General features: G+C 33.0%; 8 protein-coding genes, 1 long non-coding RNA gene and 1 other non-coding gene across 14 annotated transcripts; 7 read left to right on the top strand and 3 right to left on the bottom strand.

Moving 5' to 3' along the window:
- Positions 1–12885: 12885 nt before the first annotated feature.
- Positions 12886–21076, top strand: LOC126661569 (E3 UFM1-protein ligase 1 homolog). Of its 2 annotated transcripts, XR_007635681.2 has the most exons (21): positions 12886–13206; positions 13482–13793; positions 13870–14136; positions 14760–14807; positions 15003–15068; positions 15230–15333; positions 16118–16211; positions 16324–16380; positions 16879–17275; positions 17379–17533; positions 17696–17761; positions 17867–17935; positions 18024–18116; positions 18199–18264; positions 18873–18919; positions 19051–19114; positions 19412–19489; positions 19597–19659; positions 19903–19995; positions 20484–20648; positions 20738–21076. XR_007635681.2 is itself a non-coding variant. In XM_050355429.2 (20 exons), the coding sequence occupies exons 1-20, from the start codon at positions 13033–13035 to the stop codon at positions 20574–20576; spliced, it is 2406 nt and encodes an 801-aa protein (XP_050211386.1). In that variant the 5' UTR covers positions 12886–13032; the 3' UTR covers positions 20577–21076. The 2 variants fall into 2 exon arrangements, 1 of the variants encoding a protein (XP_050211386.1); XM_050355429.2 differs by having other exon boundaries at positions 20484–21076.
- Positions 21077–27322: 6246 nt separating this feature from the next.
- Positions 27323–32081, top strand: LOC126653706 (probable LRR receptor-like serine/threonine-protein kinase At1g05700). Its single transcript, XM_050347637.2, has 8 exons — positions 27323–27615; positions 27705–28239; positions 28348–28817; positions 29785–29917; positions 30015–30083; positions 30165–30236; positions 30601–30672; positions 31102–32081. The coding sequence occupies exons 1-8, from the start codon at positions 27555–27557 to the stop codon at positions 31616–31618; spliced, it is 1929 nt and encodes a 642-aa protein (XP_050203594.1). The 5' UTR covers positions 27323–27554; the 3' UTR covers positions 31619–32081.
- Positions 32082–32995: 914 nt separating this feature from the next.
- Positions 32996–39317, bottom strand: LOC126653688 (probable NOT transcription complex subunit VIP2). 3 transcript variants are annotated; one of them, XM_050347630.2, is made up of 15 exons: positions 39128–39317; positions 38635–38765; positions 37417–37525; positions 36943–37121; positions 36790–36838; positions 36457–36675; positions 35518–35727; positions 35326–35421; positions 35158–35246; positions 34899–35078; positions 34372–34797; positions 34226–34278; positions 34094–34135; positions 33261–33405; positions 32996–33173 (listed from the first exon to the last, which is right to left on the bottom strand). In XM_050347630.2, exons 2-15 carry the CDS (start codon positions 38650–38652, stop codon positions 33114–33116), a joined length of 1875 nt encoding a protein of 624 aa, XP_050203587.1. In that variant the 5' UTR covers positions 38653–38765; positions 39128–39317; the 3' UTR covers positions 32996–33113. The 3 variants fall into 3 exon arrangements, with proteins under 3 accessions (XP_050203587.1, XP_050203582.1, XP_055959632.1); XM_050347625.2 differs by having other exon boundaries at positions 36457–36838; XM_056103657.1 differs by lacking the exons at positions 32996–33173; positions 33261–33405 and having other exon boundaries at positions 34090–34135.
- On the top strand, positions 37417–37497 carry LOC126666415 (small nucleolar RNA snoR35). The gene has a single exon (XR_007637916.1). It is a non-coding gene; the product is annotated as a small nucleolar RNA snoR35 (small nucleolar RNA).
- Positions 39318–45279: 5962 nt separating the features above from the next.
- Positions 45280–50224, bottom strand: LOC126653646 (zinc finger CCCH domain-containing protein 17). 2 transcript variants are annotated; one of them, XM_050347592.2, is made up of 6 exons: positions 50060–50224; positions 49085–49245; positions 48542–48684; positions 47591–47701; positions 46912–47452; positions 45280–46815 (listed from the first exon to the last, which is right to left on the bottom strand). In XM_050347592.2, exons 3-6 carry the CDS (start codon positions 48665–48667, stop codon positions 45548–45550), a joined length of 2046 nt encoding a protein of 681 aa, XP_050203549.1. In that variant the 5' UTR covers positions 48668–48684; positions 49085–49245; positions 50060–50224; the 3' UTR covers positions 45280–45547. The 2 variants fall into 2 exon arrangements, with proteins under 2 accessions (XP_050203549.1, XP_050203541.1); XM_050347584.2 differs by having other exon boundaries at positions 45280–47452; positions 50060–50223.
- Positions 50225–50951: 727 nt separating this feature from the next.
- Positions 50952–52176, top strand: LOC126665643 (uncharacterized). The gene is made up of 3 exons (XR_007637669.1): positions 50952–51178; positions 51761–51813; positions 51881–52176. It is a non-coding gene; the product is annotated as an uncharacterized LOC126665643 (long non-coding RNA).
- A 6204-nt stretch (positions 52177–58380) lies between these two features.
- On the top strand, positions 58381–59837 carry LOC126672533 (protein ENHANCED PSEUDOMONAS SUSCEPTIBILITY 1-like). The gene has a single exon (XM_050366490.1). It carries the CDS (start codon positions 58381–58383, stop codon positions 59755–59757), a length of 1377 nt encoding a protein of 458 aa, XP_050222447.1. The 3' UTR covers positions 59758–59837.
- Positions 59838–93735: 33898 nt separating this feature from the next.
- Positions 93736–97236, top strand: LOC126657309 (receptor-like protein kinase HERK 1). Its single transcript, XM_050351980.2, has one exon. It carries the CDS (start codon positions 94410–94412, stop codon positions 96915–96917), a length of 2508 nt encoding a protein of 835 aa, XP_050207937.1. The 5' UTR covers positions 93736–94409; the 3' UTR covers positions 96918–97236.
- A 2025-nt stretch (positions 97237–99261) lies between these two features.
- LOC126679121 (uncharacterized) lies at positions 99262–109202 on the bottom strand. The gene is made up of 2 exons (XM_050374064.2): positions 108713–109202; positions 99262–99793 (listed from the first exon to the last, which is right to left on the bottom strand). Exons 1-2 carry the CDS (start codon positions 108987–108989, stop codon positions 99783–99785), a joined length of 288 nt encoding a protein of 95 aa, XP_050230021.1. The 5' UTR covers positions 108990–109202; the 3' UTR covers positions 99262–99782.
- A 22485-nt stretch (positions 109203–131687) lies between these two features.
- Positions 131688–137705, top strand: LOC126679443 (calcium-transporting ATPase 1, endoplasmic reticulum-type-like). Its single transcript, XM_050374480.2, has 9 exons — positions 131688–131874; positions 132055–133517; positions 133775–133841; positions 133940–134061; positions 134752–135033; positions 135158–135535; positions 135896–136005; positions 136552–136780; positions 136888–137705. Exons 2-9 carry the CDS (start codon positions 132105–132107, stop codon positions 137473–137475), a joined length of 3189 nt encoding a protein of 1062 aa, XP_050230437.1. The 5' UTR covers positions 131688–131874; positions 132055–132104; the 3' UTR covers positions 137476–137705.
- Positions 137706–144179: the final 6474 nt, after the last annotated feature.

Consider the following 144179-nt stretch of genomic DNA (forward strand, 5'->3'; position numbering starts at 1 on the left):
AAAAGTTTAAAACTAAATCTTAAATAAGTCAAAGTCATTTTAAATAAGTTTTCGATCCTTAACTTAATAATGCCATAAACTTAGAAAGCAATTAAGCCAAATATCTTGCCAACACTTGGCAACTAATCACTCAAAGTACATGCACTTAAATATATCAGCTTAAATGGAATTAATAAGATTCAACACCTTTCAAGAATCAACTTGAAACTAAAATAATTTAGTCAAAACATTACATACAAAATAACACCTTATATGTCTTACATCTCATTCAACCAATTGCTTACACACAATCTAAGATAAAACTAACATCTTTATATATGTTCAAAACCGTTTTATAAACAAAGTTTTAGACCTTAGTAACATGATCAAAAATCACCCTAAGTAGGCATTTAATAAAGTCAAAAACATTGATTATTTCATTAACCAACAAACACCCAAAGTAGCCTCTTAAATACTTAAACCACTCTTTGTAAATAATTTCCAGCAACACTAACATTTAAAAACAGCGAATTAAACCTTTGGAAAGCCTCAATTAAAATATGATTTAGCCTTAAATAATTATCTTAAATCACCCAATGTATTAGTTGCTAACTAACAACCTTTTAACTTTTAAAAGAAAATTTCCAGCTTTTAGTTTATAACCCAAACAGATTTTTAACTCAAAAACTTAAACCAATAGATACCTAATTTCATTTAAACGATTATCCAAACCACTCAAAATATTGTTAGGCATCTAACAACCTATGATTCATGTATTTTGAAATTTTCCGATTTTAATAAAAACTTAAAACAGCTCAATCCATAAACGTTTAACAATTTGATCAATTCTTTGATTATAACGATTACTCTGAACCATCCAAAGTACAAATGACATAAACATGGAAAAGCAATATGATTCAACATTTACAGCATTTAAAATCAAGGCAAAATAGAATTATAGTCCAAACCACCCAAAGTATAGAATAGATCCATAATCTATCAATCTCAACAAATCATAATGATGGATTAGAGCCACTAACCTCTTGAAATAGATAAGGAACAACCACAAAGAGAGAACCCAGAAAAAATAGTGACAAAAAATCAGCTTACATTCATCAATTACCGTATCTAATGAAAACAAAAACCCTAGGATTGATAAACCATGAATCACTACTAGAAAACATCAAATTACCGACATAAAAAAATCTTATTTAGCGACGGATTTCAACCTTTTACCAACAGAAAACTTAATTTACCAACAGATTTCAGCCTTTAGCGACGGAAAAATCTGTTGTTAAAATGTTTTTTTCTAGTAGTGAATGATACCTTAAACGATTGATGTAAATACTTACAAATGATCAAAATAGGCTATGGAATAGGTAGGATATGATAATCTGAGTGCACGAGTCGTTTTAGGGTTTTTAGAAAAGTGTAAAATCAGTTTAGATCGAATAAGGGGTCTATTTATAGAAAAATCAGCGAACTACACCGTGATACTCATGTCGCGCCCGCGACATACGAGTCGCGCCCGAGACTCTGGCTTGTCGCGCCCGCGACATACGAGTCGCGCCCGCGAAACTACACTAGATCCAAAATAATTAAATTTTTGAAATCGAAAACGAGATCGCTCAAAACTCCGAGACTGCACCCAAGACATCTTAAAGCACATATAAAAAGGTTTGAAACCTTCGAACCATGATTCTAAGTAGTCGAACCACTTGAACAAACCCCAAGATATATTATAGGCTTAACGAAACTACTCGGAAAAATACGGGTTGTTACAAGTCACGAAATAAATAGTTGTCAAACTTTTTCTGGGTCATAAATGACATTATTTAAGAATTTATCAAATTGAGTTATGATTTTCTCTACATTTATTTACCAACTTTCTATTGTTGCATATTTATTTTTTGATCTGTTGAAACATACAATTTTATTTTATAATTTAAATCAAATTAATATTTTTTTTCAGAGAATCAGAATTAGTACTACAATTGGAGCAATTCTTTGAAGATTCTTTCGAACTTAAAAATACATATATAATTTCTAATGGTTCTGTGAAAAACATTAATACAATAAGACATTTTAATAATACCAACATTTACTGTAAACTTGATGCACACATTAGAATTAGTAGTCAAGAACGGTTGCGGTTAAACTGTAGGAGTCATTATCTTCTTAAATTAAATTTTATCTTATTTTTTGTTAAAATTAGATTGATATTTGATTACTACTATTGATTAAAATTCTTAAAATTATACAATTATTTATTGTAGAGTTTTACTTTTCTTAAATTTTATGATTCCGACTATTTTTATTTAGTTTTATGTATAATTCTTATATATAGAAGTAGACTTATATTTAACTATGTAATTTGTTTTATTTTTGAAGTCTAATATTGTAATTTAATTTAATTCTAACATAACTAATTCTAGCTAATTACGGTAAAACAATAGATGTTAAATTTTAAATACAACTTCAAAATAAATTGTTTTGTGCCAACTCTATTATAAATATCATATAGTAATTATCTTTATTGTTAATTATTTATGTGATTCAATGACATTTAAACACTATAGTAATACTATAGCTAATAAGATACAGTAAAAATCTGAGATTTTAATTATTAAAAATAATTAAAACTGTAAGAAATTTAATTATTTTTAATAATAAATATCTGAGATTTTAATTATTAAAAATAATTAAAACTGTAAGAAATTTAATTAAAATAAAAAAATAAGAAGTTATAATTAAAGTATATATACTGTAATTATTTTTAATAAGATAAGTTCAATAATAGATATTATAGATATAAGGGTTAATGTCATAAAAATTCACCAACTTTACACGTTTTCTCATTTTAATCACGCAGTTTAAATTTTTTCATTTTTATGCACGAACTACCACTTTTTCTCAAATTCATGCATGGTGCTGAGATGTCACGTTTCCATTGGTGTAATTCGTTGAGGTGGAGGTCATTTTACACTAATAAATGAGTGCCACCTCAGCACCGTGTATGAATTCGAGAAAATGTGGCAGTTCATGCATGAAAATGAAAAAAATTAAACTGCGTGATTAAAATGAGAAAACGTGTAAAGTTCATATTTTTTTAACACTAACCCTAGATATAAATATGATTACATGATAATAACTAAGTAATTTGAAGTTTAGTTTTATAAAAATATATGAGGTTGTGTTGTATAAGGAATAAAATTACATAACTTTAATTAGTATTTAATATATATAATAGATCATGTAAATAAAAATAATGTATTTAAAACTTAGTGTATCTAATAATTAATATTTAATATATACAACGGGTCATGTAAATGTCGCTCACGTGCGTAGCACGTGGCGAAATGCTAGTATATAAAAGCACGGATGGAGGGGGGCATGCACTTTTATGCTAATACCCTTAATATTAATTTTTTATTATTTAATTAACTACAATTAATGTAAAATAGTAATGGAATTAAACTATTCCTAATATAATTGAAATATAGACTACTAATCCTAATTGATGGATACCGAATCCTACTGTAAGTATAATGGAGCCGAGTTGCAGGAGATCTACTCTCAGGTGACACCGGACTCCCCCTGAAGACCGAAAAGGTATGAAGGAGATGCCGAATCTCTAAGATTCGGTAACACGCTAATAAAGACCGAATCCCACATGATCCGCCAAGAGCGCGTCAGGCCCGGGATTCGGGTAAACAATTAAATATGGAAATCTTGTCCTATTTGGACACAAACACTACATATGGAAGGATGAGCTCTACTTTAGGAAGATAAGACTATTTAGGAAGACGTTCTTAAATAGGACTCTTATCAGATTAAGGTAGATCCCGACAAATCAGGAGAATCTCTACGATACGGCCGAATCCCTACAAAGTAGGATTCACCTGCCTAATACAACTCTGCTAGGTATATTCGACTACTATAAAAGGAGCACGAGGTATGCCTAGAATCACAATTACATTCATATACTCAAAACGCTGCTCAAAGCTCTAGACTGACTTTAGCATCGGAGAGTTAATCGGACAACCACCGTCCGGTTAGCTTCTACCCTGTTTTGCAGGTTCACTCACCGGTTCAGAAGGCAGACTCCATCAATTGGCGCCGTCTGTGGGAAAAGCTTAACTAAACTTCAAAAGAAGAAGCTTTTCTGAACTCGAATACAAATCTCATTGAAGAAGATGACTTCTGAAAGAGTAAACCTAAAAGACAAACAACCAATGGACCCAAAAAGCACTCCGGAGATAATCAACGTGACGGAAGACGGACTTCACAACTCCGGGGAAAAAAGCAACACCGGAGGACCCTCCTTCTCAACACCTCAATACCAAACCAATCCGATAAGGGGAAGCAACCCAATTGCTTTCAACCTAAGCACTGAAGAACAAGCACCAAATGCAGCGGCACAAGATCCACACAGCGAAATGCTGAAAAAGATACTAGAATCTGTACAGGCAAATCTTGACAGATTGGCTAGTGAAGCCAAAAGAACAAACGACAGGCACGAAGAAACTATGAAAATGCTAAGGGAAAACTTCAGCCCTACAGCTCCCAGAAGAAGAGAAAGAACAGAAAATGCAAACCCAGGCCGACGAGAGACAAGGGCAGAAAACAACAAAAGCAAGGAACCTCGGACCAGAGGAAACGAAGAAAGGAACGAAGCAAGAAACCAGCGAGAAAATAAAACCAGCGACGAGGAAAGTCCGGACAGAGAAAAATCTAACGAGGAATCGCCGGAGGCACCCAGAAATGAGCACAACCAGGAGGACGCCCGAAGCGGTCTGAATACGAAAAGAGACTAACGAAGGGAGAAGGAAAAAGAAGACGCCCCACCAAGGAGTAAGCGACAAGAAAGAGATGCAGGGAAAGAGCAAAATAAGAAAAAACACCAAGAAGGAGAGGGCGAATCGTCAGAGACACCCCAAAAAAGCAAAGCCACATATGTGGTGGAAGAAGATTTAGAAGAGAAGATCGCCAAAGCGCTCAAAAAACTAAAATCTGAAGAATTGGACATAGATGACCTCAGGTTGAAAGGATCACCCCTCTCGCCCGAGATCATGGAGGAAACCATCCCGCACAGCATGAAGCTGCCGACCTTGCCAATTTTCAATGGGGAAGGAGACCCCCGAGACCATACCTCTAGGTTCACAGCGACCATGGGGCTACTCAGCGTATCAGACGCCATCCTCTGCAGGGTTTTCCCTACCACGCTCACGGGCACAGCCCAGAGATGGTATAACAAATTAAAACCAGGCTCGATCAAAAGCTTCGCTTCGCTTTCAACAGAATTCCTCAACAGATATCTCACAAACATCCCAGCTAAAACTACTACCAGTATCCTAAGAGCCTGTATCCAAGAAGAAGGAGAAACCCTGCGAAGCTACATCGAACGATTCAACAAGCAAGCTATGAAGATAGACAACCTGAACGTCGACATGGCGACAGAAGCATTGCGAGACGGGACGCGATTCGGAAAGCTGGTGGACAAGCTGCTAGTCAATAAACCCACAACTTTCTCGAACTTAATGGGCATAGCTCAGAAATACTTCGAGTTAGACGAAGGGCGAAGGGCGATTCGCGGAAAGGAAGCAAAAGGAAAAGAATCAAAAGAGAGATCCAGAGAAAAAACCAAGTCCAAACCTGATGACAGGAGAGGAAGACCCGAAGAGAGCAGACGATTCGCCCCCCAGACAAGATATGAATCGAGATACGATCCCAGAGATGATGAGAATAACTTCACTCCACTAAACACCAGCCGAACTAATGTCCTCATGTGGATCAAAGAAAACGTCAAAAACGTGGTATGGCCACCAAAAATGAAAGCAGAAGTAAGAGACACCAGAAAGTACTGCAAATTTCACGACGATTACGGACACGAAACGGATAGCTGCAGAGACTTGAAGGTCGAGATCGAAAGAATGATCGACACAGGCGAGCTGAGGAAATTTGTGGCCCGAAAAGAGAAGAGCAATGACAAGGGAGAAAAAAGAAACAGAGAAGACAAGCCGAAAGAAAAGGAAGACGAGCGCCCATCCAAAATTCTGGGAACCATACACATGATTAATGGTGGAGGGCATAGTAGCTCCACGATCAGGAGGAAGCAGAGGAAGGAAGTAATGAACATACGAGAAACTCACATGCCGCCAGTGATCTTCGATGTAGAAGACTATGAACACGTCAAAGCACCTCACAACGATGCTTTGGTAGTGACTACTATCATTGAAAATTGGAACATGGAGCGGATCCTTATCGACGAAGGAAGCGCAGTAAACCTCATGACAAACGCAGCATACAAAATGTTGGGAGGAACAGCGTCAAGGCTACGCCGAGTCCCAATTCCGCTATCAGGACTCGGTGGACCCTCCATCACCCCGCTGGGAGCAGTCACCTTGGAAGTAATAATCGGCCCAGAAAGAGGAATAAACAAGAAAATCATGTCACTATTTAACATAGTGGACATGGAATTGACATATAATGCCATCTTAGGAAGACCTTTCCTCCATGATTCGGCAGCGGTAACCAGCATCAGAGCGCTAGCAATGAAGGTACCAACTGAAAAGGGAGTAGTGACGCTGAGAGGAGACCAAGGAATAGCCAAGAAGTGCTATGACGAGTCAGTGGTGGATCTCCAAGAAAACAAAACCGAAAAGAAGGAAGAATAGGAACGAAAAAAGACCCATCATCAGTAACGACTTCACGTCTTACCAGATGGCGTCAAATCTATCTTTAATTTTTTGTATGCCATCTTTTATCAATAAAAGTTCAATTTTGCTGCTATTTGATTAGCCAGACGAACCAATAAAGAAATGAAAATCAAGAACAGCCACGAACAATTAAATCAAAGATGAAAGAAGAAAAAATAAAGATCAAATTCAAGAAAGGCTAAGAGCCAAGAAAATGAATATACTCAAGGCAAAATCGCCAGAATAGGCAAAACGCCACTAAAGGTTAAAAGTCAAGAAAATGAGTTTAAATTAACTCAAGGCAAAATCGCCGGAATAGGAGAATCGCCACCAAAGGTTAAGAGTCAAGAAAATGAGTTTAAATTAACTCAAAGCAAAATCGCCGAACCAGGCAAATCGCCACAAAAGGCTAAAAAATGAGTTAAAATTAACTCAGAAAAGGCAAATCGCCAACAAAGAGTTTAGATTAACTCAACAAAAATAAAAAGAGTTTAGATTAACTCAACAAAAACAAAAATAAAAAGAGTTTAGATTAACTCTATAAAAAGCAAAGAACAGGGTTTAGAATAACCCTCGAGGCAAATCAAGTACATAAAAATAAGGCGAAAGCACATTTCGAAGAAACATAGAAAATATATTCATAAATTGTGAATTACAAAAAGCAAAATCAATACATCAGCAAATACAATCAAAAGAAAAACTACTAGACGCGGTCTTTAGACATTTTGGCGAGGAGATCACGGGCGATGGCCTGGGGATCCAACCCGTTAACCCCAGAAAGATCAATATTAGGATTCTGCTCTAGAAGTTTCCTCCCAATCGCAAGGCGATACTCGCTTATCAAAGCAGAGTAGAAAGCCTTCGTATCTAGCAGACGGATGTGAAGACCCTCAACCTCCGATCTTAGATTGTCCCTCTCCCCACCAACAAGGGAATTGATCCGAATGAGCTCCTCAATCTCTTGAGTCAAGTCATCGGTCTTTTTCTCGATCACTTTCACCTGGCGATCATTAATTGCATCCTGCGCCTTGAGCTGCGCCAGGAGAGAATCATGCTCTTCCAAAGAGGCCTTCAATTTCGCCCTTTCAGACTCGGAAGTCGCCAAAAGAGAAGACAAACGCTCGACCTCCTCCTCGGCACACTGTCGGCGGTCGTTCAATACCAAAACAGATTGAAGAGCCTACACACACCAGAAATAAACGAATAAGAAAACAACTGAATACAAAGAACATATTATACTCAAGAAAAAAAAGCACTTACAGAGAAACCATGAAAACAAGCCAGATCGGAAAGCTCTTGACCCGGCCTACCACAAAACCACGTGACATCAGCAGGAATCGCCAAAGTCCGGATATATTCCGCTAGCACTCTCGGATTCAGCAAACTGGCAGGATCCTGACCTTCGACCCACTGAACCAAGTCTGGAGCGGAAGAAGAGCTTCCAGGAAAACTCTCCCTCGTTGGAGAACCATCGCCAACTCGACGTCTTTTTCTAGACGGAGAATCCGGGTCTCGACCTAGAGAAATCTCTCCCGAATCAGCAACAACAGGCCCCTCTGAGGCCACACCCCCAACTCCCCCCGAGACGATAGATGATGCTAGAGGGGGAAGTAGTGACGGAACCGCCTCGTCGCCTACTGGATCAGCCGACTCATCATCATCAACAATAATAATCTCAGGCAACGCTATCTCGGCAGGAGCTATGGTAATATCAACAGGAGCCCCATCCACGTCAATGTCGCCAGGAATAATGTTGGCAATAGGAACGTCAGGACCACCCATCGGAACGTCTAAATCTACTTGAAATCCGGAAAGGAAATTGTCAGAAGAAGAAGACATCCTACAAAAGAAACATTAAAAAGAACTTAAGCAAACTAATATACCTTGAACAAAAGAGTAGCAAAGATCCGCCAAGCCTCGAGGAGGATCCTCCAAAGGAAACCATCGACGTCGAAGATGACTATTGACCAAGACATCTAAAATGGGACGCGATTCAACACTACAGGAAGATATGTCGAAAGCAAGTTTTGACTCGGATAAACTTAAAGGAGAAGAACAGCTCCGAACTGGATGAGAAGAAAAACCATCCGAAAAATGAAGAAAAGCAAATTTATGGTAGACAATAAAGAAACGCCTTCGCCAGCGACTGGTTAGGCAAGAAAGATAAATACGAGATCGCCCTTCTCTACCAAGGGCGAAAACGAAGCAGCCATCACACTTCCTAAAGTCTACAAAATGATATAACACTTTGAGAGAAGGGGCACAGCCCCGGAGCCTACATGCCTCCGAAAAGGCGAGCACTACTCTAATAGTACCAGGGTAAAGTTGCCCCAGAGCAACCTTTAAATCCCTACACACTTCTACTAAAAATGAATCTAAAGGAAACCTAAGACCAGCAGCAAATTGCTCTTCGAAGAGAACCGCCCTACAAAAAGATCCGGGAGAATCGGACGCAGCCATATCGGCACCGGGTAATATTACCCTATAATCGAAAGGAAAACTATACTTAAAATAGATATCTAAGACTTCATCCCTACGAAGCTTTGATCGGGTAAAAGCCATAGCAGCGCATGCATCTTCCACTCGACTAAGAGGCATCTTAGAACAGGAAATCACAAACATAAACACAAAATAAGGATCAAACAAAAAATATATTGAAGAACACGTTGAAGAACACATCGAAGAACACCAAGTACAGAAAAGGAATTTCCAGAATATAAACCATGAAGAATATATACAAAGAAGAAAGCCATATTAACATCCAAACAACGAAAGGAAACATACCTGAAAAATCTCTTGAAAACAAGTCACGAAGAATCAAATGATCAAACGAAGAACGAAAAGGGAAAAGCTACAAGAAATGAGAGTAAATTCGAAAAGTAAGTAAGAGGGAAAAGAAGAAATACAAAGAGATTAAATACAAAACGCTTTTGAATCATTAACCGTTGAAATCATTAAATGCCAACACGTGGCAACACAGAATCTTACTAAAGAAGAAACGTCACCCACAAACATATGAAACGACTCGCCCGGAATACAAAGCGACCCGCCCGTATAAGAGAACTCAGCTCCAAAAGAGCCAAAATCCACTAAGGCATAAATGCCAAACTACTTCAGCTCACTTGCGGGGGGGCTAATGATGGATACCGAATCCTACTGTAAGTGTAATGGAGCCGAGTTGCAGGAGATCTACTCTCAGGTGACACCGGACTCCCCCTGAAGACCGAAAAGGTATGAAGGAGATGCCGAATCTCTAAGATTCGGTATCACGCTAATAAAGACCGAATCCCACATGATCCGCCAAGAGCGCGTCAGGCCCGGGATTCGGGTAAACGATTAAATATGGAAATCTTGTCCTATTTGGACACAAACACTACATATGGAAGGATGAGCTCTACTTTAGGAAGATAAGACTATTTAGGAAGACGTTCCTAAATAGGACTCTTATCAGATTAAGGTAGATCCCGACAAATCAGGAGAATCTCTACGATACGGCCGAATCCCTACAAAGTAGGATTCACCTGCCTAATACAACTCTGCTAGGTATATTCGACTACTATAAAAGGAGCACGAGGTATGCCTAGAATCACAATTACATTCATATACTCAAAACGCTGCTCAAAGGTCTAGACTGACTTTAGCATCGGAGAGTTAATCGGACAACCACCGTCCGGTTAGCTTCTACCCTGTTTTGCAGGTTCACTCACCGGTTCAGAAGGCAGACTCCATCACTAATGAATTACTATTTTGTATATTTAGATAATTGATTAATAATGTTAATTAAGGTAAAATACTTCTACTAAATTATTATTTTACTATTATTTGATAAAAACTATAACATATTTTTATTGTAACAATAAACTTTCGTGAGTAAACTTAACTTAGTAATTTTTTTTACTCTTTATTTTGTAAAAAAAAAACAATTAATATAGTTTATGTTTTTTAGTTTGTACAAATTGTTATGTTGATTCATTAATAATGTATGTTGTTAATTATTTATATTATGTTGCTGAATATAATAAAAAATATGGTTTAATATTTTTATTTATTTATTGAAATTTTATGTATATCAATAAATAATAAAATAAAAGATTATTTTTTATATTAAATATATGTTTCTTTGTAATTATATATCATGTAGGGTATGCTTAGTGAATCAATTATTTTTTTTGACAATTAGTGAATCAATTAATTAACATTACTTACTACTATTTTGATTGTTATTATATTTATCAATATAAATAATATTTTTCATCTAATTAACTCATAAAAAAATTCTAATTCAAAAAAAAACTCTAACTAATTTTATATTGATAATATAAAAAATACATTGATATAGTTATAGTAAATTATAAATAAATATTATTGATGTTAATTAATTTTTAAAATTAATAAATTGAAGTATCATTATTATTTCTAACAAAAAAATCTAACTAATTTAATATTGATTATAAATAAAATAAATGAGTATAATTATAATAAATTTAATTAATATATAAATTGACGAGTCACATTACGAGCCACATGCGCAGCAGCGTAATGCAAAACTAGTATTTATAAAAGTACAAACACATATATTTTTTAAAAAAAAAACTTTATTCCAACTGTACTACACATGTATTTATTTTCTTTTAAACTCAAACAAGTATCACTTAAAATATGAAGATTTTTTCGGGATTTAAACTAGTCGAAGAGAATAGCAGTGGCTGGTAAAGAAGATGGAGGTGGATTGATGGTGAAAATATAAAAAAGATATTAATTTTATTTAAAAATTATGTGTAAAGTTGAAGGCTGAATTGAGTCTTTATGGCTGGTGATTTGGCAAGTGATGTGGGGTGTAAATAAAATCCGGCTATCGCATAAGATAAAAAATAACTGGAATCCATGTTGTTATATTTTGTTGAGTACATTAACTATTTTATTATATTATAATTAGTGATTATTTTGTAAATGTTTTTAAAAATAAGATGATCTCATAATTCTTTCTTCTTTAAAGAGAAAAATTAATAAATACTCAACATGTGTTAAAAAAATTCTAAATTTTACTAGAGAAAAAAAAGAAAGTTTAAATTTTGCGCAAATAATTTTTCACTTTAAAAAATACGGTCAACAATTAAATAAGGAAAGAAACTGTTATAAAAAATCAAAATCTTTCCAAAGAAATTAAGATCTTTTCAATTAAAATCTTTTCAAATGAAATCAATTAAGATCTTTCCAACATAAAAGAAATTAAAGATCTTTTCAAATAAAATCAATTAAAATCTTTCGAAAATTATATTAAACAAAATCAATGATAATATTTTGTAAACGTTTATTTAAAAATCATAGTTCACTTTTAAACAAAAATCACGGTTCACTTTTTTTTAATCTTAAAAATATGATTTTGATTAGCCAACGGTATACTAACAGGTTACTAATGATATACTAAAAAATACTTCATGTTTTAAACGCACAATTTCAGTTTACTGAAAAAATCACCCAATGTTCTCGTACTAAAATCAGCAGCTATCCTCAAATCAGCAGATATCCTACGATGAAGTATTTTTCAATGGCGGCTTGGAAATCCCTTTAAGACTCACATCGGCTTTGGAATCCCTCAAATCAGCAGCTATCCTACGATGAAGCGTTTTCTAACGGCTCCGATTCCTCATCAGAAGAGCAAGTTAATGAGCCGATCAACGAGGAGGAAGACGAGGATCAAAGCCGTTTTCGTCATAAGATATTGATTGGTACCAACGCTAGTTTTCGCATTTCAAAACTAATTCAACTTAAATTCAAACTAAAATGGAAAACATTTGGTTAATGAGAGAATATAATGAAAGATTTGATAAATGGGATTTTGTTCAACCTAAATTCAAATTAAAATGGGAAAGATTTGGTAAATGGGATTGTGGAGTTAAATCCGGGGAGAATCTCTGAACAATCTAATGGAAATGGCAACATGCAAAAGAATTGCGGGAGGTTACAATTTTGGGTAGTTGTATTTTGCTAATTTGAAAAGTATCTTTGTGCAAATCAAAATTATAAAATTCAAATTATAAAATTGGCAACCGTAAAAGTTCAAATGCACTTTATTTACAATAAAAGGGCCTAAGCCAGTATGTAGGCTAATTTTTTCATCTTCAACTATGCTTGATTGTGTGGGCCTCAAAATCTAAAGTGAGTTAGCCCATTTTACAGTCCACAACAAAAGCCCATCACATGAGTACCAAAATCGCTGCAGCAAAAAACCGATTCGTGTCGTTGTAAAACCTCTGAGAAAAAAGAAGACGAGAATCGCATATACGATCACACATCAATAGAACTGAAGAAGAAGAAGAAGAAGAAGAAGAAGAAGAAGAAGAAGAAGAGAGAAATGGATGCAGAATTGCTAGAATTGCAAAGACAATTCGAATCGGCACAGCAAGCAAAATCAAGCATAAGATTATCAGAACGAAACGTCGTCGAATTGGTTCAAAAACTTCACCAGCTTCACATCATCGATTTCGACCTTCTCCACACCGTTTCCGGCAAAGAATACATCACTCCCGTAATTCCTCTTTCTCTCTCTTAATCTCACTCTGTTTGGTTGCCTAGAAAATGTAGCAAGAAACAACAACAACAACAACAACAACAAAAACTGTAATTGATTTTTTTAGTAGTCAAAGTCAGCTTATACAAAGAACTTAGGTTTTATTTATCTGTTTTAGATTATTAATGTAAGTAATTTTGACCAAACGCGTTGCATTTCACTTAATTATTTTGTAAATTACAGTAATCAGTTTACATAGGCTTGAATTATCTGTTGTTTTTTTGACAATGTAGGAGCAATTGAGGAATGAAATTGTGGTGGAGATTAGGAAGTTAGGGCGTATTTCGTTGATTGATCTTGCGGATGTTATTGGGGTTGATTTGTATCATGTTGAGAAGCAAGCTCAGCAAGTGGTTTCCGATGATCCGGGTCTTATGTTAATCCAAGGAGAAATTATATCACAGGATTACTGGGATAATGTTGCTGAGGAAATTAACGAGAGGCTTCAAGAATGTAGTCAAATTGCTTTGGCTGAAATTGCTGCTCAGTTAAATATTGGCTCCGAATTGGTTGCCTCTATGTTAGAGGCTCGCCTCGGGAAATTGGTAACTTTTGCGTCGTTGGTGTAATGTGGTTCTTTTGTCTGCCATGTCTTATGAGTGTTTTTGTATTTTATTTTAGGTGAAAGGTAGGCTTGAAGGAGGGCAGTTGTATACGCCAGCTTATGTTGCTCGTGTTAGTGCCATGGTTCGAGGTGCTGCAAGGGGTATTACAGTTCCTACTAATTTGTCTTTACTATGGGGAACTTTACAGCAATTGTTGCAGGAAATGGATGGAGCTAGTGGTGTGGTTGTTGAAAGTTCATTTTTTCAATCTTTGTTTAATGGGCTTGTCAAGGAAGGGGAGGTTCTAGGATCACTCCGTGCAGGAGTTCATTGGACTCCAACTGTATGTTATGTTCTCTTTTATTCTTTTAAATATTGTGTGTGCGTGCTTCAAAGTTCTTATTTGACATAACGTTCCGGTGCTCTATAGTGCCAAATCTGTAAAGTTGTTGCAGTATGTCATATGTAAGCTTTTAACGTTTGAAGGATCAAAAGTCGCTACTTCTCTTTTTTATTAGACCCCAATTGCATTTATTATCTTTTCTGCAAAATGCAACTGTTGTTTGTGGTACACTTTTGCTGGTTTTGCTGAATCAGTACTTTTCATGACTTGTGAACATTTTTTTGGATGCCGCACTTGCTGTTAGATTTTGGTTGCATTTTTTCAATAGACAAATGATAAGAAAACAGGCCTTGCATTTTAGAGGTATGAACGGATGAACTTATTCTTTTGGTGATCGCATGTGTCACCAACAAGATGCTACGAGTAGATAGGGCTTGCGGCATGCATGTAGTCTTCATTTGTCATTTCCTGAAACCTTGACTTGTTAATTACTATATTAATTGGTCAGATTCTGTTGACGGATAACATGTTGCATACTTCAAATTTTATATGCCCATTGGTAATTTAGTATTGCATGAGATAGTAAGTGCTTGTCCTTATCTCAAAGTTTAACTTTTCAACAGGTCTTTGCCACTGCTCAGAAGGAGTGTGTAGATTCTTTCTTTTCACAGGTTAGCAATCCCAGTGCTCATTTTTACTTTTGAGTTTGTGCTATCTTGTTTTGTAGACAGTGTGTGTTTCTCATGCAATATAACTTTAATAGGATGTTAATTATTTAGTTTTTTCTTGTATGATGTATTTTTCTTTTTGGGGAAGGGAGGAAAGCTGACAAAAATTCATGGTATATTGTTTCTCCTTATGTGCAGAATTCTTTTATCAGCTATGACACTCTGAATAAACTTGGGATTTCCCAGCCTATTCAGTTTTTACAGGTATTTATCGAGTTCATTGTTGATTTTATGATATTGAAGTTCAATTTACATTTGTTTCCTGAGGGACATAGCCTCATAGGGTTGATGTGAATTGTAATTGTTTACTTGATATGGCTTTCCAAGTTGTCTAATCAAAGTTGTGGTCCTGTGGGCCAATTTAGTCCAGGTATCCTGAAGGTATACCTTTAGTTACTGCATTTGCTCACCCGTCCTTGATTGAGATGTTGGATGCTTCTGTCGAGGATGCTGTTGAACGTGGTAGCTGGTAAGGCAATGGTGATAATTTGCTGTATTTTATGTTCCAATGTTACTGTCTTGATTAATATTATTCCATGATGCATTTTTATTTGACATATTAATAAATATACAGATTGTTTTAATCATTTTTTGAACAATAGTGATGCCTGAAGGGAAGACAGTAGAGTTATATTTTTTTTTCTAGTTAGACAATAATAGGCATCCTTTTGTCTGTAGTCATACATTATTATTATGCTGACAGGGACTCCTTGTCACTTTGTATTTATAGCTGCTTCAAAGCCTTTTTTTTATTACAATGAGGGGAGGGAGAATCAAACTTGAGACTCTCAGGTTGAATTACAGCTCCTGTGTCCCTTCCATTAGGCTATGCCTGTGGGGACGCTTCCAAGCCATTTTTTAGGATTGCATGTTAGGAGTAAATCCTTGTCAAACATTTCATTTTCCAAGGTCTTCCGTTATAGTACTGCGTTACTTGCTTCTTCGTCTCATAGGTTAAGCCATTTATCTTGCACTTCTTGCTTTAACTAGGCTGCTACTCCATGGAACTAATATGGTCTCGTTGTTTCTTTGCAAAATCAAGAGAGGAAAAAATTTGGTTATCACTGTTATATTTTTTTATTTGTTCAATTGTACTGTCATAACTTGTCTCAAAACTATAGCAAAATTCTTGAAAGATTTCATTTTTTTTACCTAATAGCTTATTAAAGCTCTTTGAAGAATGTATTTGATCTAAGCCGTATGTTTGAAGACTTCAGTATCACTTATGTGGAGTAATTTGATGTTAATTTCAGGATTGATTCTCTTTCAGTATTACCCACCTCGCTAGGTCCTCAAGATGCATATAAGATTTTATCACTTTGTCCTTCTGTTAAGTCTATTCTCAAGGTGACAATTTTCTATGCTGATAACTGTTATGTACTAAGTTGTGAAGATTTCTTTTTTTTTGAGAATAAATTGTGAAGATTATTTATATAACTGCTGTCTGTTTTTTTTTTAGGGTAATAAAGGACTTATCCTAGGGGATTCATATATTTTCAGTACTGGTTTTGTCAAGGTAATTATTGATTTTGTGAGCTATACATGCATCTAAAATATTTATGTTCATCAGTGTTTAGTTGTGAAAGGGAAGCTTGTTTACATATGCACCTAGCGTTTCTCCCTGTCTCCACATTACCCAGGGAGCACTTTGTGTCCCTGCTGAACCCTTATTAGGTCAGAGCTGGTTTTTCTAGCCTGTATTTTGAACCTAGAGGTCAAATAGATTTAAAATTCACAGCCAGAGTTCTATCACGGGGCTTATGGCTTTTCCCTTAGTTAAATTGTTTTCCTTTTTGTTTTGGAATTGGAAGTTCCCTTTAATAGCTTCTCTGAATATCAGTTGAACTGAAGTACTGAACCCACTTCTTCCCTCTCCATTTGCCAAAGTTTGCAAACAAATGCAGATGAATTGCATTCATTTTTACCACAAAACTATTGAAATTTTTGACATAGGCTAATATCTTTTTTTTTTGTTCTTTGTATAATGTATGTAAACTTGTCCTGACATGGCCAGTCCATCTATGATCAAATGGAAAAAGAGATGGATGCCTTTAGTCTTTCAGGCTCTTCTGGTGTTGTGCTATGTGACGACCTAAGTAAGGATGTCAAAGTTAGAAATGAGTCCAGCAGGTCTAGCCAAGTAAACGAAACTGGTAATGAGAAAAGGAGGAAAAAAGGAAAATTTGTTGGAACAAAAACAATTGATGTTGCTGATGATGAGGACTATGTTCCTACAAAATCTAAGAAAAACCAAAGAAAAGGCAAGGACACGTCTTCTATTCAAGTTTCAGATGCAAAAGCAGGAGCTAGGAAAGATTCGGCTAAGACACAAGATGAAAACCTTAATGTTCCTTCAGAAGATTGGGTAATGCAAAAGATCCTTGCACTTGCTCCTGATTTTGAAGAGCAAGGTCTGTTCATGTTGATTCTCATTCATTTATTACAAATTTAAAAAAAAATTACTACCATCAGCTTCATTTATACTTATGACGGGCGCAATGGTCTACCTTGCAGGTGTAGAAGATCTGCAGATAATCCTTAGACCTTTAGCTAACCATATGAGACCTATGCTTATTAATTTTTTGAAGGAGCGAAAGAAGGCGTTATTTACAGAAAACACTGAGAAAATTAAACGTGTGCTTGATAATTTGCAAAAGAAGCTTGACGAGGTTTGGCTCAATGATTATTGGCTTATTGCTGTTGATAACATACAGTATTTGTCATTCTTCAAATTTAGTACATTTACTACATTACATAACATACAAGCTGTGGTGCGTACTTCTAATCTGGCACCTACTAAACCATGCATTTTGTCTTTTTCCCGTTTCCAGTCTTTCTTAAATATGCAGCTGTATGAAAAAGCACTAGATTTGTTTGAAGATGACCAATCAACTTCAGTAAGTTCTTCTAATAGTTCAACATATCGTGCTAAATGCTAATATTCCAAGAGGTTGTTTTGTGATGAAAACCTTAGTAAAACCTAGTTATTTAATGACTTGCAGGTTATTTTGCACAGGCATTTACTAAGAACATTAGCTGTTTCTATTGCAGATACCCTCTTTTATAATTTGGTAACGTTCTTTCAAATCGCCATTGATTTAATTTAAGTAAATCAAGATACATGCTGTTGTTAATTATGGTCCCATAATGTATATGTAGGACAAGCACAATAAATTGAAGAATGGAATTGAAGTTGAGGAGACTCAGAGTTCAGAATCTGTCACACTTAATTCTGCAGAAAGAAGTGCTCTAGTATGAATTATTTGCTGCACCACTTACTTTCATGTGAGATTTACCAGATATTAAATTATACTATCCTTTTTTTTTATTGCAGGCAAAAAGTTTCTCAGGATCTCTTTTGAAAAAAGCTGTTGCAGTAGTAGAAGCTTTGGAAGGGAAGGTAAACAAGAAAATCTCACTAGATAAATAGTTCATTGGAAGTTGTCAGTAAACTATTTGAACCTCTCCCTTTTGGTTGGAAGTTGATTGGGCATGGAGGAATGAGAAAGGGGAGCATTTATATTAGAACTTCCCTTCATTTTAGTTTAGAACATCAACTTTTTTTCTTGTTGTGCCTGAATTTAGTATATTATTTTCAGCCCTGAACTTATAAATTTGTCTGTTGAGTTTCCACTTTGGTACTTGCTTCTTATTGGAAAGTTGTAATATAAAATACAGCAGTATATTTAGGCTTTTGGTTTTGGGGTTGTCACACACCCTTAAATCTATTTTTTAAGTGGATGCATTCAGTTGATTTGATAGTTTAGACTATTTTTAATGGCTCTAGAGAAATGATGGCATAGAGGAAACTTGTCAAACGTTATGTAGTAAGCTTAGGTCGTCTGAAGTATCAGACCTGTGGAAAGAAGGAAATGTTCACTATTACCAAACTTTAACTGGTTTGGGGTTGAATCTTAGTTAAATGAAAAATGACCTGTTTAAGTGATAACTGATATTACATCTCACTTTGGAATTAACTGCAATATTCAATTTGATTTTCTGTGCCAGGAGGTGGAAGGATTCATGACATCGCTGAGAGAAATGGCAGAGGAGAGGTATTTTAATTTTATCTTATCTGGTATTATTTCAAGTCTTAAGTTTCCCAGTAGATTGTGTTGTTTTTTCTACAATCTCTGTTTATGTGTGTTGTGTGACGTTAGCATTTACCTTTTGGACTGTATTTCAGTGGGCTAGTCTTGAAAAAGCTTGACAAAAAATTGGAAAGAACTCTTCTGCATTCATATCGTAAGGTATGTGTGAGTGTGAGCTCTTCTACATAGAGTGGTTTCAACTCGTTGTCATTCACAGAAAGTCTTCTTCTCTTGTTTATTAAAGTAGATGTTCAATTCTGCTGTTTTATGCCCAACAGTCTGTCGTTGAATAGAATGAATGCTGGTTATGCAATGCAATCCTGTGGTTATTGGTCTCTTGAAATCAATCCAGTTTCCCTATTTTCTTGCTTGTATTCTTTCAAATGAGCATTTGATGTTTAATCAGCAAGGAAGTATGTTTGAACACCATACCAATGCCTGTTTTTTTACTGTCAGGACTTGACGGCTCAAGTTGCTGCTGAAACAGATCCAGTTGCTCTGCTGCCTAAAGTTGTCTCCCTACTCTATATTCAGGTTCTCTTTTTGTTCATGCTTGCATTTGAATGCAACTTTCGTTCTACACTACTGCATATTAACTTTTATGTTTGTCCACTTTTACATGTGGATTTTCTTGTTTATAGGTTCACAATAAAGCCCTTCAAGCGCCAGGAAGAGCTATTTCTTTTGCTGTGTCTCGTTTGAAGGTGTGTATGTAATGCACTATTTGGCATAAGTAAGAAAGGAAGTGGTTTTGAACACCAGGCCTTTTCTAATGCTGGTTCAAGTTTTCTTTGCTATTAGTAATTCCTAGGACTATCATGCTGCAAGATATTTCTGCATGCATTTGATGTATAAGTCACCATTACTTGATGACCGGTGCATAACACAAGTAATTATGTTTCAAATTCTACATACTAAATGTTTCGGCGGACATGTAATGTTTTCAGGACAAACTAGATGATTCAGCCTTTAAGATCTTGACGGACTATCAAAGTGCAACAGTTGCACTGTTATCACTTGTTTCTGCTTCAACTGGTGAGGTGAGAAAAGACATGATTGTAGTTATTTTGGAAAATTTCCATTGTTCACGTGCTTGCTACGAAATCTGTATGTACTTTTTTGCTATGGCATACTTATTTGGGATTATTACTATAGCTTCCTGAGATTAGGTAAAAATTATTGTTCTTTTGTATTTGTGAGGAGGTTTCGGTTATCTAATACCTAAATGTCGTAAAACCGTGATCTTTTACGACATTTGTAGAAGACTGTAACTTTAACCTAATGTCATTAGGTGATCGTAATCTTCCCTATTAATGGAAAATATGTTAAATGCGTAGTTTTTAGTTGGGAGATAATAGTGTCTTTTATCTGGTAAACTTATTTTCTACGGCATTGATAGTGCATAGATAATGACTACTCTGTCTAATTGGTGAAGCAAATCAGTTAAAAATGGTGAACTGTGAATCTTCATTAGTTCCAATCTTCTGGTGATGATTAGTTAATTTACAGCGTTCTTCTTGTGTTTCAGGAAGAAGACTGTACATCGGATAGAATTTTGAGCAAAAGGGAGTTTCTTGAGAATCTAATCCCACCACTGAAAGGCCTGGTTTTGAAAGCCTAACTGTTTTTGCCATAGTATGATCTCAATTATCCGAACGTATGTAGAAGCTGTGAAAATATCGACATTGACAAGGCAACAACTCTGCTCATCTCGTTCTAACTGTTTCCACCAATGTGAGTGGATATATTTCTGATAGTAATATTTTTATTTCTGAAAAGCAGCGATGGATGTTGTTCTGCAACTCTGTGCAAGCACGTGCAGAATTGGATGGTTTTTTGTTCGGACAGTTAGCATCATATTTGGGTTGAGTTTCGCCGTGCACCCATGCTGGAAGTTGATCATCACAATGGTCGAAGTTGACGTAACAGGTAAGCTTCAACTAGGCAGTTTAAGTTGATTAAAGAGAAACATACCATTGAAGCATTTAGCATGTTTTTCACCCTTTTTGATGATATGGTATATTTATAGAACATTGTTCCTGAAATATTCCGCAAATGACAAAAATTGAAGTGCATACAACTAAGATAAAAGAAAATTAAAAGCTTTTATTTTTTTCTGTAGTAGTAGATTTAATGAATGAGCTAGTGAATGATTCATCTGATGTCACAACTAGGGTTGTAAACTATTCAAGTATAATCAAATTAACTGAGAATCAAATTGAAATTTTAATTTAGTTTCATTTGATTTTTTGTTAATTTGATTCGGCTAAGGTTAATAATTTTAAAAAATATAGTTAATTGATTTCTGTTCTTGGTATCAACTGAATTATATACACACATTATATTATTTTATAATTTTCCCCCTAAATTTGTATATAATTACAAATTAATACCAAAATTAATTATTTTATTTTAACTAACTTCTAATTTTTTTTAATAATTTTATTGAAATTCAATTATTAAGTTAATTGAAATAACTGACCGAATTGAATAATTTTTTCGGTTCAATTATGGTTCAGTTACGTTACGGTTATAAAAAACGGAAGAGTTCAATTACAGTTAATTTGGTTTTGTGACTAAATCAACCGATGCACACCTATTTCTTCATTGCTGTAATATATATGAAAATAAAATCCACGCCTGAGTGGTAATGCAATTAGAAATGGCCACAAAAATATCTCAAATTCTATGAATTTACCATTTTTAAGCATAATTATTGAAAAATACTTCAACTTTTTTATTTTTAGTCCAAATTTTTAACCTTTCTCAATTTTCAATTTTAATTGTGGCACCATTTGTTTTATTCGGAGTAGAATAAATTTCAAATATCATTCATGTTTAGAATTCTTGATGGTAAAAAGATAAAGTGGAATATTATGGTGCAATATGTAGTTAAAAATGGTGATTAAGATCATACTATGAAATTAAAAATTTAAAAAATAGGTTAATATTGATGATTTTAAAAGTTTTGATAATAAATAAAAAAATTTAGAAAGATGAAATATTTTGAATGATTAAACTTTTTTATTCCCGTCCTACTATTTTCTTCTATAACTAATTATTTTTCTTCTTTAATTTTTCATACTTCATTTTCTAATTCTGTCGCATTTTTGAAGTTTTACTCGTAACTGCGACCTAAATAACATAAAAATTAAAGTTAATATTGAGAATTATAAATTCAATTTTTTTATAAAGAAATTTTAGGGTTATTTGCTAAAAAGATCCTCATATTTTTAATAATTGCAATCTAAATACCCCTTCTAAAAGTTGACAAATAATAATATATCATTTTTAAATTTGACAATTGCAGTTCCGAAATTATTCTCCGGAACCTGAACACATATATGGCACATCAACATCCTTTAATAAAGGGTTAATTATAAATTAATATACGAACTTTACTATGATTTGCAATTACAATACGAATTTTAAAACTTGGCATATTGATACACCAACTTTTATTTTTTGGCAAATTGGTACACCATACTAGAAAAACACTAACGTGTACATTATAATATACAACCACATATTGTTGCATAATTGGTCGGTGTACTAATTTGCCAAAAAAACTGAAAGTTGGTGTACTAATATACCAAGTTTCAAAGTTCGTGTTGTAATTACAAATAAAATTTGTATATTAATTTGTAAACAGGCGCACCCCCTCGAGTAAAAGCTTTCATGGCCGGTTGACCGAAATGAGGATCCCAAAATTGTACCCGATTACTTACTATTTACAGGGATGAACCCAATCCGGATTTTTTTCTTTCTGAAATCAATAAAAAAATGATTACTACTTGTTACGCCAAAATTAAAAAGGGTGATTTACAAAAATACCTTAAAAACTATAAATATTTGTCAAAAACACCTCAAAAATTGAAAATTTATTAATGTACCTAAAAAATTTAAATATTTATTTTTTTATTCCGCATTTTATTTTTTTACTCCGTAGTTGCAAACAGTTTAAAAAAACACAAAAATATTTCAAATTCAGTTTCTAATAGAGTTTCGAAGACAGTTTCTAATTGGGTTTCAAACGGTTTATAACTGTTTTTTAAAAAATAAGTTGAAACTATTTTACAAAATGTTTCATATACAGTTTTTAATAGTTTCAAACGATTTCAGGAAATAAAATAAAATTTAAAACATTTATAAACCGTTTTAAAGACGGTTTTTAATTGGGTTTCAAACTGAACCCTGTAGACCATCCCCATGGGGGTGGTGAAGGGAGGGCCCCGATTGTTCTTCGACAGTATCTATTGATACTTTCAAATCAAAGTTATAAATACGTATATAGCTACTTGTCACTTAGGACAAAAATTCAAGCGTTTCTCTACGTGGTATCTCTCTCGTGCCCCATGCTACTCGGGTCAGAGCCTAAGCTAGTGAGTTTATAACCGTTTCTTAAAAAATAATTTGAAACTGTTTTAAAAAATAGTTTCAATTACAGTTTCAAAAGGTTTCAATTTTTTTTAAAGTAGACATTTTCGAAACCGTTTATAATACAATTTCAAACAGTTTAAAAAAAATGGAGTATTTTTACAAAAAATTTCAGAGTAAAAAAATAAATTTCGGAGTAAAAAAATAAATCTTAAAAAAAAGGTAAAAAAATAATTTTTCAAAAAACAGAGTATTTTTGCAAATATTTTTTAAAAAAGGGGTATTTTGTGCAAAATCCTCAATTAAAAATGTGGCATGAAGGCCCATAAAGCCCATTTTCTTCTCAATAGAAAGGCCACCGTGATTAAGATGCTCAGAAGCTAACTCTGGAGGTTTGGTTATAAGCTAACTTTAGAGGTTTGGCCAGAATCTAACTCTAGAGATTTGGCCAAAAGCTAATTTCAGAGGTTTGACCAAAAGCTAACTCCAGAGGTTTGGCTAGAAGTTAACTCTAGATGTTTGGCCGGAAGCTAATTTCAGAGATTTATCCAGAAGCTAATTCTAGAGATTTAGCCAAAAGCTCAAAACAGAAGCTCAGAAATAATTCTTCAGAAGATCTATAAAGACCAAATTCATCCTCAAAAGAGTAAACCATGTGTAATTGGCCAGAAGCCCAAAGATATTTTTGTCAGAATTTTAATTGACCAGAAGCTAAGATCTCCAAGTTGCTATAAGCCCAAGATCTCACGTGCTGACAGTTTTCTTGAAAGCGGCAGTTTAAATAGATAAAGAAAGCCAACATTTTTTCTTTTAGAAATGGAGAAGTGGGAGTGAGAAGTGGGCAGTTATCATCTGGTAGTTTCTACAGGCGCTATAAAATGAAGAAGAAGACAACGATTACAATCCCAGACAATTTCAACAAAAAATCAATACTCTCAGGAGATTATCACCACCAAATACTTTTATTTTATGAAATCTTTTGTACGCAGTTTACAGTTTTCTTATATTCAATCTTTTGTTTTCGACATTACTTTCAGTCCTAGTTTCATTTGCAGTGTCGAATTCTAGATTTTTAATTGCAGAAGTTTTATGCTAATTTTTAAAGTTTTTCAGGAGATTTCTTTACGAATCATTAAACTTTTTACGTCCTTTAAAAACTTTCCACAATCGCTTGATTTATTTTTAAAATTATAATTTGAGGTATAACCTCTGCCACGCTCGCACACTTCAAAGGCACAAACTGTTTTCTTAAACAACAGGAAAAACCCTTTAATGAATTCATTGTTGTGTTTAATGTATTCAAAACATAATTGTTTGATTTAGTGCCATGATGACTATTACGTGGAAATTCATGATACCCGAACTTTAGGTTGTAGTATCATTTTATGAGCTAGTCTGTAAACTTAACTTGGGTTAATTATACTCATAATATCCAAATTTTGTTTAATGTATCATTTTGATATCCGAACTTTACTTTGTATTGTTTTGTATAAATGAAAAAATGTATCAATATAAGGAATAATGTCAAAAAAAATCACGAATTTTATATGTTTTTCATTTTAATCATGCAGTTTAAATTTTGTCATTTTCATACATGAACTAACACTTTTTCCCAAATTCATACATGGTGCTGAGGTGTCACAATTCCATTGGTGTAATTTGCTGAGGTGGAGGTCATTTTACACCAATAAAGGAGTCACTTCAGCGTCGTGTATGAATTTGGGAAAAAATGGTAGTTCGTGTATGAAAATGATAAAATTTAAACTGCGTGATTAAAATGAAAAAACATGTAAATTTCGTGAATTTTTTTGATATTAATTCTTAATATAATTAGTTAGATGATGGCGACATTGCACAATGTTGCTCAGATAACATCAAAACATTGCTTTCAAAACAATAAAATAAGCTTAGGATTATTCACACATGCCCAAACACTAACTGCCATTATTGACAAAATGAATTTCAAAATTCTTAAGTATTAATTGTCATGAAATTTTAAGAACCACAGATTTCTTGTCTTATTTATTCGGTATTTTTGTTTTCTTTCTCATTTACAACAAAATGTAGAGGGATAATTACTATCAAACCTTGAAATTATGTTAAATACCATTTTCTTCTTGACATGTAGGTAACAGATACCTGAAATATCCGGGTTTCAGTTACATGAAACTAAAATGTCTAATGAGTTGAAATTATCGAACTTTTTTAAATTTACCTTTTTTATAATCCAACCTCTTAAAATGTTAATTTTCGTTTAATTCTGATAAGTATGTTTTTGTAGCCAACTATTCATATATTTTTTTTTCAAAAAATGCCAATTGTTTTTGATTTTCTTCATTTATGATCAAACTTTTTTTTTTTTCGTCAATTGTAGCCTAATTTGATAAGAAAATGCCGATAGAAAAAGTTTAAATCTGGTTATAAATGAAAAAAAAAATCAAAAAATATGGCTTATATCTATACTATATATAAAAGCACGGATGGACATGACATTAACGTTAATGTCCTTTTTACTTATAAAATTTAATTATTAATTAAAAACTATTAAGATAATCATTAAAATTAGAGTACTAACTAAAATAATTTACTATGTCAAGATAAGTTAGAGTATTAACTAAAATAAACTAGTATGTTGAGATAATTGTTTAGAGTAGTAATAAAAATATATTACTTTGACTATTTAATAATTACTATTTTAATCATTTTTTAATCGTATAAAATTTTAAATAAGGTAAATTATTTCAATGAACTACTATTTTAATTTTCTATTTATATTATCTATTAAAATTTTCTATAATTATAAAATTTGAGTACCAATTAAAATTTTAAATATTTAATAAGATAATATTATTTCAAATTTTATTTGATAATTTGATGAGTCACACTACGAGTCACGTGTAAAACACGTAAAGCGACACTAGTATATAAATATGTCTAGTTGATTACAATTAGAATGTACTTATTGAAATTAGACTATATGTTTTTAAAAGGTTATGCCGTAACTAAAAAAATCAAAAAAGTTGGGTATTTTTGAGTGATTAGTCGAAACTAAAATATAAGAAAAAATAATACTATGTCTTTTTGTAATTTTCTATGGGATATGAAAAACTTTTGGTGTTCGATCTTGAATGAAAGATTTTTTTTTTTTAGCAGAAATAAGAATTTAAAAAGAGTTTAAGGGATTAGGAGACTGAGACAAGGGTTTAGAGTGGTTCGGATTACAAATCTATCCTACTCCACTATCCAATCAAAAATTGAGATTTACAATCAACTAATTAAGATTCACAAAGAGTTTTGTAAACTAACTTCTTAGTGCTTTCAAGCTAAATACCAACTATGTTATTTTGCCTAATCTCTAACTTACAAGTGTTGAGTATTTTCAAAGTTAAACTCTAACTTACAATGATTAGAAGTTTACATTTACTCCAAAACTATAACAGACAAAGATGGATTTAAAGATTAAAGTTTGTTGTTTTAAAGTTTATAAATCATTAATCTTGTAACATTGCGAATAAATTTATAATTATACCCAGAGTAAACTACAAGCAAAGCACTAATAAACAAAAGTCACTTGTAGGAAACTGGCATGTCATGCCCGTGACATACATGTCGTGCCCCCGACTTGTGCTTTGTTGGAAAATCTCCAACGGCTAGTGCAACATGTCAAATGGGCCTTTAGAAATATATCAGTTGAGCTCCAACGGTCTTCAAAAGACGCGCCCATGACACACCTTTTGCGCTTGTGATTCTTCTAACGGTCGACTAGGGTTTGATCAGGTTTGAATGTCGCGCCCATGAAGGACTATAGTCGCGCCCGTGACACTAAGATGTCGCGGTTGCGAAAATGCTACTGGACAGCATGAAAATCGAAAACTCAATTTTCGATAGAAGGGTCTGAATTGACTCGTGGGTGATTCTAGGTGATCCTACACACTTAAAATAAGATTAGAACGTTGATTATCAAAATCAAAATAAAGGAGTATGAAAAGACAAAGTCCAAACACTTTTCAGAATACAATGGAGAACAATGTTTTTAACCTAATCTCAGAAGATGATTTTTAAATATAATATCTAATGAGTCCTTACAAGATTCAAGATATATGTAAAAATCCTTACATCTAACGTTTTATTTTTCAACTCTCATCTCAATTTCTGAACAGAGTCAGTAGATTCTGAATTAATATGTCCTTTCAGACACACTTCAAGATATTCCAGCAGAATTATGGCAAAGTTTTTAATCTTCCTACTACTTATGTTTCTCTTCAAAACTTATCCATCACAAGGTATGTCATATAATTTTCACACTTCTAAATTTCTGATTCCTGCTTCATTAATCCTGAGTTCCTGACAGTACATTTTTCTACATAATCAGACATAACAAATTGGGTCAGAATTGACTGCGGATCAGACGGGAGCTACGTCGATAACGGACTTCTCTGGCAGACAGACGACCGATTCATCAAAACAGGCGAAAATAAACAGATTTCGCCAGATAGTCCGACAAAATTAGACCAATTGAAGACACTTCGCGTTTTCAAAGAACAGAACAAGAACTGTTATAGTCTGCCTGCTCCGACAACAGATAGGTACTTCATTCGAGCAATGTTTCATTATGGTGATTATGATGGTAACTCGAATCCACCGAGTTTTGATCTCGAGTTTGATGGAAATAAGTGGATTACTGTTGAGACTTCTATGACTGGAGCTGTCTTTCATGAACTAATGTACAAGAGCAAAGGCGAAAATATTAGTGTGTGTCTGGCACGAACCGAGGATACGCAGTTTCCTTTCATTTCCGTGCTCGAAGCTTGGGCTATGCCGGACGATTCTTACTCTATCATGAGCAAAGATCGAGCCTGGATTATAGGTTATCGTTATAATTATGGTGGCACTGATTTGATTCTTGGGTAAGAAACTAAAAAACCTTCTAAATTTTATAGCTTTTATTATAGGCATCCTATTCCACAAAATTTTGCATATGACTAATAAACAATACTGTAAATTTTAATTTCCAGGTATCCTAATGATCGATTAAATCGCATTTGGAAGCCGATAACTCCATCAGGATTACTTGCAGTGCAAGCTAATTTCACAACCCTAGACTACACAGTTGTTAATGAACCTCCTGATGAGACAATAATTCAAGCTGTTCAGTCTCAACTTCCAACAGAATCTATTATTTTTCCGCCTTTCGAATTCGACGGAACAAATCGCCTGTACCATGTCGATTTTTATTTCACAGAAATAGATCAAGATCCTAATGCTATTAGGAACATTTATTTATATGTGAATGATGCCCTTGAATTTACTATTACCCCACAGTACAAAAACTGCACTGGCTATATGATAAATACTCAATCTTTTGGTTCATTGATTGTTTCTCTAGTTCCAACTTTAGAATCCACATTACCCCCAATAATCAGTGCAATTGAAGTATATACAGCGACCGATCCGCTTGTTGGTGCCGGAACTTCACAGGATGATTGTAAGCAACTCTTTAGCCTTGTGTTCTTGTCATATAAGCCTAATCTGTAACTTTTTTGAGTAGGTGGATTGGAGTCATATAGCACTAATAGAAAACAAGCTATCGCAGACATTTTCCGTCTGGAAATATACTAATATTCCGTTTCGGTAAAAAGATTTCCCGACGGATTACCAATAGAACGGGAAATATTTGTCACCGGATTACCAAAATATTCTTGATGGACGTAAGTGGCTGTTGGTAATTACCGACTGATATTTATGGTGGTCGGTAATTACCCCCCTCACACTTTTTGGAGCTCACAGCACGCCACATTTACCGATGGATTCATCGCTAAAGCCGTTCGGTAAATATTGGCGCTAAAATGGCGCCTTATTTGCCGACTTGATCTATTAGCGCCATCGGAAATGTTAAATTTCTTATCTATTGGCATTGCGTCACTAAAATCGTTGCAAATTATCATTTAGCGATGGATTTTACTTTCGTCAAGAAATTCCATCAGTAATTTATTGTTTTCTAGTAACTTAATCTATTTTGATAATTTAGCCTACAACTTTCTAGAATAAGTTCAATCACACTAACTCTTTTATTTTAAGAGCGTATAGAGGGCAACCGTGTAAATATTTTTATTTAATATTGTATTGTAAATTCAACATGTTTGTATTTTTTGTTTAATATCTTATACTAATTCCAACAATTTTGTGTTTAATATCTTCACCGTTGTTTTTCACGAGCTCTGAAAACGCATAAGTACATGTGGTACGCTGAATTTATTTATAGGAGTTAAAGTCTAAAAAAAAAACCTATCCTAATTAAGGTCTCTGTACATTCTATTTTTTCTTTATTTCGTCCTTAGATGTTTTCTTTTACTTGTTCATCGACTTAAATGTCTCCGTTCCACGAGTTCAAGAACCGGAATTACCCTTTGCTTGTATATTTTGTAACTTAAAGTGAGTTCTTGTCGAAACAGTGGATGGTTTAGCAGTTCTCATCAACTCCTTTGAGCAGCTACAAGGATGGAGCGGCGAGCCCTGTCTGCCGCGTGATACTGTATGGCAATGGCTGAGCTGCGACGGCTTTGACCCGCCAAGGGTGACTTCAATGTATTATAGTTACCTGTTTTGACTGAATATTATGTTGAAGTAGAATAAAATCTTTTCATTTTTTTAACAGAATCATATTCTTGGGCTGTTTTTGAAGAAATTTGACAGGATATGGTCTGAATGGTCCTCTCCCTGACTTCAGCAAAATGCAAGAGCTTGAAACAATGTGAGTGATATATACTTGTCATGTTTAAATAAACTTATTAATATTTTTCTGTTCTTTTTTTAATAGTAATTTGTTTATCAGAAATCTGTCAAACAACAGCCTTGATGGTCCAATTCCAGTTTTCCTTGGAAATCTGCCTAATCTAAATTTACTGTAAGTCATAACGGCACACACTACAAAGAAACAGGCGTTTTGTGACGTATTTTTGGTTATCGCAAAAATAAGCGTAACAAATAATTCTAACGCAGAAAATGTAATCCATCACAAATTAATGACGGCGAAATCCGTTCTAAACTGTCATCTATGATGAATTTATGACAGATTTTCCGCCGTCACAAAAATGAGTGTCACACATAATTTTTGATGTTATGACGGAAAATTCCGTCACAACAGTAAATTGACACATTGAAGAATCCACCACAAACTTATGATAGCTTTTTCCGTAAGCAAATCACTTAAAAAGCTAATTGTAATCCAAGAACTAATTCATTTTTATATTTTATTGTGTCTTAATTAGTGACCTTCGAGATAATGATTTTTCTGGAGATGTTCCACGGAGTATTGCTAACAACAACAAACTCACCTACTAGTAAGTCGAGGGTTAATAGTCAGTGATACTAAACATTTTCCCTATATTTCACTTGCTACCATAACTTCGATTCGTATGTAAACTTCAATTGATATTAAAATGATACTAAAATTCTAATTTTAATTTTAATTTCAAGTCAAACTGTTTACTAAAATAAAATTAGTTTATGTGGCAATTGATAAGAGCGTATGATAATGTAAGATGCCACATCAGGCTACGCTGATATTATGACAAACATAGCAACCGACGGGGCAGCATATTCTTATTCGGTCATCATATCATATTGAAATGCGATAAGTAGCATTGCTTGAAATGAAATTTAAATTTTTCGTACCATTTAAATACAAATTGAAGACTTGGTACGAAATTGAAACATACGAAAAATGTTTGATTCCTAATTTGAAATCCTTGTTTTTGTCATACATTCAGCATAGATGGAAACATAAACCTGCAGCAAAGAAAGAAAAAGAACTCAGCACTTATAGTTGGGTTAGCCGTTGGCATACCAATAGGCATACTACTAGTAATTGCAGTGATAATCATAATATATGTCTTCAATTACAAGCAACCGTCGTCGAGCCAAGGGCAAGCACCAGAAACGGAGATCACAGGCGGCATTGCAGGCGCAAGTGCACAACTTCAGTCTCAAGAAGATAGTTCTTCCGCATTGCCGATAAGCACATCAGCAATGGTCAAGCCAGTACATCCCACGGAGGATGAACCAATCGTTATAACAGCTGCGGCTCCAAATGGTTCTTTAGTAAATCTGTTAATAATTCAAGAAAATGCGTTTTCTGCAGGAGCAGCAAGTGGAGAAGCTAATGTTTCGGACACTGTCAATGCTGTCGTTACTAGTCATCAGCCTGTGTCGCAAGACATTGACGAGGAAGAGCTCAAGGAGCTGCTTCGACAACATGGAAGTTCAGGAGCTTATGGGAGAATATAACTTATAGGATTCGTTTTTCAATGATTAAAATTAAAGTACTAGACTCATATGCCAACTTGAATACACATGTTTTACTTTTGAGCAAATTGAATAAAAGTTTAAGGCTTAATCACCAAAAAAACTCACCTTTTAGCCCCTTTTCAGTTGCACCCTGACGTTGCAATTTTGTCAGTTGCACCCTAATTCGCACCTTTGGGTTTCAATTCCACCCTCAAAATTAAATTGGACTTTTTTCACTCGGAAAAAATTCATAAAAACCCTTATAAAGTACTCGTTTGAACTCTTTTCCACATAAAAAGTTAAAAATGGATGACTTATTTTAACTTTTTTCAAATGAAAAAGAGATCAATTTAGTACTTGAGGGTGGAATTGAAAACCAAAGGTGCGGATTAGGGTGCAAATGACAAAATTGCAACGTCAGGGTGCATTTGAAAAGGGGCTAAAAAGTGGGGGTTTTTTTGTGATTAAGCCAAAGTTTAATTGCTTTAACAATCACAAATTTTAATGTGTTTGCAATTTTGACATAGATTTTTAACTTTAGCAACATCAAACACCAACTTTTTTACTGTATATTCCAGTATCTACATCATTTTTCTAATGGAAAATTGTTCGGCATTTTGGATGCGAAAAAAATAGATCATGCATTAAACTGCAAAAATTAAATGTCCATGTTAAAATTACAAAACACACTAAGTTCGTAATTTTAAATAATTAAGCTTTGAATGAATAACTTTCAAAATCCACAATCATTTATAATCGCAAGTAGAACAAGCCTATAACATATAATCAAAATCACAAAAAAAATTCCCATGTATAACCGATAAACCACGTCATTTTACAACAAATCTCACATTTATAAATATGGAAATCCTATTTTAAACATATATTGATTATTTAAATAGGAAAAAAAGAAGTTTGTTGTAAAATGATGTGGCACGTCTGTTGCATGGGATAATTATACGGAATCCACAGAACATGGTACACAGAACAGTACAACTAAAATTTGTCTAAACATAAGAAACTAAAATTATTATAAGAGTAAAAATCAGTGCACTAATAATTGATTAAAATTAAAAACCTTGGTATTAATGGCACTGCCATAATTCCTCTGAATATGCCTACTCAAATCCCAGTTGGTAGATAAAACATGTACAGAAAATGCCACCTAGAGAAGTGCCCAGAAGTATAATCTCGTAGTCGTCGATCAAAAACGGGAAACCACAGATTGTCCCAAGAAATGGAGAACAAGCAATAAGATGTTACTAATCTGGCTTTTTCAAATTTCATCTCTAAATAACTAAAATGCGAATTTATTTGTAAAAAAAAACAACTAATATGCGATATATTGCTAGAAATGACTTAATAGAGAGAACAAGATTGACAAGACAATTGCTAAAAATTATAAAGTCGAGTACCATTAATGCTGCAAACTGACCGACATTCTAACGAATGAGTGTACATAACTGAAACTTTACATTGTAAATGGAAATTGTTGTTAATGTTGAGGTAGAACCGGTCTTTTTTCCAATGCCTCGTAATGAACAACAAAATTATCCTGAATTCATATCAAATGTATAGGATGTCAGAATGCAATAAAAATTTCAGACATGCAAATGACTTAAGAGTGTAAACCAGCTTATACCTTCCGGATTATTTCAAATGTGTTTGGATCGAAACAGTGGAAAGATCCTCTCTCATACGTATTTGACTTAACAAGTGGCTCTACATTAGCAACTCTTATGAACCATAACCGGTGCTCTTTGTGATAAAACCAACCTCGGTTATAACTGCGAAAACAAACCAAAAAAAAAGGTTTTCGATCATCATTATCAAAATAGCCTCGTACCTATAGCTATAATGCAAAATGATTTTTTTAGCCATAACTTCGATTTTGCAAATACATCTCTAAAAAAAATTGTACAGGTCTATCAAGTTTACAGGTAAGGACAATTATATCTAAACCTCGACCTGTTGCACCACGCCATTCGTGCAACAAACCAATAAGGCGTTAGCCATGTGCAAATGTTTAATGATAAAAAAATAAACAACGAATAAAGATTCCCTATCGCAAATGATTATTGGCTTGTTGTAAAAATGACGTGGCACATCAGTTGTGTGGGATAAACACTCCTAAACCTCAGCTCAATCAAAACTATGACATTTCTCTTTTCTAGCTGACCAATCAAGTAAATCAACGTCATACTAGACATACTCCAGATATAATTGTCCCAATTCGCAAAATTGACAGATCAGACTAGCCAAATTTATTTGTAGGGAAACATTTGACAAAATGGTTGAAGTTAGGGATAGAAAAAATCATTTGCCAACAGTAAATTATAGATCTACGAGTCAAAAAAATTAAAAAGAAAATCTTGTTTGAGACAAATCCATGCAGATTAAAAGATGTCAGCATAATAAAACTCTTAGGAGGCTACATGGAAATAAGGAAACACCAAACAGAGGCTGGGAGCTTACAGTTCATTAGCAGCATGTAACTGGGCCTCATCCTTAGGCATGCTGAAAGTGCAGGAACAAGAAGAGAGAAGACGTGAGTGTCTAAATATGAAAATTAGAACAAAAGCAACACATTCAATCAAGAAACCAAACCTGTAAAATATATAAAATAAAGTTTCCACTGTGAACTTTGAAAAGTAGCCTTGCTGCAACCATATCCAACTGTAGTAAGAGCAGGAAGAAGAAGCCAAATATACATTTTAAATAAAAAAATATATTAAAGAGAAAAAGAAACTTACATGTAGAGGAGGAGGTTGTTTAGCATAATAGCATTGTGGCACGTTAAATTCAGGATCGCCCTTAGCAGGCTCATCAGACCATGGAGAGCCAAACGTCTTATGAAGATTTTCCGTTGAATTCAAATTTAATCCAAGAGTTGTCAAATCAATTCCAAGAGCCAGGGAGGTAAGATCAGGGTCGCTCATCCTTATAACACTTAACAACCCAAGTAACCCAAATGGGTCAGGAGCAGATTGTGCTGCCTGCATAGATTTCACGCCTTGATCCCTATATGGCTGATTAACTGCGGACATTTGCTGTAGTCGGAACTGGGACTGGTTCTGGTGTTGTTGATACTGCTGGAGGAACTGGTCATATGATCCAATACCTGAAACTGTATTTGGCGAGTTTAGAGGTCTCAATCCAATCCCTGGGGGTCCATTTGTCTGAATAATAGACAAAAGATGAATTAAAAAATCATAAAATGCCAATAATTCAGAACTGAAAAAGGACATTTCCTGTAAATTATAGCAACACATTTCCACACCTGTGAGTGATAGGATGAATGTGAAGACGGAAAAATGTCTGAACCATGAAGAAGATCTTGATTGTTTGCAGATGAGAACGAGATGCCGCTACTACTAACAGCAGGAGCATGTTGTTGCTGCTGCTGCGGACGATAAGATGGAAAATTGCCCCCCAAATTGAATCCAGCGGACCTATTCATCTGCAGGGAGAAGCAACAAAGCGTAAGAACAATATAACAGGTAACATGTAAGTGACCAAATTTAGAAACCTCGACTCACAGGGAAGTGCTGAGATTGCATCATTGACATGGTGCTATCATGCAGTTGATCTTTCTGATGTATATCCATTGTATAATCAGCATTACCACCTGAAGAGAATCTAATGTCAAGATCAACACAAACACTATGCAATAGAGTAAATAAGAAATCCAAAAGAAACCGAGGAACCTTTAAATCCTGGCAATGCTGGAAAATCTTCATTCTGGATGCTAAATTCTTGATTTTGTTGAACAATAGGACCAAGACCTTGTTTCCGCAACGAACCTGAAAATTTGGTGCCTCGTGATTAAACCCCAATTACAGATCAGAGTAGCTAGTAGAAACAGCCAAAAGCCATATAACAAACTCAGGTTTCATTACCCAATTGTCCTTGAGGCCCTCCAGCAGAATTAGGACGACTGTTCAACGCTGGGAATTCATTTATGTCAAAGGGGGAATTATCATTAACATTCATATCGTTCAACATCCCCATGGAGCTGAGATTGTTCACTGCTTGCACATGGTTTTGCGAAAGTGGGCCACCGGCACTAGAATAAGAATTTCCCAGCATCGAAATTACCTGTGGAGATCCTGAATTCAACATGTGTCACTTACACAAGTAAATGTAGACAAAACTAAATAAGCAATTACAACTAAAATCCACAAAAAGAAAGGAGGAAAAGAGAAATGGAGACATCGAGCTGTCAGAAAGGTGAAAAATGATAGGAAAAATTGACTTCTATAGCAATGATGCACACTGGAAACCAGTATCCCGAGAAAGAAAGCCCACGGACATGAATATTTATAAAATTAACCATAACAGAACTAACAACTAAATCCAATAATTAATCATGTGAAAGTAACACAAAGAGATAACAGTACATTCTACTTAAGCATGCTATAAGCTACTCAAAGACTTCTCGACTATCCTCCAAAACTACAGTGTATAAATCAGTAGTCACTAAAGTATATATCAAAATTCAGGATTGTATTTATTGATCTTGAAGGAGGGTACAATAACAGGAGCCTATCAAAGATATAAAATTACAGTTACCAATTCCTCTATAAAGGAACACAGTAATGAAAACTTTGGTGGCAAAATAGCAACAATTAGATATTCCAGGAGCATTCAGCAAAAGTGTTATTTCAGCAAAAAAACAATCATTTAATAGTGGAAAAAGTTCAATCTCAAAACAATATAAGCTTCAAAGCATTAACTGAATATCCAAGCCAGCACAATGGTTGGTGAATCTTATCCGAATCCCAATTAATTTTAGTCAACATATAAGGCACTAATTGAATTTCCTCAAACTATAATACCTTGTGGTAGAACACCCGTCATTAATCGATTTTGTCCCTGCATACTTAAACTTCCAGATCCACTATTTGCAGTTAGATTTAGTCGAGATGCCAGAGCAGGAACAGACAATCCTGCTCCCGAGCTTATGCTCCTTCCTATGTTTCCCCCACCAACCATGTTACCCATTGAACTTGTGATACGAGGACCTGCATTTCCCAAAATCGGGGATACTCCCAATCCTGGAACAACATTCCGGTTACCAATTCCAGCAGAGGTTGGAAGAATTCCAGGAATAGAAGCACCAACTCCATTTGTATTATTACTAAATCCAGGATTTCCTACAACACTTATACCTCCTCTGTTCCCAACTCCTGAATGGCCATGAGAGCTTCCGTGCGATAACTGCAAAGTTCATAGCATGGAAAACAATATAATGTCGACCATCGAAAAAAGACATTTGCTTCCTAGTTCACTACATTCACCAATTCACATCATACTATAAGTACCTGAGAAAGAGCAACAGGCATATTATTGGATGCAAACCGCCCGCTAGAGAGGCTCCCAGTAGGTTGTTGAACACCACCAGAAGGAACATTATTGAGTGAAGAGTTTCTTGATGTTAAAGTACCTGGCATGTTGGGGACATTAAAGCTCCCATGGATATTATGCAGCCCTTGAAGGGTTCCTGCAAGTAAACTCACAATTACAGACACACACAAAGAATATGCAATGAAGCTATAGCACATCTATCAACCGGGTGTTTGGTAATTAATTAGAGAAAAGTGCTTTTCAAAGAAAAAAAATTAACTATTTTGAGTTTGAAAACTGATGTTTGAGAAAAGCAGTAAATTGACGTTTTCCTTTTCCCAAAGAGAAGATTTGTAATTTTTAGTAAAAAAACAAACAATTATTTGAAACATTTCTGAAAGTGCTTTTCTGACCCCAAACATCTATCTCAAACAGACCCTAATTCTGCTCACCAGTATGATGAAAAACAGGTGATGCTGCACCAGACTGGCCAGAGAAAGATGAAGCAAAAGAACGTCCAGTACTGTCTGGAAGATTTGATGCAGAACTGTTTAGAGAAGACTGCAGCAAAAGCGCGAAAAACTTCAGTACAAACTGATATGATGTACCAAAGAGGACAACCCAAAACCGAATGATTAATTTAAATCTCCAAAACAAAATGACAGAAAAACGAAACAACAACAAGGGATAGAAGCTTCCATCAAGGACAAGAAATCTAAGAAAATTTGCAATAACAAGGTAGAGATCTTAAAGGGTTTATTCACTTCTTCATCTCCCTACATTATTCCTGGATCTTATAGAACAGTGCAAATCATTTTGACTAGAAACTTAACAAATACAAAATCTAATATAGCTTTTAGCAAAAAGGGCATGGTTTAAGATATAAAGTTGTATTGGTGTAGGAAAAATTATGTTTGACCAAGTTCTCTAAATGATGCATTTTAAAGTTACATTATAGTTTACATTTTAGAAATCAAGAAAAGGTTTTTAAAAATAGTTCTCTAATCATGAACTCGGTGTACATTTCAAAATGTATAAAATCAATATCTATAAGTTATGAGTACCTAGTAAATTCTTTCATTTGATGCAAACAACCAGAATTTAAGCAAATAAAAAGATCTTCAATCATCTAAAATTAAGTCCAACAGAAAATTGGAAATAACAAATTGCTTCAAAATCAAGCACAGAATCACACATTTCCTCACTGATGCACATCAGTCACTCACGGACACTGCATACTAAGTCGCAAAATTTGTAATGAAAAAAATATGCATGCTTAAGATGCCACATATAAATTCTAACAAAAACCCATCAGCATCATAACAACGTGCATTAACGTCTTTCAGAATTCAGCGACAAACTAAAAAAATTGAGTCTAATTGATGAATAAATAGTACCTCCCCCTAAAGAAAGTCTTCTTATTAATAAAACCAGAAGTAACAAAACGACCTTAACTCTAAGTAGCACGAACACTTCATTCAATCAACGTTTCCCGTTGAAAATTCGGCGTTTCAGGCATGAAACTTCATTTTCTATATAGGAAACCTTAAAAGTACACTGTTTAACGGTATTTGTGTCCAAGTGTCCCGTTCCCGTGTTCGTGCTACCTAGCCTAAATTAATAGACTTATGCAAATAAAACAAAGCATTTATAGAGAAGAGCATAAATACATTAAGTAACCCCGACATTGCATAAACGTCAAAAGGTTAAGGAAAGATCATTCCTCGCTTAGAAGCAGCTGTATTTCGTCTTCAATCAAAGGTATAGACTGGTAAAAAAACTCTTTCCACAGTATCTTGCCCTGCATCCAGAAAATAACAGCAACAAAATTTTGTCAAACAAACTTCAAAACCCACATAAAAATCACTTAACTCAGTCTACGTTTAACCAAATTTTGTCAAACAAATTTTCTGTACATTTAATTACCGAATAATTAATCTTAAGCTACTAAACATAAATTAAATTACAAAACATAAAGCTAAAAACACCAAACCAAACAGTATCCGAATTTTCTTATATTACATTACCACAAAAACTTAAAAATCAAATCCAGTTAATTCTTAAAAAAATAAATCCCAAAAACCCTAAATGCGAGCTTACATAATAATGGAAAACAAAAATTGAAAATAAAGTTTAAGAGAGGGAAGATGGAGATCGAAGTACCTGAAATAAGATGAGCGATTGGGTAAATAATATATAAAATTGCTAAATTAGATCTTTTGTGTGGGTTCGGGTTTGGGTTTGAGAGTCAAAAAGAAGCCAATTTTTGGGGGGGTTTTAAAATTTTTAATTTGCCCTAAAAACGAAACCAAGCGATAGAGAAATTGAAAGTTGTGCTAGTAGTAGTGCAGAAATAATGTTCTTTTTTTATTAATTTAATTTATGATTTTGATAAATACAAGTTAAGATTGTATCCGGCCGTGACTATCTTAATTTTAGGTAAAAGGTACAAAACAACCCTCATAGTTTTCTCTTAAATTAATTTTGGCATAATTAAGCGTCTGTTGTTTTAAAACTGAGCAATTAAACTCTTCGTCCATTAATATTGTAACCTAACGTCACTTGCTGACATGTCTCTTATAATCTTATAAAAAAAGATTCAAAAATAATCTTAATATTTTAAATATTTACTAATTTTATATTTATGAACCATATAGCATTTTTTCACCCCTTTCTACCTAATTAGCTCTAGTTAAACCTAATTTTAAACAAACTAAAACTCAATTAAATTAAATTGAAAAAAAATGAAAACACATGTAAAATTCGTGATTTTTTTAACATTATCCCTTTATATTATATACTAATTGCTATATTAATATTATTTTGATAATTTTAAAAAATTGATTTGAAATTTAATTTAAAATAAAAATTACAATTGATTTTCATGCATATTATATTATTAAAACTATACTATACAATTATTTTATATTTATAAAAAAAATATAAATGTTAATTATATTTATTTAATATATTTCATTATTATATAAAAATAATGTAATTTTATCAAGACTAAACAATTTAAATTTAATAGGATATTTTTTGTGGAACAAATTGATAATTTTTAGTAATGATCATGAGACAATCTAGAGTTAAATTAATCGCTTAAACTATAGCTATAAATATTGATAGTTATTATTGATGGAGTTTATCCTCTTGATCATAGATTAAACCTACAAAATAGAGTAAATGGTCAATCGGACGGTGGTTGTCCTAATAACTCTCTAATGCTTACGTTAGTCTAGGCTCAAGCAGCGTATTTTTTATATTCAATTCGGTTGTGATTGTAGGCATACCTCATATCTTCATATAAACACGATGAATACCTTATAAGAGTTGGAATAAACTAGTGATTCTTATTTAGTTGTATATGTTTGAATAGGAAAACGATCCCTTGTTTAATAAGAGTCATGTTTAGGAATATCTTCGTAAATAGGTTATCTTTCCAAATAGGAATAATATTTTCCAATTTTGAAAGTGATTTCATTTGGTTTTCTAGATATTGTTCCATTTTCGTGTAAGCAGGTCCTTCAGCGACGTGCTTTGCACTCGAATCTGGATCTTACCGAATCATATGGGATTTGGTTTTGTTGGGGATTTGGGCGAATCCTTTGAGCAGTCTTCAGTCACGGCAAAGTCTCTAAAACTCAGGTATTGTTATCTTTGGGCTTTCACCTTTGGCGAGCCCTTGGGTTCACTCGGATGAGTTAATCCATACGACTCAGTTTATAGTTCTTATTCTAGAATCTGATTTCTAGGGGTGTAAACGAACTGAGCCGTTCGCGAGCAGCTCGGTGTTCGGCTCGATAAGAGCTCGGTTCATGTTCGTTCATATTCTAAACAAACTGAGCTCGAGCTTGATTTCATGTTCGTTAATATAAACGATCCGAACATGAACATACTGATGTTCGGCTCGTTTTCGTTCACGGATAGCTCGAATAAGAGTTCATAAACAAGCTCGTCAATGAGCTCGATTAAGAGTTCGTGAACGAGCTCATATATAGTTCACGAACAAGTTTGTTTAGAAACTCGATTAGGTGTTCGCGAACTAATTCATATTTAAATTAATTTATACAATTATGTTTCTCATTATTCAACTCATATTCGTGAACGAGTTCGATTAGATTGTTTTTAATTTATTCAGCTCATATTCGTGTTTATTCGTTTAACAGCTCGTGTTTGTTTACCCGCTAAACGAGCGGGCTCGCGAACGAGTTTGCTTAGTACTTATCGAGCACGTTCAAGAGCTTCTTCGTGAACAAGCTCGTTTAGTACTTATCGAGCTCGTTCGTGAGCTCGTTCGCGAACTTGTTCATTTTGCGGCTAAACGAACGAACACGAGCTAAACACGAACCTAGCATGAACATTATAAAATCTAAACGAACCGAACATGAACACTCCGTTCAAAGTTCGACTGAAGATGAACACCTTATTCGCTAAACGAGCCGAACATAAACATTCCAAAACTCGGCTATGCTCGGTTCATTTACACCCCTACTGATTTCCATCATTAGCCCATTTACAAGTGAGGTAAAGTCTTGGTATTTATGCCTTATTTATTTTAGCTTTTATTTGGCGAGTCATTTTGTTTTTTAGCGAGTCGTTTTACTTGCCACTTGAATTTTTTTTATTTTCTTGTCTTTTGCTTTTTTGACACGTGTTCGCTATTATTTTTGGATTTGAGCCACGTAGCTTTATTTGATATAATGCGTACATATGTTCATTTATTATAGGGTTCCTTCTTTTCTAAATTTTTTTTTATTCCACTTTTTGTTATTTGCTACTTCATATTTGTATTTTCTCTATATTTTTTCCATATTTTTGAATCTTTGTCGTTGATCTCCATCTTTTGCTTTTCTTTATTTAATTTTAGGTACATTTATAGCTTTCATCGTGTTTTTTTAGGAGTATTTCAATTATTATTGTGTTCTCTTTTTTCCTTTTAGTTTTGCATTTTCTTGGTGTTCTTCATTTTTTTTATTTTTATTTTCTCATTTTGATCTTCCTTTCTTTTCAAATTCCAATTTTTGTTGTTAGTTATATTTTCCCGCCTTTAGATGTCGCCAAATAAGAAAATGAGAGTTCAGTTTGCTGTTATGGAAAGTACAAAGCCGTCTTTTATCCGAGGAGGACGTTTTGGTGATTCTTTTAAAATATTATTTTCTGAAGGCTACAGGGTTAGGGGACCCAATTTTCATACGAGGTCGTTCTGTTATCCTAGTTTGTCTCGGTTGTCTATAATCTTTGAGAAGCAGCTTATAGCCGGTCTTAGGTTTCCTCTAGATCTCTTCATCGCCGAGCTTTGTAGCGATTTAAATGTCGCTATAGGAGAACTTCATCCCGATACCATTCAAATTATTACCGCTTTTATAGAGACCTGTAGGCTTCAGTGGCAATCTCCTTCTATAAATGTTTTTCGTTACTTGGTTTCTTTATCTATGAACGATGAAGTTTTGATTTTTGCCAACAGTAGGAAGGGTCTGCATATCTTTTAGCTTCTTCCGCAATCTTGTTCAGGTTGGCCTGAAATATTTCCAGCATCTTTTTCAGTGTATCGTGGTAAATTTCTGAAAAAACCGAGTTAGGGTTGGCGTTCCAGTTCCGTCCAGATTAGGGAAAGCAATCCACCTTAATCTATTGTGTTTGATATTGTAGGGTAGAATTCAGGTTGTTCTGATGAGAACTCCCTGTCGCGGTTGTGTTCAATCCGGTGATATTTATAGCGTCAACTCCAGTGACATTAGAAGTGTTGGAGGTGTTGATTCTGGTGTTTAAACCTTGTCCCAGCGTCTGATTCAAGTCTTTTGGATCTATCAGTTGCTTATTTTTGAGATTTAGTCTGTCAGAGTTCATAATAAGATTACTTTTCGAGTTCAGAAAAACTCTTTGGAATTTGAAGTTTTCAAGCTTTTATCACCGACAGCGCCAATTGATGGTGTATGTCCTCTTGATCGTAGGTTAAACCTGCAAAATAGAGTAAATGGTCAATCAGACGGTGGTTATCCGATTAACTCTCTGATATTTAATTCGGACTAGGCGCAAACAGCGTATTTTTTATATTCAATTCAGTTGTGATTGTAGGCATACCTCATGTCTTTATATAGTGCATGATGAACGCCTTGTAAGAGTTTGAATAGGAAAGTGATTCCTATTTAGTTGTATATATTTGAATAAGAAAATGATTTTTTATTTAATAAGAGTTCTATTTTAGGAGTGTCTTTTTAAATAGGTTTATCTTTATATATAAGAGTATATTTTCAAGTAAGAAAGTAATTTCGTAAGTTATTCTGTTTCCATGTTATGAAGTCCTTCGGCGACGCGCTTTGAACTCAATTTTGGATCTTACCGAATCCTATGAGATTCGGTCTTACTTGGAATTTGGGCGAATCCCCTTGAGCAGTCTTCAGTAATGGTGAAGTTTTTAGGACTCGGATGCTATTATATTTGGACTTTCACCTTGGGGAGTACTTGAATTCACTCGAATGAGCGGATCAGTGGCGGAACCAGGACTCCAACTCAGAAGGGTCGAAATTTATACGTTCGGCTATTTAAAAAATCAAACGGCTGTAAATATAAAGTAAATTTATTAATTTGTAGTTTTAGGGGCAGTTTTAACCGCCCCTACAAAGAAAAAACCGCCCCTAACATGTGTAGGGGCGGTTTCTAGGGGCGGTTATAACCACCCCTACTGAAAAAAAACCTAAAATTTCTATTTTTTTTTTAATTTTTTTCCGGAGAGGAGGGTCGGCCGACCCTCTTCGACCCTCCCTAGTTTCGCCTCTGGAGCGGATCCTGTACGACTCGGTTTATAGTATTTATTTTAAAATTTGGTTTCCACCATTGTTTCCATCAATTATAGTAACATTTAGACATATTTACTATGACATAATTAAAAATCACTATAAAATATCATATAATAACATTCATACAATGTTTAATAATCATTTATATTATATTAGTATTGTCTGTAACTATTTCGAATTTACACTGATGAGACGCTACTGTTGATTTTAAGTTTATTTAATAACTATTAAATTTATTGCTATATTAAATTTATGGTGAACTTCATCTGTCATTTTATCAAGATAGTTTCGTCATAATAAATAAACAATGAAAAACAATTTATTTCTTGATATTGTTATATTTGTTTTGTTATTAATTTTTTCATTCATTTATTATTGTAAAGAAAAGAAATAAATACAAACATGATACTTAAGTTAATCATACAATTCATTTATTGATATTAAAATAAATACAAACATGATACTTAAGTTAATAGAATATATATTATTGTAAAGAAAAGAAATAAGATGACAACTTTTCTTTTGAAACTAATGACAACTTTTTATTTATTATAATATACATTTATTTTTAACATTTTAAAAAAATTAAAAAAAATTATAAAATACAACAAATAAAATAAACTAAAAAGATTTGTCAAGTTATAATTCATGGTAGCTCTGAGTTCACAATACGAAGGAGTACATAAGATTTCATCTATTTTTTTAGTAGTAGCCAATTTAGATGACGTTTGTCAAAAAACCATTTAATTGTAACATGTTATTATTGTCATTCTTTCTTTGTTAAAGCATATACAAATTTCAAGAAAATTAAGCTACATAATATTCATATATACAAAATATTAGTTAACTTTTGATAACTGTAACTACTTTTAGAATAGCCAAATAATTAAGAACTACATATGTCTTTATAATTGATTTTCATCTAATTTAAATTTTCAAGTGAGAAGCATGAAATTGAAATGTAACTCTTTAAAAAATTAATCTTAATATACAGTTTTGCAATTTTATATCAAATTACGCATCTCTAAAAAAAATTGTATGATTTATATTCAAAATTATATTTATAGTTCTAGTGATTTTCGAACCGAATTGTATCGAATCGTTACAACCGAACAGTACCGAAAAATAAGATCCCCAAACCAAACCGTATAAATTTATAATACGGAATTAAAATCATTTTAAAAATTCCCGACTTTGTTAAGGTTCTAAAATTTTATCAATTTTTAGATTTTCCCGAACCGTGTTCACCCCTACTCATTTCTATTTCTACACTAATTTATTAAACCAAAGAACATTATAAAAAAAGATAATCATTTCTACTCCCAATTTCATTTTTTTATTTCCATTCTTATTTTGTAATTCTCGCTCCTAACTTTTAACCAAACATCCACTAATGGAATTAAAAAAATTGTGTAGTTTACTCTAAAATAGGCATATCAGATAATAATGTAATGCCTGTACCTACTAGTAGCACTGACTAGGCTGGTCTCTGAACTGAACCAGTGAGAACCGAAATTTAGAAAAAGCAGCAGGTTTCTTATTAAATTTCTACTGTTACAATCGTGCCTTCTGGGCAAGCAGAGCTCAAGGGCTAAAGCTAATCACCCCAAGCACAAGAAAAATTCCCATTCAATCAGTTTTACATACAACTAAAAAACTTTTAACTTAATCCTCTCAGAACAACTTGACATTACTACTAAAGTGAAAATTTATCCGCCCTTCGCAATCGAGCTGACAAATCAGCCGATAGAACGGCAAAATGTGTCAGCTTCATAATGCCCTCTTACGAGAACATTACACCTATTTTCTTCGCAAAATCATCTCCGTCCCCATCTCCTTCTCCAACCACATCCCCCTCCTCATCTTCTACATATTCTTCTCCACCTTCTACATTTTCACCCTCTTCATAATACTCCCCTTCATCACCTTGCTCGTATTCATACTCTCCCTCACCGTGATCATCGCCTTCGTACTCTTGATATTCTTCTACGCCATCATCAACTATCATTCCATCTTCAGTCTCAGGCTCACTTGGATTACGTAGCTGAGAAGAATAATGCTCATTATCAACAACTTCAGCATTTTCTACAGATTTGGAAACTTCATCTTTAACCACTCGTCTGTCCGCTTCATCCTCAGTCTCTGCAACTGTTGCTTTAATTTCTCTCCGATTAATGTCATCCTTGTTAGATGAGGAGTTCCCGCTACCAGAACCCGCTCCTCCAGCCTCTCGTTTTCTTTTCAGAATCTCGCTGAGAGGCATTGGCCCTTCAAACGATAGGTCACCTTCAGATGGTTGATGGCCATCCAAATATTTTCTCTTTCTAATTGATTGCTGTGTCATACCCTCCGTATTTAATACTCCTTTCAGCTCGGAAAGACTTTTAGGACCAGAAAAACCAGGATTTCTGTCATCTGGCATTTCTCTTCCTGTTCGATTACCTGTAAGACTTCTCCGTTCATTATCGTAATCATCGCCCATCCTTGCTTTCATTCTGTCACGAAGCTTGCCTTGATGAGACGGTATCTGCGACCTCCCTGGCGACAATCTATTCCTACTCCTACCCTTCTCTACTTCCCTTTCTGAACGTATCTCATCGGAAGATCTTCCTGGAAGCTTTAATCTACCAAGAAGGCGACTACTAATGTTGTGGGAGTTCCCTCTTGAAGAACTACGATACCCTCTCTCCTCAGCATGATTGTCATGGATAACATCATGGCTGACAACTGATCTCAACCCATCAACTCTTCTATGTTTTGATAGACGGTAACGGAGATCCACATCATCAGCGTGTTCAGGGCTATCTGCTTTAGAATAAACTCCCCTTTCTGGATGAGCTGGCCCTAACGCCATTCTTTCTGATGAAGACCTACGCTGATCCCAAGCATACCGCCCCTGCATGCGCTTGTAGGAATCATAGCCTCTTGGATCACGATAAGCTTCTCTGTCAATGTCATCCACTGGTCCATAATCAGCAGAATGACCCCTATCATACTCATCCATAGGATTCAAGCTCCTTCCTTCATGACCAGTTGTCCTTCCGTATTGATCTTCACCATGATAAAAATCAGAATTTCTCAACTCATCATCTACAAGAACATCAAAACCAGGAGATGACTCCTTCAAAAATTCATCAGCGTCCTTACCGTTCTGAAAACTTTGATCCTCTGGAACTTGTGACTGATGCAAACGATCGAAACGACTTGAGTTTCCATTTACCCCAGCATGAAGATTTGTCGCTTTGTATTTAGGAACCACACCATCAATGCTTTTAGAAGATGGTAGATTCTTCTCAACTTCTCCATTTCTGTGTGAAGCATACTCCGGTTTTCCCGCAGGTTTAGCTTCAGCAGATGCTTCAACTGTCTTTGAGAAACTTGCTTGTGGAATCTTCTGATCTTGCATGAATTTCTGAGGACCTCCATAGGTCTTTCTTTGAGGTGGGTGTTCAGAGCTGGATGAAGGTACTACTGGGAGTGATGGTTTGTTACTAGCAGGACTCGGTCCATGTGAGAAAGCACATTTATCGCCTTTTAAGCACAGTCCCTTCTGAAAGAATATGCATGGGACAGCTTGCTTCCCAGGATTTTGGGAAGTGGGCAAGGCAGGTGCCGCCGCCATATGCAACTTGGGCGCAGAAGATCCAGTAGGAGTTACTGCTTGGCTTCCAAACAAGCCATCAAGAGGCTGAAATGACAAAATATTATTAGAGATCCATTAGCTTAAAAAAAACAGACCACAAAAATAAGTCAATGTTTAAAATTACAAGTAGCTCATGAACTTTAAAAAATTAAGCAGTGTCAAAATAAAAGAACATAGACTTACTGGATGACGAAATCCACACTTCGGATTCAAGCAGTTCCCATTCAACCAATAGTAGCAATCCCTTGGATTAACCCGAGCATATTCACTATGGCGGTACTCACATTCACTTCCCTGATCGCAAAATTACAGCAAATGGTATTAGTTAAAACTTAAACCACTCGTAGATTAGAACTAAATAGATTGCTAGAAAGTAAAATAGAAAAATGAGAGTCATTACAAATTGCAGTACATGTTTATACAAGTAACTATTCCATGCAATACAAAGTAATTTCGTGTCTACAAACTTTGATACACTTAAATTCTGAATATAAATTCTCAGGTACTCATGCAAGTTGGCAAAAAGGCCATACAAAAACTGCAATTTACACAGGCTATACATCTAACCCATGGTTGCCAAACCCATTTGAACTGGTAGAAATATATGGTCAAGGATTAGAGGTTCAGCCGGATTTAAACAGTGATAAGTTCAAGGATCAGAGGTTCAACCAGTTTTAAACAGTGATTGACTAGTAATTAAAATAAATATTAATTTATTACGTTTCAATTAATAAATTATAACATGCATAATAAAAGATAGTAAACAGTGTCCTACTATACGTTAAAGCAACCATATATAAAATTATGTCTGAAGTATCAAAATTTCAAATTATATCAAATTCTTTATAAATATGCGACATTTGGTTTGAAACTTAAAATAGCCACAGATAGACATGGTGCCTCTTAAATTTGATTGATTATATATCTCATCTAATCCACCAGACTCTTTTTCAACAATGTGATCCAAACCAGAATAGTATTAAACATCAAAGAATCCTAAATTCCTGATAGAATAGAACTAAATGGCAATCTGACAGTGTAATTAGAACAGGGCATCAGATTCCCAAGACGGACAATATTTTAAGACAGAAGTAAAAAAAAGTTGGGATGAGCTAAAGGGAAAAGCAATAATACCTTTTTGCAGGTTAAAGGAGAAGCAAGAAAATAAACGCAATCTGTATTCCTCTTCAAAGCCTCTTCTTCTGAAGACAGTTTAGTTGTTGTTACTTGTTGTTGCTGCTGTTGTGTGGCTGCAGCCATTGTCTTCTTTTATTTCCCTATAAAAATCAAAATATTCAATTCAGATTATTAGAGAGAGAGCATAAGAAGAGCAAGAAAATATAAGAATTTAATTTGATATGAGGAAAGAAATAGAGATAACAGATTGAAAGATATCAAGGCACATGCTCATACAAAAACATGTACATACGAATAAGGCAAGTGTATAAGTTAAGACTTTTTACAATTTTTACGAAGAAAATATCTAAACGGTTATTCGCTATTTTCTTTGTTTAAAACGTTGAAATAATAGGATTGATAATCAACAAAACATGCTAGGTATAGGTATAACCTGGAAATTCAAAGACCGTGATTAAGTTTTATATACTTAAAGATACCAATGCCCTATGTTACAATGTTGATCCTAAAGAAATAAACACAACATCATAAATCTTATACCTTCTATAATTAAAAAAATGTCGTTTATTATGCCTTCAATGGATTTTCTTCATACTCCAAATTCAATGTTCCGAAGCTTCAATGAAGATGAAATGAATCTAAGATACTGGTTAACAACTTTAAGCCAACAAAGAATGCTTCCAAACCCAGATGTTATGAGCCTGAAAAACAACATCCAAAGTGATCAAAAGTCAAAAAGATGCTAAAATTGGGGAAAGACAAAAGCTTAGTAGCAAGAAAGCTGATCATTTAAATGAGCGAAGCTCAAATAACATTTTGAAATTGTCATGCAGATTATAATATATTGAATAAACTACAACAGAAATATACTATTATAAAACAAACAATAAAACTCTACTCCAACTGCCACACAGAGTAGCATAGATAATGAGCTTGATACATAAATCTCCCCTAAGAGTTTAACTCAATTGCATAACAGGCAATTAATTACAAATCTAAACTCCCCAAAGCAAAATCTTTCGACTTTTGAAATCCGATTATAAATCGTAATCCCTAATCCTTAGGCCCAATAGGACAAGAAAAGAAAAACAAATCTCTAAGTATACTAATCTGATCCAATGCTTACTCACTTTATATCCTAATTCTTGAATCAATCTATGAATCAAAATATGCATCAATTTTACATATAATTAAACAGCTCTTACTACTTTACTAAACAACTTAAAAATTTAAAAAGTACAGATTTAGGTTAACCCTAAAAAAGAACCCAAAAAAGATGCATATTTCTATATAGAAAATAAAAAAAAAACAGCAAAACAGCAAAAAGAATTAATAAATAAACGATAAAGGATAAATTTTTTTACTGAAATCTCAGATCTGGAAGAATCTAATAACAAAGAAAGAAAAACAAAACAAACAGAAAACCCTAAAATTTATAATTTAATTCAAATTTACAATTTAAAACATGAAGTAACATGAATAATAACAGAGACAGCACAGGATATGGTTACGCACTTGTAATTGAAGAAAGAAACTAAAAGAGCTGCCGCTGCGACGGCGGAGACGGCGGCGATAGGGTGGCTGGAGGGCGTAGATTGGTGTAAGGCTTAGTTTTAATTAGAGAGGTTGTGTGCGTTTCTTTATAGATTGTGAGATAGAGAGCCTAACACAAAAGGGTCCTTTTAGAAAAAATCAAAATATTTTATATATGTGTTAGGAAAATTTGCACCCTCAAACTTTTCTAAAGTGGATGTTTTAATAACTGAACTTTCTGTTTTGTGCAAATAAGTACAGAAACTTCTAAAAGATTGGTTCAAATTAGTGCTTATGCGTCTTTAAAGAACACTTTTACTCCACTTTTTTAAAACCTCCGCGATCAATTTTATGACATTTCATGTACTTCCATTCTAATTGAAGAAAACTTCATTACACATTGTTTGAAAAATTGTAATTTTATATGTGTATTTTCATATCTCGTGAGAAGGTTATTTGTATATGAAATCTTAACTTTTGTAATTGTAGCTGGACCTGTTTATGGGCCGGATTTGGATTGAACCTGCCGACTTTTTTTAATTTTTTATACAAGTCCAAGTCCGGTCCGAAACCCGACTTAAGTTTTATATTTGAGTTTTTTAGAGGTAATACGGGCTTAGCCCAAAATAATTAGAGAATTACGTTCTGAAGTTCCAAAATTGATATTTGTTATTTCATCTTCAATTATTCTATTTCTAACCTTTTTAATTTCAATTTTTATACTTTTAAAATTAGAAAAATACGATTGTAATCGTTGGGAGATTTGCATGTCGCTATTGTGGCGAGATTCTCGGCTTCCTTTTCTCCATTCAAACTCTGATTTCCTTTTCATTCAAACTTCCCATTTCAGTAGTTTTCAGAATTTTGAATTCATTTCAACTAGGTCAGCCTCTAAAAAATCCCCCCTCCCAAACAAAATTGAATAAATCGACATCTAATCCGAATTCTAGTAAAAGAAAAATCGATTTTGCTGCAATTCCAGCGACAATGAAGAATCGCAGAAAGCTTGTTCGTGAAGATGACGACAACGACTTCGAAGAGTTCGAGATCCCTGATAATCGTAGGGATAGGGCTGTTGCGGAACCCATTAGTTCTATAAAGGTATTTTTTTGATTTTTTTTCGTATTTTTTATATGTTTTCTACTCGTTTTTACTATCTTTAAGTTCATGTTTTGATGTTTGTTTATGTTTGAGTTTGTTTTTTCTTAGTATGTAATGATTTGTTAATAATATTTGTTTATCTTTGAGTTTGGTTGTCCTTGGTGCTACGAAGTTATAATTTTTCATAGTTGTTATATGATATTTATTGTTGTTTTGCTAGTCACAATTGTTATGATTTACTACAGAAGTGAATGTACTTAGTTTACCATGTTTTTAACAATCAAAATTAGTCTATAATGTTTAAACAATTTTTTGATTGCTTGTCAATGATATTAATCTAACTATTTTGTTGGTTAACCATAAGTTAACAGCTGGTTTATAGTTGGTTCTATTTTCTAATCATTTGTTATCCACTGGTTCACCACATATTTTGCATACTAATCATATTTTTATGTAAATGATTTGTTGTTTGTCAATGATATTGATCTAACTATTTTGTTGGTTAACCATAAGTTAACAACTGGTTAGAGAAGCTTCGGCCGGACATTAATCTTACATCTCTTCCTTATCGAAATGTAGCAGTTGGTGCATCATTTGCTGTTGTTCGGGTCTGATATTCCAACTCAGAAGGATAGGTGATTTTCTTTTAAATTTATTATTATATTAATCTATTCAATAACTGAGTAAGTGTTTTTTTCATAGTGATTGTGGTGCATTTGTTTTGGCGTTTGCTTAGCATTTGATCATGAACCGACCAATTTCGGCTGATTATACCATAGAGAATCATCGTGAGCATCTTGAATTTCTGTTGTATCGATAAAGACAAATAAAGATTGATAGAAATATTGACACTGACGAGGAGATTGAACCAAAACAAAAAAATGCAAGAAAAAAGACGGGAGAAGATTATTCCACATATTGCAATATATTTTGATTTTGTTAGCTATATGTCTTTTAGCATAATGAGAACTTCGATTAGTTAAATTTTGTGTTAACTATTTCACAATGTTTTTTGTACACAGTTGGTTACTATTTGGTATAATAAAGTGTTGATGAATTTTGTTTCTTTCTATTACATTATATTTTATTGAATTAAATATTCTTCTATACTAGCAACTCTATAATTGGTATTATAATGGTGGCCAGTAAATAAATCGTTTGTCAGTATGTATAATATTCGGTCAGCTTTTGGTTAACTTCTCAAACACTAATGAACTGTCAGTATATAGTTGGTCATCGTTTGGTTGACCATTGAGTAACTAATTAATAGAATATAAGTTTATCGGCGTTTTACTCACAATTCACTAATGGTGTACTAAAAATAAAATTAATAATTTTGTTGGTTAACTTCTGAAACACTAATGAACCGGTTATATTCAATTATAGTTGGTCATCGTTTGGTTGACCATTAGATAACTAATTAATAGACCATAAGTTTATCAGCGCTTTACTCATATTTCACTAATGGTGTACTAAAAGAATAATTAATAATTTTTTTAAAAAGTACAATTTGTTTAAAGTACATAATTTCAGTTTACCACAATTTACTAACAATTTATTATCAATATATTTAAAATAAAATTTATTACAAGTTAACCAACAGTTTACCCAACATTAACCATTGGTTAACCAACACCAGAAACAATACAAACACTCATAAGCATTTCTTCAAACACCAAAAGTGCAACATCAAAATCAACCACTGCCGACAACCACAGTCATCCACAACTATCAAATTAGACAATCTCTTCAAATCATAAAAAAAAATGAGAAAGCAAGAGGATCATTAAAGTAGAACAACTGCCACCTCCATTGGTGGTGCCACTATTGATGGTAGGAAGAATGACGACGTTTTCACTTCCGAGGAACGACGACGAGATGGAGAAGATGACATCACTGCTGGCATAGATGATACAAAAACGAGATGGAGAAGATGACATAGCTGAAAATAAGAATGACCTTGATCATAGAATCCAAACCCACCACCGCGACCTCCACTGAATCTTCAACTTTTTTCTCTTCAATTGATTGGATTCTTTGAATTTTTTTACTTTTGCATTAACATAATTTCTTGCTTTTTTCTCTGTTGTTTGATGCAATTCTTTGTAATCTCCCACTTTCGAAAATTGAATATTAGCAGATTTCATTAGATCAAAGATTTTTCTAATTAGGAAAGATTTGTGTGAATTAAAAGTTGAGAGAAATTTTAGGAGAATCTTTGATCAGAGCTAATTGTTACCTTAATCAACTATTAATCGTATATCTCTAATTTATGAAAGTTAATTTTGCAAGAAAAAAAGAAAGGAAAGATAATTATCTAAATGGAAAATCACAGGCGTATTTCTCTAATTATTTATAGTTAAGTTATACAATTGTCAATTTTTCTCTTTATATTTTGTACTCAAACCCGGTTCAAACACCATATTGTAAAATTGCGAGAATTTTTAAGAAGTTGTATTTCAATTCCATACTTCCTCATTGAAAATTTAAATTAAAAAAACAATTTTAAATAGCATATGTAGCTTGCAATTATTTAAATATTATAAAAGTAGTTGCATTTGTCAAATTGCTTTATAATATTTGAGCAGCGTGCCTTTTTGTTTTTTTTACTTGAAATTTGTTTATTTGAACTTGAGCAGATCATGTTAACGATCTACATCGTTCGTTACAAAATAAACGGTGTAGATTAATTTGATTAAAAACGTATTTTTTTTATCTACATCATTCATTTTATACTGAACGGTGTAAATCGTACTTAGATGAAATCTTTTATACTCTTTCGAATTATAAATTTAGAGATGGTATTGATTATAATGAGATCCGATTATAAATTCAGGGGACGCGTTAGCACTTTGTTCGATAAATTTTGTTTAAACATGTAAACGGTCAACTTTTTTTATTTAAACTGAATCTTTATAAATACAATTATAAAAACAATTGATATTAAATTTAAATTATTTAGTTTTAAATAAATTAAATAATTTTAATTTTAATAAATAAATTGTTATCAATAAATATAATTAAAATTAAATAGTTTGCAAAAAGATTCATAACTAAATAAAATAATTTTAAAAGTATAGTAATAATAATAGCATATTCATGAAAATTAAATGTAATTATAATTATAGTTTTAAATTGTACTTTTAATCAATTTGTATTTTTAAAATTATTAAAAATATATTAGTATAAGATTATTATAATATAAATTGTTAAATATTTTTTATAATATTATTGATTTAAATAGTGGTAACTCTGAAAAAACTCACTCTCTCTCTCTCTCAACCTGCTTAATGTCATTCACAATATCTTCAATCTCATTCAAGTAGCAGATATCCGAGTTCAAGGCATTTATCAACTGAACAACATCGCTTCGCCCTCTGCTATAATAATTTCTGAATAAAATGCTTTATTTTAGGCGGCACATTCATCTTCCAAACTGCACTCCAAGTCAAACTACTACCTGTCTCGCTACTCCCAGAAAAACTCGCCGGACGGTTTCCTTCAACAGCTATATAATAAGCTGATTTCACCGAAAAGAAACCAGTTTTTGAATAGTGCCATATCAACTTGTCCTCTTGACCAGAAGTATAAAATGAAGAACTATAGACACGGTGCTTATATTTAGAACGAAAAAGCAAGAATAAAAAATGGTCTATGAAGCTCAATATTTAAAAAGTATACAAAACAGTAAACATTTAAATTTGAACAGTTGGCTTTCAAAAACCCATTTTTCTTATTTAATTTTGTATTTTTTGACGGTGATGAATGGTGATTTTTTATCACATTTTTATCATTTCTATACATATATATTTTTGATTTTTTTAAAATTCATTCTTGAAGATTTGATTTGTTTTTTTTGTGAGTTTAGTTTATATTGATTCAATGATGATTTCTCAATCGGCTCTTGATTAGATAACTTATTTTGCGTTAGTTTAAACGTCAAATTCAAATTTTTTGATGAATTAAGATTTAGATCATATTGTTGAAGTACATATACAACGATGTAATTTGTTAATGGTATAAATAATGTTATAAAATTCTCATTATTTAAATTCCTTTTGTTTTGTCACCGTTAAAATTTACAACTTTAAATTTGTGTTGTTTCTTTTGTTTTATTTAAGTAGATCAAATATTAAATTTGATAATTTTCCTCAAAAATAAAATTTAATAGTTTTTGAATATTTTGATTCAGTTGATTTAACATATATTTTGATGAGTCTTTTAATATAATTAATCTTTGACAAAAGAAAATAGCTTAATATTAAAATTTTAATGAATTTAAATTGACTTTTTCTTCTAAACAATTGACTGAACTTTTTTTTTGATTTCACAAATGACTGAACTTAGTACCGATTAAATATTAAATTAGTCAAGATTAGAATCTTTTGCAATAGTTTGCATTTCAAAACTAAGCCACTTAGAGATGGGCTTTCACTCAAAGTCTCAAACTGATGTTTATACTGAGAAAATGATCAATATGGTCCCTAAAATCTATTAATTTGATAGAATGAAGTGTGTGACACGGTTTTATTTAATTCATTTAGAAGTTATAGCCAAAAAGCAATACAACTTCACTAAAACGGCAAGACCAAGTCTTCTCCAACTTTTGTTTTTCTCTTATCAATACACAAATGGCAGCCACTTCTTCTTTACATATACTCCTTTTAATCTTGCAGCTCATAATATTAGGGTTAGCTAAACCATGGGTTGTTGTTTATCATCACCAAAACTCATGACAACCATTCGTGTAGTTCATTTAAGTGGTTATGTGGAAGATTTTGATTCGCCAGTTTCAGTTAGCCAAATCACAGGCAGAAACTCTAAGCAATTCGTTTCAACAGCAACTCAGCTTCTTTCTACTGAGTCTAACAACTCGCTAAAACCAGAGACTCAACTTCAACCAGGCAATGTTTATTTCTTGCTGCCTTACTCAGCTTTACAATATGAAGATTCTCCTCTGGATTTAGTCAAGAGACTCACTTCAATAGCTAGCCAATACCATAAGGCTTCAAAAACTACACCGGCGGTGAACTCGGCGGTTATTAGTCCTCACCGGTCTGTCGGAGGTGGTACGCCGTGGAAACCGGTTCTTGATACTATTAGCGAGAAATCGTTTAATCGGAGTGAATCAGATGTAATTAAGGTGTAATAAGAATGATTGTTAAATTGTTTAAAATTAATTATTTTAAAATAACTTACCGTTCTATCTTTATTTTAATTCTTGTAGACAGTGTTTTAAAATTTTGACCGTGTTAGCGGTCGAACCAGTTAAACCGGAAACTGACCGGTGGTCTAATTTTAAAATTATAAAAAATCAAAATTTAGGATTGAACCGGATTGGACCAGATCAAACCAAAAAGAACCGTAAAAAATTGGGGGTTGAATTGGTAAATCGTAGATTGAAACGAATAACGAGAATTAGCGACGAAAAATTCTGTTGCTAAATACCTAAAATTTGTCACTAATTTTAATTTTTCACTTTTTTTAATAGAACTGTTTGAACCGGTCGTTGTACCAGTTGAATCGGGAATCGTTGGCCTCACTGGTTTGGTCAACAGTTCGGTTTTAAAAAAACTGATTTTAGATATAGTCGATATTCCATCAATTAATTTTTTAAAATCTTTTAGTAAGGGTTAATCTGTTTTATTTTTTTGTACAAAGAAGGAGGCGTAAGTCTAAAAAACACTAGCAAAGAACATTACGATGAAGTAATTGCTTTAACATCATGAATTTCATGGTAAGAGATTGCAATCATACTATTCGGCATTAGAGAGACTAAGTGATCTGCTGCAAAGTTAGTCTCTCAGTAAACATGAGTAATTATCAATTTCTAATCCTAATTAAGTGACCATGAATGTCAACAAGAAGGCTGTACTCAAACTCGAATTGATCTTATTTTGTCAACTTATACAATCATTATTTTAACAACTAACTGAGAGGTGAAAAATATCAAAAGGAAATTGAGAGGTAGCAACTTCAAGAAAATTGAGAGGTAACTGTTAATTAATGGGATTTCTCAGGGAAATTTTTATAACTCTTGTTATAAATTGCGCATTAAAATGATAATTATTCTACTGTAACAGTAACAGACCATCTTTTAGTGTTAAAAGTTGTTAGGGGATTTTTTTTTCTTTTAATGTGCGAATGATATTTAAATTACTTTACATGTCATGCACACTATTATAATAAAGTTAATAGTACAATTTTATTCGGGAACCAAATTATCCTAAGATTATTTTTCTGTTGAACAATCAATACTTCCTCCTCGAAAATTAAACAATTAAGCTCCATAAATAATTTCAACTCAACCCAATATGCTTGCTATAGACCAAAAGAAGCTAAAAATGAAAAATAGTAGGGTCAGAATGAAGAAATACTTACATAAACCTAATTTATCATATATAATTATGAACCATCTATTTATTGTTGACACGTGTCATACAATAAATGGGTGATTCATAAAGTGGTACCCAAAAATCAACAAAAATTCAGTTGAATTCGGAATTATTTACATAAACTTAATTTATCAAATATAATTATGAACCATCTATTTATTGTGTGACACGCGATAAATAAATATATCCAATAAATAAATATCTCATTAATTCACATTAAAATATCAATTAATAGTTTATTGATTATTAGTTAATATATTTATTGTTGACACGTGTCATACAATAAATGGGTGATTCATAAAGTGGTACCCAAAAATCAACAAAAATTCAGTTGAATTCGGAATTATTTATCTAAGAAATATAAAGACTTTAAATTCTAACTGCTCTCTTGAAAGAAACTAGCAAACCTATTCATCTTAATCACCTCACCATTCTTTTGGTTCTCTCATTGCCAATTTTGATCTAGACATATTTTATCAGTTTTTTTTAATTGGTCTATAAACCATTGAATCAGATGCATGATATAGATAACTTTCTACATGAGCTAATTCTGCATGTACAGGACTATAAACCATCCGTTAAATGTTTGATATGTATCATTATTAAATGTTATAATCAATTAATAAAGAGCGTTTCATTCTAATTAAAACTAATATGATATTTATTGATCGGTTAATTTCATTTAATAAGCATTTAATGAATGATTCTCAATTCTACATGACGAATTAAGTTCACACAAATATTTTTTCCTAATATATATTGTAACTCAAACCAAATATGCATTTTTGTGAGAAAAGAAGCTAGAAAATGGAAAATAATTCTCCAAGAGTGATATCCATAAGTAAAATTAAAGCTTTAGCTCATCAAGAATCAACACAAAGCCAGAGAATTAACTTAACACCACATGATCTCGGCCAGCTTTTGCTTGCACCCATTCAAAGAGGTCTTCTTTACCACAAACCAATTCTAAATTCATCACAATCCAAAAACTTCATAGAACACTTAAAATCCACTCTTTCTCGAACACTAGACTTCTTCTTCCCTCTTGCCGGCCGCTTAGCTACCGCCACGGATCACGACAATAGTAACACCGTGTCTTTCTTTATTGACTGCAACAATGCCGGGGCCGAATTTGCTCATGCCATAGCTGAAAATGTTACGGTTTCGGATATTCTCGAGCCCATTTATGTTCCGGACATTGTTCCCAACATGTTTTTTCCCCTCAACGGGGTTGTAAACTACGATGGTGTTTCGTATCCGTTGCTTGCGGTTCAAGTAACGGAGCTGGTCGATGGAGTATTTATCGGGTTAGCTATAAATCATTCGGTCGCTGATGGAGCCGCATTTTGGAATTTCGTCAATTCTTGGTCTGAAATCTCTCGTAAAACTTATCACAATGATAATAATCTTAATGATCAGATAATCTCAAAACCTCCTGTGATCGAACATTGGTTTCGAAATTGTAGTTATTCCGTTATCAAAATTCCGCTTTCGCTCATTGAAACCGATCATCGTGACGATCCCCCAATGCTGAAGAAGAGAATATTCCATTTCAGCAAAGAGAACATTTTAGGGTTAAAAGAAAAAGCCAATATAGAGGCAAAAGTTGATAATAACAATAACAAAATCTCGTCTCTTCAATCCGTTATCGCTCATATTTGGAAATCGCTAACACTAAATCGAAATCTTGATCCCCAAGAAGATACATTTTACTGCTTACCAATCGGTGTTCGATCAAGATTCGACCCACCGATCCCAGAAACGTATTTTGGAAACGCAACTCAAGCCGGGGTAGTAACAATGAAAGCACGAGATATACTAAAGAGCGGAATTGGATACATAGCTCGCGAGATGAACAAGATGATCGAACGTTGTACAGAAGAAAATGTGAGAAATAATCTAGAGGATTGGATAAAGAATCCAAATTTGATTAAATTGGCTCATGGAATTTCAAGAAAAGTAATGTTGGCAAGTAGTTTAATGAGATTTGATGTTTATGGTAATGATTTTGGCTGGGGAAAACCTATTGCAGTAAGAAGTGGACATGGAAACAGATTTGATGGGTTAATTGCAGTTTATCCAGGACCTGAACAAGGCAGTTTAGATGTTGAGGTTTGTGTTTTGCATGATGTTTTGCAGGCTATGGGGAGTGACTCCCAGTTCATGGATTTTGTCACTCTTTGAATGTTTTTTTACTTATACCATTTTCATGTAATTTCAATTGATAATATATAAAATAAATTAAATTATTTTTATTTATTAAATTATTTGATCACAATCAAAAAAAGTTATTTTAGATTTTACATCAGTAATAGTATGATTGTTTTCTATTTTTAGCAGACGAAAAATGTGTAATAGAATATATTTTTGAAAATTTTGACATTAAAGAAATATCTTGTCTAATATTGAGTTAGAACTAAGAAGGATTCCATGGCATTTAATGAGGAACAAGCAAAACTGAAACTGAAATTCAAATTTTAACGCTTCGTATGAATTAGGTTAATAGAAGGGAAAGAAAAGATAAGACAAAGGAATTGAACTTTTTTTTTGTTTGAATTTAATAATAGAAAGGAAAATTCTTACATAGTCCGGTCTATAAATTTTCCACACACCTATCCAATAAGGCGTTAGAAAATCTAACATAATTTTCTCTTTTTTTCTCATTTCTATGACATCTCATTGATAGGTCCATGAATTTTTCATGGACCGGATCTAGGTAAGAACTTCCCTCCATTCCAGTTACTCCCTAATTTAGGACGTAGAGAAATTAATCTTTCGTTGAAAATTTAAATAGCTTTAATATTTATATTAATTTTAGTAAAGATAAAAATATTCGGAATTATTTGTGAAATACCTGTTTTTTTTCTTCTTTTTTTTCTTTTCTTCTTCTTTCTTTTAATTTTCAGTTTGTCTCTTCCGTTCGTTTTTTCCGTTCGTTTTTCCGTTCGTCTACTTCTGATGGATTTCTCGCCTTTCTGGTCCTTATTCCGTTCGTCTCTTCCGTTCGCGCTAGTCCGTTCGTCTATTTCGTTCGCCCTATGAATTTCTCGACATCGTTTCTATATTTGTGTAATTTTTTTATGTTTTTTGTGATGATTTAAACATTTTATAAATGAATTATTGTAGACTATAATTTTTTTGTTTATAAAATTATTCTATTATCCATATAATTATTTTGTGTTTTTCTTATTCACAGATTTATTTATTACTAATGATTTTGTAAAAAACAAATTGATTTATGGTGTATTTGTAATGATTTTATAATATATTTACGTTATAGTGTATTTTTGGTGTATTTATAGTGTATTTCTGGTGTTTTTCGGGATATCTATGTTTGTTGGTGTATTTGCTGTTGTTTTTTTAATATATCTATGATGTATTTGTAGTGTTTATAGTGTATTTGTAGTGTTTATTGTGTATTTGCAGTGTTTTATGGTATAAACCACAAAAACACTACCAAAATACCATAAATATACTATATACACTATTCTTACATTATAAAAACATCATATATATACTATTGTTACACTATAAAAACACGATTAAAAAAATAGAATAAATTATTAACAACTGAAGGGCTGTGCAATCGGTCAGTTCGGTTGACCGAACTGAAAAAACCAAAAATCGAAATTGGGTGAAAACCCAAAACCGAAAAAAGTTATTTGTGAAATAAAAAAAAATATTTTTTGTAAATAAAAAAAATTAAAAAAGAAAAGTCAAAAATTGACATGTAAAAGTGTAAATAAATTACCGAAGCATCTATTCTAGAAAATTATACAAAATACTCTTATATATATATATTCTAATTATCTTAGGATTCCATTATTACTAACGTCTATTGTTTGTATTTTCTTTTATAAATTTCAACTTTTTATATCTAAATTTAGTTATGATGGAGTCTGCTTTCTGATCCAAAGTCATTTTTACGCCCAAAAGAGGTCATACACGGATTTGGATTTTCAAATTCTTAATATACCGGAGCTTGGGTTTTCAAATCCCCAACACTAAAATTTGGGTTGTCAGATCCACATAGCGCCAAAATTTGGGTTTTCGAATCTTAGACGTTAAAACTAGATTGAATTTCATTCTCGGCAGGGCAAGACAATCGAATATCCACGGAATAGAAAGCATAGACTATCAACAAGCCGAATTATTTCCCTAGTGGTCAAAATAGAGGACTGGACCAGATTTCATCCTTGGCAGAGCACAACTATTCCCAGTATAATCAGCATAGAAGCAGACTATCTCCTCATTGGACAGACCAGAATACTTCCCCAGTGGATCAGTGCAAACTACCTCCTCAGCGAACGAACCAAAATATCTCCCAAGTGAATTAGATCAGACTGCATCTTCAGCAGACAATCCAAATTATCAAGACCAGACTTTATCCTTGATATAGCAAGACACTTCTATAAGATAGGATCAAAATTCAAATGGCTAACGGTGGAAAGACATCGACATGCCATTATTTGCAAAACGCAATACCTAGAACAACATAACAACGGCTTGACCCTACATGCAAGACTTTGGCCAGAGGAGAATCTAATTTCAAGAAGACATCCAGATATTGTCTTCGATAGTTCAAATAAACTTTAGATGTTTTTGATAGTTGTGGAATAACTACGGAATGCGGGCATCCACGCAATAGGATGACCTCGGGATGGCCAAGGAGATGTTGTTCCCTCTACAAACCTAGGAGGCATCAAATATAACAATTACTAGGCACCCGTGCAATAGGGTGACCCTTGGGACAATCAAGGAGATGTTGTCCCTTCTGCAAACTTAAAGAGTACTAGACAGGATAACAACCAGGGGTCCAAGCCATTGGATCTCTCTCAGGACGGCTGAGAGTTTTTAGCTCCATTACACGGGGTACAATGTTCAAACCTAACGGAAGACCCTCAGGGCAGCTGAGAAGCATTACCTTCAGACAATAGCATAGTAAACCAGAACCAAGGAGCATGGGATCAGGATCATGCACCTCAACCTGTGATGCTCAGACTTGGGAATCACCAAACCACCGGCGAGCAAGTACCTCAAATGGTGGACAATATCCTTATTTCTTGTCAAACAGTGAGTTTCATCTTTGACAAGAATTTACCTACTTTGTTAATTCCTATGAAAGATGGGATAGCCTTTAGACACCTATTTTTCAAGTAAAAAGTGATAAAGGACTGAAACGTTAAATGATGATTTCTAGAGAAATTTCTCCGGGTGACAAGCTTGTGGTACGCTTAATTGGATTCAAGCTGGTAAGATCCGTGTGCAGTTGCAAACTTGAAGAATTGAAACATAATTAGCCGCACGTAGCCTATAAAAATCTAAAGAGATTGTGATTTAAGTCTGAGAAATTGGACTAGTTGCAATATCTTAGAAGTCTATGACCAATTTGAAAGTTTGACATACTAAATTGACCATACCCAAATTCTTAGGGTCCCAGAAGCCATTTTTAATACTTTCGGGCGCCGAAATGAACTTTTAGACCCTTTTTACTTAGCATGCAATACTTAATACGAAATTAAATTGTAAAATCCTAAAAATAAATGTAAAAGATAATCCTAATCCTAAAAGTCTATTACTTCACATACTTTCACAACCCTTGTTCATCTCAATCTCTCACCAGCATACTTTGAACTTAATTGAGACTCTAGGTAGCACCAACTCTAATCTACATCCTCTATAAATAGGAATGATAATTGACCTAGCCAAAGGTGGCGTGCAGAACCTCCAAAAAAGCATAGAAATTCTAAAAAATCATAGCTCTGGCCGAACCCCCTAGCACACACACCGTTCGATCAAACAAGCTAGAAATGCTCAAATCCTTCAAGAACGCACTGATGCATATCGATCTGAAGCTGGATTTCACGTCCGGATCACTAGAAAACGAGCCAAGGAATGAGAATGGTACTTATGAGGACCCAAATCTTCTTTCCATCACTTTTTATTATATTTAAATTAGATCTTCTAGATTCGATATCAGCTTGCATGTTTAGGTAATTTTGTTGTGAAATTGCCATTAACTGTGTCTTTGTCATGACTGCCATGCTTTAAAGCTCTTTAAGATGATTGTCATAAAATCGATATTAGAAACATGTATATGGCCTGTTTATATATGTTTTAATCATCAAAAGTTGAAACTATTTAATTTAAACGCTTTGAATGCATCCTTGTAGCTTAAATTGTCATGATTGTCATGCTTGCTGTGTTTTTAGTTATTTTCCATGATTTTCATAAAATAAGCTTAGGAACGTGTATTTTAAGGTGTCTAGTTCATTTTAAGCATTGTTTATTAATCCTAATATGTTTTAGAGTGTTTCGTTGTGTATTTTGATCCGTTTTGAGTGTTTTTGTATAAAACCGAGCCAGAACAAAGAGCATATTTGGGCTAGCCATAGCGGCGCCAGCGCCACTCTACATTAGCACCGCCGCAACTGTAAAGTGGCGCCATGACCTTATGGTGGCGCCACTATTCTTCATTGTAGAGAACTTCCAGATTTGATTGATAGTTATAGCATTGTTTTTGTGTCTCCGGGCCCAGAAGCCCAAGCCCACGAAAGACAGAAACTTTCAGAGCAGATTCCAGATTTGTTTGAACTTGGAATTGACCCTGATTCAAACTGTTGGATCCGTATCGACGATACAAAAAAATTCTATGCTCTGATTGAGTTCAGATTCTGATCATATAGACTTTCATACGATAGACGAGTGCCAGACATTCCTGGTCTACAAGGTTTAAAAGTATCTCTAACCTTATATGTATATCAACTATGTGTGGGTATGTTATACTATTTATACGCTTTTCAAAGTATGTCCAAATCCAATATTAACATGCTAATGAATCTAACCACGTTAACTTAGTTAAATCCAGCAAGTCCAGCAAATCACTTAAAAATCATATGATTGTCATGAAAACATAATTAGTGGTTGTATAGGCATTCGAGATGACTTAAAAAATCAACCTCACTTAGACATCCATTTTAGAATTTGTGCATGCAAAATGGTGAAGGCCAACCACTGTTTGATACATGATAGAAACCACTAGGATTAGATGATTGTTTAGGAGTACATGTTACATGTCTCACATGTAAGTCTAGATCGAGTCATATGGGCGTCTTACTTGTTTACTGCTTTTAGACGTATTTACATTTCTAGTGTTATATACACAGAACTGCATGATTGTTAAGATGAGATAATCAGATATAGCACACATTTGAGACGTTCGATAAGTCAAGTACAAGAGTTTTGGTAGTGTTCACCGAACCCGGATTTTTTAGTTTGATACATGATAATCTCACCCATAAGCGAGTGAGGTTATCTATTTGGTTGAAAAAACATTTCCTAGCCTAGCCAGGTGGCAATTCCATTACTTTCAAAACCTAACCAAATCCAAACTCATCCATAAGCCTGGGTGAGTGGTCCCCAAACCCCGCTCCGCTCACAATATATACAGTTATTTTTTTAATTTTATATAACATCTTTTCAATTTTTGTTAAATTTACTCAAAACTCATTTGAAGTTGATGTCGTGCGATGTAATACAATACATATACAAAATAAATCTTACATGATGTTTATTACTTCACGCCACATCAATTCCAAGCAAAGGTTAAAAAAATAATGATATATATGACTAAATTCGAAAATCATGATATACTTAGCAAGCGAGTTAAAATTAGTAACAAAATATTAAAATTTGCTTAAATTTTAAGTTTAATCTCTTAATTTTTTTTTTAAAAATAATTAAATTGAATATCTAGTTGTTATGCAATGATAACATTAAAAAGCAACTTGTTACACAAATATTATCCGACATGACGATCAATATTAAAAATAGAGAAAAGTATTGCTAAGAAAATGAAAAGGAAAGATATACACTAATTAGTAGTAAGTCTTTTAGAAGCTTTTCTAGAGTTCACATTAGCAAAAGGAATGTCATTTTCGCACGTATTATAATGGCAAATGGACAATCGATAACGTGCATAATATTAAAATGAAACTCAACTATCATCAAGGTTAATTAATATTTAATTTGTTTATACTAAAACTTTTTTTTTGAACGGAGTTATTAAATAAAGTTTTCGATTTGGAAATAAGTGAATAACATTAATCTTTATATACATATATAATTTTGAAAATCTCTCTGCATCAGCTCAACTCTGTGGAACAAAATATTCATTAATATTTGATGAATTTAAAAAACAATGTAAAACTAGATTAGCTAACATAAAATGAATAATTGGGGTTGTCTGCTCAAGAAAAATTTGATCAATTTAATCGAATCGAAAAAAATCAAACCAACATTTCCAAAAGAAAAAATTAGTTTAATTTCTAATATAGTTTTATAATTTTGTCTCGGTGATTTAGCACTTCTATAGTTCTTTTAGATTACAATTTTAAAATATTTTTCCTATGTCATATTATAAAAATTAAAAAAAAGATATTATCTGAAATACTTTTCAATTAAACTTTAGACATATAAATATTTTATTTATGTTTACCATCAATATGTTTATAATATTTTTGTTAAGAGTGTAAATTTTAGGCTTAATTGCACCAAAAATCACCAAAGCGTATTTTTGATATTTAACATAATGTTTTTTTCTTGGCATATTTAACATTAACTTTTATTTTTTGGCATATTTATTCACGGGACCGTTTTGGATGTAAAACGGCGCCGTTTTGGATATAAAACGGCGCCGTTTTACATCTAAACCGGCACAATTTTTCAAAAAAACGCAACCGTGGATAAGTATGCCAAAAAATTGAAAGTTAATGTTAAATATGCCAAAAAAAAATGTTTATGTTAAATAACAAAAACACGCGAAAATTAGTGATTTTGGTGCAATTAAGCCTAGATTTTAATTATATGGTAAACGATCAATTTTAATAAAATGAAACTAATTTAACTTTAATTTTATAAAAGCTAATAGAATTGGGATAAGCTAATACAAGATAATCAAACAGACTCATTTTTACTAGAGTTGGATGTGGTTTACACCTGATGGTTCCGGTTTAAAACCGCCGGATCACAGTTAGAAGAAAAATTGGAACCGATCGGTGTCGGTTCATAGTTTCGGTTCCGGCCGGTTCAAAAAAAATAACATAAAATTAAATAAAAAGCAACATATTAAAAAAAAGTACATTCAATATCTAACTTGTACAAAAAAGTTCCACTTTGATTGATTCTGTAACTTTTGGAATTTTTTTTATATTTTTCAACATAAAACTACTCATTTTAACCCCTACTCATAATGCAAGTTTTTGTACATACTAGTTTCGCATTACGTGCTATGCACGTGGCTCGTAACGTAACTCGTCAATAAATATATTAGTAAATTTATTATAATTATATCAATTTTTTATTTATAATTAATATTAAATTAGTTAAGAATTTTTGTAAAAATAAATATAATATATTCGGTTATTAAATATTTTTTCCATACTTGAATTTATTCTTATTTTGATTTTATAATAACCATAAATAATTAATTTAATTTTATTAATAATATCTTTAAAAATAATAAGATAGAAATTTAAATAATATTATATTGATCAAATACAGTATTTTAATTTTGTAGTTCAATCAAACTAAAAGATAGGTATTCCTACTAATTTGGAGACAATTTAGTTATTTTTTACATACTAAAAACTAAATTGGAGATAATTTAGCTACCTATTCTAATTAGGACTTTAATTACAATAGTGATTTATTAAATAACTAATTAGTTAATGACTATAAAACTTTTATTTAGTAATAAACTGAAAAAGATTATTCAGTAAATTTGTCTGCCCCCCCCCCCCAAATCCGTGCTTTTATATATAGTATAGATAACTTTACTTTTGAAGCAAATCAATGAATTTAAGGATAGAATAAAATTTTATTAATATTAAAATATTATTCATTTAATTTTAAAATATTAAAAATTAAAATTGATTTTTGAACATTATTAATAATTAATTAATTACATATTTATATAACATGTAACTTTAAATTTATATTATTTTTTAAAATATGGTTTGAAACTGTACTCGTAGGTTTGAAATCGGAACTAACGGTTCAGCTTCCAAAAAATGCTGAAGCAGCCAAGAACCGACCTCCTCTCTGTCCTAGGCCGATTTATGCTCGGTTACGGGTTTTATTGAAAATCTTGTGAATTATTTTCACTAATTGAGAAAAGAATTACAACTCTCTATTAATATTGCTACAAACAGCAGCTAAGAATTATATTATTGATAACATAATTTTTTATACTAAAAAAAACACACGCATTGCTTGTGTTTTATCAATACAAAAAATACAGCTCATCAACTTGACACATCAGCACAACAATCCCCTTGTTCTTTCTCAGTTTCTTCAAGTCTGCTTTTAGAAGAATCTTGACTTGTAAACTCACAATTGTTAATTGCATTAGAAGAGAGGTTGTTTATTATCTCCCACAAGCTAGAGCATGCAGATTTTGTAGGCCTAGCTTGGAAATGGCTTGAGAAAAGTCAGCGGGGGCAAAAGGATTTGTGAAGCAGTTTGTAAGTTGTGCAGCAGAAGAAACATGCAGAAGATGAAATACCTTCTTTTGCAGTTTTTCTCTAACAACATGGCAATCAATTTCTATATGTGTTTTATACGCTCATAAAACATAGGATTATGAGCCAATTTGAGGGTTGATTGACTATCACAAAAGATTAAAGTTGGTTAAGAATGATCAACAAAATAATTCTTTAGCAAATAGAGTAACCACTGCAATTCACTAGTCAATATAGCTAAAGCTCTATACTCAGCTTTTGAGGAAGATCTTGAGATAGTTGATTGCTTCTTTAACTTCCAAGATATCAAAGATTGTCCTATGAAAACACAATGACCAAAAACTGATCATCAAGTGTCCATGCAAGAGGCCTAGTCAGAATTAGTAAACCCTTGAATTTGACAATTAGAACTAGAATATAGAAAATGCCTCTTCCAGGAGAAGATTTCACCTACCTTAAAACTCTGTGAACAGACTTAAGATGTATATCAGGTGGACATTCCATGAACTGAGATAATTATTGAACTGCAAATTGGATATCAGGTCTTGTTGTGCATAGATAAAGCAACTTTCCCACCAATTGTCTGTATACAAGAGCATCAGGAAGAAGGACACCTTCTATCTTGGACAATTTTTTAGAATTCAACATTGGAGTAGGTACATGTTTTGATTCTAAGAAACCTGTATCTCTAAGCAAATCCAGCACATATTTGCGTTGACACAAATTGATTCCAGACTTGGATCTGGTCACCTCTAAGCCTAGAAAGTAAATCAAGGATCCAAGATCCTTAATTTTGAAATAATCATGTAAATGATCCTTGATGTATGTTATCACTTGCCAAAATTACATCATAAACATACACAAGTAGTGCTATGTAATAATTTGTAGTACTTTTGATGAATAAATATGGATCTGAAGCTGAACTAATAAAGCCTTTAGCAAAAACAGCATCAACCAATTTGTTGTATTATTGCCTATAGAGTTGTTTGAGGCGATAGAGGGACTTATGAAGCCTACAAACTTGATCATCTTTAGCTTGGAAATCAGGTGGGACTTTCATGTATACTTCCTCTTCCAAGTCTCCATGCAAAAATGCATTATTGATATCCAATTGATTCAGATGCCATTTTTAGACTGCTGCAACAACAAAAAGAGTTCTTATGGTAGTCATCTTGGAAACTGAATTAGAAGTGTATGTATAATCTAGTCCTGACTATTATGTAAACCATTTTATTACAAGCCTGGCCTTGTGACTTTCAAAAGAGCCATCAACTTTATATTTAATTTTGTTTATCCACTTGCATCCAATAGGTTGTTTTCCAGAAGGTAACTTAGATAAAGACCAAGTTCCATTGTCTGTTAAGGCCTTCAACTTAACAATCATTACATTCTACCAGTCTATAGACTAAACAGCTTCATTATAGCAAGTTGGTTCTTTTAGCAGTTAAATTACTAGAGAAAACCTTATGACCAGAAGAGAGGTTCTCAAAAGAGTGAACTTGAGATAAAGAGTAAGGAGATGTAACTAGATTACAATTATAATCTTTGAGAGAATATGGTAAATAAGATATCATGGGGCTTCTCCATAAAACAGGAAAATCAACATTATTAAAGATAAAGCATAATGGTTGAGAAAGAGAGGTAGGTGAACTCTAGGGATTATTTGTGGAGGTAGTATTTGGTGGAAGAGAGGGTGTTTGAGTTGGAAGAGGTTGAGTATCAAAGATTGGGTCTATGTTTTGAGAAAAGAAAGGAAAGTTTTATGGAAGTGAGCTTTTCTCATGAACTATAATAGGGTGTTTTAGTAAGGGATAGTTTTCATGAAAAATAAAATTTCTAAATACAAAAATGTCTTTTGAAATTGGATTTCAAAGTTCGTAGCGTTTTATATTCAACAAAAGTCCACTAAAAACGCATTTGGCTGCTCTAGGATCATATTTACTTCTCAAGGCAAGTGTTATTCCAGCAAAGCACATGCATCCAATTTTTTTTAAAATTTGATAGTTTGGTTGAATACCAAACAAAAGATTATATGGAGTTGCATTATTAATAACAGGAGAAGGAATTCTGTTTATTAAGTGAACAACATGATCAATACAAAGATGCCAAAGAAACAAAGCCAAACCTGCAAGGTACTTTAAAGTTCTGGCAACATTGAGAATATGTTGATGCTTATGTTCCACCATATTGTTAGTCTGGAGTGTAGACACGAGACGTTTGATGCATAACTCATTTTTTTTAGCAAAGAACATACAAATGTTGAATTCAACACCATTGTCAATTTTAAGCATTTTGATCTTATGAGAGAATTGTGTCTCAACATAAACAATCTTGGATGCATGACCTGGTTTTTGACTTATGTTGCATAAAAAAAAAACAAGCATACTTGCTAAAGTCATCAACAATAGTAAAAAAGTATATATGACCATTCACTGAAGGAGTATTAATTGGACCCTATTTGTCCATATGAATAAGATCAAAAACAACATTAGTTTTGGATTCACTAAGAGGAAAACATAGTTTTTATTATTTTCCTAAATGACAAAATTCACAAAAAGAAATATCAGAACAATGAACTTTAGAGCCAATGATATAATCTTCTTTATTCTTTGAGCTAAAGGACGCCCTAGTCTATACCACAAGTCTGTATTATAAAGAGTTGCAATGTTACAACTTATGACTGGACTTAGTAGTAATTCATAGAGGCCATTAATTTTTCTAGTTAATCCAATTATCCTCATGAAAGTCGGGCAGCTCGAAGGATGTGGGTCCGGATCGTATATTTAAATTCAAAACTAAAATTAGCAATCTGGGTTTGACCACATCAACACGATGAACTAGGATAAAATTATCATCTAGTTTTAATAGCAAACATCTGGGAATTAAAGAGGAATACCTATGTCGATACTCTAATGATTCTTATAGTCCCGAAAGCACGGAGACCTCAAACTCGTCCACACTAGTATGTGCCCGATTGCATCCTTGCCCTAAGTGATCCGCTCAAGTTCCTCCATCTAGAGACCCGATCTCAACTCTCACTATGATCACCTCCTTGCTCAAATGCTTGAAAAAATTCCCAAGTTAACTTGTGACTAACGAATATCGTTTAAACTCCTTTAAACGATTTATCCAACACCGTGTCTCAAACTCCTTCAAAACCGTTCTCACCTCTTAAGTAAGTGTGTTGCTATGCCTTTCATATGTTGTGTGTTATGGAAGAGCAAAGTCAAGCTATATTTATAGGCAATATTTAATGGAAAATTCCAACACTTTTTTAACACTTCACATATGCCAGGTGTCATACACCAAGCATAAGTGTTGCCACCATGTGACACCTCATATGCCAGGTGTCATACCATGACATTATCACCATGACATCGTAATATGACATCATCACCATGACATCATCTAGCCACTAATCACATTAATTTGGATAAATTACAATTAGGTTCATACTAGTTTATGACTCTTACATATTAGTCTATAATTAATACTCGGTTTTCAACTTAGATTAATTTCTGAGATATGCTAGTATTTATATGAAATGATCTCTCGTAAACTCAATTGGTTGCACACTCTATTGTGTGTGACTAGCTAGGTTCACAACTATATGACAACGAGATACATAAGAAACACCATTCTTATATTTAATAATTAAATCCCATTAATTATTCATTCTCGTAGATCGAGAGTGACGTCTAGCAACATATCATGACCCCTAAATAGAAATGAATGTTTCGATGCATTCTAATGAACCAATATTCATGATTACCATACACTCAAAATTCCCTTCATCTAAGATTCCTATCTCGACTAGTGTCACAGTTAAGTCAAACATTGTTTGTCTTGATCATATGACCTCATCTCTCATATCTAATTCTTGATAAATATGACATACTAGAAATGACTTTATAGTATTAGAACTCTTCTAATTAAGTCATATTCTTCTAGCCAAGAATTCATCCATCAAGACCAACTCAAGATAACATAGAATCTTGTCTCCGTTCATCTGGAGTAATGAATCCTTTCTTGCCTGAACACCTATCTCCATATACAACTAACTAGAGCCAACACATCCTATAATCCTAGCTCATGAAAGATATACGGATAAGGAGTATCAAACTCGAATCACCTATATACGGGATATTGTCACCTCAAATGTAAGGACATATGTACAATCATGAACTAAATGACATTAAAAAATTGATTTTAATGAAATACCATGTATAAGTCATCTAGCGTTACTTGTTCGACCCACTCGAACCCTTGAATGTCTACATGTTTATTTATCCCCATCAAGTAGTATGAGACTCACTACTTCGTATCATTAGTAACTCCTTACTAATCAGGAGAATAAACAGAGGTGACGATCTTACCGGGATACTGCGATGCCTTTATTCATAGGACCCCATCGATCGTGAATGGTTATTTAGATCACTTGTATAATTAATCTATTTTTCATATCCTTAACATCTTAAGAATATATTCTATGACAACGTGATAAGGACAATGCGTTTTAAATGAACACTTAGTTGTTGAGACACTTATTTCAAATAAAACACATATATCTTTGCCACTAGGATTAGTTCTATAAAATACACGATCAAATGGCCCTATGGAACATACCTAATAACACCTCATCCTTGTCATATCATGAATTAGACAAATACTTAATATAGAATCAAACATAGAAAAGTGGAATTGGTCAACTTGCCTACTGAAATGAGATTAAATCTAAAGGCATGAACATAAAGCACATTAGTCAGTAGAAATGATGAGTTAATCTAAATTTCTCATATCCTTTCAACAATAACTTGATTACCATTAGGTAATTTGACAAATAAGCCATTAATGTTGCAAGTTATATGGTTTGTTGTGCCAGTGTCTATAATCCAGCCACAACGATTTGAGCCTTTTTTCATAAAGCAAAAATGAGAATCAATACTTATAGATTGATCACTCTTCAAATGAGATGAGATGTTGTTAACATGAGGAACACTTCTATTGTTCTGAATCAAAGAAAAAAGCTTTGAATAATGATCTTTAGTAGAATGGAATTGATGAGCTTCACGGCTAGATATGGATTCATGCTTATAAAAACTTCAATGAAAAACTTCTCTTCCAGAATTATTAGCAACATGCCCTTCTTGTTGAAAATAATCTGATTCAACTTTGTTACCATATGATACATCATTCCTTTTTCCTTTATAGCCAAATTTTATGGACAACCATGCTTTCTACGCATATCTCTTTAGTATGTCCTTCCATCCCACCAGTGGCGGAACCACGGGAGGGTCAGGAGGGTCGGCAGACCCTCCTCCTCGCCGGAAAAAAAATGAGGAACCGGTGTTACTCCACCGGTCCTTGTCTTCATTTCGACCCCCAATAATGGCGAAACTACGTTCAGGTCCGGGTTTCCGTCAGAAAATCAAAAGGGGGACTGGTGGAGAAGCGGCGGGGTTGAGCGGCAGCTGCTCTCTGTTCAAACATTTAGTCCTGGTTGCGCAGTCTTGTCCTAATGGAGAAGAAAGTCTGATTTGTTTTTAGGGTTTCTTTATTAACTTTCAAAGTGGCTTGACCCTTCTATAGCGCAAAGGAATAGTCCAACAGTTTTTATGGTTTCTTTATCAACTTTCAAAGGGTCTTAACTATTCTATAGCCCAAAGGAATAGTCCAACAGCAGCCCCTTTTGCTTTTAAAATTTTACATTTTTCCACAGTATCATATTAATTTTTCATTTTCCTTTTAAATTTTATTATTATTAATAAAATTTAATTTCAAAATCTAAAATTTTTTAATTTCAATTTTTCTTTAATTTTCTCATACAAATTCCTTAACCTAAATTATTTTAAATTTTTATTTTTTAAAAATCAAATTAAAATCTTCAATCAAAAATTATAATATTATATTTTTTATGTATAAAATAAATATAATGATCCATACAATATATATTTTTAACAAAAAATATTTAAATTAGATTTCTAAAAATTTAAAATTAAACTAATATTGAACATAAATGAACTAATTTACTTATAAGCTTTTGAGTCAAGTATCATTAGGATTGAAACTGACCTGTTTAGTAAACAAGTCCCAAAAAATGGTGAATTTGACAAAACTCTAACAAATAAGTATTTTATATTTTTGTTTATTTAATTATTAATTTAAATTAGTGTGTTGATGATAAATTCTGGATGAACTGATAAATGAATTGATTCGACTGTCATTTATTTTTTAAATCGATGATTTTTTGCCATAATTTGATGAATTGTTTTGGTGCTATCTACTTTCACCAACGCTGGAATTTTTTTTAAAAGTATAATTTTTTCTTACAAGTACAATTTATCTACCTCTCATTCTATTTACTGTCGTTTAATTTTTCTATATAATCTAAGGTAAAAATTTCGACCCTCCAGAGTTGGAGTTCTGGTTCCGCCCCTGCATCCCACAATAGGTACATATTGGCTTCTTATTCTAACTGTAATTGAATTTCTTTGGCCTACAACCATTATTCCCATGATTATTGACTTTGATGTAGTTAACATTGATTTATTGATTATCAATGGAACTTTAATTTGTATATTAAGTATTTCCTTTTGCAAGAAAAACTACTAATTCATTTCCAGAACTAGTAAGTCCAAGTTGTCTCCCATGCTGCAAAACAATATAGAATGTTTTGTTAATTGGAGACAAAGGCTCTATCATCATAATCTGAATCTTAACCACTCCAAAACTATCATTAAGACCTTTGATAAACCTAATTTTTCTGTCACTAAAGAAATAATCTTTGATAGATTTCACCAAATCACATGACCATGTAGGATTACATTTACAATTAGGTATTAACTTCAAGCTAGTAATCTCATCCCAAAGCATCTTTAAATGAGTAAAGTAATTTGTAACTGACATATTATTTTGCATGAAGGAATAATCTCTTCTTGCAAATTAGAATTTCTGATAACATCAATTTGTGAAAATGTTTCTTTCAAATCTTCCCAAACATCTATAGCATTATCAATACATGATAAACTTTTAGCAATAGAAGAACTTACAGATCTTGTTATCCATGATTTAACTATTATGTTGCATCGTTCCCAAGCTGGAAAAGATATGTCATTGTAATATCTCGTGTTTTCCGTCATGGTTTCGTTGTGTTTCCGACTAAGTTTCGGATTGTTATGGCGTTTTTTAGCTAGTGCGACATTTTCATTTGAGTATTGATTGTAACTGGTATGTGACACATGTGTCGTGTTGGCTTTCGATGTCAATTTGATAAGTTTTTGAATATTGGAGATGTGTCTGTGTGCCTTCTAAATCTGACATGTTTTTATGAAACATCCATAACTCCCAATTTCATCGTCAGATCGGGCTCATTTTTTGATATGTTGTGCCCGAGAGAATATTAACCGTTGGATCGTTTTTTAGGCGTGTTGGAGGCGCAATGGGCCATCGCGCCTCGCAACGCGCCCTAGGAATTTTTGGTGCCAAAATGTGTATGGCGCGTGGGCCATCGCGCCCTCCAACGCGCTTGTCGTGTGAATTCATATCGGGGCCCATAAATAGATCCCCTTATTTGATCTAAGACCTTTCCCTCTTTGTCTTACAAACTCTAGGCAACTATAATACATAAAAACACTCTGACTTAACCTGTCTTTCATCTTTCCTTTGATTGTTGGACTCCGGTAAGTGATTCGCACACCGTATTCCTTGTGTTTTCTGTTGTTCTTTGTTCTATTTGTTTTGTGGTTTTTAAAATCATTGTTTTCCATTGTTGTGTGAGGTCTTGAACATATTTATTCAGATTCACCTCGCTCTTGGATTCATGAGGTGTTTTATCTGCTTAACTTTGTCATTAAGTGTCGAATTTTGTGTGCTAGTTTCTAATCCATATACTTTGGGTGTTATGTTATATAATTATTGATTTGCCATGCTTAGGTCTGTTCTTATATGTTTAAGCTTGTTTTATCATGATATTGTTGGATATCACCTAGGGTTCATGAATTCAATTATTACGTTGTTTGCTATATTGTTTGGTATGATGTTGGCATTACTTATCTAATGTTGTGGCATGATTATAGTGGTTGTAAATGAGTGTCCTAGGGTTGTGTTTATACTTTGGGTTTGATTCTATGGATATTCATTGGATTGGTGAATCAAATGTTGGTTTATTGACATGATATACATATGTATACATTTGTTTGGTTTAATTGTTGTCTTGGGATTTTAATTGTTGTCCATAAATGATCTAGGGCTGTTGTTAATGTCTTAGCATGTTGATATTGTTTAAAATTGTTGGACAATCAATTAATGATGGTTATATGTAAGTTTTGCTATGTTATGCCATGTATGTTGTTGAATTGGGTTCTTTATTTCAGATATGAATTGGTAGATTTAAATGCATATTTAAATCCTTATTAAATATATTTAAGTATTTTGGCACGCTTGTGTTTACCTTGGGTGATTTGGCCAATCGTGGCTAGTTTTAAGCGTGTTGTATAAATGAATCGTTGTTAAGCTATAATTGAGTTTCATGTTTTCAAATGAACATTGATTTATTTAAAGGTTCCGGATCTATACTTTGGTTTTACGTTGGTATCTTTGGGTCGGGTAGGGTCACCCGACATGTGAAGTTAAGCTTGTAGTTGTGTAACTCGGCTAACTCGCTACTTTGGGATTTTCTCTTTTTTTTTTAAGATTTGAACTACGTTATATAAGCTTTCCGGATTATGTTTTAAAGCGAGAACTCAATTAAGCTTAACTTATTATTTGACTTTGGCATTACTTTGACTTTGGATTGTATACACTTAATTGTTATGCTTTGACTTATACTTTATATTACGGTTTAAGATACTAGTCCTATGTGGTGTCTACTATTGTTAGAGTTAGGGGTTGAGTTGATTTTAACTTATTCTTTGTTTTTAGACCTTGTCGTCTATTCGTGCTTTGGAGTCTGAGCAGGTTTAGTTGCTTGCCAGGTTTTCACGTGGATTCGCAAGCAGTGAGTTTGTAGTGTTATTTATCACTTTATTAAGCAACTTATGTATTTTAGTATATAAATGTTTTCGAACTGTTTTGATTGATTATGGAAATGGATTGGAACGAGCTACTCGATAGGTATTATCGAGATTGTGTGCACCGGTAAGTACTTTGAGTTCGGCTGACAAGATGTCTAGCTTACTTTGGGATTGACGAGGATTTATTCCCGTTTACTTTAGAATTTACTTTGCATTTCATTTCAATACTGCTTCCATAATGTTATATATATTAGTATGAAAGGATTTAAGATTTTAAAGGTTTTCACTTAATAAATGTAAATAATATTATAAAGTCATCTCAGTATATATGACCCCGTTATGTTTCCCATTTCCATGTTTATGGTTTTTGAGCGTGTTGGTGACCTCCACCTTTGTTGCTTTTCCTAGGAGGTTTATATTTTTGTTTTAAATGTCGAACTTATTTAAAACTCTTAGACTGCAGTAGTACTAGTATGTCTTTATCTTTTTAGACCGTGTTGTCATATTTGTCCGACTGTTGTTATGCATGTTGGTATGTATTACTTTAGATATTAGAATTATATATATATATAAGCATGCTATTGGAGTCTCAGATTTGTGCCGAACATTTTGTTTATATGTTGTTATATAAACTGTTAGACTTAGATTGGAGTCTCGGTTGCCCCCGATCGTTGGTTTCTTTGCAGGTTTTGTATGTTGTTATGTTTATCCACGAGTCTAGCTACGGATTTCGATACTACCATACCCATATATTAGCGCCGATCACAATCTCTGAATTTGGGTCGTAACAGTCATGCTTGTGAGGAAAATTAATCCTCCAATCAATAAACTTCGGTTTGTTCTTAGAGATCAGAGTTTCTCTCATTGCTCTGCTCCAAGAATGATAATTCCCACCATGAAGAAGATTAGTAACAATAATAAGCGAGGGATTCTCACTTGGATGCACCTAATAAGGGCTGATGGTCTATAAGCTTCTGCCATTGATAAAGCTTGAAAAATTTAATTGTAGATGAAAAAATAACCGTTTGTTTTTTGCTTATCAAGAAAAGAAATGAAAATAGTAAGAAGAGCTTAATTGCTCTAATACCATATTAGAAAGCTTGTGAATTATTTTCATTAATTGAGAAAAGAATTACAACTCTCTATTTCTACTACTACAAACAACAGTTCAAAATAATGTTATTGATAACAAAATTATGTTACACCAGAAAACAAAAACACAAGCATTGTTTGTGTTTTATCAATATAAAAAATGCAACTCATCAACTTGACACATCAGCACAGCAACTCCCTTGTTGTTTTTCAGTTTCTCCAAGTCTGCTTCCAAAAAAAAATTAATTTATAAACTCCCAAATGTTACTTGCATGAGAAGATAGATTTTGTATTAGGTGTGACCGGTTTCTGACCGGATTTGATCGAAAAAACCGGCGCATAGCCACATCTAATATTCGCCTCAGTTGAGCATTTACTTCATATATATATGAAAGCTCTCAAGACCTTCCATCTTTTGTTAAAATACATTATGGTGGTTCATTGTACACTTTTATATGTTTTTTTATTATAAAAATAATAATAATGTATAATGATTTTTTTTGAATTATCGAGGTTAAATAGATCATGTAATTATATAATAAAATATTTATTTTCTTGTACTCAGTAAAAATTTATAAAACTTTAATCTAAATAGATATATAGATATGACTGTATGTAGATTCGAATTCAAAACCTTTCATAATTTGTAACTTATTTTTATGTCAAGCATACCGTTTTCTGACTGTAGCTCATATTAACATTCACATCATTTATTATAAAAAAAAACATTCACATCAATTAAAAAATTTATTTAATGTGAAGCGAACTCATTTTTTTTATTTATTCTATACTCTAATTTACTTTCTTAAACATAATTAATTGTAATTGATAAATCATTAAGGAGTCGGGAGATATCCGAACTGTAGTAATCACTTGAGAACAAAATCAGAGGTTAAATAAAACACCAGAGGAGGTCTCCGAATGTTCGCTCTGATGTTTAAGTCAGTACCTCTAAATGAAGAAAAAGAGAAGAGAAAGAAGAATAAAAAATAGTGAAAAGCAGAATACGTTAAGGTTTATGTTTAAGGTGGTTTATATATACCTACCAGCCAAACTGTTAGATGCTCTTTCCTTGATTTTCACTTTATTTGCGGAGCTGGAAAATTCATTTTGCAAGTTCGTTATTGCGGGTGGTTCCTACAAAAGATCGGAATAATGACGTATACAATACTTAAATTCTCGATGCAGATGGAATAGTTGGAAAAAAAATTCGGCATAGAACACTCAGTTACACTTCGGTGTAGTGTGTCAGGTGCATAGGACGTAGAAGACGTTCTCTTGTGTCAGGCGCTCGGACTTGTGTGTCATAAAAGTTTATGTGGTCCCCTCTAGCAGATTAGGCCCGTGTCTCCTCTAGTAGGCTAGGCATGTGTCCCCCCGAGACGTGGTAAGTCAGATCTTTCTAAAAAGAGAGTCCGGATTATACCGAAGCGTTTCTCTGATCAGGGTATCTTGAATATACTGACCGACTAACAATACGTTCTAATCTTGTGACGAGCTACGTGCTTATCGTGGTCGTTCTATCTCATAAGTGTCGTCGTGTCGGTTACTATTTATTGGACTTCGTAAAATTATATGCCGGTGAGATTACTACGTCCCTATATTATTTTATCTGTACGTTATCAATAATTAATATTAAAGAAAATAATTATCACAAGAAATGTATAATAAAAAAGAAATTACTTTTTCTGAAAATAAATAAATATTGTTTTTAAAAAAATTAATAACTAATAACCGTAATTATTTGTGGCAATTTCCTGAAATACATATTTTGGTAACTTATTTACACCTTTACCTGTCAAGTTTTGATTTTTCTTTTTTTATTTTTTTTTATTTACGAAAAATACCTTTTTGTTTTTTTTTTAATTTCAAAAATATCTTTTTTTCGGAATCTAATTTTGGTTTTCGGTTTTTCGGTTCGGTCGACCAAACTGACCGAACCGACCGATAATTTTTTTATATATTGTAAGGTTAGTGTATCTATAGTGTTAATTTTTATTTTTATAGATTTTTTTTCTGGAATTTTTTTTTATTTTTTATAGTGTATCAGTAGTGTATATATAGTGTTTTTATGGTGTTTATATAGTGTAAGATTAGTGTATATATAGTGTATAAGTAGTGTATTTATGGCATTTTGTAGTGTTTTTTGTGGTTTACACCATGAAACACTGCAAATACACCATAAGCACTGCAAATGCATCATAAACACTGCAAATGCACCATAAATATACTAAAAAACGGTAGAAATACGCTATAAATACACCAAAAATACACTTAAACGTAAATATATTATAAAATTACTACAAATGCACCATAAATCAATTTTTTCTTTACAAATCAGTAGCAATAAACAAATCTATGAATAAGAAAAGACAAAATAAATAATTATATGAATAATAGAACAATTTTATAAACAAAAAATTATAGATCTACAATACTTTATTTACAAAATATATAAATCATTACAAAAAACCTAAAAAATTACACAAATCTAAAAATGAGTCGAGAAATTCATAGCGCGAACGGAAGAGACGAACGGACTAGCGCGAACGGAAAAGACGAACAGAAAAACGACTGAAAACAACGAAAAAAATTCATCGGAAGTAGACGAACGGAAGCGCGACCGAAAAGACGAACGGAAAAGACGAATAAAAAAGTAATCGGATGAGATAAACTGAAAATCAAATGAAAAAGAAAAAAAGAAGAAAAAAAGAGAGGAAAAGAGAGAAAAAAAATGTGACTATGTAAAAATTTAACCTAAAATGAGATAAGACTTTTTTATATAGTGGATATTTTTTGTAAATAAATTAGCTTATTAGATAACATAGGATAAGAAAAAAATATGGGCCAAAATAGTATAAATACTTTACCATAAACAGATATTTGAAAAATAATCCCTAATTATTTTGATAGCACCTACAACATGCTACTCTTTAAAAAGGATAAAAAAAACTAAAATAAAATAGAGTAGAATTATTAGATTACAACAGCATAAATTTGTTGTCATGCTTATGGGAATATATGAGCAGGCGGTGCATTACTGCCATAATAGCGGCATGTGACGACCCACCAGTCGGAACTGTTGATTATATAATTCACAATTAATAATACCTAATTTCAAAAGAAACAAAAAAAAAAGAACTAATTTACCTACTTTTTTTAAACTGCTATTCCGGCGGAATTGAGGGCTCGTCTTAACATATAGAAAGATTAATTATATCGTCTTTGAACTTGCTGTAAGATTCAAAAAGAATTATCTTCAAATTTGTAGCTCGACAGTTTTAAGATTCTTTCTTATCCTAATAATGGATTTAAATCATACACATTTTATTAAATGTTTAAATACCACGTTCCTATCATCGTGAAATTATGAAAATGAGAGTGGATCCTTTCAAATTTAAAATTCTCTATTTATCTCAAGTCTGTTTAAATGGATGACATATAAATAAATGATATTTAATATAATAATTCTTTTATAATTATACTCATATGTCCTGCATTTAAATAAACTTAAAAAAAATAAGATAATTTAAACTTGAGGGGAGCTATTTTTTAGAAAAATAAATATTCTTTCTTGTCCGTTTAAAAGAAAATATATCATAATCCATCTTAAAAGCTTTTTTTTTTTTTGATAAATTCCATCTTAAAAGTTTTTTTTTTTTGTGTTTTATGTGTCAATTTACATTAAATTTTATATAATTCAATTTACAGTGTTTGAAATTGATGGATTGTTTTTTGCTATAAGGTCCATAGTATTTCATGAATGAGTCTAAATTGATGGATTTTAAAAATATAAAATATATCAATTTCGCAAAATTTATGGATTTCAACAAAATTTATCGTTTGATAAAGAAAAAAAATATGAAAATCATGAATTGTAAAATTTCATCATCCCTCAAAATCTGTCATTTTAAATCTCACTTCATAGGTGGAAAAGTTAAAATTTATTACTTTTTTAGGATGTTACTATTCGCCGCCCTTTTTTTTACTATCCACCGCCTCTATTATTACTTAAACACCTTTTATCCTATTTTTATTTAAAAAAAAAAACAAAAAACCAATTACTATCAACTCAATGAAACCCCAACGAAGAAAAATTGCGATTATTCAGTAAAAATGTTAGAAATTGATCTAGATATCGGACAGATACCTAAGGTAAACGTTCGGTTTTACTCTTCTTTACGTTTTTAAATTATTATTTTTTTAAATCTCAAAGGGCATTTTCCGGCGCTGGAAAACGTCCTTTGAGGGAATTTTCCAGCAGCTGGAACGCTCCGACAAGGGTGTTTACCAGCTGCTGGAATACGCACCAGTAGGAGCGTTTACCAGTTGCTGGAAACGCCCTAGCAATGTGATTTTTCTCGGTGCGGCGGCCACCGGAAATGTCGTCGTCGCCGCCTATAATTTTATTTTTTTTAATAAAATATTGAATTGTTTAAGAATTTATGTTTTAATTTTTAGAGAATTTAACTTAAAATTTAGGGTTTATAACTTAGAATTAGGATTTATAACTTAAAATTTAAGGTTGATAACTTAGAATTTAGGGTTTATAACCTAGAGTTTATAATTTAGTGTCTTATTTTAGGGTTCACCTATAATTTTATTTTTTTAAAATAATAAATTATTTAAAATTACATAACTAATTTGTTTAATAAATTAATTTAGTATAATATAAATAAATTAATTTTTATTATAATTAAAAGTTTATGGTTTAAGTTTTACAAAATTTAACTTATAATTTAGGGTTTATAATTTAGTGTCTAATTTTAGGGTTTAGAGCTTAGGGTTTGTAATTTAGTTTCTCATTTTAGGCTTTAAGGTTTAGGGTTTATGGTTAGTTTTGAATTTGCTTATGTTAATTATATTTTTTAAATTAATATTAACATAAATAGTGTATTTTAATTAATGTTATTATAAACTAAATGTTGCAGAGTAAAGGACCTGGTAGAAAAAAAAATCTACTTACTACTCGACAGCTAGAGATGGATCCGGAGCTAGAGGGGTCGGGACCTCGACACGGCCATTCTCGTGGTGTAACCGCTTCAGTACGACGACCGAAGCAGCAGACTCAAATTGATCCGGTTGAGAGACCTCGTGTGCCAGATGACGAGTGGAATGCCATGCTTTTTCAGGCAAATATAGAGAGTTCAGAGGAGTCTGAACAGATTGATGATGCTCGACAGAGAAAGCGGAAAGTTGGAAAGTTTGTCCCTGCATCCTATCAAGGTAAAAAAAAGCTCAATTATTCTGTTATTTAAAATACTGGATTAATTTTTAATATTTTTTTAATATTATAATTTTTATTTCAGTTTTCAGCAAACGACCTGAGGCAGAGTCTGTCGACGTATGGACCGTTAGTAGGCCAGTCCCAGCAGGACCACATGACGATAGTGTCATTCCTAGTTTTCTTGGACATGTTGCTGCGAGAAATTGGGAGGGGGGGGTGACAGTGTCACACTGAAATGCTATATCAGATACTATATAAAAAAGGTAATAAAGCTTAACTTGTTATAGCAGCAGGTTGGCTTGCCTTTATATAAAGACTTGTAGAATGGGTTTCCTTCTAAACTAGCAACGTGGAATTTTAGTACAAAGTAACCATGTGAGGTTTTATCTTATTCCATCATGTGAAATTTTATTTTATTCCATCACTTAGCAACAAGAACGGATTCAATATCAATTGCCCTTGCCACTATAGAACTTCCCATCCATTCATTTTTTGCCGAGACTATACACTCATTGTTCAATCGTTAAACTAAGAAAATCATTTGTCCTCTCCTTCGATTATTCATCAATATCCAGAGAAGCCACCTCTTTATAGGACCTCTTATCTCTAAAAGCCAGTGTTGAAACAGCTCTAGTGGTCTGCCAAAATTTCTTCAATTTAGGGGCAGCAAAATCCAACTTTTTCTCAGGATATTTCGCCATGAATGCCTTAAGTTTGAACTTCCTGCTGGCTATCAAATTAAGCAGATCTATTATCCATGAAGATGGCTTGTTCGAAAAGGTCTTTGAAAGCCAAAACTAACATTATATTTGGTTAGTTTTGTAGCCAATGAAACTCTACCAATTATACCGTATCTAGTTAAGACTTTCTCCAAAATCATGATACCTCCAAGTCTTCTTTAAGTTTTTGAAATAAATCACTTGCTGCACTTTGGACTTCCGAACAGTTCCAAAAGACTCATTTCACGTTTGCTGCAAAATCAACATGGTCTGGATGGTTTTTATGGCTATTATGGATAACCCTAATATAGCTACCTATTGGGAGATTACCAAACAGACCTGTTGAATGACGATGGTTAAAATGGACTTAATAATGGGTCTTGCCATAGGTTTATAACGATAATTATGTTTGATGAATGAGTAGAATAGGTGATGGATTCGAACTGGATCAAGCCAAGGCAGATCTTTATGATGCACTTCTGAACAGGGATAGTAATAGGGCGGGGTGGGGGTGGGGAAGCTATCCCCATCCCCGTCCCCGCTTCTATGGGAAATCCCCATTTTTGTTCCCATTTATTTGATTATTACTCCATCCCTATCCCCATCCCGTGGATTCTCCATCTCCGTATAATTTTAATATAAATATTTAAATATTCTATTATTTTTATGTAACATTTGAGAAAAAAATATGAACTATTTAATATCAATAATAATAAAATTAAATTATTCCAAAAATTAATTAATCATCTAAAATATTAAGCAATTTTAAATATTAAAATAAAATAAAAAATCATTAAAAGTCATTACTCAATATTCTAATAATTGAATAAAATTATTAAAAATTATGAACAATATATTAAAAACTATAATATAAATTATATATAAATAGACCGGGTCCCGTGGGGACAAGGATGGAGATCCCCATAGGGTGGGGACTACAACCCCCGTTCCCTCCCCATCCTAGTGGATGGGGAATAATCTTCGCTTATACCCGTACCCATGGGGGCAATTGGAGGGGATTCGCCGTCCCATTAGTGGTGGGTCCCCATGGAGATCGGGGAATCACCTCTCTGTTGCCATCCCTACAGTTCTGAATAAGAACGTCAGAATGAATTTAAAGTTGAACACTCTAATGCTTAGTTAATAAGAGTAGAAAGAATATTATATGAATAATGAATGTTATCCTTATATAGACTAGTATTATGATCTTTAGCTATCTTATCAAAGTAAAATTTCGGAGATATAATAATTAACCTCCTCTGAATCCAGATCATTCACATACTTATATATGTCTGGATTATGATGTACTTTGTTTCTTGTGTACAGCAGGATGGAATCTGGCAAATTCTCTTTTACTTGAATTTCGTATTATTATGGATGCAACTCTTAAAATGCAAGTAAAAGAAGAACTTACCAGATTTGCAATTTAACGTTGTTGAGAATTCACTAGGGTGTGAATATGTTGTGGCTTGTATTTAACCTTAATGTCCTATTTGAAACAAGAATCCTTAAGGTCTATTTGACATTATTTTTACATCTTCGTTGTTATTTGGACAGTCAAAAAAAATCTAAAATTGTACCGAAAACTATTCAGAATGAATTTCCAAACATGAATAGTTATGCTCTCTGTTTCAATGTCTTAGCAAATTTTAAAATTTATTCTCTCTGATTTATAATACTTTATCATTACTATGTAGTTTAAGAAAACACGATTAATGTTATAAATTTTATAATTTTTTTATATTTGTTCTTATTGAACACGTACTTTTTGTTTACTTATATATTTCGATAAATAGCAGTAAATACTCATTTATTAGTGGATTATAAATATAAATAATATAGAAAAATTAATTTTAATATTTATTATATATTAAAAATAGAAAACAATTTTAAAATTAAAAATATTAAATAATAGCCAACTTTATTATAATGTGAAACAGCCAAAAGCTATAGATATTAGGATTAATTACTATTGCCCCATAAAATTTGGTCCAAACTTCTATTTCTCCTATAAATTTTAAAAATCGATTATTCCTCCTCTGAATTTTATATTTCAGCTAACTAAAACCTTCTTATGGAGAAGGGAATTAGTTTTAAAAAAAAATACAAATATCAAAATATAAATAGATGACTTTTTAAAATTTATGAAAAATATAATATTTCAGACTAAATTTCTAATTTACCCCAAGTATTACTCACTTGTTTGCATGAAATGCATTTGCAAAGAATTAATGGTTAAAATTTTAAATATAGTTTTTTTTTGGGTTAATTACTGTTCGTGTGGAAATAATCTGCCACTCGAATCTTTGAATTTATGATAGGGATCTGTTTTAGTTTGATGCTTTAATCGGTCAAGTCGATCAGGTCTCGCAAAACAGGTCTTGCAAACTTGTCATGATCCGCCGATCGGCCAAATGGCTCGATGAGCTGATCTCCTCCGATGTTTGCAAACTTGTCTCGCAAACAAACATGTCTCGCAAACAAACGTGTTCCGCGAGGCGAACGTGTGCCGCGAGGCGAACGTGTTCCGCGAGGCGAACGTGTGCCGCGAGGCGAACGTGTGCCGCGAGGCGAACGTGTTCCGCGAGGCGAACCTGTTCCGCGAGGGAACCTGTTCCGCGAGGGAACCTGTTCCGCAAACGTGTTCCGCAAACGGAACAAAAGTAACCAGCTAAACTAAATCTAACAGTATCGATCCGGAGGTTAAGAAACCTAAGCGGGATTGATGTCCATCTACTTCTAAATTAACCAACCGCAGGGGTTGGGGATAGAAAAGCGCAGGGCTTTGAAGTTGTGTTTTTGTTGATTGATTTGTGTAGAGCCTTTATTAATCTGAAAAAATAACTATTTATAGGGACAAATCCCCTAATAATAGGAAAAAGAAAACAACTAAGACTCAATGACTTAACTAAATTCTAACCTGATAAGACTAAAAGTCTTTGACTCGGCTAATAAAAAAAACAATAATAAAAATGGCTATTACGGGCCCAATCCCAATTCAGCCCGCTATGCTCCATTCTAACTGGCAACCCATTGTCTTAAAGTCTATTTTTGGGCTGGTGTAAACAATGCCTCCCACGTCTTTTTAGCTGAATGTCAAGTAAGATGAAGAGACGTAATTTTTAGTGAGACATTTTTATTTCTCGACGAGATCGGCATGTTTGGGCATATTTTATGGCTTGTGGATCGGCATAAACATCTATTTCTGCTTTTTTGATCGACATGTTTTGCCAAAGTTTGTTTAATTTTCTTGTTCAAAACAGCTAGTAACAAGATTATGCTCACAACAATCTTAAGTAAAGATGTCGATCTTTGCACGAAACACTCTTGTTTGGCCGATCATTGCGTTTTATCACAAGTGTGAACAACCAATGATCGGCCGCCGATCGATCAACAAGATTATGCTCACAACAATCTTAATTAAAGATGTCGATCTTTGCACAAAACACTCTTGTTTGGTCGATCATTGCGTTTTATCACAAGTGTGAACAACCAATGATTGGCCGCCGATCGATCAACAAGATTATGCTTACATTAATCTTAAGTAAAGATGTCGATCTTTGCACGAAACACTCATGTAGGGTCTTGCTCGTAAATGCATTTCGTTGATCGTATCGCACCATTTTCGGGAAGTATGCAAACTTTCTCCCTGATCGACTTGTATTTACTAATCATCAGATTTTTGCATTATGGATGATCGACTCTTGCCCCCGAGTGTGACTGTCACTGGCGGATCAGATTTTGGCTTGAAAGTTTTCGAATGTTGACGGCACACATATTGCTCCGTCTTGAAGCATGTTTTGCACATTTGGGCAACGTACTTCATAAATCCTCTCAAACATTGTTCTCCTGTATTTACCGTTCTTGACATCCGTGATGGGTAAACCATTGTTGGCAATCATGGTCGTCGTACCATTTTTGAAGATCGCAATAGGTGTAACCTTGTGTGCGACCATGGCAGGTGTGTTTTTTCTGAGAACCAGAGCTTTCTTAGGCTGATCTTCAACCGGAGTTTTCTTAGGCCAAATCATGTACAGTTAGGAAATCAACACGTGATAGTGTGAGGCAAGTGGGAGGTAGGTTGCAGACATAATCATTTGTCTCCTTCCATGCACTTGGTTCGGATGCTTGACTATGCGGTCGTCGTCCCAGCGGGGGTGCGTCGATCCCCTTTTGCAGCTGAAACTCGACGGTCGTTGTTATAACGGAGGGTACGTCGGTCCCCTTTTGCGGTTGTAACCCTGACTTGTCGCCTTTTGTCATGATCTATTCCAAGTCTGTGTTTGAATCGCGTGACGATGTGCAGCCTACTTCGGATTGGACTCGACTACTTCGGATTGGACTCGGCAAAAAGTATATGATCGACAAGAATACCGTCATATTGTGATTTTGTGAAAAACCATAATCTTGAACACCATGTTTCCGAAATAATCAAATACCTTACTAGCGGAACAAAGTGATCAGGTCTCACTAGCGAACTAAAATGATCATGTCTCACTAGCAGAACGTCGAATGAGCTTACTCCATTCTTCATCTTTTCGATCGGCGATATCAAATTACTTGTTCCTTGACATCCATATACACCAAGTCGGCCTTGCCCCCCAGCGTCTTGATTCGTTCTTAAAAATGAGTCATATGCCTTATCGCATTTTTGACAATCTGATCTCACATAAAGGCGCGACAAAATATACTTGATAATCTGATCTCCTTTGTAAAGATGATCACCATTATATCGGACCGATCTTCAAGCAGTCGTCCCGCCAATGAACTCGAATGCTGATCTCCTTCTCCGTTTTGAATTAGATCGGCCAAATACCACGACGAGGTGATCTCCAGTGTTTTGATCACATCGACCAAATGATTCAGAGAGATGATTTCCTCCGGCTTTTTTATCAGATCGACCGAATGATTCGGCGAGGTGATCTCCTCCGACATTTGGATCAGATCGGCCAAATGGCTCGATGAGCTGATCTCTTTCGGTGTCTGGATTTGATCCACCAAATGATCGGCCACACCATACTTCATGTGTTTTGAAGCATTATTGTGATCAACTGCACCATTATGTATATGGCTTGAAGCATTATTGTGATTGGCCACACAATACTCCATGTGTCTCACATCATTTCTGCGATCTGCAGCACCGTACTTCATACCAGATCGATTGATCGGTTGCGTCTGATCGGCAGTCCCTCTTTGCGAGCCGATCCGTGCTGGTGTGTAGCCAAGATCAACCATCTTGATGGTAGTCTCGGCGATGTTTTGTCGAGTCATGACTTTTGACATAATATCGTTTATGCTTAATAGGCTTCTTCCTATGTCCGGCCTGATCTCTCTTTGAACAGTCATTTTTTCGTCAAGTACGGTCTTCATGGCTCTCGCTAATTGGTCTCCTTCATAATATCTTGGCCGATTTTCATGCGTGATCTTATTCCTCATGGTTATGGAATCGGCCATTGATAATGTTGAAGGATTTGGGGATAGGAAACGATTATCGTCACTCGAATCGTCATCTTCGAATTGGTTGAAATTTTTGACACTGAGATCGACCGATTTCCCTTCTATGGGAGGTATAGTAGTTCCCTCGTGCGACAGTTGGTTCTTGTCTCTCTTGGTCATGATCGCTTCCAAATCAGAGTCTAAATCTCATGGCGTCTCGCTTCCTTCGAATAAGCTTGATCGACTCATCGAGCGTGTATATCTTTTAGCTCTTTAGTACCGATTTTTGTGCTAACCATAAACATGTCCCCAGTGGAGTCGCCAAAAGATGTTCGCGTGGAAATAATCCGCCACTCGAATCTTTGAATTTATGACTGGGATCTGTTTTAGTTTGATGCTTTAATCGGTCAAGTCGATCAGGTCTCGCAAAACAGGTCTTGCAAACTTGTCATGATCCGCCGATCGGCCAAATGGCTCGATGAGCTGATCTCCTCCGATGTTTGCAAACTTGTCTCGCAAACAAACGTGTTCCGCGAGGCGAACGTGTTCCGCGAGACGAACGTGTGCCGCGAGGCGAACGTGTTCCGCGAGGCGAACCTGTTCCGCGAGTCGAACATGTTCCGCGAGGGAACCTGTTCCGCAAACGGAACAAAAGTAACCAGCTAAACTAAATCTAACAGTATCGATCCGGAGGTTAAGAAACCTAAGCGGGATTGATGTCCATCTACTCCTAAATTAACCAACCGCAGGGGTTGGGGATAGAAAAGCGCAGGGTTTTGAAGTTGTGTTTTTGTTGATTGATTTGTGTAGAGCCTTTATTAATCTGAAAAAATAACTATTTATAGGGACAAATCCCCTAATAATAGGAAAAATAAAACAACTAAGACTCAATGACTTAACTAAATTTTAACCTGATAAGACTAAAAGTCTTTGACTCGGCTAATAAAAAAACAATAATAAAAATGGCTATTACGGGCCCAATCCCAATTCAGCCCGCTATGCTCCATTCTAACTGGCAGCCCATTGTCTTAAAGTCTATTTTTGGGCTGGTGTAAACAATTACATATAAAATTATGACCTTTACATCAAGTTTTAAAAATAATATTACCTTTAAAACGTGTCAATTATAGACACCACCTTTCATTTTTTTTTAATTTCATCATGGGTACATTTTTTGGTGAAATTTTGGTGATTTGGACAGCCGATGAGTATGCCACGTGTCATGCCACGTCAGCAAAAATGGCATTAAAAATCGCCGATGTTATTTTTAAAAAAAAAATGAAAGTTGGTGTCTATAATTGACACGTTTTAAAGGTTATATTATTTTTAAAATTTGGCGCAAAGATCATGATTTTATGCGTAATTAATTCTTTTTTTTTACTCTTCACGTATAATATCTTAGTCAAAAGAATTAAAATGCAAAGGAAAATGGTTGAAAATGAAAATGCGATAATAATGACAATCATTAGATGGCGATGTACATTGATTGTGTATAAGATTTTTCTTCTCTCTAAAATATTCGGATTTTCTTCTTTCTAAAGGGGAGGGGATGTAACGTGGCTGGCTATGATTGAAACAACAGATATTTTGTTGTTTAATATTTAACTAAATTGAATTTAAAAAAATATTACTAATTAAATTGATTCATTAAGTGTAGAGTTAAAACTGACAAAAGTTTCTTCCTTTTCTCTAGAAAAACTCTCATTTTCTTCAATTCTTTAAAAGTGCCGGAAAAATCATATTCTCTCCGCCTATAATACTTATTATAGATTTACTATTTCTTTCAATAAATCCTTGTTAAAATTTTAGTTTTAGTTTAGGTCTTTATTTTGTTCATTTTTGAAAAAATAATAAGATTTTTTATATCCTCATTTGTTTATATTTTTTAGATCCTCAAGAACATTTAGTGTTTGTTTGAACTTTAAATTCAAATTCTTGTAGATCTAAAAAATGGTGAGGTTGTGGATCTATTTTTTTAGGATCTAAATGAAGAAGGAGATCGGAAATAGTAGGCTTCAACGGATCAAGCAGATCGAGTGGCAAATCGGAAAAAGAAATCATCTAACACCCACTCAACGAGTCGTTGTGTTTAAACTTCGGACTTAAATTTAGATTTTTCTTTATTTTTTCGATTTTTATAGCTTGTATTTGAATTGTTGCTTATTATTTATTATCTCAAAATTAGAAAGATCATATATATGACTTTTGTTACATAACTTTGGAAGAAAAAAAACTGACATAAGTTTAAGAGAAGAAATAAAAACATAACACTCCCTATATACTAATAAAGTTCTTCACTTTCACATTTTATTTTATCTCAAAACTTTTATCTATTTTTAATAAATACTCAATTAGTTTTGAAATAATATACCATTTTTTTAATTTTAACGTCTTAAATTATAGGTCACCTTCTATATTTGTTAAACAATTCACAAACTCAAAGTTCCATATACTCCTAATAACTATATCGAGTTATTCTCAGATGAATTAAAGACTTAATTCATATTCCAATACTAGATTTTCCAATATTAATATACTCCCTCCGTCCAACAAAAGTAGACAAAATGGCTATTTAAAGCATCCCAAAATATAAACAAAATTACTATATTAATTTGAATAATATCAATATTAACCTTCATCAATTTCGACCATTTTTGTTATATTCTATAAATCATCATTAATTATCACTTTATACAATAAAAAAATTAATGATAAATTTTTCTTTTCAAAATTTAATTACAATTCCAAGACAATAATTACTTTTTCTGTAATATAAATTAATAATATTTGAAATATTTAAATAATTAAATTAAGGTTATTATTGGAAATTAACAAAATATAACTATTTTAACCATTATTTCTTATTCATGTGGAAACTCTATCTTACCTATCTTTATGAGACGGAGAGAGTACTATTTTTATATATAAAAATTATAATAGGATATGACAGATAAGATGAATAAAAAACTGATTTAAATAAATTCAATAAATTTTTTTAATTTTAATTTTTATCCAAATAACTTATGTTTTTTAAACGGAGAGAGTAATAATTTTTAAAATTAATTTTTTTCTATATTATTCCTATTTAAAACTCACTCATTAACTATTTTTTATTAGTATTTATTATCATTGTCCATTGAATAAGAATATAATAAAAAAATCGATGTATATTTATAAATATCTATAATATTGATTATGTTTTCTTAAATTGTGTGAAATAAATAAAATGACCAACTCTATTAGAACAAAGAGAGTAATAGTTTCAACTCAGTTTTGACCCGGTCGAATCTAGTCGAACTGAGTTGAAGTTAAAAGATTTAAATATTCAGCTCAAAAAACTCAAGAGTTTTACTACCACCTCATAAATTTTAGGGTTAATTATACATAAAATCACAACTTTTACAATGAATTACGAAAAAATACGAGTTTTAAACCATGTCAATCGCATGTACAATCTTTCGTTTATTTTCAAAATCATCATTAGCATATTTATCGGTGAAATTTTGCTAATTTGGATATCTGATGGGTCTGTCACATGTCATGCCACGTCAGCAAAACAACCCCTAAAATGTGCCGATGAAGTATTTGAAAATAAAAAAAAAAATTGCCTTCGATTGACTCGTTTTAAAAATCATCTTTTTTTATGATTCAGTATAAATGTCGTAATTTTATATATATTTAGCCCTAACTTTTAACTATTTTTTCAATTATCAATGTATATAAATCATCAATATATAAAAAGAGTATTATTTAGAAATTTAAAGTATTTGTAAATTTAATGGTGGATGAAATTATACCTACTTAGATAAATAAAAATGGCACAATTACTTTTTAAGTACAAACAACTGTCTTTTTTAAATTACGATAAATTTTTTAATTCTTATAATTATATTCAATTTAAAAATATTTTACAATTATATTTAATTTTTTTATTTTTATTTAAACAAATTTTTATATTTTTTATCAATTACAATTAATTTTTTTAATGCATTTTTAAATTATCAAAAAAAATTGATTACAGTTGATAAAAGTCGAAAAATTTAATATTTAAAAAGAATAGAATATTAAATATAATTATATATTTTTTAGATTGAATATAATTGTAAAAAATAGTGTTACCTAATAAAATATACTTGTACTGTAGACTAGTATCAGTTACTCCTTCTTCTCCATTCCCCATTAAAGAAACACTACAAACCTCTCAAACCTCCTCACTAATAAAACATATTTTTCCTCTGCGTTTTTCTGTAAACTCTTTTAAGTTTTAATCCTCCATTTCTTTACCTCTCTGCAACTTAAAATTACATAAAATCATAGCAACCAAATATTCAACTCTCTTAATTACCTGTTTTTTTTTTTCTTTATTTCTTTGACTCTTGGTTTCTGTTTTCTTTTGTCTTATTGAAACCTCACTTCTTTATTTATTTCATACAACTTAAAAAATCATGGAATCTGTCAATATCTGAGGTTGTCATCAACTTTAAAACCAGCTTACACCTTGCTAGATTGCTGTTCTGTTACATATTTCTTTATTGGTAAAGTTGAAAACCTAAAAGCCCACATCAGATTTGACCTTTGCTCAATAATTGCTCATCTGGGTCTCTCTCCATATGAGCTTCCAATCTTAAAGGTGCCAGCTTTTTAATTCTTGGTTTCATATTATCTTTTGGGTTCTTTCATCTTGAATTTTTAAAGTTTTTTATTAGTTATTACAAGTTCTTGAATTGCTGTAATAGTTATTTGTTCTGTTGGCTTGTTGATTAGTAGTCTTTGGAAGAACTGTAGGGCTTCATTTAAAGCATTTTGTTGGCCAATTTTCTTGATTTTTGTAATGATGGGTGATAAAGTATTGAACTTTTTTATTTGGGTTCTGCCAATCTTGAGCTTGGTGTGTTTATGTAGTGGATTTACTCCTGTTGATAACTATCTTATTGATTGTGGATCAAGCCAAGAGACTGCAGTTGGTAACAACCGTGTGTTCTTGGCTGATAATTCCTCTTCAAACTCGATTTCAACCCCGAAACCCATTTTTGCCACCACTACGAAATCGGTCACTTCCGTTGAGAATTCGCAGCTCTATCAAACTGCGAGAATTCTCAACGGGACCTCTAAGTATACCTTTTCGATTCGTCAACAGGGTAGACATTGGATTCGCCTTTATTTCTATCCATTTGTTTTTGAAAGCTATGATATGAGTAAGGCGAAATTTGATGTTTTCACTCAAGATCATGGCCTTCTGAACGATTTTAGTGTTAACACTGATGTTGTTAAAGAGTTCTCTATCAGTGTAACCTCGAAAACCCTTGAAATTACTTTTGCTCCTTCGGCCAATTCATTTGCGTTTTTGAATGCATTGGAAGTTGTTTCGGCCCCCAATTCTCTTCTTGCTGGTGATCCCGCTATGTTTAATCCGGTTGGGGATTTCAATGGTTTGTCATGGCAGGCATTTGAAACTATTCATAGGGTAAACATGGGTGGACCGTTGATTACCTCTCTCAATGATACCCTTGGTCGAACTTGGATTCCTGATAAAGATTTTCTCATCAATCAGAATGGTGCCTCAACAGTATCGAATATTCGTGCTGTCAAGTTCATAAATGGTGGAGCGACATCGGATATTGCTCCTAATTCTGTCTATGGTACTGCCACCATGATGAACTCATCAGGTGATCCCACCAGCAATTTCAATGTGACCTGGGATTTTGATGTTGTGTCAGGGTTTCAGTACTTTGTTCGGTTTCACTTTTGTGATATAGTAAGTACAGGTCTTGACCAGCTCTACTTTGATGTTTATATCGATTCGTGGCTTGTTGCTAAAGATCTTGATCCTAGTACAATAACAAACAATATTTTGGCGGGTGCATTCTATAGGGATTATGTCACAGCATTAACTGTCGGAAACAAACTTCGTGTGAGTATTGGTCCGAGCACCGTGCTAAATAATTTTCCTAATGCCATTTTAAATGGCCTGGAGATCATGAAATTGAATAATTCCTTGGGCAGCCTCAGTGGGGCAACTCCATTGCCTTCTAATTCAAGCTCGAAGAAGAATATCGGGTTAATAGTAGGCTTGACGGCTGGGGCAGTTATAAGTCTGGTGTTTGCAGGAATTCTTTGTTTGTTTTGCAAAAAGAGGAAAAGGTTGGTACGCCAAGGTCTTTCAAAGACATGGATTCCTCTGTCTATTAGTGGAGGACAATCTCATACTATGGGTAGTAAATATTCGAATGGAACAACAGTTAGCATCAATTCCAATTTGGGATATCGGATTCCATTTGCAGCGGTTCAAGAAGCCACAAACAACTTCGACGAGAGTTGGGTTATTGGTATCGGAGGTTTTGGGAAGGTGTACAAGGGAGAACTAAATGATGGTACAAAAGTGGCCGTTAAAAGAGGAAATCCGCGATCTCAACAGGGTCTAGCAGAATTCCAGACTGAAATTGAGATGCTATCCCAGTTCCGACATCGCCATTTAGTGTCATTAATAGGCTACTGTGATGAGAAAAATGAGATGATCTTAATTTATGAATACATGGAGAATGGGACTCTAAAGGGTCATCTCTATGGCTCGGGTAATCCCAGCATGAGTTGGAAGCAGAGACTTGAGATATGTATTGGATCAGCTAGGGGCCTTCACTACCTCCACACTGGCTATGCTAAAGCAGTCATTCACCGTGATGTTAAGTCGGCAAACATCTTGCTCGATGAGAATCTCATGGCCAAAGTTGCTGATTTCGGGCTTTCAAAGACGGGACCTGAAATTGATCAGACCCATGTGAGTACAGCTGTGAAGGGTAGTTTTGGTTACCTCGATCCTGAATATTTTAGACGGCAACAACTGACAGAAAAATCGGATGTGTATTCGTTTGGGGTTGTTTTGTTTGAAGTTCTTTGCGCGAGACCTGTCATAGATCCAACCCTTCCAAGGGAAATGGTGAACTTAGCGGAATGGGCGATGAAATGGCAGAAGAAGGGACAGTTGGATCAGATAATAGATTCTACGCTTGCTGGCAAAATACGAGCAGATTCACTTAGAAAATTCGGGGAAACTGCTGAGAAATGCTTAGCGGATTACGGGGTGGACAGACCTTCCATGGGAGATGTATTATGGAATCTTGAGTATGCTCTTCAGCTTCAAGAGGTGGTTATTCCAGGAGAGCCTGACGAAAACAGTACAAATATGATCGGCGAGCTCTCTCCACAAATCAACAACTTCAGCAATGTTGATAACAGTGTTTCCGTTGCGCCATTCGAAGATTCGAGTAATAGCGTTGATGACATGTCGGGAATTTCAATGAGTAAGGTATTTTCGCAGCTGGTGAAGTCAGAAGGACGATAACCTGTGAGAATTGCATGTTTGATTGGTTACATTTCTCAGATCACAAAAAGAAAAACGAAGACTAGTTGCTCAATATATCATCCTTCGATCGGGTGTTGGAACAGCTACTCCAAATTGTTTATGGCATACAGGACGAAGTTCACTCTTTTGTACAGAAGGAATGATGTTTCTTCAAAAGTGAGTTTTAGGAAATACTGATAAGAATATTGCTTTGAATTTGTAGCTTGTTTTGTGTCTATTTATAGTTATGCATGAATCATTTACTTGTTTCAACAACATTTATTTCTATATTTGAAAATGATTGTCTGGTTTGCTTTTATTTGAGGCAGAATCACATGAAAATATTCAATTTTTTTTACTTTTTCACATTTGTAGTCTAACTTTTTAAAAGCGCTCAACTTTAATCTAATTTTGAAAAATATATTTCAATTTTATTTAATTAAACACACACACAGTCTCGGTATTTTTCATTTATAACAAAATTAACCCTTTTTTCCACTTGAAATATTTTTACTAAAATTATGTTACAATTGTGGTTTTAGATTGTTGATCAACAATGATTTGGCGCAGGCCTTTTCATTTGTTAGCAGTTACTGTATCTAGAGATTAATTCTCTATATGGACCAAATTTAACCAACATTGATCAATATCCAAAATCATGTATGAGCAATTAAAATTCTAAATTTGTTTTTTCTTTGATCCTCATTTTGTAAGTCCAAGTTCGATGAATATTAATGAAAAAGTTTAGATTTGATTCATTTTACCAGCAATAGTAGAATCTTATCATTTTACGATAATTTTAAAAGAACAATTAATTTAAGTTAGTGTAATTAAACCTACATATGGAAAGAATATCATCTATAATTTTCCTAAATTTAAAATTATAGATGATATGTAGAATATCATCTACATATGGAAGAGTTGGTGACTTTCCACCTCAATTATATATAACCAATAACAAATATCTTGCATAGTTGCATAGTTTACCTACTATTCCACTATATCCTTAGGCTAATGTTAATTTGTTATACTTTTACCAAAAGATAATTCACAAATTATGTTCCAAATGACTCAATGTATTAGTTAATCTTTTAAAATCTAAAAAATATTCAAACAAGCCCTTCGTATTTGGTTTATAGTCCAAATAAGCCTTCCGTCCATATAAAGGTGCTAATGTACAATTAATATATTGAAAATGCTTCAACAAGTTGTAAAATGTCACTTCTTAATTATGTTGCTAAAGAAAATTTGACCTCACAAAGAATAGTTCAATATTCTTGTGCAAGGATGTGGGCGGAAAAAATCTAAAATCAAGTAAAAAAATGAATATAACTAGAGTACGGGTTAAACTCAAAAGTGCTGGAGTTACTATTCCTCCAATACAATAGTTATTCCCACTACCGCTCTGGTCGTATTTCCTGATGAACCATCTAGCGACGATAAAGGTGGAGACGTCAAGGTGGAAGTAGACTAAGGAGGAGGTCTTTTAGTTGTCAAAGTAGGCATCACGGGTCGTGCCGAAACGTAGTGCCAAAGGAAATGATGTTGCAGAAGACGGAGAAGAAGGGGTCAAAATGGATGTTGGAAGAGTTGAAGGATTTAAGAGAGGTTCCAGAGATGATAAAGAAGAAGGTGAAAGAGAGGAGGCTCGAGGTGCATATGGCGTGGTTGGATTTAGAGAGGACGATTTTATTGCCAAGGAAGGTGTTGTTGGAGTGGAAGGCGTATGCATAGTTGGAGTGATAGGGGTAAATAGTTATGTGAGCGGAGCAGGGTTTGGAGGCCGCTCGCCTAGACTTATGTCTGATTTCGGATCTGGAAAGGTTTTGAAAAATGGAGTCGCCATCCAGTTAAGCTAGAAAATGTCTTTTATACGGATTAGGTAGATCTCTCACGCTTATGGGTGAGACCACCTTACATCGGGCCAAAAGACCGGGTCGATGAACACTATCAAAACTCTTGTACTTGGCTTATCGATTGAATCGTATTTACAGGACAATATCCGATAATCTCATCTTAATCATACACATAGTCCGTAGGATAGTGTTACTACTAAAAATCGGCCATTTAGCGACGGATTAATCCGTTGCTAAAACGTCAAAATCCCTCGCCAAAATGGCTTACCTTAGCGACATATATTTGCTCATTAGCGACGGAAAGTAATTGGGACAATCCAGTGCTGAGAATGCAACCTTTAGCTACGGAATTCCATCGCTAAATAGTACGTTTCCGTCGCTAAATTTACAAAACATTTGACAAAATTTTCCCTTTCCGGCTTAATTTATTTTTTTGTCAATTTGAAATTAAAACCTGTTACATATAAAATATGTAAATTCAAAACAAATTGACGCAATAAATTTTTTTTTATACTTTTATGCTGTTATATTCATAAACAACATGTCAAATAAAAACAAACAAAATATTTTGAATATTACAGAGACCACTTTAAAAATCAGTAGTGTCCTCATCGTTTGCTGGTGGTGTGGGCGAACGCTGGCGGCCACCAGGAAGGAGCTTCACTAGCTCTGAAATCCGCTTGTCCATGTTCTCTAGGACCATACGAATCTGAGCACGAACTCAATCTTCTACTTCATGTTCTTTATCACCTATCACTTGCTGCATGGTGGCCTCCATTTTTGTATGCACCTCAACACGGACCCCCTCCTCCATCTCTCGTTTTGACGTCGAGCTACCACCCTTACGGCTAATCTGGGTGGTGGATGCGAAGTAGGATGAGGAAGCTGCACCGATCCCGTAGATTCTCTACTTTTTCACCCCTTCGAGAGCGAGAAATAATTGGTTCTGGTCCACCGGTGTAGAAGCTGAACTCCTTCTGCCTGTTGGGACGCACCAGTGAACTCCTCATTAAAATGTTCCTGCAAAAGATGAAATACTTGATTAGTAAAATTTTATAAAATTATATAACACACAAATTTGTAATGAAAATATGGAAGCATTTCCTCTGAAATATGAGCATCAACCATTTTCAGGGAAAACCTGCAAATATATTTACATTTGCATCCACCAACCATAAAAGTAATACACACACACATACAGATATATATATATATATACAATTAAATTTATAAAACTCATTAATAAATCTTTAGTTACAATCGTAATCCTGGATCTCAGATTAACAAAAACTGTTCGGTTAGCCTTAGTCATATGCATCTGAATAACCAACTCTGGAACAATCGGTTCACGGCCGAGCTCAGTAGCCTAGTATTAAAAGTGTATACTTTTAGGTAATAGAAACAAAAAGAAATAATATATATATATATATATATATATATAAACATTAATACTATTCCAAAACTTCCTTATGCTTTAAAGCCGATCTAGATCCTCTGGTATGCAAATTGGCCAGCTTCCAGGTCCGCACGACTCAGTGAGTCGATTAGCGCGTGTCGTTTCAGATTTCTTCTTCGCTTCCACAGTATCTCGGACTGCCTTCCAGGCCGTCCACACTTCATCTGACATATGAGATATATAACATGTACTCTTAAACACACATCTAATCCTGGTGTTTTCCATCATGTAGCGAAACGTGGTGGGTCTTTAGTCATTTTGCATGAATAAAGTCTAAACCAGATGTCTAAATTAGATTGATTTTATTTAAGTCATCTTGAATGTCTGTACAAACTTCTAATTATATTTTCATGACAACCCTATGAATTGTAAGTGATTTGTTGGACTTGCTAGATTTAGTGCTAAGTTAACGTGGTTAATTTCATTTGTGTGTTAATATTTGGCTCTTGAAATGCTTTGGAAAGTGTGAAAGTAGAAAATATAAATCTGAAATTGTTGTTTATTCTATTGAATAAAGAGGTATATATATATATATATATATACACAATAGATTCTAGAATATTCTAATCTCTAGAATCTTTGCTAATTAATAACTCTCTATCTTCTAATAATTACTTCACTATTCTATAATATTATAGATTATTCTTTAACACTCCCCCCTCAAGCTGGAGCATACCAGCTTGATAGAAGAATAGTCAAAATATTAAAGACACATAGAACAAAGCAAGAAACACCATAGGAAGGGGTTGTTCAAAAGAACAGAGAGCGGGGCGACGGAGAAGGAAGAAACAAAAGGAAGATATGTTGTTGCACGCGCTGGCACCTGGTGGACATGACGCTTATTATCGTCGGAGCGTGAGTCTCACACGCTAGTCGGATGATCGCTAAAAAACTGGACTGGTCCGCCTTGAGGTCATGCTCCTCCCATTGTTAGAGGTGTGAATTAAACGTCGCAAGAATATAATAACCCGAAAAAACCAAAAATCCGCTCACAAGGGCAGAGTAGAACTTGAACCGAAAAATCTGCTCATCAGGGCAGAATAGAACTTGAACTGATAAATCTGCTCACCAGGGCAGAGTAGAACTTGAACCAAAAAATCTGCTCACCAGGGCAGAGTAGAATTTGAACTGACAAATCTGCTCACCAGGGCAGAGTAGAACTTCAACAGATTGCTCACTGGGCAATCTGAAATTTTTAGTAGAAAAAAAATCCAAATAACTAATTCACTAAAAATCTCAAGATGTTGGGTGAATCTTTAACAATAATTGTCTTAACACACCCCGCATGCTTCTTGCACACTTGAGCTTGAAGCGTGAATAAAAAAATACACAGGCTCATCTCACCTTGTGTTTAAATTAATTAACCAAATGGGGGTTGCCAAGGATCGCACTCTAAACCTTTCGGTCATAGAGGCTCAGATACCTTGTGAAAGTATTCTGAATTTGTTGTTCATTCTATTGAATAAAGAGGTACATATCTTTAAATATATATATATATATATATATATATAAAATCACACACAATAGATTCTAGAATATTCTAATCTCTAGAATCTTCTCTAATTAATAACTCTCTATTTTCTAATAATTACTTCACTTATTCTATAATATTATAGATTATTCTTTAACAGAAAGCATATAAACAATGCAAATATATACATAATCAGCAGTTGATATACATATAAGGTTAGAAATACTTTTTAACCTTGTAAACTCGAAGTGTCTAGAACTGGTATATCGTCTGGCTGTTTGTGTGATTTGAATCAGGACTCAGTCAGAACATGAAAGTTTTTTTTTACCATGGCTACTAAAACTATTAATTGGAAGAAGACGATACTGAGAAGGAAATCATGTTCAAGAAATATTTGGAAATTATTCCAGAATATGTGAACAAGGTCACTCCGAGGGAGAAACTGGATCCGAATGAGAAGAAAGAATCAGAAACGGCCCTAGAAAAAGGCCCAGGTAAGGAAGAGAAATCCATTAAAGGAGAAAGACTGAAAGTGCAGCAGCTTGAGAAGTTCAAAGCATGCAAGACCATTTGGGACCTGCTGATACATTCCAAAGATTACCAAAAAGCGATGGTGCAAGCACTATCCATGATGGACATCGAGCCTGATGTAACCACAACAGTCATGATCATCCAGATGATGGAGAAGAAGGCTGGTGTCATTGTCTTCACAAAAGATGACTTGCCTTTGGAAGAGAGACAACATAACAAAATGTTGTTCATTACAGTCAAGATTTTAGGGAAACACACCAATACCGTCATGATCGACGATGGGTCTGCCTTCAATGTCTGCCCAGCATTGATTTTGCCAAGACGTAGCATAACTCCAGCGACATTGAAGCCTTATGAGCTGGTTATTAGAGCCATCGTCGATCATGACAGTATTGGTGCGTTTCCCCAAAATTTGGTATGTCATAATTCACTTATTTAAAAATCAAAAGATATATGATCCTTTATTTTTGCTTCCGTCAATGTTTTAGTCATTTCGTTTATTTTTTATGTTGGTAAATTAAGTCAAAGAACTTAATTAATAAAATAGAGTTCCATTTAATCATTAAACTTATATTTTTAATATGCATAAATAAAAATTGTATTATCATGAATTTGATGACATAATGAGTTCAATTTAATTTTGTAAATGATGGAGTTTGCCTTTTGATCCGGTGGATTAACCTGCAAAACAGGGTAGAAGCTAACGAGACGGTGGTGGTCCGATTAACTCTCTGATGCTAAAGTCAATATTGAGCTGTGAGAAGCGTTTTGAGTACATGAATATAATTATGTGTTTAGGATACCTCAAACTCTTTATATAGTAGTTGAATGTATACCTTGTAGTCTTGGAATTGGAAAGTAATTCCTATTTAGTAGGGTTTGACCTTGATTAGGAGTATAGTTCCTTATTCGAATGAAAGTCCTATTCAGGAATATCTTTCTGAATAGTCTCATCTTTATAAGTTGGAGTTTATCTTCCTAAGTTGGAGTTTGTATCCATATAGGAAAGATTTTCGTGGATCTGGTTGTTTGGCCGAATTCCTAGGTCGATGCGCTTTATCCGAGTCTTCAGGAGATTCGGTCTTAATTTACTGGTTTGAAGTATTATTCCAGTCAAGGCGAATCTCGTGAATTCGGTAATTAGTTTTATCTGGCTTAGCCCTTCGGGCGAGAGTCCGATATCGTCTGAGGATGGATCTTCTGCGACTCGGCTCCATAGTACTTATGATAGGATTCGATATCCATCAGTAAATATTTATACTTATTAATGTTTTAATTTTTAGAAATTGTTTTTTGTAATTTTTAATTTTAAAAATAAATAAAGTAAGAAAATTCAAAAAAAAATAAAATTACAAATCTTAAATAAGAAAAATACAACAAATTAAATTGGATTTATTTAATCATTGAATCTTGTAAAATATAATTTTGATCTATATTTGTGTCAAAAATAATTTAATGATTAAATTAGTTAAGTCATTTGACTTAGTTGACTAAAACACGAAAAAACAGAAGGAGTAGAATGTTACCAAAAATGAAAGTCGGTGACCATATCGTTTGATTTTCAAAAAAAAAGGGACGAAAATGTGAATTATGACATATGTGGAGAACATAAGAATATTTTTTTCAAAATATGATAATGGTTTTATTAGGCATTTATGTAATACCCCAAAATTTCTAATCGTTGTGTTGTGCTACATGTCAATATTTTGTACTCGAAAATATGTAAATTTGTGCATGTTAGCGGGAGGATTTTTTTTTGTGATTTTTAGAAATCTGCGATTAGATGCTTTCTTAGGATAATGTTTTTCTTATTCGCTATGATCAATTAATGAGAGTCATATGTCAGTTTATTAGTTTATTTCCAATAATTTCTAGCATTTTTTAGTTATTTTCAAATTATTGTGATTGAAGATTAAGCAAATTATAGGCTTTGTACATGCAAAAGGAGAGTCATATGAATTGAAGACATGCAAAACAAATCAAAAAGTTAAAACTAAAGATATACTACTTATGGCTGAAGGATGTCAAAAGTTATAAAACAAATAATTAAATCACGGTAACTATGCTAGATATAATTATATGAATTATAAGAGTTAGAAGCCTACATCATAAACCCTCTCCAGGAAATTGATAGAAATTTGGTCCCCCATCTTGTAAGTGATCTAATAGACCCAGTTACTAACCAATGGAAAGAAAAATGAGGTTGAAACTCTGTTTCCAGAAAGGGAGACAGACGCCATTCTTTCTATTCCTATTCCTCACTGTTTTGCCCCAGACAAACGTATCTGGCACTATACCAACAATGGGAAGTATAATGTGAAGTCAGGATATTATATAGGCCTTGCTGCGAGCCAAGGGCAGCCGGATCATAAGAACAGGTCCAGCTCCCCCACATTAGCTCTTCAAAGACAGGATTGGCAGCGTTTTTGGCAACTGAAGATTCCCAACAAAATAAGAGTCTTCATATGGAAAATCTTCCATAAAGGGATCCCAGTAGCTGATGCGCTTAACTTCAGGATGCGGAGTGATCTCACATGCCCCCATTTCCAAGGTAATGAATCCATCCATCATCTATTTTTCAATTGCTATTTTGCTCAAAGAGTCTGGCTTTTGTCTGGCTTCCCTATGAACTCGAATTCAATCCCAGATGAATCTTTAGACAAAACTTGGAAAAACATTGCTGATTCAGTTTCATCTTCGTGTGACTCGGATAGACTATTAATTGCTTTTGCCTTTACTCTGTGGTCCATATGGAAAGTCAGGAACTCCAAAGTCTTCCAGGTAATCCCTTGGTCGGTAGAAGAAACAGGCCTTCATGCTAAGCAAGCGCAACGTGAATTTGAGGAAGCGCATAGGGTGATGCTTCAAAAAGTGAAGCAAACTGAACGGAAATTTTCTAAGTACCAAGGTCCTTCAACTCTGCTGTAGATAGAGTAGGTAATGGCATTACTATTTCTTATGATGGGGGAACCAATGCTACAGCTAAATCAGGATCAGTAGCTGGAATGGCAATAAATGCACAAGAGGAGCGATTGGGGACTTTTGCAAAATCGTATAGGGGCATATGGGAGCCATAAATCTTAGAATTTCTATCACTTAGGGAAGCTATATTCTGGGCAAAGAATAAAGGCTGTCGTGATGTGATTTTTGAAGGAGATGCCATTCAGGTCTCTAATTCTGTCAATTTGGGAGATTGCTTGTTGGCATCTAGTTGGGGAATCTGTCAAGACATATGGCTTTGTACAACCTCCTTTGATTACTGCCAGTTCCGGTGGATTAAGCGTCAGGATAACAAAGAGGCTCACAGGCTAGTTCAGTTAGAGAAAGCCAATTTTCGACGCACTTCTAACATTTAGAATACTTAGACTAGGTTCTTAGATGCTTTTTCTAGCGCCATGTCTCTGTAATCTACTAGTGAAAAAAAGAAAAGTAGATCCTTAAAAGTAATGTGAATTTAAATTACTTGATTTGAGTTGAATCTTATTGTTTTGGTTGAATTGGCTTCGACTGTGGGTGGGAATTCTATGATTTGATAGCTTTTGTGAATATTAGTTGTTTTAATTGATTTTTTTTTTTATAAAATTGCTCCCTCTCTTTTAATTATGTTATAAGGTAGTTTATTTATAATGGCCAGGTAGGTTTAGGCTTCCAAAGGTTAGATTATAGATAATTACTAATTAAATTAATTAATTTTATAATTAATTATAAATGGTGCTAATAGAATGGTAAGAGTATCATTTTGATTTATGAAAGTGTCAGAGAATGGCTTTAAGGCTATGAAGTTTTAAGATTTACTCTAGTAAGATATGCAATAAATAAAGTTATTGGATCTTTACAATTGAACAAAGTCCCTCATACTAAGGCTCTAGATTAGTTTGAACTATAAACTTATATCCGAAATTGTTTTGGATTTTTAGAGTTATTGTGACAATTACGATTAAATCTTTCAAACCTATCACTATATGTCGAACTAGTCCTTTAAATTTTCAAATGGAACATTAGCTCGTCATTTGAACGTATTTCTTTGAAAAGCGTCATTAAACACTCAAGTTTCTTGCCGTTTTTCTCGTTGTCCGTACAAAAGATGTCTATACATTACCTCTTAATAAACAAAAACATTTAGTTCTAATAATTTTAGTTTAATTTGAAAAGTTAATAGTAATCTTAAAATGGCTTAACCCATTTAACTATAAGTATTTTAATTAACTGATCCTTAAATTAAATTTTGTCTTTTTCTAGTCCCTGAACTAAAGAAAAAACATGTCTTCAAGTCCTTCGATGAATCTCCGTTGGAAATTTTGTTAGGTATGTGGCATTTTTGAGGCTTAATAGCTTAAAAAATTACAAACTTTAGCGTACGTTAAAACGAACTTTCAATTTTGGCATATATAGACACTAACTTTTGATTTTTTGTGATTTTAGACACCGAGCAATGTTTTGTCAGAAAAATGTTGATGTAGATGCCGGAACAATGTTTATTTCGGTGTACACATCGCATTTTGTTGACGGAAATTTGCTCGATGTCTAAAAATGCAAAAAAAAAAAAAGATTGTTCATGTATTTTTTTGTTAAAATTGAAAGTTCGTGTTAAATTTGTAAGACACTAAAGTTCGTGATTTTAAGCTATTAAGCCTAATTGACAAGTAACTCATCATTTTTGAAACGTGAATCACACGCTCTTAACAGAAGAACTTAAAGAGACGTTCTTTATAATAAAATTATGGGACCATAACGAGATAAAATTAGACACTACTAGAAAACAGTCGATTTGCGACGGATTTTAGCGACGGATTTGAAATCCGTCGCTAAAATTTAAATTTGCGACGGATTTAGCGACGGATTCAAAATCCGTCGCTAAATCCTAAAGAAAATTGGCGGGATGAATCCCGCCACTTTTAGCGACGGAAATTCCGTCGCTAAAAGTGGCGGGATGAATCCCGCCAATTTGTTTTTCACTTTTAGCGACGGATTTTGTAATCCGTCGCTAAAAGTAATACATTTAGCGACGGAATACCACGTCCGTCGCTAAATGCTTACTTTTAGCGACGGATTACTAAATCCGTCGCTAAAAGTATTATTTTTATTAAAAAATTATAATTAAAAAATATATTTATTAAAACAAATATTTATTAATAAAAACAATATTAATTATAAAACAATTTATTAAAAAATTATTTATTGTAATTATTTATTAATAAAATCATTATTTATTTAAAAATAATTATTTATTTATTATAATTATTTATTTAAAAATAATTAATTATTTATTATAATTATTTATTAATAAAATAATTATTTATAACAAAATTATTATATTAGAATGTGGGAGTAAAGTGTAATAGTAATAATTTGTTGTTTTTATTTAAAATAATTATTAAAAAATAATTTATTTTATTTAAAAATAATTAGTATGAAAAAATAATTATTTTATATAATATGGGAGTAAATTGCGGGAGTACCTTTTTGTTATATTTAAATATAATATACATAGATATAAAACAAGAATCTGAGCTGGATAAGTTGGAGTCACGCGCGGGGGAACTACAAAGTTAAAGAGGAGTGTATGGGAGTAATGTGAAGGATGGGTGACCTACTGGGAAGTTGGAAAATTTGCGATATTTGCGGGTCAGTGCGGGTGTGTGTTGTATAGCCAGTGGGTGTGTGACGGGGGTTGACCGTTTAAATAATATTTCATTTTACGATTTTAATTAAAAAATAATTTTTTTTTTATTTTTAAAAATTTGCGACGGATTTAAATCCGTCGCAAAATCCGTCGCAAATTTTTTTAAATCCGTCGCAAAAAAAAAAGTATTCGGTCGCTGCAAAATTGGCGACCAGATATTTAGCGACGGACGTTGTCCGTCGCTAATCCGTCGCTAAACGAGTTTAGCGACGGAATTTAGCCATTTAGCGACGGAAAAATCCGTCGCTAAATGGCTGTTTTTTAGTAGTGAGATATAGGGACCAGTTAATTAAAAGATATATAATATAAGGACATAATAAAGAGTTTATCCTTCAAAAAATAATTAATTGTCCAATTTTTTTATATATTTAAGAATGGACTAAAACTGTTTTCATATCTATCTTATTAAAATTTCACTTATTTTTCATAGTTTTCCACATAACTTTTAAAAAATTATTTTTCGATATATCATATCACAGAATTTACACAATTTTTAAAATTAAATTAAAGTTTGAATTAATTTTTAAAATTGGTAGAAAACTGTATAAATTTAAAAATTTGAACAAATTTTTAAAAAATCAAAAATATTTAAATATTAGTATCCATTAGGCTTTAAAGGAACCATTCAAAAGATTAAAAAAAACTATAATTTATATACATAAATTTGTGAATTAAGGATCGAAACAATTAATTTTAAGCAGCATCAACCTTTACTTGTGCAAGACAGCATAAGCCTCCTAAACATAGATAACATAGCAGAACATGAGACCATTTTTAAAGGGTAGGATTGATTTTCACCATTTGATGATGATGATCTTTTTCTTGATCTTATATTCTTGATTCTTTCTCTAACTTCATCGAAACGTTTCTTGGTCTTTTCTTGAACACTTTCTTTTCTTGAAAATGTATAGCTTCTTAAGTACATTTGCCTGCATGATCTACTGTCCACAACCTTTGCTTGCGCCATATTCCCATGCACGTCCGGCCGTCGAAAGCTGTCGGACTTCGGCCATTTGTGGATGTCGATGTACGATGATCGGACTGGGATTTGGGTGTCATTCTTGCAGTTAGCCATGGCTAATTAGCTAGGTATTATATATTTGGTGAATATAAATGGAAGCATATCTTTTCGTATGTTATATTTATATAGGAGTGGTATTGAAGGAAGGAAGGTTTTTGGTTTTGGAGACCTATGCAATGTGTTTTGATTTGTGTATTTAGCATTAAGGCATCGGTTTGTATTTATTTTGTCAGCATGTGAAATATCTACGGTCCGTGCACTTAAATTAACTGGATTATTTAGATTAAAAGTTAGAACTAACCAATAATTTATAGCTCAAATAGAATCTACATTGGCCAGCATTTTGTTAAAGTCGTGGGATCAAATTAATCCTCCTACTAGCGCCAAAATCCCCCTTTCCATTTGATAAAAAAAAGGTTGGCACTAAAAGTGGGCATATATGAGTAGCGAAGTCACCAATTATTTTTTATTGTTTTATTTTTATTTTTTCGGTATTGAATTTATATTTTAACCATTTCATTTGGTTTATATTTCTAACAAATCATCAGCCATTTTTTCCTCTATCGTTCTTTTTTTTTTCTGTGAATTCATTACATTTTTAAGACCCTGGATAAGGACTTGATGCCATTAGATTAATTGTTATACGGAGTTAGGCAAAAATTAGATAACATATAGTTCGCTTAACCTTTCGGCACAAACATTAATTTAATCAATGCTACTTAATTATTCCTCTATTAGGTGCAATCGGCTTATGAACTCCATTTTAATATATATATATATATATATATATACCAAGGACAAATTCAATTTTATTTCCCATGCATAATCTAACAATTAGTAGATATATTAAATTTAAAAATGTAAGATTTTAATTTCAATTTTTTTTCATTTTGTAATTGAAAAAAATAACTTTCTAAATTCAAATCATGCATTCAAACTCATAAACATGTGATATAAATAGGTTAGACAAGTATTTACATTAATCTAAAAGCCTAATAATCCAAATATTTATTTTTTTCCATAATAATCCAAATATTCAATTTCAATAATTTTAGCCTGATTTAAAAAGTTAGCTATAATTTTAAGCAATTTAAATAGTTATTTGATTTAATTTTTTTGTAATGTTTTTATTGTTGAATCAATTAAACATAATTACATTTGTTTATGTTAATTATATTATATTTTTTTATTTTAGATGCATAACTTCTAAAAAATTATTTTTGATTCCTAATATTACATTTTATTTAAATAATCTTAAAATTGGAAAAATATTGATGTTAACTTTTAAAATTGCACTAAATTACCAAAATTTAATTTTTTTTAGTTTAATATAAAAAATGAATATTTTTCTTCTATCCTCCGGGCCTAGTTTAAATGCCAATGGCTATTCATTAACTCAATTCATTCTTGATGAGGCTAATAATAATAAAATTACCCAACATTTCCAATGAAATTTATACTATAAAATAATTCTAGTATTTCATGTTATAGGCATAAAGACAAGATCAACATTGTGATAACCGATCCCGGTGATAAAGATGTGTAATTAAATAGTATGAAAAAAAAATAATTTAATTAAGGCCGGTTTTAAGGTATTGTTTGCAAGTTAAGTAGATAATTGTCATGCTGCGTGATATAGGTATGGAGGTTAGGTTGAGATTTAATGCAACACATCCCATAAAGTAAGTTAATATTACGTTGAATGTGGTGCCGTGTGAGCGAAGTCATCCCTTAGCTTCATGAAATAGACTAGGATATCCTAAAACATGGGCCAGCGGCGAATCTAGTCTTAGACTGTGATAAGCTCTAGCTCGGGTTAAGAGTAAAAAAAAGGCCTAATCACTCGAGGACTCTTCATTTTCAGATTTTTTTTCAATTTTTCTCCAGCATTGAAAAATTGTTAATTTTACCCATTTTTAAATTTTCCGTTTTTAATTATACCTTAATTTTTGTTAATTATTTTACTTAAATGATGAAATCATTCAATTAACTAAGTATAAAGATGAAATTAAATTCTTTTTTATTCAAAAAAGTACAAATAAGTTCTTTATTTTTAAAAACTAACTAAAAACCATAACCAAATTAACACTAATTTAAATTCTTAATAAATTTAACTAAATTTTAATAAATTTTAAAAACATACAATTAATATATGCTAGACATGGAGAATGTTTTTAAATTTTTTTCAAATAAAAAAAGCGTTAATTTAATATTTTATGGTACAATTGAAACACAAAAATGTAAAATAGGGTAAAATTGACAAGTTTTTAACGTCGGAGTAGGATTGAAAAGGGGCTAAAAGATCGGGGGGTTTTATGACATTAGGCCTATAAAAAATAACTAAAATGAGATAGAATTTACGCTGAATTCGTATTAGACAGAAAATACCCCAACATATGGTAGGGGTGTTAAATGGGTTAACAAGACGGTGTTTGTGTCGTGTCGAGTCCTTCTATTGTCATAATTAACGTCATGAGGAGCAACATCCAATTAATTGTATCAAAATCTCCTTCTAATACCATGTGAATTTAAAACCGGATAGCATGACACGATAATATAAATACGTTAAAATAAACAAATAATATGACTAACACATGCAACTAACACGACATGACTACATGGTCAATTTAATTTGTAACAAATATTTAATATGTGACTTTTTTATACAAGAAAAGCGGCAAAGAGCCTAAGAAAAATCAAGCACGAAAGCTCCTCTCATACGAGACTCCATGCCTATCATGCGTAATCCATGGCACCATGCTACTCGGAATGCTTTCATGAACGGCTAAACCAATCAACCCACCATGGCCTATTGAAGCTAAGTGATCCGCAACATTGTTAGCTTCTCTGTAGACGTCCTGCACTTTAACCTCCCAGTCCCTAGCTATCAAGGCTCGAGTAGCGAAAAGCATATTAGAATATTGAGCCGCAATCTCACTACTGTTAATCTTCTCCACCACCGCTTTGTTGTCAACTTCCAGAATCACTCTCGGATACCCCAAATTCCAGGCCAGGAGAAGCCCTTGGTATGCTCCCTTAAACTCAGCTCCAATCACCGAATCATGGTTGATAGTCATCGAAAAACTCCCAAGCCAGTTACCCATCTCATTTCTTACCAGACCACCAGCTCTCACAATCCCCGTACTCTGATCAAAAGCGCCATCATTATTAATCTTAACCCATTGAAGGGTTGGGCAAGACCGATCAATACTAACAGAAATCCTCTTCTCCGCAGCTTGCTGAGTCAAATTAGAACAAGAGTACGAAACCTGCATATACCGCATTTGAGCATGGATCTCAGCAATAATTTTAGAAACAAGAATATCTTCCTTAGCTATAACAACAAGATTCCTCCAATGCCAAGTTTTCCAAATAATCACACCAAAAAGTTGAGCCCAATTTCCATTGTAGTTCAGTTTGAATGAGTCAAAGAAGTTATCAATAAGCCATTCCTGAAATGGTTTATTAAAAAAACGAGACTTTTCTTGACGTTTAATGAATCTGAACTAGAGAAGCTTAGTCACCCAACAGTCCCTCAGAACATGGCTGTAATCTTCCTCTTTAACTCCACACCTGCTGCAACACGCAAAAAAAAAAGAAATATGCCTCCTATTAAGTTTCGAGTTAGTCGGGAGTTTACCATGCAGCACGAGCTAGATGAACTGTTTAATGCGCTCCGGAACATCCCAATCCCAGACTACTTTCCAACAAATATTAGTAGCTTCTCGTTTAGGGCTTTCAATAAGATTATAAGCGGATTTAGTAGAAAAAAATACCCAGATGGAGAAAGACCCCAATAAATGAAATCTTTATCATAATCAATGTGAGGAGGGCATAAATTGGAAATCTTGCTTAAATATTCAAAAGGCAACATGTGCGTGAACTTGTTCCAGCTCCAATTATAGTTGGCATTAATATAAAAGCTAACAATGAAATCAATCTCATTGAGAGGAATTTGATGAGTAACAACTTGGCTAAGAACAACACAATCTCCAAACCAAGGATCTAACCAAAAACAAACTCTCTGACCATCACAAACAGCCCATCTCACTCATTGATGAACATCATTCCAAATCTTGAAACGATTTTGCCAAAGATGAGAAGAATCCTTCACCCTAAGCAGAGAATGAAAATTCTCAGAATCAAAGCTATATTTTCCAGCAACTTTAACCCAGAGCTTATCTAAATTAGTGACTAAGCTCCACCCCAATTTCATCAAAAGATCCATATTCATGGATCTCATTTTCTTGAAACCAAGGCCTCTATGCCTTCTAGGCTAGCATGCACTATTCCATTTAACTAAATTCAGCTTACGGTTACCAGTAGAAGATCCCCAAACAAATTTACGATAGTCAGCCTCCATTTGATCGCAATAATCCAACAAAATCGACATGGTTTGCATAGAATAAATAGGTATCGATGAGACTACTGATTTAATGAGAGTAGAACGGGCAGCCATGAAGAGCGTTGTAGCTTGCCATCTCTCTAGCTTACTACGAATCCTTTCCATAAATCCCTTAGAATGCCTTTTTAACACTCTCCCATGAATAAGATGAACACCCAAGTACTAGCCGAAGTCTAGTGTTTTAGAGAATCCTAAGTTATTAGCAATGATATTCCCCATGTTATTTGAAATATTAGAAGAAAACAACACTCTAGTTTTCTCATTATTAACTCGTTGACCAAAAGCTTTGCAAAAAGAATGAAGGACCTAATTAACCACCTCTTCTTGGTCCAAGGAAGCTTCACAGAATAGAAAAAGATCATCCGTAAAAAATAAATGGGAGAGCGGAGGACTTTGTCTACCCATTCAAAGCAGTTTCCAGCTCTTTCTCGCCATAGCAGAATTAATAATATGCGCAAGCCTTTCAATACACAAGACAAAGAGGTAAGGGGAGAGCATATCACCTTGTCGAAGGCCATACGAGGGTTAGAAAGTAGGTAAGGGAGCCCATTCCACATAATACTTAGCGACGTAGTGGTAACACACTGCATAATAACTTGAATAATATTCTCTAGAATAGTAGCTAACACAAGAGTTTCTCGAAGGAAGTTCCAAGAAATCTTGTCATATGCTTTTTCTAAATCAATTTTGATAGCCATGTATCCCTTCTTACCAGTTTTCTTACGCATAGAATGCATAGCCTCCTGGGCCAAGATTATGTTATCAGCAATATGACGCCCCGCTACGAAACTAGTTTACTCCGGCCCAATGATAACCGGCAAATCTGCTGAAATCTATTGGCAATCAACTTTGTAATAATCTTAAAGGAGATGTTGCATAAGATGATAGGGAAATAATGCGTTAAAGACTCTGGATTGTCATTTTTAGGAATCAGAGTAATTAACGTCCTATTCAACTCAGTCGGGATAGGGCCACCTGAACAAATATTTGTAATAAACCGAACTAGCTTCTGCCCCATGATAGTCCAATGGCTCTAATAGAATAAAGCATACAATTCGTCTACACCAGGAGCTTTCCAAGGTTTCATATCCCATAGGGCCTTTTTAATCTCCTCTTCCGTAACCTCAATAAAAATATTCGACAGGATAGAAGGGTTGTGTTAGAATTATAGTGTGAATACATTAGTGTGAATACATCATATATGGTAGCATGATCATAGGGATTAGATTAGTTTAATTCTAGGAATTGCTTTCCTTTCTTTTAGCATTTAATTGTGTATAAATACCTAGTGATTTCTCTAATACAAATCATTGAAAATTCCTCAACCTTTGTGTTTCATATTACATGGTATCAGAGCTGCCCTAGTGTGCAGATCCTCTTTTTTTTTTAGTTCTTCAGTTCAGGAACCTAGGGTTCCACTTTCCTTCTTGCGACCATTTTCCGGCAATCATCTGATCTCACCCCCCCCCCCCTCCCACACGACTCGCTGTCCTCCAATCTGCCGGAATCTGCTGGTCCGGTTGCTATCTCTCCAGCCACGCTCGTCCACGCGCCGCCGTCATCCAGTCACGCTCCTCCACGCGCCGGCGCGTGATACCTCCTCCGGCCACCGGTTCATCTCCGACTTACATTTTTCCGTATCAGCACTTTATTTCCAGCCTACCCATCTAGTCAGTTTTCAGTTACTGTAATATTTTTTTTTGTGAACCTATACTGTGGTGATAGGACTGCTGTAGTATTATTCTTTTGAAGTTGTACTTGCTGAAATTGTTGTTTGGTGTGATAATATGGCTGAAGGAAAGAAAAATGAACCTAGTGGACATAATAAACCTATGGTTAGTGGTATTATGGCAGTATCTCCTAGCATTACTGATCATAAATTGACTGGGGCGTCCAATTATGTTGATTGGTCCACCAATGTTACGTTGTATCTTCGGAGTATCAGAAAATCACGTCATTTGATTGATGACCCGAAAACAGATGATGAAGATTGGATGGCTGATGATGCTTGTCTCTTACTTGGCATCAAGAACTCTATTGATGCTAAGATTGTTAGCTTGGTTCGTCACTGTGGGTATTGCAAACAAATTATGGATTATTTGAAATCTTTGTATGCTGGAAAGGGTAATGTTTCTCGCTTATATGATACATATAAGTCGTTTTATACTACTGATCGCCAAGGGCAATCTGTTCAGGATTACTATATGCAGTTAAAGGACACCTTTGAGAAATTGAATGAATTGCTACCTTTGAGCACAAATATTACGGTCCTTCAAGCTCAACGAGAACAAATGTTTGTTCTCCGATTTTTATGTGGACTCGGTTCAGAATATGAAGGAGTCACTTCTCAGATTCTCTCCAGTGCTGACATTCCTGATGGTAAGGAGGCTCTGACTCGTATTTTGCGCAGTAACCTAGTTCTTTCAGCCACTCCTTCTGATCCTGGTTCTAGTGCTCTTTATAGTCAAAGGCATACCTCTTACCGCCCTTTTAAGGGTCCAACTAGGGGGAGTACCCGGGACATGCGAAGTCCAAATGATGGCAGCAGATCTGTTGTATGCTTTTATTGTCATGAGCCTGATCATACCAAACGAACTTGTCCTCTTCGCAAGGCCAAGGAGAAACGATATCGGTCTACCCAGGTTGCTACTATTGATGTTACACCCTCTGCTCCCTCTGCTCCATCCTCTGCTCAATCTTACACTCTTACTGCGGAAGAATATGCCAAGTATCAAGAATCATTAGCTTCAGAGCGTTCTTCGTCTGTCACTGCCATTGTTGAGTCAGGTAATTCCAGTAAGTGCCTCGTTTCTTCGTCTTCAAAATGGGTCATTGATTCTGGTGCTACAGATCATATGACAGGTAATTCTAAACTTTTCACTTCTTATAATATCACTTTTCCTTCCCACGTTACCGTAGCCGATGGTACTCATTCTTCGGTGATTTGTCTGGTACTATTAATCCAACTTCATCACTTTCCCTTTCCACTGTTCTTAATGTGCCTGGTTTTTCATTTAATTTGATTTCTGTAAGTAAACTTACTCGCTCTCTAAATTGCTCTATCTCATTTTTTCCTGATCATTGTCTGTTTCAGGATCTTATGACGAAACAGATTATTGGTAGTGGACGGGAATCTGGTGGTCTCTACGTTTGGATACAACTGTTAGAAGACCTGTTGCTTGCCCTACTATATCCACTCCTTTTGATGAGCATTGTCGGTTGGGACATCCTTCTTTACCTCTGTTGGAAAAGATATGTCCTTAATTTCAAAAATTGTCTAGTTTAGATTGTGAGTCGTGTCAATTTGCTAAACATCATCGTTTGGCTTCTGCTCCTCGAGTCAATAAAAGGTCTAATTTTCCGTTTGAATTAGTTCATTCCGATGTTTGGGGTCCTTGTTCGGTTGTGTCTAAACCAGGTTACAGATATTTTGTGACTTTTGTGGATGATCATTCTCGAACTACTTGGTTATATTTAATGAAACAACGTTTTGAATTGTTTACTCATTTTACTGCTTTTTGTGCTGAGGTTAAAACCCAATTTAATGTTTCAGTTCATACTTTACGAAGTGACAACGCTAAAGAATACTTTTCTAGTCCTTTTCAAACTTTTATGTCTCAGAATGGTATTCTTCATCAAACTTCTTGTGTCGATACACCTTCCCAAAACGGTGTAGCTGAGCGTAAGAATCGTCATCTTCTTAAAACTGCTAGAGCTCTTTTGTTTCAAACGCAGGTTCCAAAACATTTTTGGATAGATGTTGTTTCTACAACATGTTTTTTGATCAACCGCATGCCTTCTGCAGTATTGAATGGTGAGACTCCTTATAGTATTCTTTTTCCTGATAAACCATTATTTAGCATGCCACCTCGCATATTTGGAAGTACTTGCTTTGTTCGGGATGTTCATCCAAATGTTACTAAGCTTGATCCAAAATCACTAAAATGTGTCTTCCTCTGGTACTCTCGCCTGCAAAAAGGGTATCGTTGTTTTTCTCCTTCTCTTGATAAATATCTTGTGTCTTATGATGTCTCCTTTATGGAACATCTCCCTTTCTTTCCCATGTCTTCTAATGTGTCAAATTCTGATGATATTATTGATAATGATATGTTGGTTTATCACATTCATCCTACTTCGTTACCTCAGCAACCGCCTAAACCACCTATTATTCAAGTTTATTCACGACGTCAGCAACCTCCGGTTTCTAGTCAAATACCAATTCCTGTTTCGGCTGAAGATCCTGCTTCTGAGTCAAGTCATGATACTGATAATATTCCTATCGCCCTTCGCAAAGGTAAACGATCATGTACTTATCCTATCTCTGCTTTTGTTTCATACAAATATTTATCTTCCCCTTCACAATGTTTTATTGATTCGCTTGATTCTACATCTATACCAAAATCTGTGTCGGAAGCCTTATCCCATCCTGGATGGAAAAAGGCAATGATGGAAGAAATGAATGCTCTAGATGCTAATGATACTTGGGTTTTGGTACATTTGCCTGTGGGAAAGAAATCTGTAGGTGATGGGTGTTTGCTGTAAAACTTAATTCTGATGGTTCAGTTGCTCGTTTAAAGGCTCGCCTTGTCGCAAAAGGCTATGCTCAGACATATGGGGTTGATTATTCTGACACTTTTTCACCAGTGGCCAAAATGTCTTCTATTCGCCTTTTTATCTCAATGGCAGCTAGTTCTGATTGGCCCCTACATCAGCTCGATATCAAGAATGCCTTTTTACATGGTGACCTTCAAGAGGAAGTTTATATGGAGCAACCACCAGGTTTTGTTGCTCAGGGGGAGTATGGCAAAGTTTGTCATCTTCGTAAATCTCTATATGGGTTGAAACAGAGTCCTCGAGCATGGTTTGGTAAGTTCAGTCAAGTAATTGAGAAGTTTGGGATGAAGAAGTGCAATTGTGATCACTCGGTTTTCTATAGGCGTTCCTCTTCAGGTATCATCCTTCTTGTTTTCTGTGTAGACGATATTATCATTACTGGAAGTGATTTTTCAGGAATCTCATCTCTGAAAACATTTCTTCATGATCACTTTCAAACAAAAGATTTGGGAGCTCTAAAGTATTTCTTGGGAATTGAAGTATCAAAGTGCAAGAAAAGGATCTTCCTATCTCAAAGGAAATATGTTCTTGATTTGTTGACAGAAACTGGAAAGTCTGGAGCCAAGCCATGTAGTGCGCCTATGACTCCAAACTCTCATCTCACATCAGAAGGAGAGCCTTTTGCAGACCCTGGAAAATATAGACGTTTAGTTGGGAAGCTGAATTATCTTACAGTAACAAGACCTGATATTTCTTATTCTGTTAGTGTTGTCAGCCAGTTCATGTCCTCTCCTACCATTGATCAATGGAATGCACTTGAGCAGATTTTATGTTACTTAAAAGGGACACCTGGACATGGATTACTTTACCAGAATCATAGTCATACTGAGATTGAGTGTTTCTCTGTTGCAGACCGGGCAGGAGACAAGGATGATAGAAGATCCATTACTGGTTATTATGTCTTTGTTGGAGGTAATCTTGTTTCTTGGAAAAGCAAGAAACAACATGTTGTTTCTCGTTCTAGTGCGGAATCTGAATATCGAGCGATGTCTCAATCTGTGTGTGAGATTATATGGATTCGTCATCTCTTGTCCGAACATGGATTCAAGATCAACACTCCAGCAAAGTTATTGTGTGATAATCAAGGAGCTATTCATATTGCTTCGAATCCCGTATTCCATGAACGTACCAAGCACATTGAAGTTGACTGCCATTTTGTTCGTGAGAAACTAGAAGCCAACATCATTTCTACATACTACATTGGCACCAATGAACAACTTGGAGATATCTTTACCAAAGCTTTAAATGGGGTTCGGGTAAACTATATTTGTAACAAGCTGGACATGACAAATATCTATGCTCCAGCTTGAGGGGGAGTGTTAGAATTATAGTGTGAATACATTAGTGTGAATACATCATATATGGTAGCATGATCATAGGGATTAGATTAGATTAATTCTAGGAATTGCTTTCCTTTCTTTTAGCATTTACTTGTGTATAAATACCTAGTGATTTCTCTAATACAAATCATTGAGAATTCCTCAACCTTTGTGTTTCATATTACAGGTTGATAGCAGGAAAATAGATACGGCTAGGAGGCAAATTCTTAAACTCCATAACTCTAGTGAACAGTTTAGAGAAACAATTGATAGCCATCTTCTTCAGGTCATTCTAATCAACAATAATATTTCCTTCTTCATCCTTATGCGCAACAATCTTATTCGCCTGTCTCCTTTGCCTAACTTTTTTATGATAAAACTTGTATCTCTATCTTCGTCCAAAACCCAATCACAACGAGATTTTTGAAGCCGTAACAACTCTTCTTGCAAAAAAGCTTCACTAAGCTCAAATTGAAGCTTATGCTCCAACTCAGCAAGATTTTGGAAAAATAAAACCTCTCTAATTCTCTGAATACCATCAATACGAGCTAGTAAATTATTCTTCCTTTTAAAAATGTTCCCAAACACATGGTGATTCTAATGCCTAACCTCATCAGTAAAGTGGTTAACACAATTGACAAACGGCTCCGGAGACAGCTAGTTATTCTTCACCAAATTCTGAAATTGAGAATTTTCCACCCAAGTTGCTAGAAATCTAAAAGGCTTGGCAGCAGTGTGGACATAACGGGTATAATTAATCTGCAAAAGAATCGGATTATGGTCCAATTGAACTCGAGGAAGATGGGTGACAAACTGGTTATCACACTTCTGCAACCACTTGTCATTACACAAAAATCTATCCAAACGCTTCAACACATTACCTCTCCTCCAGGTGAATTTAGAGCCGATAAAACCCAAATCTTCTAATTGATTATCCTCCACCCAGCTTTTAAAAAGATTGCACGTACTAGGACAACAAACAGCTCCACCTCTCCTCTCCCTCATGAAGCGCAGCATTAAAGTCTCCACCCAAGACCCAAGGCTTCTAGATACCCTCAGCCAACATAGAGAGATCATACCACACAAATTTGCGCAAAGCTGCATTAAGGCTAGCATAAATAATTGTCAAAAGAAAAGCATATGCACCTTCACCAACTCGAACATGGATACAATAATTATTATTGTTAAGGACAAAGACCTTCACAACAGACTTCCACAGTATCCATATACCTTCTGAAAATCCATTAGCCTCCACCTTATGAGAGAAATCAAAACCACTTGCTTTAACAAAATCATCTGCTTTCTTACCACTAATTATAGGCTCAACAATGCCTATAGTATCTAAACGATACTTCAAACGAAAAAAGAAATAAAACTCTTTTAAGAGCTTTAGAACCGACTCCTTGAACATTCCAAACCATGACGTTAAGTGTACCAATCATTACAATATGATAAGAAAAGAAATTAGAAACCATACCAATATATCAAATTCGTCTGTTCTCCAAACTAATGGATAATCCATTAATAATCACATGCCTCTGGGGAAACTCTTCCATATCTTCCATGTTCACATCAGAACTAAATTCTAAATGAGGCCCCATCACTTGCTTAGGGGCACAACTCAACACTCCTGGGTTCTTGCTTATAATATCAATGGGAACATTTTCTTTTAACATTATGTCCATATCATGAATTTCCTCCATAGGACTGTCTCTTCTTCGTTCAGAAACATTACCCAAGGCGTTAGAAATACTAGAGTGAATATAAGAAATATTGGCTGCAGAGTGATTTTCAGGATTCATAGAGGTGTCAGCTTTGGACACATTATAACGCTTAATAACTGGATTAGAAGAATTCTTGGGGCCCCGTGCAATCGTTATAAGGCTCATTTGAGAGTATGATAATTAGTTTATTAAATATTTATTATTTTAAAATTAAACATTTATTTGAGAAACCAATATACTATTAATTATAAAAATTATAAAATGGAAAGTGTATTTATGATAAATTAATATTAAACAAATTTGAAAGACTAAAATATTATAAACTTTAAAGTAAGCTGACAGTAAATATTTAAATTGAAATATAAATTTAAAGTAAATTTAGTACACTAATAAAAATATAAATAAAGATCACTTTCATATATAATTTATAAAATATTATAGCATTTAAATTAAACTTGGTAATAGCTACAAAATTTCTAGGAAAAATAAAATCAATCTAATCATATTTTTAACATTTTATATATTAATTTATTTATAATATTAAAAGTAAAATAAAAATATGTCAAAAATTAATTTACTGTTAAATTACAAATTTTAATCAACACTAAATAATAAAAACAGTTCAAAATAATATATCATAAAATAAAAATTATTTTTAATCTATTTTTAATACTATTAAGTAAATTAAATTTACCGTTAATTTATTTATAAAATTAATTTTACTTACTGGATTAAGTTTACAATACGTATTGTACATTAATAATCAAATCTGATATTATTTTGTAAAATATGTATTGTACTTTTCACTAAAGTTTATTTCCTTTTTTTTTGTTCTAACACGATGCTCAGTGTTCTTTTTTTTAATTTTATAATTAGCAGCGGCGAAAGTAGTAGTAACAGTGCCAACAACTATAAATGGTTGCAGCAATTGCAACAATAGTGAGGCAACAATAGTGAGGCAACAATAATAATTAAATAGCAATTTGTCCCCTTAACGTATAAGAAATGAACAAATAATATATAAATTAATTTTATGGACAAATTAATTACGAATTTATTGATTATAGATAATGAACCTCATTTTAACAGTTTAAATTAGCAATTTACTTCCTTAACTTATAACTAAATTACCAAAATGAGGGTTAATTGCCAATAATCACTAATTAAGTTTATGACTGATTTCTCACATAAATAATTTAGGGTTAATTACATCTAAAATCACCACCTTTATATGAAATTGCAAAAATAACACGACCTTTAAAACGTGGCAATTCAGGGCACCACCTTTCATTTCTTTTCAAAAATAACACGGCCACATTTTTAGTGGCATTTTTGCTGACGTGGCGTGACACGTGGCACTCTCATCGGGTGTCCAAGTCAGCAAAATTTTATCAAAAAACGTGTCCATGTTGTTTTTGAAAAGAAATGAAAGGTGGTGCCCTGAATTGACACGTTTTAAAGGTCGTGTTATTTTTGAAAATTCGTGTAAAGGTGGTGATTTTATATGTAATTAACCCAATAATTTATATGTTAATTGTCCATCGCTTATAAGTTGAGGGGGCAAATTGTTATTTAAGTCGATAACAAACAACAGCAACAACACTTGAACTTTCTCCTCCAATATTATTTACAAATTTAAAGGTCATTCTTTTTAATATATTTTTACAACACGTGATTTTAAAAAAAATCAAAATTAAACTATTATTTAATTGCGTTGCAGTTGAATTTTAAATTATATCCAAGGAGCGAGAGTAGACGGTCTGAAAGCGTATATTCAAATATGTCTAATTATTATTAAAAAGGCTTTAATAATTCCAGTGGTAAATTTATTTTATGTTGCACTTTATGTTGTATTTTTTTTATCTGTCTGTTTAATCAGATTTTAGCATTTTAATTGCAGGCACAGCAATTAATCTAAACGGTAGACCAAAAAATCCAATTTTCATCTCAATTGTAGCACATGCAAAGACTTAGAAATGAAAAACTTAAATTTCTTCATTGACCATATATGTGTGATGAGAGCAAAACTCTATTCATAGTTTGTCTTGGGCACCATTTACATAATTTTTACAGAAAAAATATAGAGAAATTATCATGTATAACTTATTTTTTGAAATTTTTATAAACATACTTTTTTTACCTCTAATCTACTGATAAATTATCAATAATCTACTAATAAACTACCAAAAAGGAGTATTTTTATAAAAAAATTCAAAAAATAAGGTACTTGTGAAAAAAAACCCAAAAATATATCAATATTTCATTTTCTTTAGTAATTTTTAAAATGTTTATCCGATGAAATTTATATGTTTTTATAATATAAACTTTATTAATTTTAATATCTTCCATTGGTATTTAATTTAATATTTTGAATATGTTAGATTGTTAAATGGAATAAATTTTCTAGAGGAAACTTGTTGTTTGTATTGTTACCCATTATTAATTCCAAAAGAAACTGAACCTTTTCTAGTTGGAATGTACTACTACGTAGCTTTGCTTATACATATTCTCATTTGAAAACCAAACAAAAACAAGCAAATTAAAATGCAAAAGAAAAATCGAAAATTCTCAAAGAAAATTCTAAACCATTGATTAAAAGCAGTTGTTGAGATTCTCTTACTATTTTTGAGATAGTGAGAGACTACTTTTTCAACAGAAGAAATTTGTTCAATTAGGTTGTGGTCCAAATTGGATTAAAAAGTAAAGTCCATGAAGAAAAAAGTATGATATTTGTCTCCACGTGTATGATAAAACTGTTCAGTTGGGTCCTTTAAGATGGTGACTAATTGTTTTCTTTTGATGGGTCAATGAGGTGGAACCAGAAGCCACAAAGCCTATGGCCCAATAATTAATTCAACTATATGGGGGAAAAGGGAAAATTGGGCGTTTCTTTGTTGTTATAATTGTTATATTCTACATTATGATAGAGAAATTGGGAGCGTAGGGAAAATTAGGAGAACCATTATGTGGTTCTAATAAAAAAAATAGAAATAGTTAGTTTTGCTTTTATATTAAATTATTTTTCTATTTAAAACAAATATTACTATTCTCATCATATGCGACTACTAAAATTCTCTAATTTTGAGTTAAATAAAATTAGGGGTAATGTCATAAAAAAATTCACCAATTTTACACATTTTCTCAATTTAATCACGTTCTTTAAAATTTCTCATAAACATACACCAACTTTTATTTTTCCCAAATTCATACATGGTGTTGACGTGTCACTCATTCATTGGTGTAATTTGCTGAGGTATAAGTTATTTTTAACCAATAAATGAGTGACACGTCAACACCGTGTATGAATTTGGAAAAAAAATGAAAGTTGGTGTATGTTTATGAGAAGTTTTAAAAAATATAATTAAATTAAAAAAATGTGTAAAGTTGGTGAATTTTTATAACATTAACCTATAAAATTAAAATATTAATACAAATGATAGTTTAAATCTAAATTTGAGAGTGATAATAATTATTTTAAAATATTATTACATATGGTATGTAATTTGGAGAAATATCTACATAGACAACATTTATCATCACATCATCTTTGCATGCTGACGTGACATCTTTATTGGGGATCAGATTTTTAATTAATCATAATTTTCTTTAATTATAATTAAATACTAATTAAATATAATTAAACTATAATTAACGTAAGAGCCTTTTGAACATTTTAAAAAAAAAATCAATTTTTTTTCGATTTCCGAAGAGAAGGAGCTCCTCCTCGCTGGAGAAGAAGAGTTGCTGCTACTTGGAGGAGGAGGAGCCCCGGTTTGTTCTTTGAAGAATATCTTCGGATCTGTTCTTCAAAGAACATATGTCTCGGTCAGTTATTCAAAAAACAGGCGTCGGCCGATTTGTTATTTGAAGAACGAATCCATATATGTCTTCAAAGAACATACATCGGGCGGTCTATCTTTGAAGAACAGATGTCAGCCGGTCTTTTCTTGAAGAACAGACGTCGGTCAGTCTGTTCTTTGAATAACAGACCGAGGTCTGTTCTTCCTCAAGGACAGACCGATGTTTATTCTTCAAAGAACGGACCCACGGGTCTGTTCTAATTTTAACAAAATATAAAAATTTATTTATTTTATTAAAAATCTAAGATATGAGGGGTTAATTTGTTATATAAAGTTTTAAATTAAGGGATTAGTTTTTTTTTTAATTATTAGATACTAATTTAAAATGTTAAAAAAATATGACCATTTTAAATTTTTTACCATAAAAAAACACCTAGGAAAAAAACCACCATCAAAATCAGAAAGTGTGTCTCACTCTCTTGGCTGAGAGTGAGAAAGGGGGTTTTGTATCGGTTTTGTCAAATTCGGGATAAAAATAATCATATTTTTTTACTTTTAACTTTTTTGATACGCTGTGCCAAGTTGAGGGGGTAAAATGGTCTTTTGATCATAATTTTGTACGACCCTTAATCTAAGTTTGTAACTATGTTAAATTTATTTTCCACACACATACTTGAATATTTATTATTAAATAACTTTTAGCAAATAATGAACTGAAGATAATTTACTAAAGAATTTTTTAAAAAAATATAGCAATTTATTAGTGTGTTGAGCTATTATTTTTATTTCCATAATTTATCTAAAATTTCAGACATCGATAATTTATATTTCATATTTTAATTGCTATAAAATAAATTGTATATTTCGTAATCCTATAAAAATAAGAAAATGAGGTTTTAAAACTATATTCTAACAAAGGAAAATTTTATGTTAAGTTTTATACTTATTATGGTTGATCATCTTCATTGTAACTTGAATTCAAGTTTTAATAATAACAACTCAATTGCATTATTTAATTTACTAACAATTAAAAAGGCAAAATGCTTTTCTATATTTAGAATTTTAATTATTTTATCGATTATTTTTTTAAAATATAATCTAAACATTCTGCTTTATTGGTTTTGCATATTTTTTTTTTTTTAACCCTCATCTTGATAAATTACAGTTCTTTTATCGCCATATATTGACTTTTGTGTTTTAAACTTGCCTAAAATTTACCCATATTGAAAAATTTAAATTCATATATCCTATATTACGATTAACAAAAATTTGGGATAATATTAAATTAGGAGAAATATTGTGGTTCTAGTAAAAAAATTAAAAAATAATTATTTATCTCTTGATATTTGGATATCAAATAATTAAAACTCTCTAGTTTTGAGTTAAATGAAATTAAATATGTATGCATAAACAATATTTTTAAAAAATATATACAAAAAACAATTTTAATCTAATTTCAAAGACAGTAGTAAATATTTTAAAATATTATTACTTTAAGCATGATATATATTTTGAAAAAAATATTTAAATAAATTATATCTATTGCATTATCTCTGAATAAATCAATAATATTATCATAAATCATTAACATGATATAATGATATCTTTTTTTGTCAAAAATAGTCTACTCTAATTGTTTTATTTTTACAGTCTACTCTAATTGTTAAAGTGGGTTAGCGGGAGCTAATGTTAGACATTCTTTAAAGAGTGTTTATCCCATGCAACCGTTGCGCCACGTCATTTTTACATCAAGCCAATGAGCATTTGCGATAGGGAATCTTTTAATTATTACTTATTTTTTTTATCATTCAATTTTCCACATGGCTAACGCACAATTGGTTTGTTACACGAATGACATGGCGCAACGGTTGTGTGCAATAATTTTTCTTCTTTAAATAGGCACACTGCCTGTGAGTGTTGAGGGTCGAACCCTCAACCTCATACACATATCATTAGAGTTTAGCCAACTGGGCCAAGTATTCAAATGTTGATATAGTGATATCAGTTTTGTTAATTAATGCTTTTACATATTCAATTGTATATTATAATATTTTTAATTTTATCAGCGAATGACTCAATATATATAATTTATGGTTAATTCCATAAAAAATTATGACCGTTACACAAATTTTATTTTAATCGTGACTTTTAAAAATTGTCATATAAAATAATGACCTTTTAATTTTTTTTGAATCTATCATTTTAGTGTATTTTTGTTGACTAAATTCTTTATTAAACTATTTAATTAAAAAATTAAATTATAAATTGACACTAAATATTATTATCTTTCAGTTAGAGTGTGTAGCATTAGTAATTTTTAGTCATAAAAAATACACCGAATTTTACTTTGATGATAGATTTGAAACAAAATGAAAGGTCGTGCCATTAAATGCCAACTTTTAAAGGTCGTGATTAAAATAAAAATTCGTGTAAAGGTTGTGATTTTTTTATGAAATTAACTCTATAATTTATATAAGAACTTTTCTATATTTTGATAGAAGTTCATCAGTATGTCTAAGCGGTCAATGTTTTGTAAAAATTATCTTAAATTTCAAGTATAGATAATTTTATATTATTTATTTATTAATTCATAGACATAATAAAATTTATAAACCTTAGGTGATGTTCGATAAAAATAAAAAATAAATACTGGAAAAAAATTAGAGTTGAATTTTAAAAATTGAATATTTTAATCACTGAAATATATACGTGTCGGATGCCATATAATCTGTTTGATAAGTTTCATCACTATATATATTAAATTTATTATAAAATATATTTTAATATTAAGCTTTTTGATTTTATAATATATTTATTAAAATAGATATAATTATATGGTATGAATATTATAATATAATATTTATATATAAATATAAGTGTATGGGTAGTACTCGTAAATAATATTATCAAAAATATCAAAATTAAAAATACAGTTTATTGATTAGTATAATAATTTAGATATCTAGAATTCATTTACTTTAGAAAATAACAATTTTTAAGTGGAAATTCTAAGTCTGATATTTTAGCTTATTATTCTGAATGGTTTTTAACTTAATCGATTAAATTAAGTTGAAATTAGTTGTGTTGTCAATGGCTATTTAATAAAAATAAATGCTGAAAATTTTAATTGAAGCAATTAAATCAGTTATCAAGCACCATCTTAATCCCCAAATTTAAAGTTTTGAGAAATCTATTATAACATTGGAGAATTTTGTGTTAATATTTTATATCAACAAACATTTTTTTCAATTAATCATTTTTAGTGAAGCTTCAATTCAAGATCTAAAATAAAATAATTATAATTGCATCATTTTATTTAGTAAAAGTTAATATATTATGAGGGGTTAATTTGCCCGCACGGATTCTAGTGATCTAAGTCTCAGTCATCTGGGTTCAAAGGTTGCGGGTTCGAACCCCGGCTACGCCCTTTCTTAATATGGAGTGGTTGAGGTTGGATTGCTGACCATTATAGAAATTACCAGGTATGTGGGCTTGCGGGCGGTCCACATCCCGAGGTTTGAATAATATTGAGTTTCGGTTCAATAGAGTGGGTCCTCGTCACAAAAAAAAGAAGTTAATATATTATGCCAAGAGATATGCCAAATTGAAAATTTTGGGTTAAGTTACATTTGTTCATTTCTTAGACCAAAGAAAAACTGCCATATCATCATATTTCTGTTATGTTCAGCAGTATCTTATGATTAATAGCTAGTGACTATTAACTGACAGATTATTTGGTGAAATTTGATTGACTGTTACTGTTAATAATGATCTTAAAGGGTAATAATAATTTTTTTTTTACTTTATTAAATTATAAATTAATTAAATAATATTTAATAAAAATTATTAAAACTATTTTTTATCAGAAACAAAATTTAATATTATTTTATATAAAAGTTCAATAAATTTGTAATCAATCTAATCAATTATTTAATTATAGTTGCTATAACATAAATAAACTAATTTTATCTAATTTAAAAATAATCAGATGATTTAAAAATATCTTAAATAATTTTATACACTATAAATAATATATTTTAATTGGGATAGTTTTATCTAAATAATAAATAATATTGAAATGCTAAGACAAAGAGAACCGGATTTTTCAAAAAAAAAAAAAATTGCAGCTCTGCTTCTTCCCCCTGCCGGTAGGGAATCCGCTCCCAGATTCTCACTTTGATGCATTTGGCCCGTCCTTTAGACACCTTTCGAAGACAAGCAGTTGTTATCAAAAAAATTTAAATTGAAAGTTTTTTAACAATAGTTATTGGAGGCTTAAAAGGTTACCAATAGCTTTTAAATTTTTTTAACCAAATACTTCAATAGAGCTGTTTGAAAAGTAAAAGTTAAAAACTCCACAAAAAAATTGAACTAAACAACTCCATAGTTTGTATTTATTTGATTTTTTATACAAGTAATCCTCATTTTGACAAAGAGCAATTACTGATTTTATTGCCTTTTATTAGACTTTTGTGTCTTGACTTAGCTAAAATTTGTTCATATTAAAAATCTAAATTAATTAATTAGATTTTATAAATTAAATAATATCATAATATAGAATGATAAGATAATTATAAAATCACTTAGTTAAATTATTAGCTAACAGAAATACTATTTAATTAGGCGCAAAGTATATTAACTTCATTTTCAATACAAGTCTCTGCCCATTAACAAAAAATAACAATCCCCCAAAAAAAGACCATGTATAGAAATCTTGTATGCCTAATCATAAAAGTTAAAACAACTACAGAATAATAAGCCGCATATTCCTGGTTCCAAGCGGAGAGAGCATTCGGTCAATCCGGTGATTATTAAAACCAAAAATTTCCAAATCGAATTGACCGATCGATTTAATATTTAAAATAAAACCGATCAAATAAAAAGTTCTAACCAAAATCAAACCGAAGGAAAAACCAAGCTTAAAACTGAATATGTTGGTAATTTGATCAGTCCGGTTAGACTTGAAAAAGGCATAATAGAAGTGTTTTTTTTTTAAAGTTCAGTTAATTTAGATAATTAGAATTTCAAACTAAACTGGTAATAAAAAACAATTTTTAATCAATATCGGACTGGTCGAAAATCACCTGTTCAGCCGGTTAATTTGGTCGATGGGATTTTTTCTCACCCCTAGTTCGAAAGATATCATTTTTTTCTAATATTTTCTATTAATACAACCTATAAAAAAATCAAAAAAAAAATTAAATTTGAAACGAATGACCTTTGGAAATTTTAAATTACTTTCCTCTTACAAAAGGCAAAGTAACAAATTTCCGATTATAATTAGAGTTTGGATCTGCATAAAAAAAAATCATAATTTATTAGTGTGTTGAGCTATCATTTTATTTCCATAATTTATTTTAAAATTTCAAACATTGATAATTTTTTTAATATTGATTGTTCTATAATAAATTTATATATCTTAGTCCACGAAAATACCAGATTTGAAGTTTTAAAAATCTATTATCACAACGGAAAAATTTGTGTTAATATTTTATGCTCACATACATATTTTAGTTTTTTTTTTTTTTGAGAAAACACATACATATTTTATCCAAAATTGAAATGATTATATTAACTATTCATTTGCATCATTTTATTTAGTAAAAGTTAAAATATTATGCCAAGAGATAATGCCAAATCTAAAACTTAAAATTATTATTCTTTTCTTTTGGGTTAAGTTGATTTGTTCATTTCTTGGACCCAAAGGAAAACTGTTATAGCATCATATATTCCAATCTTGCAATAGCATTTTTCTGAAAATTCTCTATTAGTAGTGTTCTCTAATTATATGATTCCTGTTAATTGACTGAGATAGACAAGTAATCCTCATTTTGACAAAGTACAATTATTGATTTTATTGCCATTTATTAGACTTTTGTGTATTGACTTAGCTAAAATTTGTCCATATTAAAAAAATTAAAACTAATTAATTAAATACATATCGTAATATAAAACTGATATGATAACTAATACAATTAAATTATTAAGTTAAATAAAGTTTTAGCTAATTATTTTTCCTTTTTTGGCTTTGTAAGGTCAGAAACGCTGTTTGATTAGGCTCAAAGTAGATTAACATCATTTAAATACAAGTCTTTGCCCATTAACAAAAAAATACTAACAGTTTATAGAAATTTTATATGCCTAATTGCCTATAGAACAACTACAGAATAATAATCCAATATGCCTACTTTCCATTCGGTTGGTCCGTCGGTAAAATCAAATTTTTTTAAAATTAAATTAATTGACTAGTAGAATGTTTAAAATCGAATCATTCAAAAAAAAGCGAAAAAAGACAAGGAAACTATAACCAAAACTGGAAAAGTCGGTAATTTGATCGGTGTGATTAAAATTAAAAAGAATTAAAAAGTTAAAAAAATTAAATTGTCAGTTTATTCGGTTGCTTTGGTTAATTTAGATAATCAAAATCTCAAACTGAACCGATAATTTATTAAAATCGAATCACAAAAAATCATTTGTTCAGTCGGTTGATTTAATCGTTCGGTTTCTTTTCTTGTTCTTAAAAAAAAGTTCAAATATAAATTAAATATAAACCAAAAACCTTTTTGAGTTTTAAAATAACTTCCCACTTACAAAAGGCAACATCAAGGAAATTTCCCAATATAATTAAAAAAAAAAATTAAATTACAAACTAGTCAAAAAAAAATAAAACTAAGCAAACAAGAAGATCCAATGCGACAGCTCGCAGATTTCACTAGAATAGTATCACGTATGTTTGTTCGCCACTTGACGAAAATGATCCAATAAAAGCAACTTGTTTTGACGTGGCAAAATCTTATTGGATCGAGTTATGTGGATTAGTAGCTTTCCTACCTGACACAAGACTTTAAAAAAAACTATAAATACAAATTTATTACTAAATTATTAGCAAAAAAAGCAATTGTATTAATTTTTTTCAGTTGCGATGTTAATTGTTAATTAGTGAATTTGGTAATCAAATTATTGATTTAGATCTGATTTATAATCATCACAGATCACACACTAGTAGAGCGAGTGTGTGTGTGAATTAATTAAAGAATTGAAGAGTCTCTCTCTCTCTCTAGATTTACTCAATAACTGGTAAGTTCAGTTAAACCCTAATTTTTTTCTTTTTTTGTATGAGTTTTCTGTTAGGTTATTGAGAAAAATCAGCAATTCAGATCTGCTTGCTATATTAGATTCGATTTTTTAATTTAATTTGAGTTGATTTTATTATATATTGTGAATTTGATTGGTTAGATCCTGATTTTTATCGTTCAGGTGGATTTGAATTGGGGTTTCGTGTTTTTTACATTGCAATTTTGATTTCAATGGGGAAAGGAGGGGAGGATTATGGGAAAGCGGAAAAAATTGGGGTAGAAGAAAGGGATAGAGATAAGTTTCCGGCTTGGTCGAAAGGAGTTTTAGAATGTGAGGAACATTATCGTGTTAATCATGAGGTTGGGTTATCTAGTGAAGAAGTTGAGAAAAGGAGGCAGATCCATGGTTTGAATGAGTTAGAGAAACATGAGGGCACCTCGATTTTTAAGTTGATTTTGGAGCAATTTAATGATACATTAGTTAGGATTTTGTTAGCTGCGGCAATTATATCTTTTGTTTTAGCTTGGTATGATGGGGACGAAGGTGGTGAGATGGGGATCACTGCGTTTGTTGAACCGTTGGTGATTTTCTTGATCTTGATTGTCAATGCGATTGTGGGTATTTGGCAAGAGAGTAATGCGGAGAAAGCGCTAGAGGCTTTGAAAGAAATTCAGTCTGAGCATGCTACGGTTATAAGAGATGGTAAGAAGTTATCAAATTTACCAGCTAAGGAGCTTGTTCCGGGTGATATTGTGGAGCTGAGAGTGGGTGATAAGGTCCCTGCGGATATGAGAGTTTTGAGCTTGATTAGCTCCACAGTTAGGTTTGAACAAGGGTCTTTGACAGGAGAAAGTGAAGCTGTTAATAAGACTGCTAAGGCTGTTGCTGAAAATACTGATATTCAAGGCAAGAAATGTATGGTTTTTGCCGGGACAACAGTGGTTAATGGCAACTGTATATGCCTGGTTACAGATACAGGGATGAACACAGAGATAGGAAAGGTGCATTCGCAGATTCATGAGGCTTCACAGCATGAGGAGGATACTCCTTTGAAGAAGAAACTAAATGAATTTGGAGAGCTTCTAACTTTGATTATTGGAGTCATTTGTGCGTTGGTGTGGCTAATTAATGTGAAATACTTCCTTTCTTGGGAGTATGTTGACGGTTGGCCTAGGAATTTTAAGTTCTCTTTTGAGAAATGCACTTACTACTTTGAGATTGCTGTGGCATTGGCAGTGGCTGCTATACCAGAAGGGCTGCCTGCAGTCATTACTACATGTTTGGCCCTCGGAACTCGAAAGATGGCTCAAAAGAATGCACTTGTCAGAAAGTTGCCTAGTGTTGAGACTCTTGGCTGTACAACAGTGATCTGTTCTGATAAAACGGGTACTTTAACTACCAATCAGATGGCTGTATCAAAAGTTGTGGCTATGGGTTCTAGGATTGGAACTCTTCGATCTTTCAATGTGGAAGGGATTTCATACAATCCTTCTGATGGGAAAATAGAAGATTGGCCCGTGGGTAGAATGGACTCTAATCTTCAAATGATTGCAAAGATTGCTGCTATCTGCAATGATGCAGATGTTGAGCAATCTGGGCAACATTATATTGCTACTGGAATGCCTACTGAGGCTGCCTTGAAGGTGAAGTGATCGTCTGATTATTTTCTTTCCATTACTTCATGCCAAAACAAGTTAACTTGAGCATTGAGAAAGTCAAACTCTTTTGCATCTTAGTCTAGGTCTTGTTGATATCTGCACTACTACTTGATTAGGCTTATTTTCTTTTAAAATTAGGTGTGTACGCATTAAGCATCTATACTTTTGGTCCAAGAAATGAATTACTAGAGAAATCATTGGGTAATAAATACCTCATCGGTTGCTTCTATTTGCTGTACCAGGTTCTTGTTGAAAAAATGGGTTTTCCAGGTGGACTTGAATCATCATCAGGTCATGAAGATGTTCTACGTATGTGACTGAAATCCTACATCTTATTATTTTGTTTCTTTATATATCAAAGATCCTGACTTCCACTCATTTTTCCCTTCACCCTCATGACATTTAAGGTTGTTGTCAACTATGGAATAAAATGGAGCAGCGCATTGCAACTCTTGAATTTGACCGAGATCGGAAATCCATGGGAGTTATTGTCAATTCCAGCTCAGGCAAAAAAGCACTGTTAGTGAAGGTATTGACTCTTTTTTTCTCTCTCTCTCTCTCTCTCTCCGCGTATATCCCTATGTGTCTTTTACATATATTCAGCCAAATTAAGGTGCCGCCGGTCTTGCTTTGGCTGCACAAGAATTTGTACAGAAGTGTTGGCTATAAATACAAAAACCGATATAAATGCTTCAAAACAGCCTTGATTTGTATTTTCTTCCGCAGACTGCAGTTGCACTGCCCAATAACATCAACCAAAATTCTCTTTTTCTCTACGAGTAGCGAACTTTCCTAACAAAATCTGATGGATGTTGGGGCTCCTACTTCTTAGTGGGCATTTTCCTGCAATTATGAGGACGGTGCATGGGCTTTTATTTTATAGTATATCTTTGTGTCATTGCGTGTACTTGCATGTGCTACCACTTGGTTCGTTCTATGACATTTATAGAAAGTTTTTTCCCCCCTTAAAGTCAGACCCATTAGTGTATGTTTCTCTTACAAGATAGTTACTGAAATATATTGTTTAAAACTTTTTCATTGATTTGGTTCTCCATGTTTCTTTGTATTCTTTTTTAATATTTCCCAAATGATTTTCTTATGCTGTTTGGTCTTCCAATTGGAGGTTTGACACAGATGACTAACTAGTACTGTGAAGCTTTCTCTCATTGTTTTGTGCTTCTCTTGGCTGACTTAATTATCGGGGGCATGTATGTGGCAGGGTGCAGTGGAGAACTTATTGGAGAGAAGTTCATACATTCAGTTGCTTGATGGCTCAGTTGCTGAACTGGATCAATATTCAAAAGATCTTATTTTACAAAGCCTTCATGACATGTCAACAAGCGCTCTACGTTGTCTAGGGTTTGCTTACAAAGCAGAAGTTCCAAAGTTTGAAACTTATAATGGTGAAGAAGACCACCCTGCACATGAACTCTTGTTAAACCTATCCAAGTATTCTACTATTGAGAGTGAACTCATATTTGTTGGCTTAGTTGGGTTAAGGGTACGTTGTAACAGTATTGTTTACTCCGTTCTCTTTTCTTTTGGGATTATTCTACTCTTGTTTCTTAAAATTGGAAAATTTCTGCTGTTGAAATGGTTCTTATTCTTACTTTTAAATCTTAAAGGATCCTCCTCGGAAAGAGGTTCGCCAAGCAATTGAGGACTGCAAAGCAGCTGGAATCCGTGTTATGGTTATTACAGGAGACAACAAGAATACAGCAGAAGCTATTTGTCGTGAAATAGGTGTATTTGGACCATATGATGATATCAGCTCTAGGAGCTTGACAGGGAAAGAATTCATGGAACATCCTGATCAAAGGAATCACCTAAGGCAAGATTGTGGTTTGTTATTCTCCAGGGCTGAACCAAGGCATAAACAAGAAATAGTGAGGTTGCTTAAAGCAGATGGGGAAGTAGTTGCCATGACAGGAGATGGAGTGAATGATGCACCCGCCTTGAAGCTGGCTGATATTGGCATAGCAATGGGGATTTCTGGGACAGAGGTATATACATGTTTTTATAGTGCAGCTTTTGGAAAGCCCTGAAAATTTATTTTTATAAGTTGAACTTTACAATTTACTGCATAAATGTGGATGGATGTGTATTTAGACCAGAGTTTGAAATCACTGCTTGAATGAGCATCTGTTGTTGCTGATGCACTTCACTTAGCTGTTTTGAGAGTTTTTGTAAGCCAGTCTTTGGATTTCAGCCTAAGTAAAACTGTTATTTGTCTTTGACCACAGCGTTGAGATGTCAGACACTACTCCATTTTAATAGACTCTTCTACTCTAGATCACACATTACTGCATTCTTTGCTTAGGCTGCATATTTAATGTTGGGAGATCTAATTTTTCTCATTCCAGGTTGCAAAAGAAGCCTCTGACATGGTGCTAGCAGATGATAATTTTAGTACCATAGTTGCTGCCGTTGGTGAAGGCAGGTCCATTTACAACAATATGAAGGCTTTTATCAGGTCTGATATTTTCTCACTTGGGCTACTGTATCTTCAATAGCCATTATGCTGTTAAATTTTCTCTGGTTAAAAAGTAGAAGTTACCGTAACTTTCATAATTGGATGCCAATTTTTTAAAAAAACAAATCTGTTGTGGTGCATTCAATTTTAAGCATAGAAGCGTCGTCGTTTATTGGATGCTTTAACTGTGCAAACGTACCAGCATGTATGCAACTGGGACTTATCTGTCAAATACAGATTATCTTTCAAATGGAGTTAAGTTTGGTTTATCTTTACAGTTATGATCACAGTTCACCACTGAGCTATGTTGCATAAAAACTTGTCGAGTCTTACATTTTGGCGTTTTGATTTTGTTTCGGATAACAATTCTGTAACTCTTAAACTTTATATTTGTAACTATTTCTTGTGCAAGTCATTTTGCCTTTTGTCCATTTAAGTATTTTCTAAGTGTTTTTGCTCTTTTGAAAGTATCACTATAGTCAGTTTCAATCAATGTCAAGTACCATTTTAATGTTAAATTATAAATTATTTTCATTAATGTTGTAGGTACATGATCTCCTCAAACATCGGCGAGGTTGCTTCTATATTTTTGACAGCTGCTTTGGGCATACCTGAAGGAATGATTCCTGTTCAGCTTCTCTGGGTTAATCTCGTGACCGATGGACCGCCAGCAACAGCGTTAGGATTCAATCCTGCAGACAAAGATATTATGGAGAAGCCTCCCAGGAAGAGTGACGACTCATTGATAACACCCTGGATTTTAATTCGTTACCTGGTATGGGATCTGCATTTCATTCATTTTGTCCAAAGACCAAAATGTTATTGTTGCTTTCATGGAGTTAATAAAAATTTATTTGTTAACCTTATTTGTACTTGATTCAGGTGATTGGATCTTATGTTGGGCTAGCGACAGTAGGGGTATTCATAATCTGGTACACACGTCACACATTCATGTTCATCGACCTGAGTCGAGATGGTCACAGTGTGGTAACCTACTCCCAGCTGGCCAATTGGGCTCAATGTGGAAATTGGCAGAATTTCTCAGTATCGCCATTCACAGCCGGGTCTCAAGTGTTCAACTTCGACGATAATCCATGCGAGTACTTCCGATCTGGAAAAATCAAAGCATCAACTCTGTCCCTTTCTGTTTTGGTTGCAATCGAGATGTTCAATTCCCTGAATGCTCTCTCCGAAGATGGCAGTCTCCTGACAATGCCTCCGTGGGTTAATCCGTGGCTTCTTCTGGCAATGTTTATATCATTCGGGTTGCACTTTTTGATCCTCTACGTACCGTTCCTTGCTCAGATATTCGGAATCGTTCCTCTGAGCGTAAACGAGTGGCTTCTTGTGTTAGCTGTTGCTTTACCTGTAATTCTAATAGATGAGGTTCTCAAATTTGTGGGAAGGTGTACGAGTGGAATGAGGAGGAACATTGGTTCAAGCAGACATTCAAAGCACAAGACAGAATAAAGCTATCGCAGGTTGTGAACCAAAACTATTTAGAAAAGCAAAAAAAAAAGCTCAGAATGAGTCTTAAGTCTATGAACTTATGCAACTAGCCCTTTTTTAAATTCAAGATTAAGGGTTAGTTTTAGGCAATTGATAATTTTTATTAGATTTTAGACTTTACTTTCAAACACATAAATCTTCCTCTCTCTTTTTTAGTTTATTAAAATTAACCTCATTTTTTTCTCTTTTCATGTTTTGAATGTCTAAATGTTGATGTTTCTGAAGGTTTAGATCTGATTTTACCACTGAGCCAATTTATTCTGCTAAAATTATGCACATACCTCTGCACATTTTGAAGCTATTGTGTCTAAAAATAGAAAACAAAGGATAAAGTGATTGAAAGCGAAAATAAACCAAATTTGATCAGACCTGTAATTCAAAGCCTATATTATGAAAAGATATATTAACAGTGTGATACATAACCTAATTATGTAATGACATAAAAATTTAAAAATCTCTAAGCAAAAGTTTGGAGGACAATTATTGATAATTTCCTTCATTGTCTTAGTATTAAAATTTACAAATTTCAATAAATACAGATTTCAGGTATGCTAATGTTTTGCTTTGGAGATTCTTTTTTTTTTAATCTTTTTTCATGGATGTTTTATTTTCTTGTATAAATTTTTTGATATTATTCTTAATAATTTTTGTTATTCTTTATAAATACATTGATAGAAGCGGAGATTTAAATTAGGTATTGTTACTATATATCCTCATTTTTAGTGTTTTTTCAATTTAAGCATAATCTAAAAAACGTCTCACCTCGCATCTCAACATTTTCAAATTTTTCATCTTATGGCCAAGTTGTTTTATGCATTATATTATGTAAAAATGATATCGTTTCGGCGGGTTCGGGCTTCTATTTTTATTAATTTTAGAGGAAATTACACTCTATGACTCATATTTTATAAAGTCATACATTAGTGACTCATAAATTAATTTTATGCAGTGATCTCTTTTTTTTTAAAAAAGTTTTCGTTTATACCTCAAAACTTTTTTAGTCTTATTTTACCCTTCTATTGTCACGACATACACCTGTTAATACTTCTCCTCTCTTGTGCATTACATGTGACCCACCAACATGGTAACGAGATCGCCGGCGACGACGAGAATGTTCGAGCAGGAGACTTTGTCGAGGTAAGAGAGTTCGAGAGCTGTATTGGCTCGGGTGATGAGAACGAAGGCGTATCTAGGAAGGGAGGGATTGATGTTGGTGTCGCGCTCGGCGGAGTTGAAAGGAGTGGAAGAGACGAGAATGGAGGCGTCACAACCGGAGAGGATAGTGTTTTGGAAGAAGGTCGGAGAGTTCCGGTGCCGGTGGTTGGATTGGATCTGTAATTTGTTTGTAGCGGTAGAGGGTAAGAAAAAAGAGTAGTAATGATATGGCGGCGGCGGAGGAGGTGGAAAAAAGGAAAGGAAAATGGGTTTAGTCATGGTGAATTAGGACTGCACAACAAACTGTGATATCTGAAATTGAGGTAATTTGTTAATATAAATGGGATTTTGTCGACTGTTTGGTGTTGTATTGTTTGTTCTTGTATTTTTTGTGTTTATTCCTCAATAAAACTGGTTAGATTATCGTCACCATATCTGCATTGTAAGTAAAAATTCATTTTTAATATAGTATATAATATCATTCTCAATTTTTACAAATAATCTGGAGATGGTGGTGGATTTAAATGGTTTAAAAGGTTTTTGAGATGCTTGGACCAAGCTTGTGTGGTTTTCTTCGCAAAAATAATTAGGGTTTTTTACACAAATCCCCTAAAAATGCTATGGTGTTTCACTTTTCCCTCACCATTTTGATTTTGGCAAAAATCTCTCAAAAAAAATACTCCCTCCGTCCCGTTTAAGAAGTCCCATATTCTATTTTGAGATGTCCCATTTAAAAAGTCTCATTACTATTTTTAGAGTATTTTTCCATTTAATATCCAATTTTACCCTTATTTTAGTTATCTTAAAAGAGTTCTATGGAAAATTCCACTATCATTAATAGGGGCAAAACATGAAAAAACATGAAAAGACAAGAATAATTAATTTTTTCTTAATCTGTGTGTAAAGTCAAATGGGACTTTTAAAGTGGGACGGAGGGAGTAAAAAGTTTACAAAAATCCCTCATAACCCAAAATAAAAGAAAATGAGACAATATTGTCCTTGGTATTTGTCAACATTTCATTGGTCTATGTTTGAGTCAATCAAATGATGACACGTGGCAAATCTAGATTTGGTTAGACAATCTAACCAACCGCCACCGACCACCGGCCAAATTCCGGTCCGACCGGCCCGACCACCGCGGTCAACGGCCGGACCACCGCGGTCAACGCCGGTCAACGGCCGGACCACCGCGGTCAACGACAGTCAACTATAGTGGTGAGATTTTAAAAGAATTAAATAAAATATAAATTTGCTATTAGTAGGAATAGAACCCATGACCTCTCACACTTTGTCCATGTGTCTAACCATCAAGGCAAGACATATTTGTTGTCTTTAATTACTCTTTAATATATATACATATACTCTTTAATAATGTATAAGGAAGCATTTAAACTAAATATAAACATATTAAAATGGTTGATTATAAATTATATATTATTATAAAATACTAATAAAATATTATGCTTGTTAAAATTTAAATTAATTTATTCTAATTAAATTAATACTAGTGTAAATTAAATATTAACTTAAAATAAATTAAGTTAAAATAAATTTATAAATTAATGTATTAGAAACACAATTAACTTAATGTCAACTCGATATAAACTCAAAATAAATTATATAAGTTAATTTAGTTGATATAAAGTTAGTTTTTAAAATTATAATAAATTACTAAAAAAATTGCTTTAAATTAACATGTAACCTTCATCAAGTTTACATTGAGTTGACATTAGGTTTATATCGAGTTGACATTAGGTTTACGTTGAGTTGATATTAAGTTACATTTCAAAATTAAAATAATTTACTATTTCGGATTGACATTAAATTTATACTGAGTTGACATTAGGTTTGCATGCATTGACATGAGATTTACACTGAGTTGACATTAGGATTACATTGAATTGGCATTAGGTTTACATTGAGTTGACATTGAGCTGTCATTAAATTGATATTAAGTCGACGTTGAGTTGATATTAAGTTAATGTTTAAAATTATAATAATTTACTAAAACATTTACTTTGAATTGACATGTGGTTTACATCAATTTTACATTGAGTTTATATTAGATTTACATTCACTTGACATTGAGTCGACGTTGAGTTGATATTAAATTTAATTTATATTAAGTTTAAATTGAGTTGATATTAGGTTTATATTGAGTTGACATTGAGTCATCATTGAGTCGACATTAGCTTTACATTGAGTTGACATTGAGTCGACATTAGTTTGACATTGAGTCGACGTTCAGTTCTTAAGTTTGCATTCAGTTGATATTAATTTACATTTCAAAATTAAAATAATTTACTAAAAAATTACTTTGGATTGAAATTAGGTTTACATTGAGTTGACATTGAGTCGGCATTAGGTTTACATTGAGTTGACATAGAGTCGCCATTAGGCTTACATTGAGTTGACGTTGAGTTATTAAGTTTACATTGAGTTGATATTAATTTACATTTGAAAATTAAAATAATTTACTAAAACATTACTTCGGATTGACATTAGGTTTACATTGAGTTGATATTGAGTTGACATTGAGTCGATATTAGATTTACATTGAGTTGACATTGAGTTATTAAGTTTACATTGAGTTGATATTAATTTACATTTTAAAATTAAAATAATTTACTAAAAAATTACTTCGGATTTACATTAGGTTTACATTGAGTTGATATTAGGATTACATTGAGTTGACATTGAGTCGACATTGAGTTGATATTAAATTTACATTGAGCTGATATTAAGTTAATTTTTAAAAGTATACTTACTAAAATACATTAAACTTACATTGAGTTGACATTAGGTTTACATTGAGTTGATATTGGGTCGTCATTGAGTTGACATTAAGTCCATATTGAGTTGACATTAAATTTACACAAATTACTGTAATAAAAACTTAAATAATTTAATTTCAATCTACTATATTTTAGTTTTGAAAGTATAAATTATAGAAAAATAATTTTATATAATAATATAAAATAATTTCATTTTAAATTTATAATTATTTATCAAAACATTTACTTTAAATTAACATTCAGTGAACATTAAATTTATATTGAATTTACATTGAGTTCACATTAAGTTTACTTTGAGTTTATATTGAGTTAATATTAAGTTTATATTCAGTTCACTTATATTAAAATTATTTTCGGTTTATTTTATTTTAATAAAACCTTAAATAATTTACTTTCAAATTACTATTAGTTTATTTGTTATATTATAAATTACTTTTAATAGTATACATAATGAAGTTGACATTAAGTTATCATTGAATTGACATTAAGTCGTCATTGAATTTATATTGAGTTCTTATTGAGTTTACGCACACCACGGGGGTCCCACTACCACATATCCGACTACGACCACTAAAAACCATTATATTTTTCAATTTTAAAAAGTGAAATATTTTTACTAGTTTTACTTATATATTAATAAATTGTAAAATATAAATATATGTATATTTTATTTTTTTATTGTATAAATATTTAATAAATAAATAAATTTAATTAGACTAATTTAATATTAAACTTATAATAAATTTAATTTAAGTTGATATTTAGTTTACATTATAAATTAATTTCATTCTAATAAGTTAATTTAAATTTATAATCAGTTATACATATATATTATAGAGTAAATGTTGACAACAAATAGCCTTTGCCTTAATGGCAAAGCACAACCTCTCTCTTATAAGAGGTCAAGGGTTCAAATTCCCTCAATCCCAAAATGGTGTTTTATTTAATTTTTAATTATCTAACTAAAATTAGTCCAACCATTAAAAATGGTTAGACCACAAACCATTAATGGTGGTGGTTTGGGCGTTGACCGCGATGGTCCGGCCGTTGACCGGCGTTGACCGCGGTGGTCCGGCCGTTGACCGGCCGTTGACCGGCGTTGACCGCGGTGGTCCGGCCGTTGACCGGCGTTGACCGGCCAATAATGGTCTGACCGGTGGTGGTTCGGTTTGAATTGGCCCGATTTATGTAAAATGAGGAGAAATTATTAGGTGTAATGGAAACACAATAGGTAAAATACACCATAGGGATAAAATAGTAATCACAACTATTAAAAGGTAGAGATGAAAAGAATCTTTTAAAATTGAGAGATTTTTGCAAAAAAAAAAAAAGTTGGGTGATTTATACAAACTTTTGAGTTTTTGGGTGATTTGGTGTAATTTTCTCAAATAATTATCACCCATTTCCAGTTGATCTCGTCCGCAAGCTAGGCAAGCAACTATTGGAATGTGTAGCATGTGTGCAGTGTAGTCATTGCTCTTGTCCAATGAAAAATTGTATTTTCCCTCCTTAATTGGTTATGGAACAAAACTGTTCAGAGAATCTAATTTAATTTTATTGTTGTGCTTGTTTAACAAATGTTCCATCTTACTTTATCTTGTTCATGAAGATGTATATAATTTACGTAAAATGGTGCTCAGTGAAACTTTTCTTTTATAATTTTGCTAAATTTAAAAATAAACTAAATCAACCGGAAATCAACCAAAAATCAACTAAATATCAACCAAATATTATAAAAATTAACTTTTTATTTGTTTTCCGCGACACATTTTAAAACCGCTAGTACCGTTTTTCTCCTCCTTAATGTTGACAAGCATCGATTTTGACTTTTTGACGAGTTCGTTTTATGTTGAAGCTCTTAGTTTATAATTTTACTAAATTTTAAAGATCAAACAAATATAAACTAAAGATCAACCGAATATCAACTACAAATCAACTTAATGTCAACCGAATATCAATAATATAATTTTGTTAACTAAAATTTTCAATAAGGGTTTGCTTAAGAATTTCGCATAATTACTTTTCTTTTGTAATTTCGCTAAATTTAAAAGATAAACTAAATGTCAACTCGAAATCAACTAAATATCAATAATATAATTTAGTTAACTAAAATTTTCGATAAGGGTTTACTTAAGAATTTTTCATAATTTCGCTAAATTTAAAAGATAAGCTAAATGTCAAACAGAAATCAACAAAAATCAACTGAAAATCAAGTAAATGTCAACCAAATGTCAAAAAAAAATATTTTTCATTTGTCTTCCGCGGCATATTCAAAACCAATATTGCCATTTTTCCCCTCCTTAATTTTGAAAAGCGTCAATTTCGACGAGTTCGCTTTATGTTGAAACTCTTACTTTATAATCTTATCAAATTTTAAAGACTACCAAAATGTCAACTGCAGATCAACCAAATATAAACTAAAGATCAACCGAATGTCAACCAAAAATCAACTGTATTTCAATTGAATATCAATAATATAATTTAGTTAATTAAATTTCCGATAAGAGTTTGATTAAGAATTTCCGATAAGAGTTTGATCAATAATATAATTTAGTTAATTAAATTTCTCGTAATTTCCGATACCACCGGCTTCACTCTCTGACCTGGAAAATCAAGATCTGTTTCCATTCCACCATCGGGTCGAAGAACTCTCCGTTCTCGACATTCCTACGGTAAATTCTCGTCTTATTGTCGATTATGGCTCCAATAAGCTCG

The sequence above is a fragment of the Mercurialis annua genome, linkage group LG1-X (genome assembly GCF_937616625.2).
Source record: "Mercurialis annua linkage group LG1-X, ddMerAnnu1.2, whole genome shotgun sequence".
Taxonomy (NCBI): Eukaryota; Viridiplantae; Streptophyta; class Magnoliopsida; order Malpighiales; family Euphorbiaceae; genus Mercurialis; species Mercurialis annua.

Excerpts from the sequence above, each read along its gene's own strand:
- LOC126679443 (XM_050374480.2), top strand. The coding sequence starts at position 132,105 with ATGGGGAAAGGAGGGGAGGATTATGGGAAAGCGGAAAAAATTGGGGTA. Across the intron at positions 136,006-136,551 it reads AATATGAAGGCTTTTATCAG|GTACATGATCTCCTCAAACA; the intron begins GTCTGATATTTT and ends TTAATGTTGTAG. Across the intron at positions 136,781-136,887 it reads GGATTTTAATTCGTTACCTG|GTGATTGGATCTTATGTTGG; the intron begins GTATGGGATCTG and ends TACTTGATTCAG.
- LOC126653706 (XM_050347637.2), top strand. The coding sequence starts at position 27,555 with ATGGCAAAGTTTTTAATCTTCCTACTACTTATGTTTCTCTTCAAAACT. Across the intron at positions 30,084-30,164 it reads ATGCAAGAGCTTGAAACAAT|AAATCTGTCAAACAACAGCC; the intron begins GTGAGTGATATA and ends TTTGTTTATCAG. Across the intron at positions 30,673-31,101 it reads AACAACAAACTCACCTACTA|CATAGATGGAAACATAAACC; the intron begins GTAAGTCGAGGG and ends TCATACATTCAG.
- LOC126679121 (XM_050374064.2), bottom strand. The coding sequence starts at position 108,989 with ATGGCTAACTGCAAGAATGACACCCAAATCCCAGTCCGATCATCGTAC.
- LOC126653688 (XM_050347625.2), bottom strand. Across the intron at positions 35,728-36,456 it reads GACGGGTGTTCTACCACAAG|GATCTCCACAGGTAATTTCG; the intron begins GTATTATAGTTT and ends TGTTGAATTCAG. Across the intron at positions 34,798-34,898 it reads ATTCATCCTATCACTCACAG|ACAAATGGACCCCCAGGGAT; the intron begins GTGTGGAAATGT and ends TCTATTATTCAG.
- LOC126653646 (XM_050347584.2), bottom strand. The coding sequence starts at position 48,667 with ATGGCTGCAGCCACACAACAGCAGCAACAACAAGTAACAACAACTAAA. Across the intron at positions 47,702-48,541 it reads CTCCTTTAACCTGCAAAAAG|GGAAGTGAATGTGAGTACCG; the intron begins GTATTATTGCTT and ends TTTTGCGATCAG. Across the intron at positions 47,453-47,590 it reads AGTGTGGATTTCGTCATCCA|CCTCTTGATGGCTTGTTTGG; the intron begins GTAAGTCTATGT and ends TTGTCATTTCAG.
- LOC126657309 (XM_050351980.2), top strand. The coding sequence starts at position 94,410 with ATGATGGGTGATAAAGTATTGAACTTTTTTATTTGGGTTCTGCCAATC.
- LOC126661569 (XM_050355429.2), top strand. The coding sequence starts at position 13,033 with ATGGATGCAGAATTGCTAGAATTGCAAAGACAATTCGAATCGGCACAG. Across the intron at positions 17,936-18,023 it reads ATACCCTCTTTTATAATTTG|GACAAGCACAATAAATTGAA; the intron begins GTAACGTTCTTT and ends ATGTATATGTAG. Across the intron at positions 19,115-19,411 it reads TTCTGCATTCATATCGTAAG|GACTTGACGGCTCAAGTTGC; the intron begins GTATGTGTGAGT and ends TTTTACTGTCAG.
- LOC126672533 (XM_050366490.1), top strand. The coding sequence starts at position 58,381 with ATGGAAAATAATTCTCCAAGAGTGATATCCATAAGTAAAATTAAAGCT.